Here is a 138,182-nt window from a genome sequence, read left to right as displayed (position 1 = left end):
TTAACATTACGTATGCGCTTGGAAGGTGTTTCTTGAAGGAGCCCCTGTCCCAGTGGAATGGAAATCTGCTCTCACAGAGGAAACTGAGGAAATGGGGACACTAACAGTCAGGGAATTTGCCTATGGTGCTCCACTCCACCATAGCGCCCCCCCCCCCCTTAGCTCCCATTGAGAAGCTCTCTTCTGTGAACTCCCCCCACTCCGTGTGATGACAGTTGAATAACACAGCGTCCCCAGAGGAGGAGGAGGACCAGGCTTGGGTTCATTTTCTATAAAGAATCCCCAAGAATTCTATCGAGACCTCCCACTAAGCCTCAGAGTTCCCACGTGATGAGACACCCTTCTCACTCTAGTTCACGTCTCCTGCAGGGTCCATCTGGTAGCAAGTTGCATGTGTAATTGAAACTGCTTAGACAGCAAGAAAAACAGCTTCTCGCCGCCTTGGAGAAGATGCCTGCCTTTAATAATGATAGCAATGTATTTGTCAAAGTAAGCAGAATTCAACTCATTTAATTTACTGCTACTGTATTCATCTATTCAAAATGTCGACCTGTCTACATATTCAGGAGACAAAAAAATGTCAATATTCTGAGCGTTCAGGATGAAGCTATCCAGACAAGTGGCCTGAGCAGCTGTCTCATCACACACATCAACAGGGAAATGCCAAAGAATTTATTCTTACTAAAGCGAGCTGTCAAGAAGGACGTAGTCTATGGTCTTTGACAATCCTCACTGCCATCGAGCCGATGCCAACTCATCGTGACTTCGAGGGCAGGGTAGAACTGCCCCTGTGAGATGCCGAGACGGTGACTCTTTACAGGAGTCGAAAGCCCCATCTTTCTCCCGAGGAGTGATTGGTGGACTTTTCAGCTCACACCCCAGCACGTAACCACTCTGCCGCTAGGGGTCTTTAGACAGCTCCCCTAGAAGGTTAAATCGGTGCCTCCTCTGGCCTATTTCAGGAAGTCGGTTAAAAAACAACAACAGCAACAAACATTATTAGATGCCCTTAAAATTCAAAGGTATATTGCTAAACCGTATTTATTCAAAATTTGGGGATAAAGTGCTACATACAAATACAAAAGAAAATCTTGGTATAAGCAAGTCATTAGATTTCATTTTCAAAATGTGATTTGTTTGTTGAATATATATATTTATATTCCAGTACTTTCCAATTGAACTTTTTAGACGGTTGGCATATTCTTTGATGATGTCTATGTTCTGCGCAGAGTGGTAGCTATGATCCACGTGTAGCTTTTGAACGCTTGAAATGCAGCCAATGTAACTGAGAAATGCCACTTTAAATTTTATTTACTTCTATGCATTTATACTTAAGTAGGTATGTGTGTATGGTGGCTATTGGATTGGCTAATAGCCAATTCTGACTCATAGTTACTCTATCTAGGATTCCTGAGGCTATAAACTTTACTGGAGCAGGCAGCCTCATCTTTCTCCTGTGGAGAAGCTGCTGGATTTGAACTGCCAGCCTTGTGGTTAGTAGTCTAATGCTACCCAATGACACCACCAATTCTCACAATGCTTTTTTCTATGGGGACAAAGGAGTTTGTGTCTATTGTCACCTGTGTGAAATACCTGTGAGGTCTCTGAGTAAAAATTATCTGCTCTATTTTGCAAATGGAGAAACTGAGGTGCCGATGGTTTATTGACAGAACTTGGATATGGTACATTTATCCAGGTCTGAGGTTCTTCTTCTTTTTCTTCTTCTTTTTTCATTCAGGGATGTTATTTTCCAAAAGAAAAAATAAGTTATTATTAACAAGGCGCCTGAAATGCATGTGATGGGCAAATTGTATTGTCCTGTTTCCACATTGAAAGGGGATTTAGCCTGAGTGATCATTGACACAATAAAGTGATCGTATAAAGCAGAATACTTCAGGGAGTCCCTGTACCTGAAAGTTCCCTCTTACCCTGTCCAGTAAGGCTCTAACCTTGGTCTGCCGCATGCAAAGGTGGGTCATCTTAGTTTGCGGAGTCTGGGTTCCCCGCCTGCACCGGCCTGGGATTTTCTCAAGGTCACAAAGCTGGGTGGAGTTTTACCACACTGAGGGTGGCTCGGTGGTTTTCTTACCTTGTAAGTCACCAGAACTTCTGTGCGTATGCAGACACTGTCTCCAAAGGACCCCACATCCCAGGCTTCACTTGACGGGTTTGGCATGACTGACTGTCCTAGGTCAATGTGAAGGTCTTTCAGGAGGATACCTGGGCCTCAATATTGCCAAAACATTGAAGGCACGTTTCCCATACTCATACCTTTAATGGGGACAGATGGGGAGTCCAGAGCTTAGATATTGCCTTGCTAAAGTACTTTTTACCACTTAAAAAAGAAGCAGACGAAGCCTTGTTTTATTTTTCTTTAAAGAAAGTTACTTGTGTGTGTGTGTGGGGGGGGGGGTGTCTTTAAGCAGCAGCAGTTCAAGAAAGGAATGCCAACTGAGAGAACAACTCATGAGAAAAATGCTAAGATCTAGGACTTTCAGCTCTGCAAAGGACAAATGGGGTTTCTGTCAAAGTCATTGCGGGTTGGTGTTGAGCACCAACCACGCTGCTTTGATGGAGCGCGCAGAAAGGACTTGGACGACATTTGCATCCCGTTTCTTTTGGCAGCACAGAACTGATTGCTTCAAAGCAGAGAGAAGATTCAAAGATTAGCAGGGAGCGTGGGGAGGTAGTGGGAGTCCTAAAAGCCAGCGTCAAACCAATTCATTATCTTCTGTTTTGGATTTTCAAGTTTCTTCGGACCTTTTCTTCTAATGCTTCACAGAAGCAGGGCCAGGTGATTTCTGAAAAGACCACCCAAATGAAGAATCTGTCTTCAGGTCAAAATCTGCAATCCTCCCCCCTCCCTACCCACCTGACGAACGCCATGCTCAGAAAGAACCGGGAGCGAGAGAGGAGCGGAGCGCTGGCAGCAGAGTGTGCTTCAACCCTTTCTGAGTGTTGGCCCCAAAGAGAGCCGCAGCCACTTCGCCAGGAGGAGCGGGCCATCTGTGTGCCTGGGAGATCAGCGTCACCAGGACTTAGGTTGAAGAGCTTTCCTCCCCAAAGGCAGACACTCTAGCCAAGCCTTGTGAACACTGCACTTCTATTCAGAGGAATCACTTCTTGGAGTCAGGCTTTCCCCTCTATTTTTTTTTAATGAGCAGAATTCCCCAGGATGTCATTCTTGCTCACACATCCTGCTAGGAATGGAATGGGTGCTTTTGTTTTGTTGGGTTTTGAGGTGTTGTCGCTGTTGGGTGCCATTGAGTCGCTTCTGACCCGAAGCAACAGGAGGCACAAAGAGCAAAACAAAAAGAATGGTCCTGTGGCATCCTTGCCATGGTTTCTGAGCCGGAGTGCTTGGTGGCAGCCACATGTCGATGCACCTCACTGAGGGCCTTGCTCTTTGTTGCGGCCGCTCCACTGTCCTGCCGGCACTGCCTTTCACAGACACCACTGGCTCGAGCTCAATACGTCTGCAGTGGAAGCATGTGGGTCTCACAATTCCTTTTTTCCCCCCTTCTATACGATCACTCCAAATGCTTCCTCTTCACAAGGTTTAAAAATGACAGAAATGTTATCATCCATGCGGTCTCTAAGGATGAACATTGCATTGACCTAACACAGGAGAAATCAATGTTGCCGTGTCAAGTTTTGAGACTGCAGGGTGCATCTTGCTCCTTCAGCGTTGGGATCCGAATACCCTGACCATCTGGATCAACCAAGAGACTATGGATAGGGCTGACCGGATGTCAGAACACAAGACAACAGGTGCCAAGACAAATGGCCAAATGACTTTGTGGAGTTGAATAGCAAGCACCTTGGGCTGAAGTCTTCAGACTTATGGAGCTAATCTGGTCCTGCATCTTATTATTCTGATGCTTGGAAAGCACTTAACATAGGTGACCTCAGTTTCCTTATTCCTAAGGAGAGAGGTTAGAATGGCCTTAGAATGTAAGGACCGTTCCACTTACAAGACTCTGTGACTCTGAGGCATTCCTTCAATCCAATTAATATGTTCTCTCCTCTTTTATTCCAACTGCCTCCTTCTTGCTTACTTTTTGCAGAGTTCTGTCTTTTCAGAAGATGGCTAGGAATGTTGCTTCTTTATTTTATTTATTTTTGAATAAATTTTTGAGAGGTATAATAAAAGTGGTAAGAAGGCACTGATAAATGTATGCATATACAGGGTTTAGGCACGTCCATTGATGTTTTAATTTACTTGCCTGCAATGAACCAGGCTGTAAATGTTCCTAAATAGCACTCCATTTTGAATTTTTCTGCTTCAAAACAAATTTGAGTTTACATAATATGTTTCTGTCTTTAAAACATTTCATTACAATTAGATCCTGAGTTTTATAGCTATGAAAACAGATGCATGGAGAAGTAAAAACATTTAATTGATGTTATGGGGCAAAATTCTTTACATAAGAGTGTTCATAGACGTCTTGTTGAATCATCTTACCAAAAAAAAGCTATAATGAAATTTAAGCTTCACTTCCCCATACTCAACATCCCAAAGAGGAAATCCTTACTTAAAGAAATAAAAATCAGATATATACGTGGTAATTACATAATTTCACGTCAACTTGTTAGATAGGTTATAGGGGTGGAGTCTAGCCTGTCAATCAGGTCATAGCTAATCATGCCTCTGTGTGGGCATGGCCTTCTCTTGAGGATTCTGGGAACTCCTGTCTTCCTCCCTGGAGGTGAGACACAAACTCTGCTTCATTTTCTGGCTGACAAAACAAGTGGAGTTACACTGATGGACCAAGAGCCCTGGAGCTGGAGGAGCAACATGAGACCCACACCAACACCGAGATGCTTCCACCACCACTGGATCCACAAGGCTTTCCACCTGCTGGCCTCTGATCTTCCTGCATTCGGCATCATTGCTTGTGTTGTGTGAGTCTGAAGAGGAATTTAGAGCCTGGTATCAGACATATGGATTAATATTGGACTTATGGACTGGGCTGTGATGTTTTCTTAATATACAATTACTCTTTGATATAAAGCTCTTTTGTATACACATACCAGTGTCTATGAATTTGTTTCTCTAGTCTACCCAGACTAACACAATATATTTGAACAAGAACAGTGTGAATGAGAAGAGGAGAGAGGAGTCTGGATGGAATACTTAAGGAAAGTGACTAGAAGTAAATATATTTGGGTATGTTTATTGTGTGATTATTACAAGCCTCTTGTGAATGTAGACATCTGATTTTAAAATTTTTTATGGATGTAGAGACATATACATGCTTTTTGAAGGCAACATAATTTTAATATCAGCTCATGCTCCATAAAGATTTTCCAGGACTACCATGATAATGAAAATTAGTGATCCAGTTCTAAATAAATTCTCATTTTTTTAAGTTCATGTGTTTCTTCCACTTCCCTGTGCCATATGATAACATTTATTAAGTGCCCATAGGTGCTAAAGAAGCAAAGACGAATTTCAAATAGGCCTTTTCCAGGGGCTCTCCTTGTTGCTTTCAGGTTTGACTGCTACAGCTGTGGGTGGGGCCTCGAGATCCCTCTGATGGGCGTCCTTGAAAGACTGGATTGAAATGATATCCAAACCAAGCTCATTGCCATCAAGGTAATTCAGACTCATAGCAATCATAGAGAACACAGTCGAGCTGCTCTTAGGGTTTCTGAACCTGGAAATCTTTATGAGAGCAGACAGTTTTATTTTTCTCCCATGGGGCCATTGGTGGATTCAAACTACTGACCTTGTGATTAGCAGCTCCATACATAGCCCACTATGTCACCAGAACACCTTGAGACTATACCCAACTACCAAGAAATTGGATACGTTATTCCCCATCTTTTCTAATCCACCATTTACAAAAGTCATCCTCTCCTTGAGCCACTTGCTTCTCAATCTAACTATATCCAACCAGTAGAATCCAGTCTCTCTCCATCAAATACCACATTTATCTGTGACAGGACATGGGGATATGAAAGCACTGGTATCCAGCACCACATGCCTAAGTGAAAGCATACGGAGCATGTACAGGTAATGGCCCTAGAAAGTCACTACAATACATTGCAAGGCTCTTTCCCATCCAATCACATCATCTTTTCATCAAGCAGTCATTTGAAAAAAGACCGTACCTAGTTCCTTCTTTCAACACACATATATTTTAAATATCCCTAAATATAATGGTCGTATTAGAAGGTCATGTCAACACATATCAAGACTGCAACATTATTCTCTTTATATTTATGCTTCCATATTGTTATTAAGAATAATCAAAGTAACCATTAAGATAACATTAAACCATAATTGACCACAACTGCAAAAACCTACTGGACTGGCTGTAACAAGTGAGCAGTGTATTTTTCTAGCTGAATAAGATGAGGCTAGGCTGCGCAAGCTGGAGCAGCTGCTCAAAGATATGCGAGAATCAGGCTAGATCTTTCTTCCTGCTCTGCCATCTGGGGTGCATGGCTCTTGGCCAAATGGTCACAGCGCAGCGGCTGTGCATCCAAGCAGGAAGACTGGCAACGGGAACCAGCTTTCTTCCACTCAGGTCGAATTCAAGGAGTGACAACTTCTATTGAGATAGTTGCCTGGATTCCACTGACCAGAATAGTGTCACATGGTCTCACCTAGCTGCAAGGGAGTCTGGGAGGAGGAATACTTTCCAGGCAGCATAATTCAATTAAAAAAAAAAAGGTGGGGTTCCAGGAGTAGGGGCTGACCGTTAAATGAGGCAACTTACAGAACCTACCACAGTGACGTTACATGAATGCAATACCAGATGCAGTCCTAGCTACATTCCTCCCCTGCCTCCTGCTAGTGGGCTTCATTCTTCACAACTTCCTGAAACGAGGCAGGCAGATGTGCTTTCTAACTTCCAAATGCCTCGTGCATGTTATAATACGGTCTAGTTAAATGATTCTGTTGAATTTTCGACTTACAAGAAACGTTATTAAAACATTGCTCATCTCTTGCTTTCATTCTCGACTTTATATGTTTCTAATCAATAAACTCTCAACCAATAAGACCTTTATTGTTGGTAACTGCTGCTGAGTAGGTCCGACTCACAGCGACCCTGCGTACTACCCAATGAAACTGGTCGGTGATGGCGCTCAGATTTTACTACTTTGCTGTGATATTTCGTGATGTCCCTGTGGACACTTGCCTGTGTCACTTGGGGGAAGCATTTCCTTTTCTATCTCTAGCTATTTTGGTGTTCTCACATTTCCCTCTTTGTGTCTGAGAGGACGAGCCGAACCTGAATCATAGGGAGAAATAGCCAATTCTCCATTTTATACTGCACATTTTGTCCTAGTCTGCACTTATTGAATTGAGTATTTGCATCCAGACAACTACATGCTAATCACTTGTACCGAGATTACTCATTATGAGCCTTAGGATACCATACAACTCACTAATGAGCACATTATAATGCTGGCCAGTGCTAATTAGATGATAATCATGTGCATTGCTTTATTTACAGTCTGTCTATTTAAATTAATTGGGCATTTAATTGAACACAGTGTGAAAGAAATTGGAATTGGTTTAAGGGTTAGTTTAAGTTATTTTCGTGACCCACTTTACCCCCCACCCCCACCTCACCTCTTACATGCAGGTGAGACTGTGTAACTGATATAGAAATGCAGAGAAAATACAACAGAATGCTTATTTCATCACGTCACACGTGCATATACACATTTATCACAAGATGTGTTTGGAAACAGCAACCACATTTACAACTTTTTTAATTTCCACTAAGGTGCTTCCATGAGCTCCTGGCGGAGAGAGTCTGTATGCCTAACAGATCCTTCGTCATGAATCAAACTCCAACCTGATGAGAGTGGTTTGAGGTTTTCTCAGCATAGGGGACTTAACACTGATTCATTAATAAATATGTGGACAACCATACTTAGTTGGGATCTTATGTTGTTTCCTCTTTGAGGACGCTGCATCGAATATGCCCGGATCTACATGTTCAAATGAGCGTGCTCACCAACCGTCACATGCATGAGCACAGCACTGAATTCAAAGTGTCTTTTCATGGACATCATTTCTAAGAGCTTGAATAACTACATGAAAATGACTTTTCAGACAACGCATTTGGGGAAGAAATCCTCAGAGCTTTGGTGCATCTCAAAATACCCTGACAGCACATGCCCCCAAACCAGAAATGCCACCCTCTGAGAAAGGAAGTAAAAAAGTTGACCTTTGGTTGCTTTTGCCTGAAAAGTCATCCTTACTTTAAAAATGCACTCTGGCTATACTTCTTCCAAGACAGATTTGTTTGTTCTTTTGGCCGTCCATTGTACTTTCTTTTTTCTTTTTTCAATTTTTTAATATCATTTTATTGGGAGTTCCTAGAGATATTGTAACAATCCACACATCAGTTGTATCAAGCATATTTGCACATACTGTGTTAGTCTGGGTAGACTAGAGAAACAAATCCATGGACACACATATGTGTATAAGAAAGAGATTCAGATACAAGAGGAACTGAACATTGAGAAAACATCCCAACCCAGTTCAGCCCACGGTCATAAATCCGATATTAGCCCATATGTCCGACAGCAATCTATAAAGTCCTCGTCAGACTCACGAAACACATGCAATGACACCGAATGTAGAAGACCACAGGCCAGTGGGTAGAAAGTCTTTGGTGGTAGAAGCATCTCAGCGCTGGCAGGGGTCTCCACGTGGCCATTCCAGCACCCAGGGCTGCATCAGGGATGTCCATGTGGCATCTCCTCAGGGATGTCTCACAGGAAGTCAGCCTTGTCAATCGAGAGTCTTCAAGGGAGTGAACTGAGAGAGTGTCTCCTGCCTCCAAGAAGGAAGTACCAGATTTCCCAGAATTCTCAGGAGAAGGCCAGGCCTGCATCGAAGTCTCATGGGCTATCTCCAGTTTAACAGCTTAGACGCCACCCCTACGCTCTTAATCCTCAAACTGACAAACAATTATACCTCTACCACATGTATGTTTCCATCATTAATTTCTAAACATTTATTTCTATTTGAGCTCTTGGTATCAACTATTATTCTTACCCTTCTTCTCTCACCCTCCCACCCTCAAGAACCCTTGATAAATGATAAATTATGATTATTTCCATTTCTTACACTGACTGTTGTCCCCCTTCACCCACATCTCTGTTGTTCGCCCCCCTTGTTCCTCTTCTTCCCCAAGCTTCCTTCTACGCTCCTGGCATCTCTACTCCCATTTCTGTTCCTGAGGGGTTTTTCTGACCTGGATTCCATGTCATGGGCTCTTACTTGGACCAGTGTACAAGCTCTGGTCTAGCCAGAACTGAAAGGCAGGACTGGGATCATCAGACTGGGGGTGAGAAAGCTTCAAAGAACCAGAGGAATATTGTGTGTTTCATCAGTGCTATACTGTGCCCTGGTTGACTCCTCCCTTCCTGTGACTCTTCTGTGAGGGGATATCCTATGGTCTACAGATGGGTTTGGGGTCTCTGCTCTGAGCTCCCTCATTCTCAATAATATGTTTTTGGGTTGTTTGGTTTTTTTCTTGCTTTGGGTCTTCTGCTGCCTGGTACCTGATTCCATCAACACCTCAGGATCACACAAGTTGATATGCTTCTTCCATGTGGGCTTGTGGCAGAAGGTGATAGATGACAGTGGGAGCTTAGGATCACGTGTGGAACTACATTGGAAACAAGCCTCCAGAGAACCCCCCCTGTCTAAAAGAGGGAGGGGGAAAGTGGGCACTAAACAGAATGTGTGGGAGAGAGTTGTCTAGAAGATCAAAGGCATAAATCGGACCTGAACAGCTAAAACTTTCTCAATAGCATCCCCGCCTCCCACCATGAAGCAGGCTGGACCTGATCTAGTTTCCAAAATTGTCTGTATTTTTGTTTTGTATTGTTTGTGTGGTTTTTGTTCATTCATAGGACTATGTATCTCAGAGGTGTTATGTCAATGGAGGTCACCCTCTTGAAGCTGTGTTATATGCTTTTTCCATTTTTCGGTACATGAAACCCAGGATTGATGAACCTATAGGACAGCAAGTAGAATAAGGGGTTCAGAGGGAGAGGGGTACAGAGGTTGGGGAGTGGGTAAAAGGGAGACGATGTCAAGGAGTACATGTACAAAAAGATTGGTTGGAAAGGGATTGTCATAGTAATTATATATAGAAATATGGAATGATATGCTATATGTATGAAATCCTAACTTTTTAAAAAAAAGGACTCAGATGTCTTGGGTCAAATTCTGGCTCTACCACTTAAAAATAAAAAATTTTGTGCAGCAGACTAGCCCAGTGCAATGCATCATTTGCTTTCTTGGCTGCTGCTTCCATGGGCATTAACGTGACAAGACTAAAATATCTGATAAATAATTTAATACTGAATAGTTGTGATGACAACTATTTTTATGTAATGGGTTAAATAAAATGTATTAAAATTCTTTCTCTTCTTAAAACATGGCTACCAGTGAAGTTTAACATTACCAGTGTGGTGTGTATTCGTGGTCTGTATTATACTTCTACTGGAAAGCGCTGCTCTAACCTAATGGAAAAAATAAAATTCTCTCATTTTATTGATTATCTCTTGCTTTACAAATTATAGAGTACTTGTGTAATTTGAAGAAAAAATCAAAACAAAATATATTGAGCTACCAAAATTAGGTGCAGAATAAGGTAATATACCTCAAGTACTAAAATCCCAAAGCAATAGATATTTTAGTCTGAACTAGACAAAATTCTTGTCCATCCAATTGGGATTAGATACATGTTACACATCTGTAGATTTGTAGATATTTTAAGATGCAAGGAATCTGGCCACAAAAAAAAGCTTAGTATTGTTAGGTATCATCAAGTTCGTTCCAATTCATAGTGACCCGATGTACAACGAAATGAAACACTACCTGGTTTTCTGCCATGTCCACCATGCTTTCTTTATTGAGCTCATTGCTCCAGTGTCTCACCAGGTCATTGAAGGTTTCCTTCTTTGCTGACTCTGGGCTTTACCAAGCACGATGTCTTCTCCAAGGATTACTCCTTCCTAATAACATGTCCAAAGCACTTAAGATAAAGTCGCCCTATCTTATCTCCTAGAGAACATCCAGGCTTGCCGTCTTCCAAGACATCTGTTTGCTCTTCGGGTGTCCCATGGTACATGCAATAGTATTCCCTTACACTGCATTTCAAAGCCATTCATCCCTCAGTGGTCTTCCTTACTTGTCGAACGTTCACATACATGTGAGAGATTGAAAATACCATTGCACAGGTCCGGCACACACTCGTCCTCAAGATAACAGCTCTACTTTTACATCTCACACAATTGAAGAGTTCAATCAATCAATCAATCATATCAAGGGCGATTGTACAATCACCACATCTGGCTTAGAGTGCCACCCCTCCCACTCCACTCCTGCATGGTTAAATCACCTGTAAACTGAGTTGTACAATCATGATCAGTTCTAGTGTCCCTCCCCACTCCCGCCTGCATTATTTACTCCCCAAATACCCTTTCCCTCCCTATCCCCCATCCTCCACCCCTGTAATCCCTATAACACCTTGTATCAGTGATTATCATTATGCATCCCTTCTCCTGTGCTTCACAGCTGGGAAATCCATGAAAACCATGAAACACAAATCACCTTAAGATGGTAATGATAAGATCATATTAACATAAAGGCAAAAATGCAAATAATGTGTAAGAGGGAGAAGACCTCATTGACATGCAAAAAGCCAGGGAAGCAATTTCTGTCATAGAACAACTAAGAGATATTTGCACCCAGTAAAAATTCAGGTCATGTCTATAGAGAGGTCAGCTGGCCAAGCATTGAGTTTGATCCTGTATAATCAAGTTTACAATGGTCATCTCTGCCTGATAGTAAGGCTGTTCGGAACCCTTGCTTGTGGCTAGAGTGGATCTGCCAGCAGCTCTGTCAGACTGATACTCTGCAGATAGGTGGCTATTGGGCTCCCACATGCCTCCACAGCCTTCTCCGAATTTGCTGTTCATCTCTACTTTTTCATGCCTTCAGAAGTTTCCTTTCAGTTTTCCAGTGAATGTGATCAATGCAATATGTCTGACCGCTGCTTCCCTGGAAATGATTTTGCATTCAAATAAATCCTTGACCACTTTAATTTTTTCTCTGTTTTACTCGATGTTCTAATCGATCAAGTTGTGAGGATTTGTATCTGCTTGTGTGTCATGCAGACTGAACTCCACAGTCTTTGATCTTGTCAGTAAAGGTGTCAAGTCTTCTTTTCTGTTGGCAAGCAAGGTTGTGGCATTTGCATATCACAGGTTAACAAAATCCTCCCGTCTTGATGTCGCATTCTTCTCCATATAATCCAGACCATGTGTTCAACAAACCGATTAAATAAGGTTGACTGGACACATGTCTTTCCGGATTTTAACCCACACAGTGTCCCCTTTGTCCTGTTTGAACAACTGCTTCTTGGTCTACCTACAGATTCCACATGGACACAATGGAGTGTTCTGGAATCCCCACTCTTCACATCTCTAATGCATCTTGACTCACAGAGTAAAAGACCTTTCCATGGTCAATGAAGCACAGGTCACCATCTTCCCAGTCTCTCGTTTCAGTCTGATGTCAGCGATGAGGTGAGAAGCAAGCACAGGAAGTGCCCCGTCCCGCGGGACATTCAGCGTGGATCCTGGAGGAGAGAGTGGGAATTGGGGTAGGGTGGGGTACAAGAGGCACGGAGAATGAGGACAAGACAATATCCTGATCAAGTCCTGATTTAATGAACAAAGAGTCACAGCTTATAACGGCCAGCAAAAGGGGTGAAGCCTCCGCCACACGTGCAAAGTAGGCTACCTTGGCAACAGACCAATCAGGGAGTTCAGGGGAGCGCACCCTGCCCGTGAGTCAGTAAGGGCTTACAGTCTTCAATAAGGTATGCTGCGGAGTGGCATGTTTATGCAAATCAAGCACAGGTGAGGACAATCTTTTACCCAATCAAGGGAATGCGGGACATGGGTGCTTATCTAAAGAGCATCACACCTTGTTTGCTCAAGCTTTACAGCTGCAGTGCTCTGTCACGTGGGCTGGGGTAGAAGAATGCCCAGAGCTCAGGCTAATAAATTCCAAGTAATGGCCGGGCCTCATGGCTCCGGACAAGGAAGCAAGCATTTTGACACCTGGCATGATGGAGCATGCCCTCAGACTTCTCTCATTCTTGAGACCAGAGTTCCAGGAGGGAAACATGCTTCCCTCCGATCTTGGAATGCAAATCTTATTGTCTTCTGATTTTTAATGTAACTATTGTCCAGAGGTCCTGTGATGTTCCCTAGCTATTTTATGTAATATGTCTCCACCTTCCTCCTGGAGAATTTTAGCATCTTGATCTTTTCCTCGATTTTCTTTTTCTTTTAAAATATATCATTATCCACTTTAAAATATCATTTTAATCGGGGCTCATACAACTCATCACAATCCATCCCTACAGCAACTGTGTAAAGCACATCTGTACATTCATTGCCCTCATCATTCTCAAAACATGTGCTCTCCACTTCCCTCGGTTTTCTAATGTTGCATAAGAATGTGTCCTGCGGGTCTTTATTTGCTTTTGTTATTGAATGTTGGCAAACCTGTTAAGTCGGTCAATTAATATTCTTCAACTCTAGAAAAAAATTTCAACCGTCTTTAAGAGTTCCTTCCCCTCAGGCTCTCAGAATTCTCTTTCTGAACCTGCTTTCACTCATTTATTGTGCCATCTGGAGTATTTCTGTTTCTTTCTCTCCGGTATCTTTTGGTTATACTTTCCGGGAAATTGCTTCCATTTCATGTTCTCATTCTTCTCATCTTTTAATTTCCCTTCTGTGAACCAGGCTTATAAGAGGAGTGTGATCAAAGCAGAGAACATTAGGAAATGACAGATTCGCCATTCGTGGGGACACAGCAAGTCCCATGGAAGGCAGGGACAGGAGTTGGTGAGTGGGACGAGATGCAGAATGAAAATGCAGCCTCGGAGCCCCCTGGTGTTGTGAAATAAACCTGCAACTTCATTCGTTTATTTTTCGTTTCTCCCAACACTTTATTGGCACATCATTTACATATCATAGAGTTCAATCATTCGATCGTCCAAACATATCAAGGGGGAATTGTACAATCACCACCTCAGCCATCCTAGAACCTTCCCCCACCCCATGTTGATTTGCCCCCAAAAGGAGCTGTAAAATCACCCATCAGCTCCCGTGCACCCTCCCTGCTCCCCCTTTCGTGATTTACTCCCAAACTCCCCTTCCCCTCTTCCCCTACCTATTGCTGATCCCCCTCCTCTGCATTCCCTGTAACACCTTGTACTGGTTATTATCATTATGCATCCACTCCTCCTGTGCTTTGTAGCTGGGAACCCCACTGAAAAACAAGTCACTCTAAGGGGTAAGGATAAGGTCATATTAGTACAAATAATGCATCAGCGGGAGAAGGCCCCCATCAACATTAAAAAACCCAGGGAAGAAATTTCTTGTCACGGAACAACTAAGAGATGCTTACACCCAGTATAAATTTGGGTCGTGACTGGCCAAGCATTGAATTCAAGCCAGCATAATCTAGGTTCCGATGGTCTCGGCCTGATCAGGGTTCCAATGGGCTGCGGGGACTCTGGCCTTTGGCTACAGCAGATCTGCCGGTGGCGAGGTCTGACCATAGACTTTATAGATGGGTTTGGGCCCCACTGTCCTCCATAGTTGTCTACAGATTGAGTATTCATCATTTTAGCTCAAATGCTTTTCTCTTCACCTTATTTGAACTTTGCCATTGTCATCTTTGGATCACACAAGCTGGTGTGCATCTTCTGTGTGGACTTAGTTGACTCCTCACTTGGCGGGCTGCTTGCTTGAATACAAGCCTTAAAGACCCCAGTCACTATTTCATTGGGCACCATCGGTCTACTTTCTTCACCACACTTGGCTGTAGCCCCCTTATCTTCAGTGATCGAGCAGGGCCATGAGGCAGGGGCTGATTGTTCTGAAGTTGGAGCTAGGACTTAGTCAGATCCCAGAACTCATTCCAGGAACTAGACTCAAAAAGGAATTCATTTCAAGTACGCTGCAGTCAATCTATTCCATATCACCAATAACATGTAACTATTCTATTAAAATTAACTCATTCGTTTATGTTTAAAACCCCATACATTGCACTCTGGAAAGCAAGCACCCTGCTGAGACCGAGCCCGTGGTCCCTTCATAGAGAGGAGAACTGCGATGGCTGAAGCTATGTGTGCATCAGTCTAGTCAGGTCACTGTTCTTGGTGCTTGGACAGATAGTAGGTCAACATTCATCTTCTGTGAGCTGATTGAACAACCAAGCAGTTAAAAGGGGAACTTTCCTACCGGTGAGACTTGCTTCCATTATATGGATGTTATGGAAAAGTTGGCCCTCTCCCAATCCTGCATCTGACTCAGTATCCTTTGACCTCTGATTCTAGGGATGTGAATAAGCAGCCTGTCATCTGACCTTCAGAATTGGGGGTTGTCAGTCTGTAACCACGTGAGCCAGGAGAAGTCATCAGCCTGACTCACAGATTTGGGAATTAAATCTCTCTCTCTCTCTCTCTCTCTCTCTCTCTCTCTCTCTCTCTCTCTCTCTGTGTGTGTGTGTGTGTGTGGCTGTATACACACACATACACATCTTTATCCATAATTTTCTTGACCCATACAGTTAAAGACCTTTGCATAGTCAATGAAGCACAGGTCTGCAACAGAGATATAAATAATACACTCCAATATACGTGAGCTCAGACTAAAATCATAGGCAGAATTTCCCTTGATTGCCAAGGGAAGAAAGGTTCCACATGAGTAGACAAGGTTGGTTGGGGAGGAGATAGAATAGGCAGAAGACATCTTGATGGCAGGAGAACTTGTTGAAAACAGCAATCCTTTTATTGAATTTTTAATTTCTATTTTCAAGAACGATTTTTTAATTTTGTATTCTTACATGTTTATTTTTATGGACTTTTAATTTAAATTGATGGCAATATCTTCTTTTATGTATCTGAGTAAATTTATTACAAATTAAAAAAAATGTTTTCCTGATCCTTATATTGTCTGTTACCTCTAATTTCCTATTTTCCTGAGTGTTTCGTTGTTGCTGCTTTTCATTTTTGTGTTGAAATCCTTCCTTGGTGTGTGGTGATCCTCGGCAGAGCAAGGTGGTAAGAGCACCTTGGAGAGGATTGTTCTTAAGGAAGAGTCAGGCACTGAGAAGTCAGTGGATACACTCTGCAGTACACATTGTGGCCCGGGGCTTTCACTCTAGAGTTTTCTATGTGGGCACTTCTTTGGAGAATTTCCAGTATCAAGGTTGTAGGTCTCCTTTCGTGGGTTAACTAGTATTCCCAGAGAATTACCTGTGATCTCCTACCAGAGGAGAAGGCAGGGGCTGGGAGTTTCTCGTGCATATACAGGTTTACACTCAGGCCTCCATTCCCAATGTGTTCCCTGCTCTTTCCGCCGTGACTTGCAGACCTGTGGGCAAGCCTTTCTAAGAGGGAGCATCCAGTCTTCTGCTGGAAAAGGGAAGTGCAGCCCACCTGCTCCTGTTTGGAGGCTTTTAGCTCATTTGTTTGTTTTCAGCTCAATCTGCCTCCACTCCTAAAAGATCACAGTGTTTCTACATGCTTAGCTTTTCTGGAAATCTGGTACCAACGGTTTGCTCACGGATGCTCCCTGACTATCCTGTCCTAGGGGACCACTCTGCGTTGACATCAACTCAAGGTTTTTGTGAGAAACCTCATGGAAGCAGACATCTGCGTCTTTCTCCCACAGAGCAGCAGCGATTTCCAGCTAGCCGCCGAGCACTGCGGAGCACCCGGGGTCCCTGAATCATACATCCTGCAGACATTTGCTCTTCAACATGTCCTGTAAGATCGCATCCACCTCCTTCCTTGCATGCTCCTCAGCTCTACAGATGAACAATTCTACTTCCATGTGCAAAGAAAACTCCAGTCCAGAAAGGCCGTGGCTTGGCAGTCTCTTTTTTCCTCTCTTACATGCAAATGTTGTGCAACTCCGCAAACATCAAGTGGGTGTCTCCTACAGCCTGATCCCTCCTTACACTTCAGTGTTTAAAATGCAAAGACAATCTCTGCCCGCCAGGTGTTCAACGCCTCGTTTCCCCATGGTTTCTCACTAATTCCCATGTAGTGATTGGGACGGGCTCGTGCAGAGCGGCGTCCCTGGGTGGGCCACACAGTGAATGTGTCCCGCTGCTAGCTGAATGCTGCTGGGGGGTCCGGGGGTGGGGGGTGGGTTGGAGTTCACTAACAGGTGCTCTCTTTAAACAACAACAACAAACACCCTGGTGGTATACTTGCAAAATATTGGCCACTGCAAACCTCCTGGAGCTCCCTGGCAGACATGGATTGGGTCGCCAGGAGCCCAAGTCCCCACCCCCACGACACACATGGTTTCCTGCTGGAGCAACATTAGGTAAGGGCTGAACACGCGCTTTACATGTGAAGCTGCATTCACACGGATCTCTTTCTTTCTTTCTATATATCTACGGACTTCTCAGACTCTATCGTTATAGACGGCCATAAAACGTTTGCCTGTATCTCAGTATAAGATAATGACTGCGAAAGTAAAATATCAGCATTTCTCTTGTAAGAGGAGCCCACACCACCCCCAGGAGTCCCACAGTCGTTGGTGTGTTATCTGTCCATGAGGCCCTCAAGGCAGGTCAACTGATGGGGGCCCCGGTGGTGACTAACTTGTAGTAGGCTCCTCTCTGATCCATTAGTTCTTTGTGGGTCCCCTTTTCAACCACTACCCCCTGCGACATGACGGCGATGATATCCGAGTTCTGGATGGTGGTCAGGCGATGGGCGATGACAATGCAGGTCCGACCTTCTCTGGCTTTGTCCAGGGCAACTTGCACAGTCTGCAGAGGGAAGATAGACAAGTATGCAAAAGTTCACGATTACCGCCCAGCTTTCCATCACAGGAGTTTAGTTTAATAGCATCGGGTGGCACCGTGGGTACACACATTGTGGCCGCTAACTGCAAGGTCAGCAGTTCCAACAACCAGCTACTCTGTGGGAGAAAGACTTGGGTGTCTGCTCTGGCAAAGATGTACAGTCTCATAAACCTCCAAGGAGCAGGTAGGAGTTAGCATTGACTCCAATGCTGTGGGCTTGATTTTGGCTCGGAAGTCACAGTGCCATTAAAAAATAAACAAATTTTTAAAAAATACCAAAATCCATTGTCATCAAGTCAATTCCAACTGATGGCAATCCCAAGCCAAGACCATAGTGTTTTCTGGACTATAAACTTTCCAGAAACAGATTGATAGGCCTTTCCTACATGGTCCAAGTCAAGTCAGTAGTCAAGTGCAAACTGTTTGTGTCAGCCAGTGGCTTTCGCAGAGGGTCTCTGCACAGAGTAAACACCAAGACGCATTATAACAGAGGACTGAGTGATGCTTTGGTGATTTAAATTATAGTTCACAGGCTGAGAAATTTCAATGAAGCAAGAATAATTTAAACTGCAAGGGCATTATGTAATTTATAATATTTGATGGTCTAGTTTGCGAAAATGAAACCCAGGAGGCAACATAGCAATCTATTGGTCATTTTTGGTTTATTCTTCAAGGAGCCCTGGTAGCAAAGGGGTTACCCATTGGGATGCTTTGAGTCTCCGCTCTGTCCTCCTATTCTTCATTGATGACATTTTGGCTCTCTACAAGAGAGACTATTGAGTTTAAAGTGTTAATTATTCAAGGCTAAATTTCATAATTTTGCTTTGTTCAATTATATCTCTTTTATTGAGTACCGAACATTAGACACTGCCTCTTCTATTTTGGCATTGTGTGATGTCACATAACTTTATTGTTGTTTGATACCATCAAGTCCAGTCTAACTCATAGCAAACCTATGTACAACACAAGGAGCCACTGCCTGGTTTCCTAACAGATAATCGAAGAATTATTTCACTTTCATTAAGAAAGCTAATTATTTTCCCCTGAACAAGAGTCACCTTGTCCAAAAAAATCATAGTAATAGTTCTTATTCTAAATTGGATTTTTTAAATTTGAAATATCATATTTCAAATCACTTTGCCTTGAATATTGTCTTTAGGTTCACATAATATTGACAACTTCTACTGTAAATGAATCAGAAAATTGAAAATAGTACCATTTCTATAAGGACAACTATTACACCAGAGATTCATTTATAATGGTATAAGACTTCAGAAAATCAATCTGTACCTTCTCACTTTCTGTGTCCAAGGCAGAAGTGGCTTCATCGAGTAGCAAGATTTTGGGATTGCGCAGGATGGCCCGAGCAATAGCAATGCGTTGCTTTTCCCCTCTAGAGAGTTGAGATCCCTGAGCTCCAACCTGAGTTTCATATTTCTGGGGAAAGTGAGATAAGTTTGAAGATCAGAGTTAGTCGTCTCTCTTATGCCATGTGGAAGTCACAGCAATGAGCTTCCTGGGCATTGGAACAATGTGTTGTTTTTTAATGGACTTGATGACAGTGAGTTTGGGTTGTCTTTCAAAACTGAGAACGGTGCATGAGTCCTTCGGTAGAAGATTTCAAATTCGTTTAGGATCTAAGAAAAGTCCGGCAGGTGATGGGAAACGAAGGGAGAACAGTTCCCTCATTCTCTAGTACGAGGCTTGCCTTTCTAAAGTCTGTCTTCCTGTGGTCAGTGATGCTCCTATAGTGCGACTGCCCTGCTTTAAGAATTGAACGAGTCAGTGACTCCTGTCTGGAAGATTTTTGTTTCAAGATGATGGTGGTCACTGGGGCAGAAGGACCCTTTGGGAGAGTTTCTGCACCATTCCCTATTGGAAGACTTCATCCCGGAACACGGACAGAGGGCTGAACCTCCGCTCTGCTGATTGCCAGCTCTGGGATCATAAACAAATGACTTCAATTTATTTGAGCTGCAAATTCTTCTGAAAAATGTAGGCATTAATACCCAGCTCAACAGTTTGTTGTGAAGCTTAGATGAAGTTACAGAAGAAAGTGTCTAGCTAGATGCTTGGCTTAGTTACATATTTTTTTTAAATTAGTTAACATTCATGGCATATGTTCCATGCACCCAGAGTTATGCTAACTATTCTAGCTGGATTATTATTTACTATTCTCAAATATGGATTCTCCTTATTTTATAGATTATAAAACCTAAGCAGCAAGAGGCAGGGAGTCACACAAGAACAAGAACATAATAAGCAGCGAAGGTGCAATATAAATGCCACTTTCTCTAGCACTGTGTCCTTGTCCTTGAGGACTTCCCAGCCCTGTCCTCTACAGCTACATCTGCCTCCTTCTCCTGCCATCCTATTCCTTGACAAATTCTCCACTAAAGCCACTTGAGACTCTTCACAACCAAATTTGTCCTTATGGAAAAAGACTTAGTGAAGGATGCCAGGGGCAGGTCCGAACGAGAAAGAGGCAGCAAACCAATTGCAAGCCACTGTCAAGCACAAAATGAGTTGGCGCTCAAGAAAGATTTGTGGACTCATGAATCTTCTAGGGAGCACACAAAATGTGCTTTTCAGCTCAGGATGCAGCAAAAAATAATTTCCCTATGTTTTGAGGATTAGATTATCCAGACTGGAACCAAATCAAGAGTTTAAGTAATTTGTGAGTTTGGGGGACAGAACAAACCACAAAGCTCAACATACACACACCACGAAATTTATAAACAGAATCACTTACCCCCAAGAAAACATTATCTCATAGTAGTTGGTTTCAAAGGAAAGGAGTGAAGAAGCCAAAAGGTGCTAACAGCTCCTCAAACTTAATGTCCAGCCTTCATTCATTTTTTCATGTGATCAATCCCCAGACAGTATCTTGGTGAATGGAAAAATGTCATCGATGTGCTGTAAGTTTGGATTTGGCTATGGAAAAGGAAGGTGTACCAAGAGGCACTATGCCCCATCTGTGCATAGGAGATGCTGCCCAGTAGGGCAAGAGTGATGTCAAGATTCATGCAGCAGGTTTCATTGTGTAGCTGTTATCTATATTGTTTCGCTTTAATGCTGGTGGTTTTACTTTTTGTTTGTACTTGCTTTGCTTTACACGTGAGATCAACAAATCCTGGAGGGGCACGTTTTATCCAGAGTCCTACAGTTAATGAGAGGCAGAGCTAAAGCGGCAGCCCTCAGGCCTTTCTCTCTGCTCTAAGCAGAGAAGTTCCGTGCAGTCCTGCCTAGAATACAATGCCTTCCCAAACTAGAGAGAGTTGGTAAAGGGCTTTGATTTCGTTTAACCAGCTCCACGAGCTGGGGGCACCGGGACATGCAATGTGCTACCCTGGCCTCCTTGATGGACGGTGATGATGCTTTTGAAACTTCTCCCTCTGTCCTTCCCCCGCTCCACAGGACTGTGCCTCGTACTCACCGCCGGGAGGGACATGACAAAGGCATGCAGCTGAGCCTGCTTGGCGGCTGCTATGACTCGTTCCATGGGGATCTCTTTGGTGTTGTCCCCATATTTGATATTGTCTGCGATGCTACAGGCAAACAGCACTGGCTCCTGGGAAACAATTCCGATGTTCGAGCGGAGGAACTGCACATTCACCTTTGTGCTGTCGTGGCCGTCTATCAGCTGCCAAGAGGAAGAAAGCACAGAGCATTACGCCTCCAGATTCGAGCTGGGCAGAGAGTTCACATTCAGGAGGTGAGTGCTAAAGGCCCCGCAGGCTTTGGTGCCGGAGGCGCCTGACAGATGGTCAGAATTGCTTCGGTTCGAGGCACTGCGGGCCTGATACAGCTTCACCGCACGAGGCATGACGGTGAGAGGCACTTTATCCTCAGGGTGTGAGCACGCCCTCCTGAGTGTGGATGTCCGACAGCACATCCCGGGTCACTCCTCTGATTGATTACCAAACTCTCTCTGCTCCGAATTTTCACGTGTTCGGAAAGAAGGATGCTAGGCACAGTCATCTCACAGGGGGCTTGGGGACCAGAGGGCTCTGCGGTCCCTGGTGGTGGGAGGGTTAAGCACCTGACTGCCAAGAGATTGGAGGCTTGAGTTCACTCAGAAGGAGCTCAGAAGAAACGCCTGCAAAGTCAGCCACTGACAAGCTTACAGCGCACTCTTCTACACACACACACACACACACACACACACACACACACCGTGAATTTGTATCAACTCCAAAGCACCTGGTTTAGTAAAACTCTGAGCACAATAACTGATACCCAAGAAGCCTGTGGTAATCATCGGGTTTTTAACCATCTTGTTATAATGATAACAATACACTGTGATTCAATGGGGACAGTTAGACCCCCCTGGATGGCAGTTGGGGTCACAATGGCTGCTAGGAACCCCATGTGTTTCATCCAGACATAGGCAGGGTCAGTCACATGGGTGAGGACTCCGGTCTCCTAGAGGACATGGAGAGAGAAAGCAGTAGCTCTTGATGATCTTAAATTCTAATTGTCTGGAGAGATCTACAGAAAGAGGGGACAGAGGAAGAGCCAAGTAAAAATGAGCATGAGGATAGGAATTAGGAGAGACTGGATCCAACCCTTGCAAACATGGGAGAAAACTCATTCAGTAGGCAGTGGGCAGTGGCAGAGATAAGGGAAAGGAGCAGGTGCCTGAGGACATTGGAAGAATGTGAATATTTTATACAAGCAGAGAATACAAAAAAGAAAGAAAACCTGTGAGAAAAACCATTAGGAAAAACCAGGATGCTAATCTAGTTTACTACTTGACTCTGGGATGAAAATATTTACATAGTCGTAATAAATATGCTGTTAATTGATTTTAACTTTCAGGATCAATCTAGGATCAATCCATGAAAGTTAATCGATGCTATAAATATAATGTGTCATTGTTTGTGTTATATATATATAATTACATATATATATATAGTATAAATGCATAATTGTTAAAGCTTGAAAAGCAAATGGTGGGAGGAACGGGTGAAAATAAAGGTGGATTGCTAATATTCTCATCCTAAGAAGTTGGAATTTTAGAGAGTATATCTATGGTTGATAGGGGGGAAAGTGCATTAGCTAAAAGTGCAAACAGCAGGGGGGCGGTCTTGCTATAGCTTTTTTGGAAGGAAGTGAGGAAAGGGTTGGAGAAATTATAAAGGTGAGTTAAATGTCCACCTCTCAGAAATGAAAGCATCTTATTTGGAGCCAGGGAGGCAATCACTGGGTGATCTAAAAACAGACCTATTTAAAAATGGTTGCCTTTGAGTGGAGAAATTGAGGCACGGGGTGGCTGGGTACAGCAGGAGTTGCTATCCGTCACAAATTGTCTCTCCTACCTCACTCTAGCATTCTCGGCATTACATGCATTAACACCCTATGATGTGCAGGAAGCACGGCCTTGCTTGCAGTGAGTCAGACTTGACATTCTCACTGATAAAGATAAAAGAACAGCCTTCGTTATGGATTATACCTCAACAAAGAAAGGAAGGAAAAGTCTTCACAACACATTATCATTACTTGAGGAGAAAAGATTGAGGTATATTTTCAGGGTTTTTATTTTACTTGGAACCATAATTAATATCCATGGACAAATAATTAACATCTAGGGACAAATTGACTACAACCCCCCCCAAAAAAAACTCTTTAAAGGGTTAAAAAGGCAAAAATGTCATTTTGCACATGGCCCAGACCATAGTGTTTTGAATTGCCTCTTGTGAACGTGGAAGCTAGATAATGAACTAGGAAGAATGCTGTGCCTTGACTGTGGTGTTGACAAAGTAGATCACGGGCTGTCAGAAGAACCACCAAATGTGTGTTGGAAGACGGACCTCCAGAATGTTCCTCAGAAGTGAGAATGGCAGGACTTTTTCTCCCATGCTTTGAACATGTTACAGGAGAGACTAGTCCCTGAAGCAGGAGAGCAAGGTTGGCAAAGTTGGTAAAGGGTGATCTGAGGGGAGGAGACGAGCCAGTCAGGGTACAGTGCAGCAATGATGAAGCACACAACTTTCCTCTAGTTCCTAAATACCCCCCCCCCCACCACCACCACTATCATGATCCCAGTTCTACCTTACAAATCTAGCTAGACCAGAGGATGTACACTGGCACAGATAGGAACTGGAAACACAGGGAATCCAGGACAGATGATCCCTTCAGGACCAGTGGTGAGAGTGGCGATACCAGGAGGGTGGAGGGAGGGCGGGGTGGAAAGGGGGAACCAATGACAAGGATCTATGTATAACCTCCTCCCTGGGGGATGGACAACAGAAAAGTGGGTGAAGGGAGACGCTGGACAGTGTAACATATGACAAAATAATAATAATTTATAAATTATCAAGGGTTCATGAGGGAAGGGGGAGGGAGAGGAAAAATGAGGAGCTGATACCAAGGGCTCAAGTAGAAAGCAAATGTTTTGGCAACAAATGTACAAATGAGCTCGACACGATGGATGGATGGATGGATGGATTGTGATAAGTTGTATGAGCCCCCAATAAAATGATTTTTTTAAAAAGAAAGGGGGTGATCTGAGAGATGAAAATCCATCAATGTGATGGGTTGACTCAGTAGATTCAACATGAGGTCAAGCACAGCAACAACTATGAGATGGCACAGGACAGGGCAGTGCTTCGCGCTGTTGTGCACGGACGGGGTCACTGTGAGTCAGAAACCTCCTGACAGCATCAAACAATAATAGCACATGTTACTTTGAAAAGAAAAGGAAGGAAACAAAGGAACCTAAGCTGTAGAAAATAAGCAACCAAAAGTATCCACCAGTTATTTTCATATGCCTGACGAAGCTTTGTGTCTCACGGCTACCAGCTTGAGTGCTTTTATTTTATTTAGACTTAATCTTGAATCAAGATTGTGCCAGATTTTCATGCTAAGTCACTTTTCTTGCTCATTTATCATTGCGTTCCTTGTCATTCCCCCGCCCCTCTCACACACAGATACACAGAGACACACACCACTTTTCCCATTCATGGTCATTAGGTTCCTGATTAGTCTGTACTTTCTGCTCCATTTACGGGTAAGTGAATGCTTCTGTTAAATACACTCATCTCCAGCTTCACAGTATCCCTGGTTCTCTTTGCCTAACTAGGGATGAGTTGATCGACTGGAACAGGGAAGAATTGGATGCTAGAAACTGTGAGGTAAAATCAGGTCAACCAGCAAATCAAAGAGACTGGAAAACCTGCACGGGCTAAGTGTCCAGGGCAAGCAGTTTGGGGCAACCATGGCAAGGCACAGTCTTGAAGACCCCTTTTAACCATTGGAGATGTTCCTCAGAGAGCCACCTGCACACACACACAGCCACATTGCTTACCACCTTCCCTTTGTCGGGATCGTAGAAACGTTCCAACAGCTGAATGCTGGTGCTTTTGCCACATCCACTGCTTCCAACAAAGGCCAGTGTCTGCCCTGGGTTAATAGACACCGAGAGACCATTGAGAACTTGTATGTTAGGCCGAGAAGGATATGTGAATTTGCAGTCAACAAAGTCAATCTTCCCCTGGAAGTTGTCCTGTGGGAGAAGGATCGAAATTACATAGGGTCCTAGGGTCCGGAATACGGGCCATGTACCTACAGTTGACTTTTAAGCTCCTGATTCAGATAGCCTATCTTCAATATCATGACCTATGGATAGAGTTGTATACCTCTCCACCACCCCCCAAATTTTTTTACACACACACACATACATACATACATACATGCACACATATGGAAGGGATTCAAAACTTTGTGGAAAAATAAAATGAAAAGATAATGGAATTTTCCACAAACATTTTCAAGCCCCTTCTTATTGTAGTCCTGCCCCTATACTTATGGATGTGATTCTGGTTAGAAATTGGATTTTTCTTTTCTCATGTTAATGGGGCATATGCACTTCAGAGGACAGCACTGAAGTTACAGCTGGGGGGAGGGGTGCGTCTGATCAGAGCACACAGGAACAGAGAGGGAAGAAGAGAGCATGACACATATCCTGGCCCACCAAACTCCTAGGACGATTTTCCTGCTTAGAGCAGCCAATGCACAGAGAGGACCATAGGCTGGCCCCACCATGAGACACGATGTCCCTCAGTGGCCCATAGCACTACAGGGGACAACACTGGAGACACAGTGCAAGCATTGTGTCTGATCTGACCCCACCCCACCGGGGCCAAACACTAAGGGTGTGCAACAGAGCATCAAGGGGAGTAAAGCAATGAAGTCCTGGAGAATATAAAAAACAGACTTTAGGGCCAAGGTGTGGCACCCCACGACTCCACCAGAAAACACTCCTAAAGGTCAACAAACTGACCTGGAATTATATATAGGCTTTTCTTATTTTGTCGGTTTTGTTGTTGTTTTGGTTTCCTCTCTCTTGTTTTTGTACTTATTATTGTCTCTGTGTGTCTATCAAGATAGGCGAGATAAACAATCTAGAGGAGAAAACAATGGGACCAACACAGGAGAAGGGGTGTGGGGGGACAGGAGGGTTATCGACAAATCCAGGGGCAAGGGAACAAGTGATCTAAAATGGATGGTGAGGAGGGTGTAGGATGTCTGATGGGGCTTGTTCAAGGTCAATGTAGCCAAGAAGAATTATTAAAGGCCAAATATTTTAGTGGGACAAGAGGAAAGTCAAAGGACATAGAGGAAAGAACTATGAGGCAGAGGACATTTGTAGAGGTCCAAATACAAGCACATACATATGCAAATATATTTATATATAACAATAGGGAAATAGATCTATGTACATATATTTATATGTTTAGTATTAAGGTAGCAGACAGACATAGGGCCTCTACTCAAGTCCCTCAACACAAGAACACTTTGTTCTAATAACCCAGCATTCTGTGATGCTCACCTTCCCAACACAATCACTGAAGACAAAGCAGGTGCATAAACAAATGTGAAGAAAGCTGATGGTGCCTGGCTATCAAAAGATATAGTGTCTGGGGTCTTAAAGGCTTGAAGGTAAATAAGCAGTCATCTAGTTGAGAAGCATCAAAGCCCACATGGAAGAAGCACACCAGCCAGTGAAAGTTGGACATTGAGTAAAGTAGATCAAAGGAGAATCGGTACATTTGAGCTGCGGTACCGCCGAAGATACTGAAAGTACCATGAACTGCTAAAAGGACACACCGATCTGTCTCAGAAGAAGTATGGCCAGAATGCTCCTCAAAGGCAAGGAGGGTGAGACTTTGTGTCTCGTATTTTGGGCATGTTATCGGGAAAGATAACACGGAGTCCCTGGAGCGGTGAAGTAGAGGGAGTGAGAAAGAGGACGGCCCTCAACCAGATGGACTGACGCAGTGGCCGCAACAGTGGGGTGACATAAGAACAATTGTGAGGACGGCGCAGGGCCAGCAGTGCTTTGCTTGTTGCATGGAGGGTCATTAGGGGTCGCAATTGACTCAGGGGCGCCTAACAGCAACACACCAGCACATCAGTACAAAACGTGGTAGGTGGGTAGGTTCAAAAGATATTTAGCCTCATTTATTCTGGAACTAAGTGTGTTTTACAGTATGTGTACAGAACTTAGCATTCATTGAATACCTCTGCCATATTCAAATGCCGCACATACCGTGCGCTATTTTACTTTAATCTTTGCGAGTGTAAATCTATTGTCTGTCCAGTTGAAGCACTTGTGAATGAAGCTGTATCCTGCAGGAGTTTCTAGGCTAAGTGGAATTGTCTGACCTGCCCCAATGACTGTTGTACACATGCGCATGCAAATACACACACACACACAACCCCCTTTACCTCTTCCCCGTCCCACCTCCTCCACCAGAGCACTTACCCACTTTTCGCCTGCACTGCTGTATACATTGATTGGGGGTCGTCGGTCCAGCAGCTGGAAGAAGCGTGCGGCTGATATTTTCGCTTTGGCATAGTTCGGGGTGTAAGAGGAGGCTCTCCCGAGGGCGGACCCACTCAGGACAACAGCAGTGATCACTCTGCAATCAGATGGACACCCAGGTAGAGAGGGGCGGTTGGGACGGCTGGGACAGCCTAAGAGGCAGGCCTTGCGGCTCCAGCTCCGGCTCTGCTAGGAAAGAACTGAGTTTGTTTGGCAGGTTGTTTCCACTCATGAGCCTTATCTGGGAAAGGGGGCTTGGAAAAGTTAGAAGTTTCAAATTGCATTACATGCAAACGAGGAGTGGGGGACTGAGCAAGAGAGGTTCAGGCCTCCAAACCCTGCTTCAGTCACAATAATTCTTTAGAAGAAAATTTAAGTATATATACACAACAACTTTTCAAAATAAAAGAATGGAGGCCTTTTACTCTCTGAAGGAAATTCACTGGACTGGATAGCTTTCTTCCGATTCTCCATTCCCTCAATCTCTGTTAAATGCTTAAAAGAGAATAATTGGTAATGTCAATTCTGTGGCAAACATGACATATAACTTATGCTTCACTCTGCATGAGAAAGATGTGCTCGTCTCTTCCTTTCCAGTTTCCCAGCTTTCAACTATCTTCAGCATGCTTTCAGTGGATGAACAGGTGAATGAGCGCATACACGAACAGCAAACACGGTGCTGTCTGAACCAAGACTTGAGTAGGCCCCCTGGAGTCGACCGAAGGGCTCACAAAGGGCCTGCCTCTCCTGGGAGGGGAGGTCCCTGCAGGTCTGACTGCTCCGTGTATTAGCAGGAATTGTAAGTCAGGAGTCACAAACTCAAATCTCTAGTGGGGGTGCAGAGTCAGGAATGTAGAAACTGGGAGTTTTCTGCAAAGGCTCCCAATTTTCACATGTTGGCAGATCATTTCTTAAAATGTATTATATAAACAAAATAAACCAAATCAACATTTAAAACCCATTTCTAATTTGAACAAGGAGCCTTAAGTATGTGAAGATTCAAAAAAGAGGATTTCTAGGTTGGGGTGGGTGCAGTGGGATAGGAGAGAAATGCCAGGAAAAAAGATAAAAGGCAGAATTCATGGCTTGGGAACAAAATCTGAAAGAACATTCTGATTGTGTCTGACTTTCCTAAAGCCCTCCAAGGCATTCTCAGACTGTCCCCCATCCCCTCCAAGCCCTTGCACCCCAGATCTGGCGCCCTTGGTGTATTGGCTCTGGAAATGTGAGGACCTAGACTCAATAGCAATTTTGTAGAAGAAAGGTTCTGGCTACCCAGGGATAAGTGAACAACAAGTGATCCAAATCAGTGGTGAGGAGGGTGTAGGAGGCCCGGTAGGGCTCGATCAAGGGGAATTACTGAAACCCAAATGAAGGCTGAGCATGATAGTGGGACAAGAGGAAAGTCAAAGGAAATAGAGGAAAGAGCTATGAGACAAAGGGCATTAATAGAGGTTTAAATAAAGGCAGGTATATATGTACATATATTTATATATGAGGATGGGGAAATAGATCTATGTGCATATACTAATAGGCTTAGTATTAAGGTAGCAGATGAACATGGGGCCTCCACTCAAGTACTCCCTCAATGCAAGAACACTTTGTTCTATTAAACTGGCATTCTATGATGCTCACCTTCCCAACACAATTGCTTAAGACAAAGCGGGTGAATAAGAAAATGAAGAAAGCTGATGGTGCCCAGCTATCAAAAGATATAGTGCCTGGGGTCTTAAAGGCTTGAAGATAAACAAGCGGCCATCTAGCTCAGAAGCAACAAAGTCCACATGGAAGAAGCACATCAGCCTGTGCGATCACAAGGTGCCGAAGGGATCAGTTATCAGGCATCAAAGAAGAAAAAATCATATCATTGTGAATGAGGTGGGGAGTATGGAGTGGCCAAAGCCCATTTGTAGGCCACTGGACATCCCTTACAGAAGGGTCTCTGGGAGGAGACAGTCAGTCAGGGTGCGATGTAGCAGCAATTTTCCTCTAGTTCCTAAATGCTTCCTCCCTGCCCCACTATCATGATCCCAATTCTACTTTACAAATCTGGCTGGACCACAGGTTGTACACTGGTACAGATAGCAACTGGAAACACAGGGAATCCAGGGCAGATGATCCCTTCAGGACCAGTGGTGTGAGTGGTGATACTGGGAGGGCGGAGGGAGGGTAGGTTGGAAAGGGGGAACTGATTAGAAGGATCTACATATAGCCCCCTTCCTGGGGGACAGACAACAGAAAAGTGGGTGAAGAGAGATGTCAGACAGTGCAAGATATGACAAAATAATAATTTATAAATTATCAAGGGTTCATGAGGGAGAGGGGAGCGGGGAGGGAGGGAAAAAATGAGGAGCTGATGTCAGGGGCTTAGGTGGAGAACAAATGTTTTGGGAAAGATGAGGGCAATGAGTGTACAAATGTGCTTTGCACAATTTATGTGTGTATGGATTGTGATAAGAGTTGTATGAGCCCTAATAAAATGATTTAAAAAGAGAGAGATAAATTGATTTCCTGTGTGGGCTTTGCTGCCTCTAGCTCTGAGGTCTCAGCTGGAAGCATGCCCTCTTTGTGAGAGAGAAGTAGAATTCAGCTAGAACAGTTCCATGAACCAGCTGGAGGCTCTGGGTGGTGCAAACAGTTAACACACTTGAGGGCTAACCAAAAGGCTGGAAGTTCAAGCCCACCAGAGGCTCCATGAGACAACATTGGACCAATAGTAACTGGTTGCTTTTATGAACCATCTAATTTAAGGTTACCATTGTTTCCAAGTGTTAACTAGTTTGGTAGCCCATTTGTAAAAAAAAAAACAAAAAACAAAAAAACCCACAATAATGTGTCCTATCATTGGTATATACACTCTATTGCAATAAGATACTTTCACTCCTCTCATCAAGAGATAAGCAACATTTCTCATCTTTAAATCTGGGCTTGGCCAATCACCAGCCCCTGAGATAATAGAAAATGCGAAACACGTAGAGACTTGAAAAGGTGTTTGCACATTCGGACTTGCCCTGAGAAACGTGGGCCCGTAATTGGAATTAGTCACAGTCGTCTGCTCGAGAGAGAGACTCTGTGGAGGCAGAAGCCCAACCTTCCCTGCCAGGCTCACATCCTCCTCTGCGCTCGCTGCGTCATCCAAGTCAGCAGAGCTTCACTGCAACCCACAGAACCAGGAGCAAAACGGACTCAGGTTGTTTTAGACGCCAAACTTTGGATCGTTGGTTAAGGAAGCAAAAGCTGACTGATCAATCAAGCAGAGAGTGCAGGATGGGCAACTAACGGTGGCAGCCACTCTGCCGCAGACTTGATCTTGGCAGGCTGTGATCCTATGGCCACCCCGAGCCCTCACCTGAACACGTAGCTGAAGTGTAGGCCTTCGTGGAGGATTAAGTAACCTCCGTAGCGGTAGGACGCGGAATTAGCGATAAATGTCATGCACTGGGAAAAGCCAAAGCAGAGGCCATACACATTCGCCTTTCGAATGGCTGTCTTGAATGGCTTCTCCAGCTTAGCCTCATAGGTTTCAATAAACCACCTCTCCTTTCCAATACCAGCGACGGTGCGGATGTTGCTCAGTGCTTCACTTGTAATCTAAAGGAGGAAAAAGAATCTTAGAGACAAGAGAACAAAAAGAACTCCTTTTATGACATTTCGTCTGGATACAGGTTAGAATGGGGACACATGATCACGTGTAGCACAGATAAGATAGAGGGGCACCGAATGGGGACAGTTGGGAAAAATCAGCTGGAAATCAACTCAACTGTACCCTGAAACATTCTGTCAGTCAAATCTAAGTTCTCTTTGATTCTCAGATGTCTTGCCTTCTCGTGGGAGAGAGAAGTGGGGGGAGGGCCAATTCCTAGTGGGACAGATAGTTATTCAGCTGCTGAAAGGTTGCAGGCTGGAGTGCACTCAGGGGCGGGCGGCTCAGAAATAAAAGACCTGGAGATCTACTTCTGGACAACCAGGCATGGAAAACCCTATGGGACACATGGGGTTGCCATAAATCAGTCACCTCTGTGGTAACTAGAACTGGGCAGTTACACATGACAGCGGCTCAGTGTCTTTGCCAATCCATTTGAAATGTCTACAAGGAAATCTGAGAGAGAAGATGTCTGAATATCAGATTCTCTTTTTTAACCAATTTGCTAAAATACTGTCCAAGGTAACTTAAAATTAAATGTAAAACTTTTCTTTTAGTCTATAAATGTGAGTTTCCTTAAGTCTACACTCTAGGGTAAATAAGCATTGCTTCTGAATTAGGGTTCTTCCCTAAACATGACACCCAAACGGGCATATACAATCATTTTGGCATGTAGCTTATTGTTGTTATGTATTATCCTGTCATTTCTGACTCACAATTACTACACACACACACACACACACACACACACACACACACACACACACCCCCTCAACAGGATGAAACACTGCTTTGCTGGGAGGCATCCTTACAATTGCTGATCTATTTTAGTCTATTATCACATCCATTTGGCCAATCCATCTGGTTGAGGGTCTTCTCTTTGGCTGACTCTACATTACCAAGCATGATGTCTTTCTCCAAGAACTGCTTCCTCTTGATAACATGCCCAAAGCACAGCAGACGAAGTCTTGTCATTGTTGCTTTCAAGGAACATTTCAACGGAACATCTTCCAGTACAGATTTGTTCTGTCGTTCATAGCCGATTCAATATTCCTCATCACCACCGTAATTCAAAGCATCAACTCTTCTTCGATCTTCCTCCATGAGGGTCCAGCTTTCCAATGCATATGAAACTACTGAAAATGCCATGACTTGGGTCAGAGGAAACGAGTCTTCTCGGTGATCTCTTTCCCTCCTGTCAAACATTGTTTGATATCTTAGCTGCTGGGCTTGCATGAATCCAAGCAAAACAAAATCATTGACAACTTCAAACTTTCTTCCACTGATCATGATATTGCTTAGCTTACTGGTTTATTTGTGACGATTTTTATTTTCTTTATGTTGAGGTATAAGCCATATTGCAGGCTGCAGTCCTTGATCTTCATCAGCACGTGCTTCAAGTCCTCTTACTTTCAGCAAGAAAGATTATATCACCTGGATATCACAGGTTGTTAATACACCTTCCTCCAATCCAGATGCCCATTCTTTACAAAGTCCAGCTTCTCGAATGGTTTGCCCAGCATGCAGATTGAGCATTTATGGTGAAAGGACGTAGATGCAACCTTTCCTGATTGTACACTATTCAATATACCTCTGTTTTGTTCAAAAAACTGCCTTTTGGTCTGTGAACAGGTTTCACATGAGCACAATTGAGTCTTCTTAACTCCCATTCTTCACAATGCTATGTATAGTTCAGTAGGATTCACGCAGTCAAGTGCCTCAAAGGCATATTGCATAGAACATAGGTAATCATCTTTCTGTATTCTCCCCCTTCAGTCAAGATCCATCTGACAGCAGCAATGATATCCTTTGTTCCACATCCTCCTCTCGCTCTGGTTTGAATTTCCAGCAGTTGCCTGTTGATTTACTGCTGCAACTATTTTAAAAATTGTCTTCAGAAAAATTTTACCTGGGGTGATAGTAATGATATTATTCAGTCATTTCCGCATTCTGTTGGATTGCCTTTTTTTGGAAAGGGCACAAATCTAGAACTCTTCCAGCTGGTTGGCCAGGTAGCTGTCTTCTGGAGATGAGTGAGTGCCACCCTCCCTGCATCTGTTTGTTGAAACGTTTCCATTTGTATTTCATCAATTCCCAGAACACTGTTATTCCCTTCAGGTTAGCTTCTTCCTTCAGTAGCATAATTTCTTCATCAAGTGCTATTTCCTGGCATGATTGAAAGTTAATCAAGTCATTTGGGGACAACGATTTTGCTTGTTCTTCCATATTCTTTTGATGCTTCCTGCGTCTTGCAGTACTTTGTCCATCAAATCCTTCACGGTTGCAGCTCAATGCTCCTGCCTACTTAGACAGCGATAATGTTTCCATTCCCACAGTTGAAAGGAACAAAACCTGGGCTATAGTAAAATTGTTGAAGGACAGAGTCCACGTATATGTGTGTGCAACCATGATCCTGAAATATGAAAGGTGTCTATGTCCCCACCCTGAATTTGACCCTGATGACCAGATTTTAGTTAGAGCACATTTTCAGAGCCTATAGTTGAAACCAGTCATTGCAAGGAACTTTGCCCCCTGAATCTATTCAGGAAAGACATTTGCCACAGCAGAGAAGACACTACTGTGTGAGGGTTAAAGGTGGGGTCACTACAAAGTGAATAACTACTCTCTGTAGTTGACCAGGGTGGGCAGCATGAGTCCGCTAAAATGTGAAACCGAGAAGAAGCCTAACAGACTGCAAACAGAACTGAGTTGTCTTTTCTTGCAAATGATGGACAGCAGAAGGTTTGGGGACACCAAAAAACAGTTTAAGAAGAAGACAAAACCAAAATGAACATCTGACCCTCTGCATTTACCCCAACCCCAGCACCAGAGCTGGACTCTTAGAGCCTTTGGCTTTGGTACCCAGGAGAAGGGTGAGCAGGAGGTTTCTAACCATGCAACCTAACATTTGTAAGCAAACATCACAGAGTCTGTCAGAAAGCCACTCTGCCTGGAGGAGTCTGGAAATTCGGTCTGTAAGATTACCTGTCCTGCCGACTCTAGAGCTTGCTTGTCTTGAGAGGCGAATCCTGTCAACATTTTGGTCTGTATGACTCCGGACAGAGCCAAGAAGGGGAAGAAGCACAAAATGACCAAGCTCAGCTTCCAGCTGAATAAGAAGGCAATGGTCATGGCCACAGCAATGTTGCTGAAGGAACTGACGATCATGCCAATTTGAGAGCCAGCAGCCTGCAAACCAAAAGCAGTTGAGTAAGCTCACACACCCAGACTCTTTCACCAATGAGATGTGCCTTTTCAAGGATGCCTAAATTCTTGAGTACCATTATGCAAAAAGTCTTGTTTATACCAAAAAAGATGGCTTCTTCGAAATGATAAATTCTCCTAAACTGGATTGATTTTTTAAATGTAATGTGGATTACTAAGAGTCAATTTAACTCCCAACTTTCAGGAGCTCATCTATGAACTGTTTTCATTTAATGACTGTCTGAGCTAGACTAGCCCATAGGAGATTAATACAACTCTAAGCATTGTGCTGCAATCCGGAAAGTCAGCCATTCAAAACCATCAGCCGCTCTGAGGGAGAAAGACGGGGCTTTCTACTCCTGTAAATGATTACAGTCTCAGAAACTCACGGGGCAGTTCTGCCCTGTTCTATAGGGTTGCTATGAATCAGAATCGACTCAGTGGCACTGAGTTTGGGTTGGTTTGAAGTGTGGGCTAGGTGGTTCTGGGTGGTACAGGCAGGGAAGCACTTGGCTACTAACCCAAAGGTAGGTGGGTCAAATCCACCTGAAGGTGTATCAGAAGAAAAGCCTGGTGACCTATTTCCAAAAGATCACAGCCACTGAAAAAAACTGCAGTGCACGGTTCTACTCTGAAATGCATGGGGTTGCCATAAACCAGAATAAACTAGACAAAAGCTGTGTGTGCTTGATTTAGTCATGGCATGGCTGTATGCCAAATGCCTATGCATCTGACTACTCGGAAAAATGACTAGGCCTTGGGGTTAGAGATATTACTTATTATTAGGTGGAGAGTAATGCTTGGTCTGTAATTATACATGTTGAAATCTATTTAAGACTGTTACAAAGTACTATTATATTTATCTTCATGGAACAAAGACACATACTGACTTGATGTATAATTGTTTATTTAGTCAACATAGTGCCATTATGAGTCAGGATTCATCTTGACGGCAACGGTTTTTGTTTTAGGGGAACCTTTAGTGAATATAGCGAGATGAAATGAATTCATAATATAGGTGGAAATCAGAGCACTATGGTAATTATTGTCTAAACTAGACAAAAGTAGGCAGTGGTTTCCAAGTTGTCAATATGACCCATGATTGGCGGAACCTATGTAAATAATACTCGGGTGAATACAGCGACGTGACTTTTGGTCAAAACTCGTAGAGACTTCAGATTACTTGAAATGAATACGGTAAAACCACAAAAAAAGTTTGTGAGGCACAAAGGTGTTGTAGCTATGCTCATTTAAATGAATAGAAATGTAAGCCATTAGGTATTGGGTAACAGTGTTATTCAGATGGAATATGAACTATGATCTACAAAGACCCCATGGGTTGGCACCAATGCCTTTGGAGACAGAAGCAAAGGGCTGACTTGAGAATTTCTGGGCGTCAAGGCCTCTTGGACATTAGAGCTCATTGCCATCGAGCTCATGACAACGACTCATAGCGACCCTGTAGGACAGGGTAGAACTAAGGACCCTGTGGGTTTCTGAGATGGGAACCTTCTTGTGGGAGTAGAAATGCACGTCTTTCTGCTGAGGAGCAGCTGACGGTTTCGAACTGTGTACCTTCAGGTAGCAGCCCAACATGTAACCACTACTCCACAAGCGCTCCTAGAGGATGCTTGAAAAGCAGCTATGTCATGTTTCCTTGGGATAGCATTCCTTTCCAAATATCACCCTCAACAATAAGAAAACACAACCCAGAAGGAGATACCAGTTTCTACTCAGCTCAACAAAAGTGAATGTGAACAAAAGCCTCCTGTGGTTATGAGAATGAGGAATAATGGATACTCAAGAAGCAGGACCATGTGAGGGCTGCCTACAGGCCACAGAACATCAGGGAGCACTTGGGGCCTGCAGCAAGATAGACGGTCTTGGAACCGATGCTCTGATTTGCACTTTGTGTCTCCAAAATTCCGAGACGCTGCACGGGTGTTGTTTAAAGGCCCATGGCGAGTGCCTTTTGTGACAGCAGCGCAGGAAAGGAAGACACGAGCCTAGAGGTATTGGGGGGGAGGCGCAGGGGTTCACATTTGACTTTGTCTGTGAAGTGCAAACATCAGGCTTAAGCAAGAGTATAGCTTCATTGTATGCACATCTGTAATGCTGCAGACCCCAAGCTGAGAAATCACAGCTGTGTCGCTCTCGTTGGAAAGACCGTTTTGGAAAGGCTTCGAGGTTCTTAAAAGCCACCGGGGATTTCGAAGCTTCAGTTTCCTTGCTCGTAACAGAGGCTGCTCAGAACAGGCTCCTCTTTTTCCTTAGAAGAACTACCCTGATGGGGGACTATCTCTGGCAGAGTGGTTAACATGTTGGGCTTCAAGCTGTGTGGTTGGCAGTTCAAAACCACTGTGCAAAACCACCAGCTACTCTGTGGGAGAAAGACGGGACTTTCTACTCTCAGAAGCAGTTATCCCCTCAGGACCCCACAGGAGGTTGCTATGAGTTGGCATCGACTTGGCAATTAATTTGTGTTCTTTCTAACCATCTTGGGACAGTCATGCATGAAAATGGCTTCCTTCCAAAGCGGGTAACTTTTGGGTCTTCTTGATCTGAGCCTGTGTCTAAATCACTGCTAGAGAATAAATTCCGACTCATGGTGACCCTGTGCAGGGTTTCCAAGACCCCCGTTCTTGATGGGAGGAGACAGCCTCATCTTTCTCCCACGCAGCAGCTGCTGTTTGAACCAGTTACGTTGCAGTTAGCAGCCCAGCACCTAACCCACGGGGCTACCAGTGCTCCTCGTCCAGAAAGGTCTTCCCAGTTGCTAGACTCATGCAAAATCCAAAACCCTGACGGAGTTTGAAGTATGTCATGGCACTGATTTGAGGGACTTCCTAAGAGACACTGGGATTTAGCTGCTGTTTGTCAGCAGTGGAAAAGGTAGAAAACATGCCACCACCAACAAACACAATGCCATCAAGTTGACTCTAACTCACAGTGACCCTATAGGGCTGAGTAGAACTGCCCGGTGGGTTTCTGAGATTCTAAATCTTTACAAGGGTCAGAAGGCTTACGGGAAGCAGACAGAAAATGCAAAGGAAAGAAATTCTACTCCAGTTAATACACCACAGCCCCTTACCGCCAGCCACTGCTCCTCCGTAACTTACCCCTTGAACTTGGGAAGCATCAGTAGCAAGTCTTGTTGTCAGGGCTCCAGGGCTGTTTCTGAGGTCATCAAACCAGCCTATGTTTTGGCCTAATATTGCCCTGAAGCCAAATTTCCGTAGTCTTTTTGTGAGGAGCTCCCCAGATTTTGCAAATGTATACCCCTAAAACATAAAGCAGGTGTCTTGGGTTACGATTGAACATGAAATGGGGTCAGTTGTTAAATTAACTGCTTCAAAATGAAAGTTCTTTTACCTGCAGGAATTGGGTGAAAAGGGATACAATGCCCATCGCTACAAAGAGCAGGCACACACCATGGAGTTGAGACCGTTGCTCCTCCTTATCAGGAATTGAAAACGTCTTTGGGGGACAACAAGGAAGGGAGAGAAATTATTGTTGTAAACAGTAGCAAGATAAAAAAAAACTCAAATATGCTGAAAATAAGTTTCTCATACACAGCCAGGTTGAAAATAGTTTCCCTTTAAATGGAAACTGGAGGAAGTAGGATAGATGGTATTACATGGTGGCCTTTACAATCAACGATGATAAAGAATGAACTATTCAATGGAAAACTGATCTGCTCTAGACATCTTCACCGAATTCACAATTAAAAATAGTTTCACTTTGGATAGCTTCGTTATTAATCCTACGCTGGCTATGAACAACGTGATGATGATGAGTAGGATCCAGTTGGCCTCTGAGAGCCCCATAGCTGGACAAACTGAAACCCCTGGGGACAATTTCCAGAACTTTGTCTTTGCCTGACTTAGGCAATGGTGTCGCCTTTTCTTTGTTGTCCAGATGAACAAGGTGGTGAAATTCCTTAAGTTCTCTATCCAGTGAGTCAGAGAAGGAAGGAAGGAAGGAAGGAAGGAAGGAAGGAAGGAAGGAAGGAAGGAAGGAAGGAAGGAAGGAAGGAAGGAGAGTAGGAAGAAAGGAAGGGAGGGAGAGAAGAAGAAAGTGATTTGTCAATCTGTTCATGTAAATAGAGGAAACATTCCAGGTATTGTCATGGCCTGTGTGGTTCTCAAATAATAGAGATGATTTCTCCACTCGGGTACCTTACCTGTTTCACAGGTCTCATATATTACAAATATCCCATGACAAAAGTAATTAGCTGTCAAAGTATTGAGATGAATTTGTTCAGGACAGAACACAGTCACCGTCCATCTGAGACAGAGATTGTTGGCTCTAAGTTGTCAGAAGCTGAAAGATTTCCCCCTCGATCTACAGAAACTGTGAGTGGATGTTTGAGTCTACAATACGTAGGAAACTGTAGCTGCTTAAATTGCCTGCCCAAATACATATAGCTAGGAGGGAAGGAACCTTCTTCCAATCCACGGCTGGACTTTTCACCCCAGGCTTTTCTCAGCATGCTACACCCCAGTTGTTGTGTTTGGAAGATTTGACAGATTCCAAGTCAAACAGACAGGGGAGAGTAAGTCGGGTAAGATGCCTCTCCTGTGTATAAGGAGACTTAGCTACATTCGCATCCAGGATCCCGAAGGTGACCCATCACTTATTGCGCCCACGTTCCGCACTGTGGTCGCAATAAACCCAATGTGAATGTTGTGCCCGTTAGGTCTGTCGGAATGAAGATCGTGCAATTAAAAACAGGCTATTCTCTGAATGATAATTATGCCCTAGCAGTGGAAAACATTGTGAATCTACTGATGAATATGCGATGACTATGCTAAGAGGGAGAAAAACAATCTTCTTTATCAAAGAGGCAAAATAATAAAGTTTTTTTTAGCCTCGTCCACTTTGCAAATACAGCTCTGTGGGAATTTTGATAATGAGCAAACTGAATTTCACTAACTAGTTCAGTGTTAAGGAGCCCTGATGCGGAATGGGTTACACTTGGGCAACTAACCACAAGGTCACCAGTTCAAAAACACCAGCTGTTCTTCAGGAGAAAAATTCAGCTCTCTACTCCCGTAAAGATTCACAATCTTAGAACCCCACAGGGGCAGTCTACTCTGTCCTACGGGGTCTCTGAGTCGGGCCGACTCAAGGGCTGTGAGTGATCGGCTCTGCTATCCTGGTGCGGCGGCTCTCCCATCGCTTCGCCCGCGTTCGTCCCAGGACTTCTAGTGGCGATCACAACTGCAAGGACTGCTCTCGCTAACTACCATTAGCCAAGCGGATGCTTTAGAGGGTTACAGGATGAATCGGCCCATCGTCTCTGCAACTTCTCTGATTTCACAATGTCATTGACCTCTAGGACGGCAAGGTTAGAGAGCGTCTTTGCCAGTCATTTTAAAGTGGGCAGACTGAGGCCCAGAGGAGTGTGTGACTTGACCCCAAGGCACATAGAGAAGGGATCGCCCAACAGAGAATCCGGGGCTTGTTCCACAGCAGCTTCCAACAGGCCAGAGGGCCTCAGTCTTTACAGGAGCAAATGGCCTTTTTTTTGTCTCCTTCAGAGCTGCTGGTGGGTTTGAACCGCCAACCTTTCAGCCGAGGACTTGACCCATGGTGCCACCAGACGTTCTTAAGGCCAGGATAGTGTTTAATAAATGTTTGTGGTTATCATTATATTGCAATGAAATCAGATAAAACCGAAACAAATCCATGGCCACAAGTCAAGTCGGACTCGTGATGACTCTACCCCTGGTCCCTGCGACAGTAGGCCTTCACAAGAGCAGACAGCCCGGCTCTCTCCTGTGGAGCAGCTGGTGTTTGAACCACCGACTCTGCTGTTCGTAGTCCAATGCTTGACCCACTTCTATTCTTGTTAGGGGCCCATGTGTCAATTTTCTCCTTTTCCCCCACGTGACCGAATAGAAATGGCTGAACGGGTTTCTAGGCCGCACTCTTGCCAGGGAGAGGTGGCCAGTGTATTTCCTGCAGTGCCCCAGAGTGGGTTCAAACTGCCACCACTTCCGGTCGCAGCCAAGTGCTTCACTCGGGTTCCTCTCAGAACTTGCAAGAAGTGAAAAACTGACAAACGCTTGTTCTTTGTCCATGCCTCACTCCTCTCTTCCTTCCCCCTCTCCCTCACCACCTCCCCATTTTAATGGTGCAATCAGTAGGAGAGGGAAGAATTATACACTGCACGCGATGCCTGCTTCTCTCGGGCAAACTTTGTACGTTGGCTCCTCAGCAAGATCAGAAATGGCCCTGAAGTCTTTTTGTTTTATTAAACACAGCGGCCTTGCATGCTGATTTGGCCCACAGGGAGGTCAATCGGCCCTTCTAGTACAAAGTGCGCAGCCGCGGCCTCATTTTCTGACGGGCAGGAGGACTCTGTGACCCCCTGTCCAGCCCACATGAGTGTGCTCCCCCTTCCTTCCTAACCTTCTGATCAGAGGCACAAATGATTTCTATTCCTTTGGAAATGAGAAAAACAGAGTTGCCAAAAAAAAAAAAAAAGTGCTAACATGAAAACAGAACAAAACAAGCCCTCCTATCACAAATGTTACAACCACCGGCCGAGACCCAAGGGGAATACGAATAAAGCTAGCCCAGCTGCTCGCTCACCCCAAGAATCTCACTGAATAAGAAGGCATAGAGGGGCGTGACGGCCCCGTTGACAGCCGCACCCACAGACCCCACCAGCATGTACGGCCACTCGGCAGCATTGAACTTCAGGATCCTCCTGATTGGTGCAGGTCTCACGTCCTCTTCCACAGAAACATCCACGGCCTGGAGGAGAACGGGGTTATATGGATCACCTAACTCTCCACCCAGTCATTTCACACCTACTCTTTAAAAACCGTTTTATCAACATAAAATTCACGTACTATACAATTCAGTGGGTTAAATATATTAAAGAGTTGGGTAATCATCATCACAATCAATTTTAGAACATGGTTTTCATTTCTGTACCCATTAATTTTACCTCCTCATTTCCCCCTAACCGACCCTGCCAAAATCCTAAGGAACTATTAATCTACTTACTGTCTTTATAGGTCTATATTGACCTATCCCGGATTTTATATAAAGAAAATCATACAAAATAACAACAAACCCAGAACACCCTCCATCTAAAAGCAAACAGAAAGTAATAAAAGGCCTCATTCTGGTTCCAGTCGCCACGGGAGAGTTGCTGTCCAGTCCACACACTTACTCACGGTGACGCTACCTGTAATGGAGTGGAACTGGCAGCCTTTAGGGAAGTAGATGACCGGGCCTGTTCCCAAAGGCTCCCTGCCTTTAATATGGATGAAACTCTATGTGAAGCAAACAAAAGTAGTCCCAACTGGACCAAGAGAGAACCCCGCGATAATTGGAGAAAAGACAGGTTGTCATAGACCACATCTTACCTGGATCCAGCAGACAAGAAATAAAGATCAAGAATGTCACTTTTAGGGTGTTCCTGACTTACTCAATGTATTTTGAATAGTCTCTTATGCATATACAAATTGGACATTGAATAGGGAAGACAGAAGAAAAAATGATGCATTTAAAATATGACTTGGCAAAGAGTATTGAAACTGAACTACTGAATTATGAACTACTATAATAGACAAGCAAGTCTGTCTTGGAAGAAATACACCCAGAATGCTCCTTAGAAGTGAGCTCAGCATGATTCTGTTTAGTCTTATTTCAGACATCTTACTAAGAGAGACCAGTCCCCGGAAAGAGGCCATCATGCTTGGTGAAGCGGAGGAAGAGAAGAGAGGAGAGACTTTGACAAGTGGATGGACACAGTGGCTGCAACCAGGACCTCAAGCACAAGAACGAGCATGAAGATGGGGGAGGGCCAGGCAGTGGTACATTCTGTTGTACATGACATCATGAGGTGTATGCACAAGCATGTGTGTATGTGTGTAAATTAAAAGCTCTTGCTACTGAAAAAAAGAAGAAAGTAAGAAAACGAACAAATTTAAAATGGGTCAAAATGGAAAACAAAAAATAAGGTGTTGCCTTTTTACCTAAGCCCATCTGCATTAGTCTACTTTCCAATGCACTCTGATACCAAGGGTATTCGTCCCCTGGTCAAGGGCCAGAGGAGATACACCAGAGTCTGAATCCATTCGGGGGCTCTGCAAATGGATTGGGGGCGTTCACTGTCATCCATAGCTCCTGCAACCATGGTGCTCAGAGTTTAAGATCCAATAAATCTTAAAGTCTCTTCGAGCCTCAGATTGTATTATGTACAGACCTTGAACCACACAGGTTGGTGTGCTTCTCCAGTGTGGACTTAGCTGATGTTGTTTCTCTAGATCGTTGCTCATTTTAAGATGAGCCTTTAAGACGCTAGGCATTATTCTTTCTGTTAGCCAGCCACCATCTGATTTCTTCACCACACGTGGCTATATCACCCATGTCTTCAGTAATCACTTCATATGGGCACAATTTTACTAGACAGCGACCCTTGGGCCTTCACAGACTTAAGAGCCATGATTTGATTGGTAATGAGTAACCTCAAAGATCCATGCGATGTAATGGCTTCTTGTTTTGCAAAGATTGGTTTTGAATTGGACGTGGACTGAGCCCAGAGGACTGCTAATGACACCACGAGCGTGTGTGGTTCTAGTTCACCATCGCACATCTAGCATCTTTCAGAGAAGTCACCATGACAGCTCTTTGGAGGAAAATAACCCTCGATTAAAAATAACCGACTGTGCCATAGGATGATGCACACTTGTGAGTACTTGTCAGATGTGCCATTCATAAATATCAGGGATCTACAATCTGGTAACTGAGTAAAGATCTAAGGCTGGCTAGTATATCTGAAACAGAACGAAATCCCTTAAAATTGTATAATGTGGTGTCAACAGTTACCGTTCACACATTGTCCTTACTGTCAGTAATCCCTGGCTAGAAGTGACAATCTACATGAATGTCTGCTTTCACATTTTCTTAACAAGAGGTGAATTTATTTCTAATGTGGGTTCTTTAATTGTCATTAACATGGCAGCAGCTACACATTTTTATTCTCTCAAAGGCAAATGTTATGTAATGAACCCCATCATCGTTACCTGTCGGTCTTAATAAACTGGTGCTTGGTCTTCAGATGCCTTTACTCAGTACTTTGTTAAATTTATTACCCATTTTGTTTGAGAAAGGATTTTAGGTGACTCACTTAGATTGGTATTTAAGGTTTCTTTCTTTCTTTTTCCTCTTCGATTAAAATATACTAAAAAGATATCTATAATAAATTAGCTACAAAACTATTCACACTCTCATAATTTGCCCTTAAGATAGCTGAATATCAGATAGAGGCAATAGCAATGAACTTCAAATCCTTTCTCTCTGATGACAAAGTCAGAGGCCACATTATCAATTCCATTTAGGGAAAAGCCATATGGTACAGCAGGTTCATCACAGTTGCAAGCCAAGCAGGATGAAGGCAGGCTGCTCAGGCTGGTGATGGATTTGTTGTTGCCTCCATTTGAAGTGTTCTCTTGGCCTGCCCTCCTCGTTTGTACTTTGTCATTACTGCTCATTGATGTAGCCAGTCTGTCTGGTCAATTATTTCATCCCCATCAACTTATTCACTCTAAGAAATCAAGGCTAGAGAAGATGCCTAGGAAGGCACAGTTGACACAAAAGCAGAACAAACGAGCTTCTGGCTTGTTTGCATCATCTTCAAATTGGGGGTAATTGGACTAGGTTGCTCTGGGGAGACATTTCTCTGTAGGGTTCCCACATTTCTGCATGTCTTGTGAGCGGAAGCTTTGACTGCCTTTGTTCTATTTTATTTCCCCTCCAGGGAGTTTGTGTAGGAAACAGTCTTGGAAAACAACACGCCTTCCCCCACAAAGAAGGGCAGATGCATGTGCTGCATGGTGCAGAAGACTCGGGTTCCTCAACCTCAGGATTCCCTTCCTGTACCACACCCCACTTCATCGGCTGATAGCAGCTATGTCTCTTTGCATCGCCCTGTGGGAATATGGAGTTGAGTTAGGGAAGCCAAACTGTGGCCTCTTTTATGATGAGTCATGAAGTCCTTTGTCTCTGACCCAGGGATCGAACGTATTCTGTCAGTACCCATAGCGTTTTGACCGGCCAACTTGTTAGCTTGCCAGCAGAGCAACATTTCAGACCTTTCACACTGCTACACATTCCGGACCAGACTGTTCGCCAGATTCACAGGGAGAGATGATTAAAAAATACAAATTCTGGGCTCCAATCACCAGAAATCATGATTTAATGGGTACGTGTCTGAAGTTTGAAATAAATATTGCCAAATAAAGTCCAGTTTCTGAGACCTTGAGATCCTACCTGAGATGCTTTCCAATGCTAAATTTCTAGAGGTCTAGAATTCAAAGCCTGAGAAGTGCCACGCTGTGCGGTATCATCTGGAGGTGCCCTGAGAAACGCATAAACATGCATTAGCACTAGCACCAGCTACTGATGTGTCTCTTCCAACTCAGGAACCTCGGTGTTCTGGGTGGAATTGTAGCCCCTTGCAAAAGGTGTTTTAAATCCCAACCTACCCGTTGTAATCCCATTTAGGATCTTTGTTATGTTAACGAGGCAGGGCCTGGGTAGGTTGTATCCTGAGTCAATCTCCTTTGAGACATAAATGAAATCATATTTTTCATTTCAAAATGACCAGCAGCTGAGAGGGAGAAAGACTAGGCTCTTTGCTCCTACAGTGACAGTCTCAGAAAGCCAGAGAGGGTGGATCTGAGTCAGCATTGACTCGATGGCATTGCACAGGAGAACACACTGGAGCAGAGCGAGGCGGAGCCGAGATGAAGAAAGGTAGATGCTAAACCACAGGGGCTTCTCCAAGGAACAAAGAAACCGAACCTGGAGAGACCAGGCCCTTCCCCTACTGCAGAAAGAGAATGCCTTCCTTGAGAGCTGTTGCCTTGAATGCAGACTTGCAGCCTCTGGAACTTTGAGGAAATGCATGAGTGTCTGTTACAGCACCCACGAGAGCCGTGTCTCTTATGGCAGCAGCACACCTGGACAAAGATACTCTGTGTGTCAGAGTAAAAATGTGCAGGGACTCCCTAAGAAGATTAAACTTCCACATCTACTGGAAACACTGCCCCACAGTTAGCCATGATGAGAACCCCCTTATGATTCTGACCCGAAGGTAAACCTAACCCTAGCCATAACATCTCAGCCACTTGAATGCAATATGAAAAATTTTTTTCCCAGTAGTTCTTGTCCAAGGTAATCTAAATACTTTTCTTTTGTTCTACACTTAAGAAGTTTGAGTACAAAGGAAAATCATCTCTAACCTGCATGCCAAATACTCAACAATCAAGCCTGAAAGATGCAATGACGAGGGGTTGGCCTTCGATAACTGGGGCATGAATGATTTGATGTCAGGTGGAAGAACCAGAGGGATAAAGGACAGTGATACAAAAATATAACTAAATGTATTCTGCAATGAAAACTTACATTTCTCTCTCTTTTTGCAAAGCTGAATGTAAATGGAAGATGAATAAATTAATAGCAAAATAGATAACTCACTGCTATCGAGTCACAGCCATCATAGTGACCCTATCAGACACGGTAGAACTGCCCTTGTAGGTTTCCGGACTGTACCTGTTTAAGACACCCCATCTTACTCCCAGGTGGTTTCAAAGTGGTGGACTGATGGTTTCAAATGGCTGACTTTGCAGATCTCAGCCTGAGTAACCTGTTTGGGCCAGGTCCAGACCAGGCAGCCCCTTGCACCAGCCTCTCGAGAAGACACATGACCTGGCTGAACTTCAAAGCACTATACTTTCTATAGTGTGTTACACTGGTTTCTGTACGCTAAACCTCAGGGGTCTCCTGCCTTGAGAATGACTTTGAAGATTTCTTGAACAGAATAGTAAATGTGACAAAGGAGCAGAGTCTCCAGTCAAGCAAAGGCTCGGAGTCACTTTCCCGAGTCCTGTCTCTGCCTCTCTCTTGGCCAGTGGCCAAGCCCGCGAGGGTAAACTGACTGTGACGAAGTTACAGAGTTCTAATAGCTGAACCTGACTTGATAATTTTTCTAATTTCAATGGAAGAGATGCTTGGATTTCAGAGCTTCTAGCCTACAGGCTTTCCCTAATCCTGAGTTTCCCTAATCCTGGGAGAGCCTCTAGCTTCCAGGCTTTCCCTAATCCGGAGTTTAATTGCATCAGTATTAACTTTGACCCCATTTATGGGATTATATCAGTATTAATTCTAACCCTGCTTATGGGAACCAAGCACCTGGTTTAGAGAGAAGGGAGAAACGGACTGTAGTCACAGATAACTATGAGACCTTGGGTGAGTCGCCATGCTCAGAGTTTACAAGCACGAGATTCCTATGCAACTCAGAATCAATGCTATTAACAGACCACAAGGTGGAGATACCTCCTTTGCGCAAGTGCACCTTTTTGTGCAGCATTGCAACATAAGCACAACACTCTAATTTGCAGAAGGTAAGGTTAGGGATTCTCTCTCAAGGCTAAGACAAAGAAAGGCTTTGCAGATGTTTGGTTTGCAGGATTTAGTTATGAAATATTAAAATAAAACACCAAAGTGGGCACCATTTACCCACGCAATGTTATTTTGAATTACAAATTCCAAAAGCCGAATTGTATTGACCATGATTCACTCGTTCCCTTTTTCAAAAGTAATTACTTACATCCAGAGGATGATAGTCTAATTACTGTAAATATGAGGACAAGGAGGCTATGCATAAGATCTGCACCTCCTGGAGCATTAGCTCCTTAACTCAAGTGAAAATAAAGTGTCAGTGTTGGAAAATTACAGTCCTTTACATGTAATTGAGTCTAATTGTTCCCATTTCAATTTCTAATACTGATGAATAGGATACCATGTGCAATATTCTCTAAAACGAGTTCTTACCAACCACTTGGGTTTCCTTTTTAAAACAATGGCTCCCTGCATAAGCAAATGTGGCGAAGAAAGCGGATGGTGCCCGGCTATCAAAAGAGATAGTGTCTGGGGTCCTAAAGGCTTGAAGGTGAACAAGCAGCCATCTAGCTCAGAAGCAACAAAGCCCACATGGAAGAAGCACACCAGCCAGTGTGATCACGAGGTGCCCAAGGAAGGGACCAGGTATAAGGCATCATGCAAAAAAAAAAAGAATATATGTGTGTATATATATATATATACCATATTGAATGAAGGGGGAAGTGCAGAGTGGAGACCCAAGGCCCAAGTGTCGGCCACTGGAGATCCCCTCATAGAGGGGTATAGGAGAGGAGATGGGTCAGTCAGGGTGCGAGGTAGTACCGATGAAGAACACAGCTTTCCCCCAGATCCTGGATGCTTCCTCCCCACAACTACCATGATCTGAATTCTACCTTGCAGGGCTGGATAGGGCAGAGGTTGTACACTGGTGCATATGAGGGCTGGAGGTACAGGGAATCCAGGGTGGATGATACCTTCAGGACCAAGGTTGTGAGGGGCGATGCTGGGAGAGTGTAGGGTGAGTGGGTTGGAAAGGGGGAACTGATTACAAGGATCCACATGTGACCTCCTCCCTGGGAGAGGGACGGCAGAGAAGGGGGGGAAGGGAGACTCCGGATAGGGCAAGATATGACAAAATAACGATGTATAAATTACCAAGGGCACATGAGGGAGGGGGCAGCGGGGAGGGACGGGGAAAAAAAAGAGGACCTGATGCAAAGGGCTTAAGTGGAGAGCAAATGCTTTGAGAATGATTGGGGCAGGGAATGTATGGATGTGCTTTATACAATTGATGTATGTATATGTATGGATTGTGATAAGAGTTGTATGAGAAAAAGAAAAAAAAACAATGGCTCCTTTATGAGACGTTCCAGGCAGCATACGAACTAGGTGCCCATGCCACATCTCCAGGGAAGCGGATTGTCCTCTGAGGCTCTGCTGGGCCGTCTACCAGCTTCAGCAACCACATAAAGACCCTGTCTGTCCTTTCCTTCTTCATCTTCTCCCTCCCTCCCTTCTTCCCCTCCTTCCTTCCTTCCTTTTATTATCAAATACTCACCCAGAAACTGAAGAAATGCAGAAATTGAATATAATCAATCATTGTTGGGCTTGCAATTTTAAGGCAGAGCTTTCTCCTCTAAAATACACCGTGTCGTTGTGACTGGCAGGGCCATTGTTATAAATGAAACATCTACTTCTAGAAGGGAATCGAGACCTTAAAGGCAGGCAGTATAAGTAAACTACACCTGCTAAATATGCTTCCTCTCACTGTGATTCAGCCACTGCTCTCCTGGGGGAAAAAGTTCTGTTTCCTTTATAAACCAACACGATTGGATATTGAGACCACTATTCAGTTTTAACATGTTAACACACAAATAGACCCTTTATAATCCTCTGTCATGCCATAAGTTCAGACGTGTTCCCAAATTCCATTCTACATTTCCCCATTGTGGACCAACGTTTGCAACGGCTTCCGAAACGGAACCTCATGCTGGCATTTTATTGAAGATGATTTCAAATGACATCATGCACAAGGTGAGCCTGTAATGAAGTCATTCTCTTCTTTATTTGCAGGGATAAATCTTGCAGTTTGGGTTTATTAGATTGTAGAAATATAAAGTTTGATCCCAGTTCTTCAACCCTTCATGTGCCTGCTGGCACGAGGCACGAGGCTGGGTGTCACGCTTGATACAATCCCAGATAGAGCAAGCAACCAGTTTTGGGAAGCTGATCGCTCATTGGGGGGATGAGACAAATATCCACATAGGAAATAATCGAATAAGACTCAGTAAGAAAGCTACTACGAGGACATCTCAGTGCAAGCGGGTGGAGAATTGCAATGAGCGCACAGGGCTGTGCACTGGAATCCAGCATGGGGAAGGGAGTCTTCCGGGAGGAAAGATGCTCAGCTCGTGGGAAAGGGAGTACTTGGGAAAGCTTTGGAGATGCCCTGCCTTAGGAAGGAAACTTGACACTGTAATGTATGCTCGTTCCTCTGCTATCTCTTTAATCCTTTAAAAACTTGAACTATATGAAATTAGCACTGTTGGGTTAAAGTGCATCCTATTCGAATTCTTTTGAAGTTAGGTAGCCCAAACAGAGACCAGGGATGTGCATCGCCTGACTATCATGCAGAGTGTACTGGCAAGTGGATTATCGCAGGTCCAGTTAGGTTAAACTTTAACACCTTCTCATTTGATCTCATTTGTACAAAGAGTACAAAAAAAGAAGAAAATGTTCTGAAATTGATTGCGCTAATGATTATTCTTGCTATAAGTATTGAATTGCTTGATTTGTGAACTGTGTGTCAATAAAACTGTTTTATTTAAATATGGTAACTTGTACAAGTGCTAAACCTCCAAATTACTTTTTCTTAAACAAACACATTTACTAAGGTTATTGTAACTTAAGATTTTAAAATATTAGGAAATAGTGTTTTCAGATATTCCTAAAAATATCTACATATCGGAGGCCTCCAGTAAGTTCACTGAAAAGTTGGATTAAAAGAGAATGGCATTTCCCCAGGAACTCTTTGAAGCCCCTTGCTTAGTATATAATCTGCTTAAGTACAAAAGATTTTAGTGTTTATTACAATGATTCCTTTAAGAATTATTAATTTATCTATGATATTCTTTTATAATTATAGCTACGATACTTTTTATTAATAGATCATTTTATTGGGGCTCTTACAGTTCTTATAGCAGTAATTTATGCATCAATCGTATCAAGCATATTTGTGCACATTGCCACAATGATTTTCTAAACATTTACTTTTTATTGAGCTCTTAGTCTCAGCTCCTTGTGATTTCTTGATAAAGTATCATTTACTATTATTTTCACCAACCTCTGTCTCTCTTCCCCCATGATTTCTGTTGTTCATCCCCCTGAGGGGAAGGTGGTGGGGAGCTGGTTATGTGTGGATCATTGAGCATGGTTTCCACTTCCTCACCTCCTCTCCCCACCTTCCCCTACCCTCCTGGTATGGCTGTTCCTAGATTCTGTGACTATACATTTTTAAAACCAACAATCAGCTCATCTTTCTTTCTTTTAAGACATTTTCTTAAATGTAGAGATTTCATCAAGTCCAAACAGGTTTTCCCATTTAGTTTAGCTTGGTGGAACTAGACTCGATGTGTGTCAATAAAGCACACTTTCCTGTTGAAAGGGCATGCAGTGGTCCCCTGCACAGACTTCTCCTGTGCTCCCATGAGTGGTTGGTACCTGACCTTTCCGTCTTCTTCATAAGTAGTCTTGGGATCTACAACAGCTAACGGAGTTTCATGTCCCAGGTAAGAAAGCTGAGATTTGGAGCGCTGCCGGATGGAAGCTCTGCAAATAAACAGAAAGATGAGTCTACAGGTTGTAGGCAGGTTGGAACAGAACTTAGATGGCTTCCAAAATTAAATCAGGTGTGTCCAATAAACAGAAACGTGTGGACGGTCAAGTAGCAAAAAAGTCAGGGAGTTTCCTCGTCGAGTGTGACCTCACTATCCTTAAAACCCCAACACCACACATGCTGCTCTGATTACAGCCCATCGTGGCCCTGTGGGCAGAGTCGAGCTTGCCCTACCTAGAGGGTTTCCAGGACTTTAATCTTCATGGAAGCAGACTGCCACATCTTTCTTCTGCAGATGGGCTAGGGGGCGTTGAACTGAAAGACCTCTGGTCAGCAGCTGAGCACTTTAGCCACTGCGGCACCAGGCCTGCTTCTGATCTTTCCTTAACCCCAAACCAGATCCACTGCCTTTGAGTTCCTTCCTCTGCAGAGTGACCCCAGGGCAGAGAAGGACTGCCCTTTGGGGCTTCCAAGACTTTAAATCTTTACAGGAACAGGCAATCTCATCTTTCTCCCACAGAGTGGCTGTTGGTTTCGAACGGCCGGCCCTATGATTAGCAGTTCAGTTCACAGCCCACTGTGCAACCAAGGATCTCTCATCTATCCTGTAGGGTCGATTTGAATAAATACCATGGGGATTTGAAGGAGAAGGAAATGTATGGGGTGTTGTCATGAAAGGCTTCGTGGACTAAGTCACAAGGTCGGATTGCCGCCTTTGTAGACCAGGAGGCCTGTTTATTTCTGAATGAAGCCAGTGTGCGCAGCAGTATGGAGACAGGAAAGAGCAGGTAAGCACATGACAAGTATAAGAAATGACTGGTTCTGTTTGGGGGCTTGGTTCTTGACTGGAGATTTCTAGCATGGAACCTCCCATTGTCCTATAGGAGCTGCTGGCTATGATGTTGAGACAGCAAAGGAAGATGACTCCTGATATATGGAGCCAACCCTGCAAAAGCAGAGCTGAGGAAAGAAAAGAAATGGCATCTGTCTTGGACACATCACTGGGGTCCCCACTTTATCTTTACTCAAAGCCTCCTTGGACCATTTCTTTCTATGACCTCCTTCTTTCCCTTAAGGGTCAAACCAGGTTTGACTTAGAGTCACTTGCTTAGAGTCTTTAATGAGAGAATCCACGGCGAAGGGAATGACACGATCCAAATTGTGCTTTAGAAAACTTCATCTGGGTTCTCAAACTCACACGTTGCCACTGTGTCATCTCTAATTCATATCCACCCTCTAGGACAGGGTAGAAATGCCCCTGTGGGTCTCTGAGTCTGTAACTCTTTATAGGAGTAGAAAACCTCCTCTCTCACCCTCAGGGAGCTGGTGGCTTCAAACTGCTAACCCTGTGGTTAGCCACCCAACCCATAACCCGCTGTGCTCCCAAGGCTCCTTCGAGGACAATATGATGTGTTAGAGATGTCACTGAGTGCAACCTAGACCGGGCCATGTGTGTGTGTCTCATTTGTGTCCAGGAGAAAGCAGACTAACCTGAATATCAGAGAGGAACTTGCCTATCACATACTCATCAAACCTTCTTGAGAAGTCAGGCATGCCAACTTGCCTACTCTAACTTGTTCCTGTCTTCTGCCGATGGCACTGCCACCCTTAGCCACCCTGGCTCAACATTCCAAATCCAGGAAATAACGTGAATATTTTCTTTTGAGCCTCTTTAACCAACTTTCAGTAAACAACCCTTTTGACTAAGCAATTCATATCGTGAAATCTTGACTCAAAGCACAACTTTGAATCAGAGGGTCTACAAGAGTAAAAGCAATAGTAGAGAAATACACTATCATGACTAAGAGTCTCCCTCCTAACCTGAGCGGGGGGAGGGGGGATGCTTTTGGAAAGAATTTTCATGCTCCCAGGAATAATTCTCTCTTTTTGGAAGAATTCTTAATATACAGAATTTCAGCATGAAAGAAACTATTTTATCGAAACTTCTAAGGGAGGACACAAGACCAACATTCTTAGTCTTGTTCATAAGAACCCACACACCACACGTTTTGAAACTGACTCTAGTGGCCCACGCATTGACCTCAAATCTTTCATCTCCCTTGCTCTCGTAGATTTCAGCCCATGTCAGGTCTCACATATGACCAGCGTTGAATACTGCTCACCCTCACTCCCCAACCCACCTGTCCTGAAACTCCCCAACCATAGACTCGTTTCTTCTGCTTAGGTAATGAAAGTCAAGATATCTTTTCCAGAATTTGTGGAGATGGGGATATCACCATCTGGGGAAGTAGGGTAGGCGGTAGAGCTGATACTTAAAGCAAGAGGTAGACAGGCCTAGAAAGCAAACCCAAGACACTGGAAACCACGGGAGGGGTGTGTGGTAAAGCAGGAGGTGTCAAGACATAGTGGAATTCTCAGTTTTGAGCATGGGAAGATATATATGCTTGGCTCCCTTAATTTTACTACTTTAATCTTGTATGTCTGAAAGCTTTCTTCCTTATTCTCAAAGCCATTCTGCCCATCGGCTATCACCACTGGCCCATAGCAGTAAGCAGCTGGGTGGCTGCTCCCTGTGACAGCAGTTCCCTTCTGAGAAGGTGGCCACTCCCTGGGGAGCCAGTTCTGACTCACGCTGACCCCAGGTGTGCAGAACAGACCTGCACTCCGGAGGGTTTTCAGGGCGGTGACCTTTCAAAATTAGGTGGCTGGGCCTTTTTTCTAAGACATCTCTGGATGGGTTTGAACGCATTAGTAGCTTTGATGTTTAACTGGTTTCACAAAGAAGGGATTCCTGATTTCCCTTCTAGTCCGCCAAGCATATCAGCGGGAAAACAGCACCACACCCCTTTTCTGCCACTCCCCTGTTCAGAGGCAAATAAAGACAACTCATATGAGGGCTCACTGTGCTCTTTCTCTTAACATTATTATTTGGGAAATTGGTTGCCATTGCTCATTAAATTGTTCTTGGACTTAAAATATACAAAGGAGGGACTTTGCCATCAGAAAGATTGAAAGCCCAAACAATAAGATAAAATTAACCTTTCATGTAGTCATCTTTTGGCACAAAAATCTGTCAACATACACAAGGGGATATTTTTAACAGCGCTTCTTCTTGCTCCAACTTAGAAAGCGTGCTCTGGTGGAGGCTCACAGAGCCAGTTCTGTGTGGGTGTTACATTTCTGGATCTCTCCGCCGAGTAACCAAAATGCAGGGTTTGTCGATTCTTACAGCCAAATGGAAAATATTTATAGTAAAATGATTTTCTGGTTCTACTAGTAAACTGTCAGCCAATGACCTTAAACAGGTAGGACTTTGTTCATCTGAACAGTTAAGAAACCATTGACTTCTTGCCGACATGCCTACAAGCTGACCCTTCTACTTGAGCTTCCTATTGAAAATCTCAGTAGAGAGTCCTCCCGATTCTCTGTGCTTAAGAAGTTAGTTGGATCTTTAAGTTACTACTCTTATGACCCTCATAATTTCGATTTTTTAAATTCCATATAGAAACGCATAATTCAATGTAATGCCAGGTACGTGCAAAAGTTGCCCAAGAGTGTGGTGCATTTTGTCTTTAAGCTCTCACTTTTGGGAGTAGGGTGGACAAACTGCAGTACGGACATGTGGCTCCGAAGTAACACTGCAATATGTTAACAGATATCATTCAGATAGTGGTGATTGTATTTGTTTGTAAAAATCTATGTGTGGCTCTTAAATAACTTTTAAATTGTGTGAGGGACAGAATTGACTCCCCCATCTCTGTACTAAAGAAACATAAAACTGCTGTGTGAATATTTTCCAGATAAAATAAAACTAGCATTTCCTTCACATTTCTCCGAATAAACTTGTTCTCAGGATGTAAAACAGGAACCCGAAGCATGAACTCAGTGAACTATTTTGAAAATACATATATATTTAAATCCTGTTTGAATGATTGGGAGTTGTTGCATGATTTTTTAAACAGTTATTTTCAGTAAGTAATTGTTCTTCTTGAACAAGAAGTTCATATAGTCACACCTTTTCCCAAAGCACAGTCTTGAATTAAATGTCTTGGAAAAGGTAAAGGTGCCCTGGTGGCCCAGTAGGTTAAGCCTTGGTCTGCTACCTCCAAGATCTGTGGTTCAAACACACAGCTGCTCTGCAGGAGAAAGATAAGACTGTATGCTCCCATAAATCTTATCAGCCTCGGAAACCCGAGAGAGCAGCTCTACTCTGTCCTGTGGGGTCACTGTGAATTGGAAGCCACGCAAGGGCACTTGGCAGAGAAGCGGTCACAGAGAGATAAGAAGTCAGTGTCTACCAGTAGCCACCCAATGTGAGACATAGAATCTCGGGGAAAAAATCTCATGAACCTAAACCAATGCTCCTGGGTGGAATTCTTAATACACAGACTTTTTGTATTAAAGAAACTATTGTATTGAAACTTCTAAACCAACATCTAAGACTAAAAATTGTACATTTTTGAACAAAAACATACTCCAAAAAAGGGCATTTTGAAAGTAAATGCCCTTATATTGATCCACAGGAAAATAAAGATTTTGTGTTTAGGGAAATCCCTTTTAGAAGGTATGAGACACGTTTGCTTGTTGCTGTTTCATTGCATCCCTTCAGATGGATTACTCTGGGACAGAAGGGTTTGAAATTGGATGGCAAGTCAGTATGTTCGAGAGTGGAGCTAAAGGAATGAGTCTGACCTCCATGCCTTTTGTAAGAAGACACTAGACAGATTTTATTGTGCACCATCTCTTTTCTCATGTCAATAACAAGCATTTTAACTCTTTATAGACTCTTTCAATCATGACCCAATAGACCCCAAAAGACGAGAAGCCAATGTCAAACAACACCATGAAGTAGCATCCGACAGGTCAACAATCGACTTCATTTGCATCTTCATATTACACAAAACATGGGACTCTGTTTAAGACTCCCTTACTGCATATTGAGATATTGCCCAAGGATCCCAGTGGGAAGGAGAAGTGAAGAATTTTAGAAATTCCATAACTCTGCCCCATGGCTTGAACTTACCTTAAGCTAGCACGGTAACTTCCTCCGCTAAAGGGTTCATTTCGCTCAAGTGAAGCCTCTTCCTTTGCATCTTTTTCTAGTCAATACAATGTGAGTGATTATTCAGGGCATAGAACAAACATACTATTCATAAATAGAATTAATAACTATGTTTGTCTAGACATAATTACCCTGCCTGGCACTGAAACTTTTACTAAATAGATTGTGATAAAGAAGATTGCAATCACCCAGCCCATTCTAACAAAGAATTTCAAGCTACTGAGAGTGAGTCATTTGAACCATCTGACCGCCTGTGTTACTTCCTGATGGAGTACTGGGCTGCTCACCACAAGATCTGAAGTTCAGGTCCACCAGTACCTGCATGGGAGATCTGAGATTTCTAGTCTGCACTAGACAGTCACTATGAGTCGTAGTCGACTCACGGGCAGTGAGAATTTGGACCATGAATCATGAAAGAAGAAAAATGTAATGGAAGCCCATCAGATGTGGCAGAAAGTCACACACACACACACACACACACACACACACACCACCTGCTTTAAGTCTGTGCAGAACCAGAGTTAAATATACAAAGGGGTACCCAATAAAAACCAGAATTGCACTGTGCAGAGAACACGTTTCATCATACACATTTTTCCCACTAAGTGAGCATGTCAAGGAGCTCGCTCTGAGTGAGTGCACCCAGTGGCGTCACCTGGGAAGGTTCTCTCTGGTCAGTGAATTTCTTCATTAAAAACAGTTTTGCTCAAACCTCATTTCTTTGTGACGGCTGATTTAAGAAAACAGTGTGCAGCTGTGAAATTTTGTTTCCTGCTTGGGAAAATGTGACAGAAACTGTTGTGATGTTGAACACAGCTTACAAGGGCAGCGCTATGGGAAAAACTCAAGCATATGAGTGTTTTTTTCTCTTTTCAAAAAAGGTAAAATGGTGATTGATGACAAAGCTCATTCTGAACATCCATCAACTTCCTGAACAGATGAAAATGTCAACTCAGTACATTTGGAGTTGGTTCCACCAGGTCAGAGTGTTAATCATTTAGAGCTTTCCATTTAGAAGTTCTGAAAAGATTGTGTAACAGTGTGCAACAAAATAAAACACCTGATTTGTGGCAGATGGGGGACTGGTTTGCCACCATGATGATACACCTGCTCACGCAGCCATCTCAGTGCACCAGGTTTTGGAAAACACAGCATGCCTCTCTTGTTCCTTACACATTACTCACCTGTCCTCACTCCGTGTGACTTTACTTTGTTTCCTTGAATGAAGAGGGACATGAAAAGAGAGCCATTTGCCGCCATAGAAGAGGTGAAGAAAAAAACAAGGGAGGTGCTGTCAGCCATCCAAACAGATGAGTTTGAAAAATGTTTCCAAGAATGGAATGGCAGATTTGACAAAAGTATTAAGTGTAATGGAGAGTACTTTGAAGGTGATAAAATTGTTTTGTTTTAAAAAAATTAAATATATACCTTTGAAAAAAATTTCCGGTGTTTATTGGGTACCCCTTAGTTATAGTGAAATGGTAAACAAAGTGTGGAGTGGTTGATTCATTTAGGTGTGGTAAGCACTGAGTGTGGTAGCTGGTTTGCACACATAATTTGCTCTTGGCTACTGACTGAAAGATGGGAGGTTCAAATCCATCTACGGCACCATGAAAGAAAGGCCTAGTAATCTACTACCATAAAAGAGTCCTGGTGCCCAACAAGCCTTGAGGATGATATCCCTGCTCAGAGCAGCTAATGCACAGAGAGGACCATATGGCTGGCCCCACTACAAGACATGACATCCCTTACTGACTCATAACCCTACCGGGGACAACACTGGAGACACAGTATGGGAACTGCATCCCATCTGACCCCACCACACTGAGGCAAAACTCTAAGGGCGTGCAACAGAACAGCAAGGGGAGCAGACCAAGTAAGTCCTGAGGGACTACCAAAAATCGACTTTGGGGCCAGGCCTCCTAAAGGTCAACAAACAGACCTTGAATTATTTACAGGCTTTTCTCTTTTTTGTCACTGGTTTGTTGTTGCTGTTTTGTTTTCTTTTGTTGCTTTGTTTTGTTTTTGTGCATATTATTATCTCTGCAGGTGTATTTAAATAAGATAGGTGGGATAAACAATCTGGAGGAGAAAACAATGGGACCAATAGTACTTGTGGGACATGGGAGAGGGAGAGGTGGGGGAAAGGGAGTGGTATTAACAAATCCAGGGACAAGGGAACAACAAGGGATCCAAAATCGGTGGAGAGGAGGGTGTAAGAGGCCTGGTAGGGCTTGATCAAGGGCAATGTAACCGAGAGGAATTACTGAAACCCAAATGAAGGCTGAGCATGATAGTGGGACAAGAGGAAAGTAAAAGGAAATAAAGGAAAGAACTAGGAGGCAAAGGGCATTTATAGAGGTCTAAATACTGGCATGTATATATGTAAATATATTTATATATGATGATGGGGAAATAGATCTATGTGCATGTATTTATAGGTTTAGCATTAAGGTAGCAGATGGACATTGGGCCTCCACTCAAGTACTCCCTCAATGCAAGAACACTTTGTTCTATTAAACTGGCATTCCATGATGCCCACCTTCCTGATATGATCATTGAAGGCAAACGGGTACATAAGTAAATGTGAAGAAAGCTGATGGTGTTTGGCTATCAAAAGATATAGCATCTGGGGTCTTAAAGGCTTGAAGGTAAATAAGAGGCCATCTAGCTGAGACACAACAAAGCCCACATGGAAGAAGCACATAGCCTGTGTGATCATGAGGTGTCAATGGGATCAGGTAGCAGGAATCAAAGAACAAAATATCATATCATTGTGAATGAGGGGCAGTGCAGAGTGGAGACCCAAATGCCATCTGTAGGCAACTGGACATCCCCTTACAGAAGGGTCTCAGGGAGGAGATGAGCCAGTCAGTGTGCAGTATAGCAATGATGAAACATACAACTCTCCTCTAGTTCTTTAATGCCTCCACCCTCACCCACTCCACTATCATGATCCCAATTCTACTGTACAAATCCAGCTAGACCAGAGATGTACACTGGTACAGATAGGAATTGGAAACACAGGGAATCCAGGACGGATGATCCCTTCAGGACCAGTGGTGAGAGTGCCCCCAATCAAATGAGTTTTTAAAGGCCTGGGAGCAACCCTTTGGAGTGAGAACCCCCTGTAGCATGCAGGTCTGCTCTGAAACATGTGGGGTCGCCGTGGGTGGAAACGGACTTGATAGCTATAGTTTATTGCTATGATACCTATTGTGGTGTCGGCGGTTTGGTTTTTAACCATCAAGTCTGAGAATTCAGTTTGAAGAAGAGAAGGTACAATAGGGCCTAGAGTATCTACATTAATTAAAATGAACCAGTACTTTGTCATTTATGAATTCACTCAGCCAACCACACTGCAGGCAGGACTCTCTAAGAAGCCACCCTATTTGCAAAGTATTAAGAAAAGGCAGTTGTATAATAAAAATGAACTGGTTTCTAGCTCTATGACTTGATCAAGTAACATGATCTCCCCTGTCTCAGTTCTTTCCTGTTTCATCTATAAATAGGGGGAAATCATAACACCTGCCATGGCTCTTTGAGAACGAAGAGACAATATATATTAAAATGCATACGAAGCCACAAAGCAAACTCTGCATTTGCTCTTTTTAATGCACAAGTGCACAAAAGGGAAAGACACTTGCCCTGAACTTCCTTTTCCTTCAGGGCTTCATCTCCTTGACTTTGCAAAGTCACCAGAGTGAAGTAAACTCCTTTTCTTTCCAACAGTTCTTCGTGGGTGCCTCTTTCCACAGCGAGGCCGTGCTCAAACCCAATGATGACGTCTGCAGCTCTGACCGTAGACAGGCGATGGGCGACGGAGATGATGGTGTGCTCATGCTGGATCTGCCAAATGCACGAGGAGCCATTAGACGAGACTGGAAGGCCTGCTCTCCTTTGGGTCATCTCAGACCCAAATATGCCAGGGGAAATCCTTAATAGGCTATCAGATGTCAGGCACGGTTGGCAGCTCAAAGTAATTTTAACCACACAGTTTGAGACATACTGAACAACATTTTTGCATTTTCACGTGCAGTTTCTGGAAGTACTTGGTAATTGTCTTTCGATGAGACAGAGGATGAATTATAATCTATCCGTGTTTTCTAAGCAGCTCCTCTGAAGGCATCGATTCCTGTAGCGTTCAACTACGTTGATTCTCATTACCTGGGGTAATGTTTCTACGAGAGTCTCCATGAACTCTGGACTCCGAATTCTGAATCCTCATTCTGGTGGGAATGTAATCTTGCACTCCTGCAACCTCTGGTCACCACATTCTATCAACTCATCAATACCTATCCTTGTTTTATGTGGATGTTTTTTTCTTCTGTAAAGGGAGCGTCTTACCAAAAACTCAAAAACGCACTGCCATCGAATGGATTCAGACCCTTAACGACATATAGGGCAGAGGAGAACTGCCCTGGTGAGTCTCCAAGGCTGCACAGCTCCATAGGAGTAGAAAGTCCCCTCTTTCTCCCACAGAGCCAGCCGCTGGTGGCCACGGGCTGAGTCTGTGGGTGACAGCCCCCTTTGGAACCAGTTGTACACGCAGGGCTCCCTCGTGTGGCATGCAGGGCTGATTGATGAACTTACAGGCAACCACACCACTCGTGCCTGAACAAAGGTTAGCCAACACACATATTTTCTGCGTAAGGCCCATCGCAACCCCTTGTGTTTAGGAACACTAGACAACACTTCACTACTACACTTGACAAAACAGGGAAAGGGGAACATCACTAAGTAGACGACAAACAAACAAACAAAAAGGTGCTTAAAGTTCAGGCGTTGGCTTGTTTGAATTCCACTGGGAACGTGTCCTCCAAGCAACGCCGATTGCTCACCCCTCTGAATCTCTGTGAATGATAGGGCAAGTGCCACAAGGATTAATCTGGGGACACAGATAACTTCTGGAAAGTAATTGAATTCCTAAATATGGAATCTAAAGACAAGTGGCTGGCCTGTGTGTTCCTTGGTGAGCAGCGCTCCGGTTCCCCGGGGTTTGAACCCCAGGACGAGAACTCAGACTCTCCACAAACCTTACTCAGGGCTCTCTGCACCGTGGCCTCGCTCTCGTTGTCCAGCGCCGATGTGGCCATGTCCAGAAGCAGGATCCTGGGGTTGCGCACAAGGGCTCGCGCAATGGCTACCCTCTGTTTCTGCCCACCACTCATCTGGCCTCCGCCTTCTCCAACAAGGGTGTCAAATTTCTAGGAAGAAGATGACACCAGTAACAAAGGGACATCCGTGAAGGCTCCTTGCTTCCTCCCCACACCTGGATTTACATAGCTCCGACTTACCCTGGAAGAAACTCCCTTTCCCGAAACCGATTGTTGGCCGTCCAATCATTGTGTGTATAAGATAAGGAGATTGATTTATGTATTCAGTCCCAGGTTCAGTGGACTGCATACAGGTTCCTCTTTAGCCCAACTTCAAAGAAAACATTTGCTCCAAAGTAACAATTGCTATTGCTTGTCAGGTCTTTTGGCTAATTGCAAGTGCAAAGTAAAAAGTGCTTAAGGTTCCCAAAAATACACCTTAGATGGTGAATACACATAGCAAAGCCTTGTCTTTTCTCTCTGTGTGTGTCAGCACAGCAAAGCACAATGCCAAAGCTGTCCTTACCTGGTGAGTGACAGATCAAGCCAGGTTTGCAATGAGGAGACTAGCAAGAGCAAAGACTCACTGAGACCGGATGTGCCTGGCACTACATTGGGATCTGAATCATTGGTGATCAGACCACTGTCTATCTTGCTTATTATTAGGCAGCATTCTTTGAGCGCCTACTATTTGTAAGGTATGTGCCGAACCCTTTGCACCCATCACTTAATCCCCAGAGCCACCCTGCGATGGGAGGCCTGCTGTGCTCCTCAGATTGATGGATGAGCAAAAAGGTAAAGTAACGTGCCCAAGTTCAGAAAGGTTGTAAGTGGAGAAAGCGGGATTTGTAATGAAACAGGGTGATTCTTATACTTTAGACTATTTCACCATTAGATTAGATGTGATGACGAAGACTGATAATCGGAAGGGTTCACAGACTCTGAAGCCAAATTACCTGGATGCAAATCTTTTCTCTGATTACTTGCTATGTAATCAGTATTGCCGGCTGGTGCAACCCATACAATACACTGAGCTGCTAATTTAAAGGTCGGTGGTTTGAATCCACCCTGAGGTACTGCCCATCCTCTTTTTTATTTTTAACCAGACACTGAAAAACTTATGGAGGAGAGTGTTCTATGACTCACATCTACAGGTGGGGAGAGGAACCTTAGCATACTGAATATCATCACATGTTGTTAGTTATCATCAAGTCAATTCCAACTCATGACCAATAATCTTAAGAGACTTGTGTCTGAAAAATCCACCTATGTAAAATAAATCTGTATTTTTCTGTTGTTATTTAGAATGAATATAAATGCAGAGTAGTGTTCAAATATGTGAAATGCCAGACTGATGTTCACTATCTTAGCTGCCTAAACACAAAAGCCAACAGTGACAGAGATGGGATAGGACAAGAGCATGGGGCAAGTTATTGCTCCCTGGTCAATTTAGCATCTGGTATCTGGATCGTGTAAACAGTTAAGGACTTGGTTGCTTCCTGAAAGGTTGACAGTTCAAGGCCACCCAGAAGCATCTCGGAAGAAAGGCCTGGCAGTCTACTTCTGAGAGATGACAGCACAGAGAAGGCTGTGGAGCACAGCTCTACTCTGCACATGCAGGGTCCCCAGGAATCAGCAGGGACTCAAGAGCAACTGGCGGGCAGATATTTCATGGATTGAGGAGCAGACCAATGTGCCAGTGTCAAAGGGGGCATCTTATTTATTAACTTTCTCTTGTCATTTGGATGAAAGTTTATTGAGCAAGTTGGCTTTCCAGTCAACAATGCATATATTAATTTGTGATATTCCCACATCCTCTCTGTGCTTACACTTTCCATTCAGCCTTCTTTCCTGTCCTTTCTTGCCTCCTGAGCCTTACTCCTGGGCAAATGCTACCCTTCTGATCTCATAGGGGTGAGGTGATTGTTCTAATGGACGCGAACCTCACTGGTGTTCCTGGTTACCTGGTAAGTGTAGAACTCCCTAGCTGAACCTTGAAACACTGAGATGAGGTAAGGCACAGGCTTGAAGGGTGTCCAAGGGCCATTTTCTCAGGAGTTCCAACAGACTGTATCAGACCAGAAGCCTGGTCTATTTTATCCTTTTGGGTTTGTTCCACATTTTCCCTCTGCTCCAACGGGGTCCCTATCAGAGCAGCAAGCAGTGGTAGCCGGGCACCATCTAGTTCTACTCTTCTTGGGGGTGGGAGGCTGAGGTTCGTGTGTTCCATTGGTCCATTGGACTAATAGTTTCCAGGCACCTTTGATGTTCATCACACTTCTTTCCTCCAGGCAAGGAGGGGCCAATCGCTGACCTTAGAAGGCCACTCATGAGCATTTAGGGCCTCAGTCGCTACTCGCCAAAGGAGGATGTAGAGCATTGTCTCTGTGGACTTTATTATGCCAATCGACCTTGGTACCGCTCAGGACCATGGTCCTGAGGCCCAGGTGTAGCAAATCATTCCCTCAAGGTATTTGGTCATGTCTCAGGCTTGTGGCGGCTATATATTTTCTGCCAAGTTAAACCTGTATGAAAGTGTAGGGGCGGAGTTCAAACTACCCATCAACTCACAGGCTGGTGAGACCTCCTTAGGGATGTGGCCTTTTCTATAAGAAAGAAGATGAGGGAAAGAAAAAGAGGACCTGATGCAAAGGGCTTGGGTGGAGAGCAGGGGCTTTGAAAATGATTAGGGCAAAGAATGTACGGATGTGCTTTATACAATTGATGTATGTATACGTATGGATTGTGACAAGAGTTGTATGAGCCCCTAATAAAATGTAAAAGAAAAAGAAAGAAGATGAGAATGTCTTTCCTGACTCTGGCCCTTCGCCTTCATCCTGGCTGGGACTCTGTCTGCCTCTGGGGGTGGACCCATGTGGCCCGCTGACACTGGAAGCCAACCTCTGAGCTGTCAGCACCCTGCCATGTTCCCTGGGCTCCCCGAGCCACTGCACCGCTGGTCTGTGATCCTGCTGCATTCCCTCCACCTTTCTGAGTCGTCTGCCTGCAGCCTCGTGACTCTGAAGAGGGCAGCTCCAGGCACTGGGGATGCCCTCTTGATATAGAATCACTTCTTGACACAAAGCTCTTTCTTATACATATGTGAGTATCACTGGTGTGATTTCTCTAGACAACCCAGCCTAACACAGTCATTTTCAAACCTTTGCCATGGGGAGCATATTAAAAGAAAGTGCCCAGTTTGGCAGAGGTCTAATAGAGCAGGGCCAGTTAAAAAAATTTTTAGACAAAGGGTTAAACTCAGGGTAAAATTCCAGGCGTGAAACTAAAAACGTGACATTAAGCATGTAATTATTCAAGATTCCATTTAAGAGAAATGAATCTTGTCTCCCCTGGGAATGCCAGGCTGCGGTACCTGCGGCAGGTCCATGATGAAGTTGTAGGCATTGGCCTCCTTGGCAGCCCGGATTATATCCTCCATTGTCGCGTCTTCTCGGCCGTAGCGAATATTTTCTGCAATGGAAGTGGAGAACAGAACCGGCTCTTGCTCCACAATCCCAATCTGATCTCTAAGCCACTGAATGTTCAGAGAGCGAATGTCATGACCATCCAGGGTCACCTAGAGAATACAAACACACCACACCTTTTGGAATCCTTTAAGGTTCTGAACCATAAATATTATATTGCGCCTGACAGGCGGACAAAAACGATAACTGAAACAGTCTCCTGTACTGTGGTTGGTTATGTAAGGTTACCAATACAGTCGACCCTCAGTATCCATGGATCTCACAGATTCAGCTGATGGCAATGGAATGCGTTTTGGGATGCAGGGAGACAGTAAGTGGTCAAAGTAATCCTTCAAAGGCATACAGGGACCATAAAGTGCTATTCGCAAAGCATTTAGTTGGTTTTCATTATTTTAAGTGCTCTATAGGAGATTTAGCATAGGGTTATATTCAAATGTTACTCCGTTTTCTGTGAGGAGTTTATGCATTCCGGATTTGACTGTTGGAGGGGAGGAGTGCTCACTGGTCCTGGAACTAATCTTGCTGGATGGATACTGAGGAACAACTAACTGTCTGCAATGGAAATAAGCAGAGGTAACACCGCTCATGTACAAATGCTATGGTAACTGACCCATAGACACTCAAAACTCAGCCTTTATGGAAACAGATGGCCTAGCCTTTCTCCCTTGAAGTGGCTGGTGGAATTTAGCCCCCTGCCTTGAAGTCAGCAGTCAACATCTAACCCATGGTGTCATCAGGACACCTTACAAATAATAGTTTTAAAAAAAGTAAACACATTGTCATCGTGTTGATTCTGACTCATATCAACCCTATCGGACAGGATAGAACTGCCCCTGCGGGTGTCTGAGACTGTAACTATGTACAGTAGTGAAAAGTTCCATCTTTCTCCCAAGGAGCAGCTGGTGGTTTCAAACTGTTGACCTTGAGGTTAGCAGACCAAAGCATGAGCGTTACACAACTAGGGCTCCTTCAAATGACATAACAGTCACTTACTTCAATACGGTTATCCCAGGAGTGCTGAGTTTTTAACTCCTTGTAAAGTCAGTTATTCACTATATGTCTGTGATCTTTTCTTTCAACTAAAGTGAATTCCAAAGACTCGATGGCTCTAAACAATGATTTTTATCTTGTGTGTATGAGTTAGGGCTGTATAGTAAATCTTACTTTCTGACTAGCATCGTCAAATAACATTTTGATGCACAAAAGCAATCAAAGCTGTCGGTTGGATGAGCTAATAATAAGACCTATTGGCAGAAACATCTTACATCAGAAAAGTATGATCTCTATATATTCAGAGTGCAATTATGACAGTGTGCAATAAAGAATACTCGATCCGAGAATAAAATGCTTGAGGAAAGAAAGGAAAATTCCATCAGGTTTTCCATCATACATGACACAGAAGCATCCACTGAAACCATTTGACATAGGAGATGCTGGCAAGCATAACTGGGAGGCACGGGGGAAAGCGTAAATCTAGTCTTGAGCACTCAACAGACGTGAGTTCAGATCCTAACTTTGTCACTTATTTGCTGAGTGACCCAGGCAAGCTCAACCTCTGCTGCTGCGTCCCCCTTTATGAAGAAGGTGCATGAACCTGTAGTCATCATCGTGAGAATCAGTGATCACCTTTAAAGATACTAGATCGCAAGCATAACCAAGAGCAGTTCTCTGCTGGTTTCCTGCCACTTTCACTTCTCTGCACAGTCTGTTTGGGGAACTTAGGGAAATGGTGATGGTTTTCTCACAACCCAATGAGAGAAATGGAAAGTTCAGCTCACCGAAAAGGTGCAACACCTCTTTGAAGGTGTCTTCACAGTTACGTAACAGAGTGAACCGGTGGGTTATTCATCTAACTGCCCCCATGTGGGGAATTTGTCAGGTAATTCAGTCAGAAATCATTCAAGTCAGCTACGCCTGTTTCAGAGCAGTCCCGGTCTGCACTCGGTCTTTGCCTTTCACCGACATAGCAGACCTGTCCGCACGCTGCCTGCCGTCCGGAGGCACCGAGAGGACGAGGACGCTGGAAGACGCATACCATGCCTTCGGTGGGGTCGTAGAACCGCTGAATGAGCTGCAGTGCCGTGCTCTTCCCGGCTCCACTGGCTCCCACCACAGCTGTCAGTTCCCCCGACTTAACAACCATGCTGAGCTGACTCAGAATCTGGGGAGGCAAGAAAGCAGGAAAGTTCAGGTGACCGGAGGGTACCCAGTCAAGCACTTAGGTTACCAAGTAGGATGCTTTGCGAGTAAATGCATGCATGTGTGTGACTGTGTGTGTGTGTGTGTGTGTGTGTGTGTGTGCGCGCGCGCACACACAACTTAGGAAGCCAAAGAAATATCCATCGATATCTATCAGTAGTGGCCAGAAACTTAGTATACAATAACTAGGGGGAAGTTTTAGTATCTAACACATCTTTTAAACTTTAAAAAATATTTTTAAAAAAATTAAGGCAATTGAAACATATTGTCCAAATCAGACTGTCAGCAAGGTCACACCTTCCATACGCTCTTGCGAAAGAGCCGTGTGTAGTTCAATCTGTAGGTCCATATGCGCCCTGGCTACTGAACTGATGGCTGCAGGCAATCAGAGGGATGTGGGTGGACACAGGCATAAAGAAACCAGGACTGCCTTTTCTAAGATACCCCAAGGTCTCGTTTAAAACCCCTCTCTCTGACAAGTGGATGCCACTTGGAGACTGCTCCAGTTAACGTTACCTTCCAGCTAAAGAGAAAATACACGAACTCAGAAGCATTCTGCCCTAATTCCAGCTAAAGAAAACAGCATTAGCTTAGAAATAAAATGCTAATGAACTGATCACGGATTAACAAAAGCCAATGGATACATTCTAACCTGTCACACACTTGTATGTGAAACTATTAATGAGTTTCCCTAATAAACGTGGGCACAACACATTGTGAAAGATGAGTGACTGCTGGTTGAAGTCTACAGAGGTTGAGACCGGGAAACTAACTCAAAACTACCAATAGGCTATTTGCACCCATACAGTTTTTAGTTTTATTTTCCTACTGAGATATAGAGATGTAGGACTTCTATCCACTGTCTTTGTAACTTCTACCAAATGACTGGGAGCAGGCAAACCACAGTTCTGCCATTCTGCGGGGTCCAACGTGCGCCGTCTAGAAGCAGGAGAGAATCTGAAGACCATCTAAAACAGTGCTTCCCAACCTTCCTCCTGCCGCGACCCTTTCGTACAGTTCCTCATGTGGTGGTGACTCCCAACCATAACATTGTTTTTGTCGCTACTTCATGACTGTCATTTTGCTACTGTTATGAATCGAGCGACCCCTGTGAAAGGGTCATTCAACCCCCAAAGGGGTCTTGGCCCACGGGTTTAGAACCACTGATCTAAAACAAAGAACCCTAAGCAAGGGCATAGGGAGAGCAAGTACTGAACCCACATGGCGGAGGGGTGGCCTTCTAACTTGCCACAGCATAAAGCTGAATGCCCTTTGAGCAAGAATTGGACTTGTGGAGTGAGAGGGCTCTTTGGACATTGATCAGGTGAAAGGAGTGCTGTAACATTTGCTCAAGGGGCAGAAGCCAAGGGACTCGGTGGCTAAGAGACCGAGGACCAGCAAGAGGGGCCGCAGACAAAAGAACCATGTCTTTAACAGTTTGTAACCCACTTGCTTCCTGAATCAGCCTTATTATCAGGAGTTTTGTCTGCGTTCCGTGTAGTCATTACAACACGTTTGAGCCAACTCAGAGGAGAATGCCATAGGAGGGGTGGTTGGCGCTGCAGTAGGATAAAGAAGGGTGGAGGCTGGAGGCATCTCTGCCCTCTGTCTCGCAGGGATTATCCTTGGGCAGATGTGGAGCTGGATTTTCTTTACTCCTGGTAAAGCAGAGGAGGTCAGCTGTGGCCTCCATACCATTTCCTCATTTCCAGTCCTTTGTGTTGCAAGTCACCCACTGTTTATTGCAGGCTCCACTGGACACTTCACCAAGCAGGCACTGAGTGGGCTTTCGATCTTTACAATCGGCCAAGTGGAATGTGGAGCATAACAGAGCTAACCGTGGATCCATGGCATGAAGGAAGAATCGTTGTGGGCCTCACTGAGATGAATTTATTAAAACAAATGCTCAGCTTCAGACTGTGTTTCAAGTCAAACAGAATGGTAGCTGCCCGGCCACTTTTCTGAGCTGGTTCTGAAGAGCTACTCTAAGGAAAATTGTAACCAGCCTTTACTGAGTGACTGCTACTTAATGACTTATATTTTCCAAGGCATTGTTACATACATTGAGACATTTGGTGTCTACATATATATGTGACATATAAGATTAATAAAAATATACTTTTAACAGATCATTAGCAGATGCATTGAACTAGGTACTATGAGAATGAAGGTATGCTAAGAGCATGGGATTTAGTTCTGTGGGGATAATGGGAATTTTTTAAAGGGTGACTAAAATATACTTTGTTAGTAATGAAGACAGAATCTATTTTAAAGCCAATTGATCCAGTGGGGGGACTCAATCAAAATATTTCTATAATATAAATTCCTTAGAAAGATATTTGTTCATTCGGTCCAGGAGAGTGATACATTATTTTTTCCTGCCACATGTCATCTGGTACAAGACAAGTGGGCGCAATATCATAACATCATCTTCCTACAAGTGCTGATCCCAGGACCCTTGGGTAGCAGCTTTCTTTACCACTCCATTCCCTACACACTCGGCGTCCTCTGTCGTCAGCAATCCCTGAGGAAATGGTTGATGGAGCTGTCCTTCCTGAATTTCCTGATGACCTTGAAGTTTAGCATGTGCTTGGAATGACAAGACCTGGCACTTTTTTCAACAGAGCATCTTGCAGTTTGCCTAAATTAGAAAGATTGTCGAAGGACATCGCAACCAGAGAGGTTGGCACGTTTGACATCACTATGGAATGCGGTGTGTCGCCTGCTTGTCACAATACCCCAGTACACATTCCGAGAAACCGGCCTCCATGCCTTGTTCCTGGAAACTAAGTCAGGGTTCAACACACGTCATTTGCAGCTCTGAAAATGAATCATCGAGAATGAAAATATTTGTCCATTGTTTCTGGAGGCAAGATTGGAACTCACCTTCACATCAGGCCTGGAGGGATAGTAGAAGGTCACATTATGGAATTCGATTTCACCCTTGATTCTATCCAACTTGTAACCATCTTCTGACAGGCAGTCAATGACTGGTTGCTAGAATGGAGAATAAAAGGGCCGACAGCAACCAGTTGCATTGTAAGTGATAACTTTAAAGAGTACTTTGAATTTCCTTTAAGAAAATGAGACCCACAAGCAGACAGACAAACACAGAAAAATAACCAAGTGAAGCATTGCAGATGTGTTAAGGCTAAGTTGTGACAAAATTTTATATATATATATATATATATATATATATATATATATATATATATTACTAATGATAACGCTAATGTTCAAGTTGATTCTGACTCAGACGGGCTCCAGGAGATGGAATTGACCCCCCACCCCACATAGGATTTGGGGGCTGTAATCTTAATGAAAACAGATGGCCAGTTCCTCCTTCCTCCAGGGATCCTCTGGATGAGTTTGAACTGTCAACCTTTTGGTTAACAGCCAAGTGTTAACCATTATTTATCAAGAGCTCACTCTGTATGAAAGACAGTATACAAGGTGTTTAAGATGTTTTTTAAATTTCTGCCATTGTCAACAAACCTAAGTAGGCAAGCAATATGTCCACTTTTTTTCCTTTAAAGACGTGAAATTGCTGGGACATTGAGTATTTGGCCTAAGGCCATGCAAGTTATCAGTCAACCAAGGGCCCAATCGTACTCCCTATTTGAATATCACTGCAGAGTTTTAAAGTGCAGTTCTCTCAAGTGATCTCTTCAAATATTACCAACTTTCCACTTCTAGGCTTAGTTTTGCCTCTGTTTACATTAGTGAACCTATCTCGGTTTGCTATGAGTTGGCATCAACTGGATTGGGCAGTCATTTTTGTGTGTTTTCTCTAGGTTGTGGGTGACCTGGTAAGATCGCTAGCTACCAAGTTGGTGGTTCAAACACACCAGCCACTCCGTGGGGGAAAGGATGAGGCTAACTGTTCCCTTAAAGACTTACAGCCTCGGAAACCCTACACAGGGTCACTGAGACAGAACTGGCTCTGGGGCAGTGGGTATGGTTGTCCTTTGTTCTCATGCTGTTGCTGTCGCTGTTAGCTAGGACTTAGCTGGTCTGGCTAATCAGACTAGGATGAGGATCCCCTCCCGCTCCCAGAAACCCCCCAAGACCAACTTCTTGCACCACACACTAGGGAGAGAAATCCATCGCCACCCTCAGAGCTGTCTTTGGGGGGCAGGGGGGAATCTACTTTCATCTTTTCGTGACCTTTGTAAGGCTCTTTAAATGATCTCGCAGGCTGCTTTGGGGAGGTGGTGGTAATATTTCATAGTCCCAGATATTTTGACAGTCATCATCTTATTTCCACATATAACAACCCAAAGAATGAGGTAGACTTTGGATAGTTTGATTCTTTATGTGGTTCTCAATAATAGTCTCCTTTTTTAAAAAAAAGACAAAATAATTTCCCAACTCCCTAAATATGCAGAAGAGTTTCCTCAGGCAGGCCACAGCTGCATTGTCTGGCAGGGAATAATCAGGGTCCAGAGGGCTGGTGGCAAAAAACTTACATAAAGTGCACTTGGCGTTGCGAATCCCAAGGCCAGCAGTTTGCCTCTCTTCCAGAGACAGCTGACACTTTCTACTCCTGTCAAGAGTAAAAGTCTGGGGCCCTCACAGGGACAGTTCCACTCTGTCCTAGAGGGTCACTGTGAGGTGGAAGCGAGTCAATGGCGGTGAGTTTGGTTTGGGTTTGGGTTTGGGTTTAGGTTTGTTTTTCTGAAGAAGTTTCTCAGAGTTTCAATTCTTACCCCAGGACATTTTTGTCAGAATTAGAGTAGTATCACCTTCCCCTTTCTGATCTTGGATCCTGACCTCAACCTCAACCATGTGCCACAGACAATCTAACAAGGCTACCAGAGCTTTTACACGCTCATAGAGACTTGCTGCCCGTCATACTTAAGAGCTAACCCCCCCTTAAGAGCGTGGCCTTCTGTCTTGCATGCTCCGACCCCGTCCCATTTCCCCAGCTTCTGTCCCGTGCTCACTCTGTTGAGCACAGTGCCTTCTTTCAGCTCCTGGATTTCCCCAGGGCCCTCCCTGCCCTCACCTCCCAGGCACCACCGATCTTCAGCAGACTCTGAAGCACGCAGACATCATATGTGTCAGGGCAGAAGTTTCTGGAAAGTTGGAAATTTCACTGCCGAGGAAAAGGCCAAGGAATTTCCTCTTTCTATCATGACTATGCCCCTGCCTGTCCTCATGAGAATCCATTGGAAGTCCTTACCCCGTCCACCTCAAAGCCATGATCTTAGCACTTCAGACTTCTTCTTGTCCCTCGCTTTCAAAGAACACTTCAGAGGATCATGGTTTGTGTCCTTCAAGGATGCCCAAACTACCATTCTGACTTGGTGTGAATGGAACAGTTTGGGGGATGGGGGGAGGTGACAGTCAATCAACCCACTCTCAGTGCATCAACTCCAACTGTGCTATCTACAGGACAGACTGGAACAGCTCTGTAGGATGTTTGAGGGTGTAAGTCAGATGGATTTTGGTGGCAATAGTACAATTCTGCTTGATGTGATTGAACTATGGAATTATAAGATATATGTATTAACTCCCAATTGATAATAACCTTTTTAAAAAAGAAGCAGATTGCCTCATCTTGCTCACATGGAATGAGTGACTTGGGGTTTGAACAGCTAACTTTTCAGCTAGCAGCATAACACTTAACCCACTGCACCACCAGGGAGCCTTGGGTAAGGGCTAAAGGGGATGGAAGTGCCATCTTCAGAAAAAATATAGATTCATTTGGAGGAACTGTCAGGAAACAACAGCTTCACATTTTGGTAATTTTGTTTAATAAAAGTGTCCATTATTTTGTAGCAATATGTTTGACGTAACCTTCATAAGAGCATAGTCAAGGCAGACATTTTGTACTAGTTAAGCTAAACTTTTGTTTGTATTTAAGAAGAATTCAGTGCATCTTCTTGGCTTAAGGTGTTTGACTTAAGGGTTTTCAATGGCTAATTCATTACAGGTAGATCACCAAGCCTTTGTTCCAAGGCACCGGGTGTGGACTTGAACCTCCAACCTGACGGCACTCCGTAAGTGTCAGAGGGAGGTTCTTATTTGCCTGGTTCACTTGTTGCAGTCCCAGCTCTTAGACTCAGGCTAAGCTCTTGATAATAATAAGTATTGTTGAATAAAGGGCACTGTGGTAGCTGCTCATATATATATATATATATATATATATATATATATATATATATATATATATATATATTTCTAATGCAGATCATCAATTCCCCAGGGATTCACTCCCCCAGCCCTCAACCTGCTGAAGAATGTAGCTTTGGCTTTCACGTACCCGGTCTATTGTCTCAAAAATACTGGAGGCAGCTGCACGGCCAGTTGCAAAGGCTTCCAAACAAGCAGATGCGTAGCCAAGATTCAAAGCGGCCACTAAGACACTGAGGAAAATCTGAAATGAAAAGGAGGTAGAGTGTTTTTGTTTTGCTTTGTTTGGGATGTGCAGCTGGGCTCACTGTCATTTGGGTGTGAGCTTGGAGAGGTCTCAGGAAGAGTCTTCCAGGGGTGTTGGGAAGGGAAGCGGGTCTTTGTCTCTGCGAATCTCCCTGGACCAGTTGCGGATCTGTAAAGCATTTTTCCCGTTGTGATCTAAAGGCGACATTAGTTTTGATTGAACAGCATTCTTCTATTACGAAGAGCACATTTCATAGCGCGTGATGTCTTTGCAAGGCGGCATAGCATCCCAAAGCAGTTGGAATACTGATGTGTTCGTGCAGTTCATTATCGAAGCAGCCTTAAAACAGCGGTTTCCTAAATGATAGAGACGAGCTCGGCTGTCCTAGAGACTGGCACAACAATGGGGCGGCTGCTACCCTTGCTGCTGTTACTGTACCGCTGATAACAGTAACACGCGTTTCGTTTCCAAGCACTTTTGTCGATATCACTTCGTCATCTTAAAAAGGAAACAATGCCTCCGGAGGCTACCTAATTTCCTGGCGCACAATACATAATAAATGTATGTGAAGCCAAGCTAGTGATCGCATTCTACCTAGCTCCTCCGTATACCTGCTGCAGGGCGGGTAAGCTAGTCAGGCTCCTGTGGAGAGCTGTCCTTCTAAGTAGCCACACAGCCTTCTCATTAAGGTAGAACAAGTCTACCAAGGTGGCCTGCTCTCCCTACCAAATAACACACAGTCGTCAGCTACACACTGAGTGACTGATCACGAGGCCCACAGTTCAAACCCACTCGCTTCTCTATGGGAGAAGGAGGAGGCTGTGTACTCCTGGAAAGGCCTGCGGTCTTGGAAACCCACAGGAGCAGTTCTGCCGCGTCCTATGCGGCCGCGCTGAGTTGGAATCGACTCGATGGCAGATTGGGTTTAAAAAGGAGCAGCAACCCTCCCGGTTCCGCAAGGGGAGCCCACTCTCCTCCTTGTCCGCTAAACGCGTCGTCCTGGTCACGTGATTCTCACGGAAGCGCTTCATTGGCCAGAGGATCTGGGGAGCTGGCGTGATGTGCTGAGCTAAAATTTGGCTCCTGCATGAATGTGAGCCTTTTCAGATCATCACGTGATCCCAGTCTACAGTGGTGTTTTCAGGCCGGGTCCTTTCTGGTTATAGGGGTATTGGGCAAATGACTACGGACGTAGTCTCTTCTCCCCTCTTTCTTCCTGGAGCCTTCTCAGAGCCCCTCAAACCTCTCTTCCTCTCCAGTAGCCCCCAAGTCAGGGTCAGTAAGGGACCAGGGCGCTGCTCCAGGCCCTGACTCCTTCCCCTTATGCAAGAAGGTGAACAACACACCTTCTTTTCCCTTGTCCCCAACGGCAGCAGGGAGTTTCTCAGGACAGGGGACTTAACTTTTCTAGACCTCAGTCTCCGTATCTGTAATATAGGGATGATGATCGTACAGACCTCACGGTATGAAACCATGTAGGAAGACGATTCATCCAGTGCCAGTTATAAAAATAAAAGCAACGAGGTTGGCGGTGGCGACGACGTGGTGAGAGGAGTCCACAGAACACTTCTTAGAGTCTAGTTCTGTTGGAGACCACCCTCACCAGGGGCCGTACTACCTGAGCATGCTCTGCACAGGGCCAGAGCAAAAGGCCCAGAAACCCCCAGAACCTGGCTGTGCGTCAGCATCGGCTCAGCGGCAGTGAGTTTGGTGTTGTTGAGAGCACAAGGGCAGAGGATGTTTACGTGAAGGCCAGATAGTCAACTGTGGGTCGCATGATCTCGGAAGCCATGATTCACCTCTGCCACTGTAGCACAAGCGGATCCCTAGACAGTCGTGCACAGATGAGCATGACTGGGTTCCAAGAACACTTCATCCCAACAGGTGGCAGGTTGGATGGGGCCCATGGGCCGCACACTTAGCCAGCCTCTAGCTGAGAGGCCAGCAGAAAGATGGGACTCTCTACTGCTATAAAGATTTAAACTCTCACAACCCAATGGGGCCCTTCTGCTCTGTCTTACAGGGTCACTGTGAATCAGAATCGACTCAAGGGCAGTGAACTGGCTGCTGGGTCTAGAATGTAGATTGACTGATTGGCCTAAACGGAGTTTTGGAGTCAAACCTTTCGCCTGGTGGTTTTGTGGGCCACCATTTCAAAGTGTATGTCTCTCTGGGGTCCTGAGAGAAGGAGTGAAGGAGACAGAGAAGGGTGGCCCGTCTAAGGCTGGTATAGTAGCTACTGTACGTCCCCAGAAGGGTAGTAGTATGAGACGGGACGGGAAGAGGGACAGCTCAGAAACCATTGGTCAATGTGCTCTGCTGGAAAAAGGAGGTCTGTGCCCGTGGGAGACAGGTGTAAAGTCAGAGAAACTGTGTTTACGAGGCAGGCCCCTAAGACACAGAGACCTGAGTTCAAAGCCCTCCTCTATGCCACTTGACATAGGTTTCTTAGGCCCATGGTACCTCCATTTCCTTTTAAAGTGGTCGAATTATGATGAAAATATAAAGGACAACTGGGGGTACTTTTGTTACACTCCTCACCTTGTGTAGATTGTCCCCACAAACTGAATGTTACCTTATGTGACGGTTGCTTTATCACTGAACTCTCCATCTTAAGAGGCGCATGAAAGAGCAGCATTCAGTGACACTCAGGTCCCTTTCTCTTTTTCCTAAGAGACCACAGAAATACCTTCTCTGCAGGTGCACAAGGCCACCAACCACAGTCATTGATGTGAACGACTTACCACGCAGGCAGCGATGACTTTGTGCTTCACAAAATGTACGAGATGAACCTAGCTGTTAATTAGTTTAGTGGATTAAGCACGAAGCCCAGCTCAGACATGCTCAGCCTTCACAGTTTGCTGCTCAGAAACACAGCCAAGAATCAAAACACCAAAAACATCCTATCATTGTGAATGAGGGGGAGTGCAGAGTGGGGACCCAAAACCCACCTGTAGGCAACTGGACATCCCCTTACAGAAGGGTCGCGGGGAGATGAGCCACTCAGGGTGCAGTGTAGTAACAATGAAATATACAACTTTCCTCTAGCTCTTTAATGCTTCCTCCCCCCACTATCATGATCCCAATTCTACCTTACAAATTCGGCTAAACCAGAGGATGTACACTGGTACAGATAGGAACTGGAAACACAGGGAATCCAGGACAGATGAAGCCCTCAGGACCAGAGGTGAGAGTGGCAATACTAGAAGATGGAGGGAGGGTGATACTAGAAGATGGAGGGAGGGTGGGGTAGAAAGGGGGAACCAATCACAAGGATCTACATATAACATCTTCCCTGGTGGATGGACAACAGAAAAGTGGGCGAAGGGAGACGTTGGACAGTGTAAGACTTGACAAAATAATAATAATTATAAATGATCAAGGGTTCATGAGGGAGGGAAGGAGGGAAAATGAGGAGCTGATACCAAGGGCTCAAGTGGAAAGCAAATGTTTTGAGAAGGATGATGGCAACAAATGCACAAATGTGCTTGACACAATGGATGGATGTGCGGATTGTGACAAGAGTTGTATGAGCCCCCAATAAAATCATTTTTTTAAAGAAAGAAGAAAAAAAGAAATACAGCCCAGAACAAACCATCATGAAAGAGAAGAACAAATACCCAGAAGTTCTTGAGACGTGCACAAAGGCCTGTAGGAGGGGTTTGTACTGGTTGCTAAAGTGCTAGCAATACGTAGTGCGCCATGCCTGCACATAGGAGGTGCTCCAAAAACATCGCTGCAGGTGTGAATGATTTACAGGTGGAACCTGCAACCACAAGCCAAAGGGTGCGAAACTTGAAAACAAGAGGCAGACCGCTGGATCCTTACTAGAGAAGAATTGCCTTTTCCCGTCAATGAGTAGCTTCCAGATTCCAGCTCTTGACAACCCCATGCCCACAGGGTAGAACTGCCCCATAGAGAGTTCAAGGTGTGACCTTTCAGAAACAGATAGCCAGGCCTGTCTTCCAAGGTGCCACTGCGTGGATTTGAACCACCAACCTTTTGGCTAGTGGGGGGGTCTTAGAAAAAGAGTTACCGAAGTTATTTGGTTTTAATTCATTTATCTTCTTGGAATTGTATGTTCATTTTCATTGGAATCGCTTACTTAATGTTCACCTTACAGATTCATTTTTTTTCTTCCTAAGACAGCCTGTCACAAAAGGAAATGAAAGGTTGGAAGAGCATAAAAGGCCTGATTGGGAAGTGCCCTTCACCTGAACATCTGCATAACGACAAGAGGCCAGATGTGTTACAAGAGAAGGGCATGCCTAAGGAGGAAATGCCTCCCACCCCGCCACTCCCATTTCCCCTGCCTCACCGCACATGCCCCATCTGTCATTATGCATCTCTATGATCATCTCCACTAAACCACACAGTCCATCAGGGCAAAGAACACAGGGCTTTTGGTCACAATTGAATCCTCTGCGTTTTCTATGGCTCTGCCACAGAGGAGATGGTCCGGAGTTATTCACTGAATAGGCAGCCCAAAAGGACCCTGAAAATTGAAGCGGGTATGGCACTGCAGTTTCAGCTGATATTGTTCAACTGAGCAATGCAATTATTTGCATTACCTGTTCAGTTGAGGACATCATGAACGTGGTCATTTAATAACTTATTGCATTTCGCAAATACGCCCACTAACCTATCTCTTGTGCTATTCTTAAACTCGACTATAAGAGCTGTTAATTTTCAGCTACCATATCACAGACTTTTTCCATCTTCATGGTATATTATCTTTTGGCCTATAGTCAGAAATTCATCCTGTTACAGCTATAAAATCATACCCTAATTGGAAACCATTAAATTTCTAGTCTCATCAAAAGTACCCAGCATCCCTTTACCATGAAATGCATAATTATTGCTTGCTTTTGCAGATGGGCTTTATTCAATCATTGAATAAATGATTCAAGTAAATGATGTCCTTCGGACACCTCTCAATAGATGGTGGCATAATGGTGACATTGGGCTACTAACTGCAAGATCAACTGTTCGAAACCACAAACTGCTCCATGGGAGAAAGAGTCACACAGGGTCACCATGAATCAGAACTAACTTGATGGCAGTGAGTTTGATTGGGGACAAGTAGACTTTTCCTCCCCCCAACTACCATGATCCGAATTCTACCTTGCAGGGCTGGATAGGACAGAGGCTGTACACTGGTACATATGAGGGTTGGAGGTACAGGGAATCCAGGGTGGATGATACCTTCAGGACCAAGGGTGTGAGGGACGATGCTGGGAGAGTGGAGGGTGAGTGGGTTGGAAAGGGGGAACTGATTACAAGGATCCACATGTGACCTCTTCCCTGGGAGAGGGACAGCAGAGAAGGGGGGAAGGGAGACTCCGGATAGGGCAAGATATGACAAAATAACGAGGTATAAATTACCAAGGGCATATGAGGGAGGGGGGAATGGGGAGGGAGGGGGGGGGAAAGAGGACCTGATGCAAGGGGCTTAAGTGGAGAGCAAATGCCTTGAGAATGATTGGGGCAGGGAATGTATGGATGTGCTTTATACAATTGATGTATGTATATGTATGGATTGTGGTAAGAGTTGTTTGAGTCCCTAATAAAATGTAAAAGAAGAAAAGAGAAAAAAATGATTAGGGCAAAGACTGTACAGATGTGCTTTATACAATTGATGTATGTATATGTATGAACTGTGAAAAGAATTGTATCAGCCCCAATAAATTGTTAAAATAAAAAAAAGAATAATTATAGTTTTATAAATACATAAAATAAAATAAATGTTTAAATAAAAGCAAAAAAAAAAAAGTAGACTTTTCCCGTACATGTGAAGCAAAGTACCTGGACCAGGGTTCCTGGTGTATACTCTTGTTCATCCAGAATGAGTTTGGAGCCATACCAAAAAGCCAGAGCATAAAACAGGAAGATGAGACACCAGAAGTATCCAGTGAAGAATCCCATCACGATGCCTTTCCGAATCCCCCATTGCTGGGCAAACACAAGATTTTTCTCATATCTGTGAAGAGAAAGGTATCTAGCTCAGAAGCAGCAACTCAGGTTATAACGTGTAAAGAGGCCACCACATCGTGGTTTCGCTCATTGATTATAAAACCCTTCCAAGCCCGGAGTAGCTTTAGGGAAATAAAGCAACCCTAAGCTCTGCCGACTTACAGTGTGCCTCAACCAGCAGCGAGATCTATCGAGGGGGCCGTACCTAAGAAAGCCACATGGCCTGCTGCTGCTTGGGTGAGTAACAGCAGGGCAAGCTTCGTCCCAAGAGAAGAGTTTTCCGCACACATATTTTGTTTGTTTTGCCTTTCATATTTTATGACTTGGACATAACGTCAAGATTAATGAAGCACGATCGCAGGCTAACACAGTGGCTCCTGCTCTGAAAACATTTGCTTGAGAAAAAGTCACTGCAGTTCATCGGGGTCCAGATCCCTGACACTGAGAATTTATGCCACAGAGTATAACCCTCCAACAAATCTATGTGATTAACGACTTTTCTCCTAAACTCTAACACATCAGCCTAACTCATTGAGATTGAAGGCTTTAGATAGTGCTCGTGCTGTTGCTCTTTTAAAACTGGGTATAAAAACAGAACTTCTCAAATCTCGCCTCTTTCAATCAGCAATTCTTCAACAGCACACGTGCTCTGACATGAGGAGTCTCACAGTAGGCGGGCACGGACAGTGTCTGCAAGTCCTGTGGCATGTTTTCTATCAGAAAGTGATGTAACTGCCTCCAAATAAACAAGCCAGGTGTTGGATGGTTTGTCCCCCAGGTTTGGAACCCCCCTCGGGGCCAAGTCACGAACAGCCACTCATGCATCTGCCCTGTGGCAAACAGGCTAGGTGACAAGAGACCACAGAGCTTTGGGCCACGCCCAAACGACATGAACATCTCGCTCAAGAACTGTGCTTTGTTACTGTTGATCGGCCTCCAGAATGGTGGCGACCACGTGCCCAACTCGATGAGCTGCTGCCCAGCTCTGAGCCATCCCCGAGCCAACTGGGGTGGAACCGTGTGTGTCCATAGATTCTCATTGGCTCATTTTTGGAAGTAAATCATCTAGTCTGTCTTACACTGGAAAACGAACTCTGTCTTCCTCGTCCGTTTTCGACTAGAAACATCGCTGAAACCTGGTCAGCAGTATAGCAACACTCACGCCTCCAATGACTGTTCTTGGGGTGCGTCCGCTGGTTCTTGATCCACTACATGAAAGGGGAGGACTTTACCACCGGGCCACCAAGCCTCTCCCAACCCGAGAAGTCTCCCTGCCACCGATTTGATTCTGACTTAAGAGAGACTGTAGGACAGAGTTAAACTGCCCTTGTGGATTTCCAAGATAATTGTTTATGGGAGTAGAAAGCTGCATCTTCCTCCAGCAGGGTGGCTGGTGGTTTTGAACTGTTGGCCTTGTTGTTAGCAGAGCAACTGATAACGCACTATACCACCAGGGCTCCTAAGCTTCAGTCATTCCAAGATCTAGCTATGAACCACGGGCACTTGTGAGAATTCCGTCATTCTGCACGTGCCTGCCTACAGCACAATCAAGGAATTCGTGGACACTCACAGGGCACAGACTGAAACTCTATCCAGGGTCTGCACTAACTGTAAAGCCACTTACACTGCCCTTTTTATTAACAACAAATAAAAGATAATTAATATCTTTCAGAGTGGAAGAAATCCACTACTTATAGTGTGAGAAATAGATAACTTCACACAAAAGAAGAAGAAGAGGGCAATTAGAGGTTGTAAAACTTTGTCTCCTTTTTACTTGGAGGATTTGGTTGCAATTGAAGTAAAATGTCCTCATCATAGTTCTATAACACATCCAAAAGGAATTGATTTTAAGTTGGTGGCGATTTCATAAAATTAGCTCCTACCACAGGGTAGGCAATCAAAAATATTAGATAAATTAGAGAATAAGCAAAATGACATTTTAAAAATAACACTGTTGTTCTAACTATTTAGTCGGGGGTCTTTTTGTTTGTCCATTAAAAGTTCATCTCTGGGATGACGGTCTACGACTAAATCGTGGCTAGGAAGGAGCTTTGGGGGTGTCTCTGGTTACTTAGCTGCTTACCGAAAGATCAGCAGTCCAAACTCCCCAGAGGCCAGAATCTAGCTTTGAGTTTCCAGGTTAGTGAGGTAAAAAAAAGTTTTGTTTGATGTAATGGAAATCTTATCAGAGTTTGTAAAGCTCACCCAATAAATAACTGAATTTAAAATGTTCAATAAAACTGTATAGAATCATGTTTTGTATTATGTAGGCTTCTCTTTAGCCAACTCTGGGGTGCCATCGTCGAAGCCCTTGGCTGTTAGCAAAAAGATTAGCAGGTCAAACTTAGCAACGGTTCCCTTACAGGAGTGACGTGAGGATCCACAGTCCTGGAGACTCAGGGATCATTCTCCACTGAATGCGGATCGACTCCATGGCAGTGGATTTGGTTTGGGTGGATCCATTTTTCTTTTGTGACAATAAGCACTGTTATACACTGGCATGAGGTGGAGTGTGTGTGTGTGTGTGTGTGTGTGTGTGTGTGTGTTTGTGTGGAGAGAGAGAGAGAGAGAGAGAGAGAGAGAGAGAGAGAGAGAGAGAGAGGACAAAGGAGCCCTGTGGCACAGTTTAAGCATTGGTTGCGTTCAAACCCACCAACTGCTCCAGGGGAGACAAGGGAGGCTTCCTACCCCTGCAAAGATTGACAGACAGTCTCAGAAACTCACAGGAGCAGTGTGCTCGGCACTATAGGGTCACTATGCATTGCGATCAACCTGATGGCGGCAAGACAGGTATACTACCAGAATTTGAAACAAATATCAAACTAAAACTGACTTTCGGAAAGCACCCGTTCAAACTCCTTCAAAATCCTCTAGGTAAAGACAGTGGGATTCTTTGTCATTCGGTGACCCATTTAAGTTACTCTGCTTAGCTGTCTCTTGAACAAAAACTTTTCATGACACAATAGACCAAGGAGGTCCTGTCATTTTGTTTAGCATGCGGAATATTAAGGATGCTATGCTGATTAACAAAATTCAGGACATTTCATTTGACCGACCTTTTGACCTCTTTTTCTTCACCACCAAATGCAGCCACTGTTCGCACCGATGAAATCACTTCGTCAGCCACACACCCAGCCTTGGCATAGGCATTCAACTCATAGTCAGTGAACTTGGACACACTCTACAACCAAAAAGAAAGACAAGAAAATGTGACAACCAGGAAATGAGTCACATCATTTTATTATTCTGACTCATTTAATGGAATAAACTCATTGTGCAAGATAAGGTGATCGCCATCTACAGGAGGAAAACAATTTGATCTAAGTTTGGTCCATAGTGAACCTCATCCATGTGTGGTTAGTCATTGGGAAATCAAAGATTCCATTAAAAGTTGATCCCCAAAGCTCTCCCACGGCCTCCGAGATACTTGCCCTCACAGAGAGAGCACTGCAGGTACAGGTGCTACAGCAAAGTGTGGTGAAGGAAACAGATGGTGCCCGGCTATAGGAAAGAACAGCAGCTGGAGTCGTACAGGCTTGTCTTAGAAGAAGCACCACCTAAGTGAGGCATCAACTAAGTCAATATCAAAGAAGCACACCAGCTTATTATGTTTAATGCAAGGATTATAAATAATAAAATTCACTGGAGGAGGAAATGGTACTACAGCTTAATTTCTGAGCACCCAATTTCAGAAGATTATGGATAACTGTGATAGACCAAACTCCATTTGCAAAGGCCATACTTGGATTATATCTCCTCTGAAGATTGATCAGGGAGTCTTCTATCAGAAACAGTACATTGGAAAGTGAATTAATGTAGACATGGTTAGGTTAAAAGTTAATACTGTATCATTTGTTCTCCCTGTTGACCTATTTTAAATTTGTTCTAGTTTTATTATTTTTGTTGTTGTTATCTTTGCAAGTGAGGTTTTTTACGATGTTTTGTGTTGGTACTGTTGTTGGGTTTGTTAGTTTTTTGCTGTTTGTTTCCATATGTTTTTATATGAAATCCAGCAAAGGTTATTGTCTATACAGACAGTAACTGGATTGATAATTTCTTGGGTTATTGCAGGGGAGGTTGGGGGGGGTATGGGGAGGTAATAATGAAGAGTACACAAAAGAAGAAAATATTCTAAAATTGATTTTGATTGTGATTGACCAACTCTTTTTATATGTCTGAATTATTTAATTGTATCATAGGTGAATTACATGCCAATAAAACTGTTTACGAAGTTGTTAAATCCCTCCCACAGAGCAAGTTTCACACAGGGCATTCATAGGAATAAAGTGTTTCATTCATGATACTGAGGCCGTTTTCAAGTCACGCCAGGCCATAGTCATACTTCATTGATATCAGCCCAAAGCCATTGCACACGTTTTAGAGAAACACCAGCAGCCAGGACTGGAGACTAGGGCAGGCTTCATGCTTGCCATGTTAAAATGTACAATCCACGCCGTGTGTGTGTTGGCGTGTGGGGTGGGGGAGAGGTTGTGCGCATGAAAGCCACGGTGCTTCAGGGGAATTCCACAAGAGAAAGTTCCAGAACAGTAGTACCACCATTTCACTGGACTGCCGGAGCTCAACTCACTGTAGCCCTGATACTTCCCAAAAGCCAAAGATGCAAAATCTGTACCTAATAAATCACTTGCCCTAAAATTGGACTTGTTTGAGTCCTACTTGGAATTAACCCCTGGCACAGATTAAGAAACAAGGAATGGGAAAAGTAATGATTGTGGATGACCCACTAACTCAGAAACCTAAGCATACATCTGTAGAATTCCTAGACTTAAGGGAATTTAGTGGCAGGATCTTATCAAGCAAAACCTTAAACAGAATTGCAATTTACAAGGTAAGTAAAAACGGATTACTTTGTATTGATCTCACAAGTCCACATTTGATGAAATTTGTGAATTGAAAAACCAACAGTAGGAACGTGAGGTTATTTTCATCAATATTTCCATTTTGAATTCAAGTGCTGGCGATGACACTGGAGGGGTGGGGTTTGTTTTTTTAAAATCACGCCCCTCACCTAATTTATTTCTGAAGTGTGTTGGCTGCACCGTAATAAAACGATCACGTGGTCGCAAATGATACCGGCTTTAATAGCAATGGCAAGTCAAAGAATCCCAGGGGCTTCAATGAAAGGGGTACTGATGCTTAGAAGACCTGCCCCGGGATTTCCTGAACAGGTCCCAGAATTTCGTGCTTAACTAACAGCTGCTCACATTTCTCGCCACCAATAGAAAAGTCAGCTAAAAGCATGTCACCGCGTGATAACGTGCTCTAAGTCATGGGTTGCCTCCCGCCTCCTCTGCCTGCCCTTGAATTGGGCACAGAGAGAGTCGCTTGTATCGTTTGACACCAGGCGTGCACAGACCTGAATTCAAGGGCAGCCACAGCTTTCCCCATCAGTGACGCACTTGAAGGGAGTGGAAACACGGGCGGGGCACCGCCAGGATGTGGAGAGTGAGCTCTCTGCTCAAACCCGAGCCACCCAGCAGGGAAAGCGCATGCATGGTGGGTTTCCCGCGTGTTAAAATGGGGCTCGCGGGAGTGTGCTGCTCAGGTCTGGCGAGAGAGATGAGATGTGCTGACAAGGCGGCTGGATAAAATGTCTGCGACTCCCTGCAGCTCTTCGCGGACGTTAAAGGCTCCCCGGAGCACAGCTATAGGAAAAAATCTCAGAGCGTGCACCAAGTGGTGGATTTGAACCCCTCGGGGGCAGCGACTGATAAGTGGTGGACTATGTACCTGAAGGTGGGTAGTTCAAATCTACCCAGAGGTGCCTCAAGAAAGAAAGTCTGGCAGTCTGCTCCTGCCCAGCCTCAGCCATGAAAACCCCACGGGGTTTTCATGAATGGGATTCGACTTGACGACCACTGGCAATTTGTCACAGCAGTATCTACGAAGCACCTGGCCCTGTGCCTGACACCATGCTAAGAACTTGCTATGGATTGTGCCCAGAAGGACTTGGGATTGCATTAGGAATCTACACATATATTTTGTTTCTGATTTTCACTAAAACTAATGAAACACTGCCATCTAGTCGATGTTGACCCACAGTGACCCCGTAGAACTGCCCCTGTAGGTTTACAAGATTGTCACTCCTCACTGGAGTAGAAATCCCCATCTTCCTTCTTTGGTGCAGCTGGCAAGTTTCAAACAGCTGACCTTGGGGTAAGCAGCCCAATGCATAACCCACCGTGCTACCAGGGCTCCGACAATGACGTGGGACAGTGTTACTCCTACTTTGAAAATGCGAACATTTCATTTTGATGAGTTGCATCTCTTCTTGAAGACCTCAGAACTTGTGGTTTTAGAGGCAGGTGGTGACCCAGGTAAATGGAGGAGCTCTTTGCCCCTGAGGCGATAGCCATACTTTTCTGTACGGTATGGGAAATGTTAGTGTCATGGAGTGACTGTCAGAGAATATTTGGCTAGAAAATCTAGTCATCGAGATTGTTGCCTGTTGCTCAATGAGTTCTGCATGTGAGCGGCTTTTCACTTAAATTCTACTCTCATTTCTATCCATGTCCTACTGCACCTGAGCCCATGGCCACCTTCTAACTGGGCTGCTCTAAGAGGGAGAGATAGTGACTCTTTCAATCCCTTGGAGTTTGGGGTTTGTTGTGTTTCAGTTTTAAATATATATATATAATTAGGATAACTTTAAATAGTTATTCCTACTCATTCTTTGGGCCTGAATACCTTGGGGAGCCAAAACAATGATGGAGATTCTGCTTAAATTAGGTTGAGTAACCTTCTATCTGAATGAAGCTGAACAGATGGAATGGAACCCATTGGTGTGATGGTAGGTGTGTTTTATATTCTTGTTACTTGTCTAGATGTGTGTGTGTGTGTTGTGCCTTTTTGAGGGGAAATCTTTGCACCTGGGACACCATGGGAAGCAATAGGCGTACTGGATCACAGTGGCTATAATTAATTGAATGGTGTACCCCAAACATATATTTTCAAGTCATAATACTTGGTACCTGTGGACCCACTCTTTTTGGAAATAGGGTCGTTTAAGCTGTTACTGTTTAATTTTACGTCAGGGATATTAGTGTGGTGTCTTTGTAAGTGAGAACAGCTCCATAGTGATGCACAGAGGAAAGACAGCAATATAAATATGTAGCTACAACCCACGAGAGGCAAGAAAGGGTCCTCCTACAGAAACGTCAGAGAGAGCTGGTGCTGCCAACGCATTGGACTCTAAGTCTCCAGAACTATGAGACGATGCATTTCTATTCTTTTAAGCCACCGTGTTTGTGATATTTTGTGATCGCGGCCCTAGGAAATGAATGAATTAGGTGTGGATTTGGAGTCAGGCCCCGATGAACTTGAATCCTTCTTTGCCACTCCATAGTCCTGTAGGGCCTCCCACATTCCACATTCCTTCAATTTTCTGACCTCAATTTCTTATGATAAATGGGGTAAATGTTTCCTTGATGAGATTGCTATGAGGATTAAAGATAATGCTTATGATGCTCCTAAAAGAGTTTGGCAGAATAGTAGGTGTAGTTATTGTAATAAATGTAGTTTTGATTATTAACAAAACAGGTAATATTCACATTACTAAAACATGATAAATTCCTAATCTGTGAAATGCTATTTGTTACTGGGGTCTAATAAAACAAAATAAATCCCAGTACAGATAATGAGTTTGATTAAAAATTCTCGCAGAAGGGACTCAAACTTCCCTTTTTGTATTTTTGGCTGCCTCTCAATGCAAGGACTTCCGCTTTGATATGGATCGCAACTAAAGGTAGAGAAAAGCAAAATCAACCAGTCCCATGGACATCACCATGAAAAATGGAGAAAAGAGAGGCGTTATCAAGGACTTCATATGCTTGGATCCACAGTGTTTTTGGAAGCGGCAGTCAAGAAATCAAACACACATTGCTCTGGGAAACTCTGCAGCACAAGGCCTCTCGGAAGTGTTGAGGACGAGCTAGGAGGCCACGTGGGGACTAAAATGTGCTGGGCTCAAGTCACAGCTCATTCCGTTGCCCGTGTGCTTGTGGAAGTGGACCGATGCACAAGGAAGGCTAACGACAATTTGATACCTTTGAATTCTGGTGTTGGCTAAGAATATGGAAAGCACTGGGTCTTGGAACAAGAACAGCTAGACTGTTGCTCCGAAAGGAGGACCACGACACTTGGTCTTCCATGCTTTGGACATGTTATCCGGAGAGACCGGTCCCCGGGGAAGGACGTCATATTTGGTAAAGTAGAAAGTTGTCAAAGGAAAGGAGACTCCAGGAAGATGATTGACACAGGGGCTACAACAATGGGCTCAAATATCACAATGACGGTGAGAATGGCCTGGGATCGGACAGGGTTTCTTTCTGGGATGCTTAAGGTCATTAGGAGCCAGAAGGACTCAATGGCACCTAACAACCACCTCCGTGCAAATACCTTTGAGGGAGAGATGCAAGAAGACGTTCTTACCAGACCAATGGCAGCTGCTCCGAGCCCAATGAGAGGGCTGATGGAAATAATAACCAAGGTCAACTTCCAACCCTTGGTAAACCCCAAGAGTAACCCGCAGATGCAGGTGGTCATGTGCTGAATGAAACGGGCGATTTGGTCAGCAATGGCATCGTTGATTTTATTAATATCACTAGAAATAAGAATGACATTGAACATCAAAACTGGATGTGGTCAATTCAGATGTCCTTCTAAGAAATCTCAATCGTCTTCTTCTGCACACTCTGATCTCTGTATTCTGTTGTTCTCAGGTAACACAAGTGCCACTCACCTGTGAAAAACTGTGCTGCACCTTGAGAGATGATCAAGCCACTCCCCTTATAGCCAAATAGGTTTTCCCTAACCCTGATTTACCAATTTTCTCCACCTAGATCTTGATAAGACTTAGGGGTACCATCTTATGTCTTTTTCTTCTTTGTATAGCTAATATTCTTGTCCTGTCCCGAATGGCCCCTCTGCGTATCTACTAAATTCTTCCAGTCTCAAAGTTCTGGTCATATAACATCTAGTTCATAAAAACTTGTCTCATGCGTCAGAAAGAATACATACTTTCTTCCTGTGTTTCCATAGAAATGTAATTGCTGTGTTGTGTGTATTACATTCTGCTCAGTGGCAGTATAGGATAGTGGTTAAAAGCAGACATTTCGAAGCCACACTCTGAATTTTAATATCACGTCTTTATGAGAAAGTTACTTCACTAAGATCGCATCACATAGTGATAAAATTGGATGAGGAATTATTCATACTACTTGTAAAAATCCAATTTAAGGGACAAAATATACCAAAAAAATGGAAATGTATTTAACATTGTTATTTCATTTTTTAAAAAGACTTCATCATGGAAAAGTCGCCTATAAATGGAAACATTGTTCTACCAGTACTTACTCAGAGATTCTCGTATTGAGCTCTCCCACCGAATTGCAGTCAAACCATCCAATCTCCATCCTCATGACTCTCCTAAAGTAAATCTTTCTCATTTTCTGTATCTGATGAGCTGCAGCAATAACCCAACAGCATATCTGGAAATGGAGCAAGACATTTCTAGCGTGGTGATATTAATGTATATTCATTAATTCCTTCTTCCCTTTTATTTATTTTTATTTTTTAAAACAATTTATTAGGGGCTCATACAACTCTTATCACAATCCATACATATACATACATCAATTGTATAAAGCACATCCATACATTCCCTGCCCCAATCATTCTCAAAGCATTTGCTCTCCACTTAAGCCCTTTGCATCAGGCCTTCTTCCCTTTTAATAAGAAAACTATTTCAAAGCAATAGTTGAGAAAAATAAAGAATTCACAAAGCGCCCGTTCTTGAGAGGTAAAGTGCTAGTTCCGGACTCGCTCCCATATCAACTGTGGGCATGGAAGAGGAAGCTCTAGATTTGGATCCATCGCTGATGCTCAAGAACCCCCAGGATATTTTGGCTTAAGCTTCACATAGCTCATGTGCAATGTACCATATGTACTTGTTTATAAAGCCAAGTTTTCAGCACATTTTTATGCGGCTTTTGAGGTAAAATTAGGTGCCTTGACTGATATTCGGGTAGGCTTATAATCGAGTATATACGCTAAGCCTCTGAGGCCCAGTAGGTGAGGGACTTTCTCCCTTAGAGGTCCCCCTACAAGTACTCGGGACAGTTGTCAGGGTGTTGGTCAGTGATCTTCAGGGAAAGGGAGGCAAACATTATGACATAAGCAGAGCATCCTCTTGCAGATGGCCCACAACCAAAGCTAAGCAAGATAGTCATTGCCCCTTCCCCTGAGAGGAGGGGAATTGGTTTCTCTTTACCAGAAACACTAACTTCCGAGGCTTATTGAATGGATGGAAAGGGGTTTGCTATCTTTGTTTTGACAGAAGGGAAAGGATGAAATAGTCTTCCTCCTTCAAAAAAGGCTCAGGAACTCCCAGGCACTTCCCATGGCTCCAAGCTAGAATATGCTCTAGATGCAGATGCACAGCCCTTGGGTTGGAATACTGAGATATTTAACAATGAAAACGAGAAGGAAAGTTTATTTCGCTCGTCTGCACCTCAACAGACCCACCTTTCTCCAGAAAACAACTCACCTTACACACACACACACTCACACACACACACACACACACACACACACACACACACACACCCTTCAGTTCATTACTGAAATGAAAAGAGGATAAATAAAATAGGAAAGGCCAAAGGAGGTCATCAATTTAAAACTAAAAGATGACTCTCTATTTTTCTGGACAATTTCTTGTATCTTTTTAACTGCCTGGAAAAAAAAAGAAGCATTCTCCTCACACACAAAAACAAGCAACCACAATTTAAAACTAAGCAAACAAACAATGATGATAACAAACAACCACAAAACACCCAGCTGCTACTGAATGGATTCTGACTCATGGAGGCCCAGTGTGTGCTACCCCAGAGTCCATCCGTGTCCCCTGGGGTTTTTAGTGCCTGACTTTTCAGAATTAAATGGCCAGACCTTTCTTCTGCAGGAACTCTGGATGGACTCAGATCTCCAACCTTACAGTTCGCAGTCAAGTCCATTAACCCTCTGCTGCAGGGAAAGAAACCTATCATTCTTAGGGCTTCTCAAAAGCTTCCTGTCATTGCACTGTGGGGTTTTGGAGGGCACGGATGTTGATCTGCAACTAAAACGGAGAGGCTACTGACTTGAATGTATCCTGTGATTAACACGGCAGCACCAATTCCAGCATAATAAATGGCAAATGTGATCATCGCCTCTTCAATGTTCAGCAACCTTCAAAAGAGGAAACGTGAGAAGACTTACAAGGAGGTCAAGCTACCAGGGATGACGTTTGTGGGCACCGAAAAGATTTAAAATAAATTTACATTTTAAAACATCTGTTAAATATGGATAAGGTCTTTATCTATGTAGAATTATAATGACGCAGACCAAATCCCTAAATAGAATTCACAGTATCAATCACGGCACAAATCACCACCACCACCCTAGATAACTTTTCATATACAGGCAGAAATGCTATGAATCTGAGAAATAACTAATCAGCAATCACTGGACCCCAGGGCACCGTAGATGCAGCCCAGTTGTCTGTCCACTTTGACCCCTTTTGCTCATGCGTCATCTGTAGTGATGGGGCAGTCGTAGCTAAAGAGAGGCGTTGAGCCACCAGAAACGACATTGGCAGTAAGATGTGTGCTATAAATCAAGAGGTTTATTGTTACCTCCTCCAGAAATCTAAGCCAGCTTTTTAACTCCTCCATCTCAGAGTGACACTGTGAAAAATGTGTGGTCACCATCCTCCGGGGTACTGAAAATACTTTATTAACCTTGTCTTTCTGCTGGATACAGACCATGAAATTTCACACTCCCGGGCTTTTTCTAAGATTGAAGCCAAGAGTAGAGAATAACGAGAAATCTCTCTAGCATTTTCCCGACATTGCTGCTGCGCTGCAGGGCAGAGTTGAGGCTTGTCAGGGCCAGGGAAGGGAGGAGTAACATATTCTGAATTTGATTATCCATGAGGAATTTGACCATTAGAAAAAATTCAACCATTCTGACCTTCAGAGACAGGAGAAAAGGATACAGGGCCAATTTCTCTTAAAAAGAAAGCAGCATCTCTGCCCTAGATGCTCTTGTCTTATGTCTTTTCTATTCACTCTCGTTCTAGAAGATGTTTCAATAGAGTATATTTATGTGCTGTCTTGCCAACTAAATTGCAAGCTACTCAGGGAGGACGGTGCTTCAGCTTGTTGGCCACAACCCCGTTGTCTACCGCAATACCTTGGAGTCCTTGCTGACTTACAGCGACCCCTTGTGCATTTCTGAGGCTGTATATGTTTATCAAAGTAGAAAGCCCAGTCTTACACATAACAAGTACTCAATGAATGTGCCTCGATTTTGCTTTGAGTTTCAAAACACTCATTAAGATTGAAAACATTCTCTTTTAGAATGGGAATAAGCCAAGGATGTCCTTCGATGCAACTTATATTGTGCAGGAGGTCCTGGCTACAGCAGTGAGTCAGTGGGCATTCAAGGGTCATGATGGTGGGGGAGTGGGAGAGGAGCTGATGCCAAAGGCTCAAATAGAAAGTAAATGTTTAGAAAATAATGATGGCAACATATGTACAAATACACTTGATACAATAGACCTATGGATTGTTATCAGAGCTCTAAGAGCCCCCAATAAAATGATCTTTAAAAAAAGAAGAGGAAAATGGAATTAAAAATAATGGATTTTTCCCACAAACTTTTGTATGATTACAAAGTAGTTTCTTCTTTATAAAGTCATCTTTGCATCTGAAAAATAAAGATTAAGAAAGAAGTAAAACTATCTCTATTTACAAATGACACAATTCTATACATAGAAAATTCTAAAGATTCCATGAGATGCTGAAGCTAATGTAAGATTTCATCAAAGTTGCAGGGTACAAGATCAACATACACAAATCAGTTGGATTCCTCTAACAAAGAGAATTCTGAAAAAGTAAATAAATAAAAATTAAAATAAATTTGAAAAAACAAAGAGAACTCTGAAAAGGAAATCAGGAAGATAACACCATTCACAATACCCCCCCCCCCAAAAAAAAAAATGCCTTGGAATAAATCTAACTAGGAATAGAAATAAGAATTTCTTAAATTTTTATATATTTATTAATCATTTTATTAGGGACTCCTACAGCTCTTATCACAATCCATACATACATCCATTGTGTCAAGCACATTTGTCAGAATTTTTTATTTTATAAGAATAAAATACGCAGGAATAAAAAAGACATACCCACAACTACAGAAACACCACTGGAAGAAACCAAAACAGATCCACATAAATGGGAAAATATGCAGTGCTTGCGGGTAGGAAGGCTTATTGTTGTTTCTGACTCTCACTCGTCACATCCCAATATGTACAACTGAGTAGAAACACTACTGAGCCCTGCTCCATCTTCACATTGTTCTTGTGTGTGAGCCCAGGGATGAAGCCCCTGTGTCCATCCATCCTGGGGAGGCCTTCCTCTTTTTCTCTGCCCCTCTTCTTTACCAAACATGATGTCCATCTCCAGGGACTGTCTCTCCTGACAGCGCATCTAAAGTAAGATGGAAGGTGGAGTCTTGAGCTTATGCTCAGCATAAGACTTCACCAGAAGGGGGAAGGGGGAACGATAGGGACTTATATGACAAGGGGTAATCTCTGAATTTATAGAAAACTTCAACCCCTCAACAACAAAAAGGCAAACAGTCCAATTTTTAAAATGAGCAAAGGACATGAACAGACACGTCACCATAAAAGGCATCCAGGCAGCGACACGTGAAGAGATGCTCTCTATTACTAGCCATTACCCAAAACCAAACTCACTGGCTCAGGTCAATTCTGACGCACAGCTAGCCTACAGAGATGAAAATAAAAGGGATCCGGAAACCATAATGAATGGAAATATTGGCACAGATAAAATTAGAGAACAACTAATATTGGCACGGCAGGAGGGAGGTTGCAGCTCTTATACGTTACTAGTAAAAGAGCAACATGGCATAATCACTATGGGAAAGTTATGGTGCCTTCTTAAAAACCTCGAGAAAAACAAACAAACTGCCGTGGGATCCAACAGTCTCGCTCCTAGGTATATGGCCTAGGAAAATAAAAGCTGGGACGTGAATCAACACACACACCTCCACAGTCATTGCAACATTGCTCACAACAGCAAACGCATGGAAACTCCCTAAGTGTTCGCCAACAGATGACTGGATACGTGATTTTGGTACATAGATATAATGGACAACTGTGCCGTGACAAAGAATAATGTTGAATCTGTAAAGCGTCTCACAAAATGGAAAACTCAGGAGGATTTATGCTGAGTCAGTCATGGAAGGACAGATGTAAAATGAGAACACTGATAAACATTGAGAGGAGGATACCCACAGAGAGACACACTTTTGGGTGGTTGCGTGTGATGAAAGGGGGAGGGAAATCACCAACGGGAGCGCAGACATGTTCATTGTGGTGATGGGGAAAGCACCACGCCATCAGGGAACAGTCAGCACAAAGTGACCAAGAGAAAAGGAGACATCAAGAGATGCACCCAAAACAGGACCACTGTGGTAAATACTACCGGAGTCCTGGTTGCGCAGTGGTTACGCATTAGGCTGCTAGCCTCAAGGTCTGAAGTTCGAAACCACTGGCCGCTCCCTGAGAGAAATACGTGACTCTTCTCTTCTACTCCCATAAACACTCACAGGGACAGTTCTACTTTGTCCTAGAGGGTTGCAATGAGGCGGCACCGTCTCCATGGCAGTGAGTTGGTTTGGGTTTTGTGGGAAATACTATAAAATATACACTCCTACAACAATAATAACAGTAATTTGTAAATGGGTATCAATGCTAAATAGGTGTCAGACTTTGTTCAGGGCAATACCCATGTGAATATACAGAACTCCAAACCAAACTGAGGGTCATCGAGTCAGTGCTGACTCCAGCAACCGCGCTGTGGGTTTCCAAGACTGTAAGTGCTTAGTTACAGGGAATAGAAAGCCCAGTTTTTTTCTTGGCGGAGCTGCTGGTGGTTTGGAACTGCCGACAAATACATACATATTTGTAGTGCCGTGTGTACATTTCACATATGTAACAGAGCATATGCGGGCACCACTATGGAAGATTCTAATGAAGTTTCGATTGTCTTATTCTCAGACATAGCCAAATAACTCACAGGATTGACTTACCAAGCCCAAAGGCTGATCATTTCAGGAGACAGTTGGCACAACAAAGAGACAATGCTTTAAATCTTAGGTGGATGAATAGTGTCTATTGTATTCTAAGCTTGTGAGCTACTGTCTAAAGTAGAACGATTGATCTTTTTCATCCAGAAACAAAGAACCAAAGATTAGAGAAAACAATTAGTCCCAAGAATTCGAGACCCAGATGAACCACAGCCTCCTCCAGCCTGAGACCACGGTGCTCAGCTACCATTGCCAGGCCTTCTGACCAGGGACACAGAGGCCACCTCGCCACTGAATAATGAATTGACCTGTGAATTAAGCAGTCACACCCACGAAGGATATGTTCCTTAGTACGACAGGAGACCCCAAAAAGCAACATTTGCTCAAAAATCAAACCACCCAGGGGGGCACAGGAACTGAATGAATCGGAAATGGGAAACGTGGAGTGAACTTGACTCCTGGCTGAGCCTTCTTCTAATTCCACCCCAGCAGGGAGGGGGTAGACATGTTACTACTAGTCATGGGGGTGAAAGTTCAGGCCCATGACACGACCTAGTGAGCAAAGAGGGAGGAACCATTACACATTATATAACCTCTGATGGCCCAGATGAATGGAGTCACCATTTTTGCTGTGATGTTTGCCTGTAATAGAGCGATTATGGCCAAGTGTTGACTGTTTAGCCCCACCGCTCACCTCCTGAGCCTTTCTTTAGCTGGAGCAAGGCTTTGTGGAGAATTTTTTGGTCTGTACCTATTGGCATTTCTGAGTTACCAACTTTTGCAGCAGCCAGTCTAGAATGTATGAGTCATGAAGAAAACCCAGAGTACTAACAAAAATTATATATATATTCATTCTTTGGATCCTGAGGTCCCTAACCAGTCTGCCTTCTTTAACTCCACATTTTAGCGCCCATGTTTGTCTTATATATATTTTCCAGAATTTGGGACTGTACTTTGTGGAAAGGATAACAAAAAAATGTCTACCAACTCTTCCCAATGGCAGAAGGGTCCGTTTGGTTGGAATCCTATTTTCCACATGATCAAAGAGCAAAATGAACACTATTTTGTTAGACAGTTGTATCAATTTTAGCATGTACATAAACCCCTGGAAACCCTGCTAGTCTGCTCTCCACCTGTAGAGTTTCCTCTTTCGGATCAGCTCACTAATGCCCAGAATATTTATCAGTATGTATTCCGTTTCATTTCGACAACTTCCAATTTCCTAGATTCATCCTTCATACATTCCAAATTCCAATTACTACTGGCTGCTTGCAGTTGTTGCTTCTCCTTCGGGGTCTCGCCTCGTCAGCTTGTGAAGATCTTGAAGACTTTGTCCCCACAGGATTTCCACCCACCAGGTCATCCTGTCAACTCCACTTTGAGAAGGCAGCTCTTCCTCGGCCATAGTCTGAGTGCCCTCAGACCCGAGGGGCTCTTCTTCTGGCACTGTTTCTGACGATGTTCTGCTTCTCTTCATTGGGTTTTGAGTATCTGACAATGTTCGGATGCGTTCATTAGATTTTCATTGGCTAATTCTTCGGGAGTGAACAGCCTACCCCTTCTTCATAGGCCATTCTTAGTCTGGAAGCGCTGCTGAAACCTCTTCATGTTGCCTTTTCTGACAGCGAGACTGTCAACCTGCCTGAACACTGACTGACACCATAGTTCCCCCTCTCAGGGATTACAATCTTATTAAATCAGAGGCTTGTAACGGACATGGCGTAGGGTTTGCCTGCAATGCAATTGACTTGTTACATTGATTGATGCCCTGTGTAGATCTAGGTTATGATATTACTGAGAACAAGAAAGATGAAACTGTCCTGCTAAGCTTTACCCAATATCTAGATATGTTTAGTATATGGTAGAACAAGCAGAACAGCACATCCTCTGTGTTGATCTAGGTGCTTTGTGGCCCAGAGTGCCAAGCTGATATATATATGAGAGACAGAGAGAGAGAGAGAGAGAGAGATCCATTGAACTCCTAGAGATCCCATTCAGAGGACCTATTCCTTGAATGAATTCATGGTGCCATTTTATATAGCAACAGAAAGAAACATTGCCTTATCCTCTGCCAACTTCATTAACATTAGTTTAAGTCCAGGCTGTGGCTGTAGGACTAATCCATCTAATTGAGAGTTTTCCCCATTTTCAATGACCCTTTACTTTACAAACACAATGCCCCTTTCTAGCTATTGGTCTTTCCTGTTGATGTGCCCAAAATAAGTGATCCAAAGACTCCAGATCCTCACTTCTAAGAAACATCCTGGTTATATTTTTATCAAGACTGACTTGTGCATTCTTCTGCAATCCATGGCACATTCAATATGAATGTGAAGGTGTTGCTACTAGGCTTCCAGTTAATAAATGCATCGGGGTTTATTCTAAGTAAAACTCTTAAAATATGTTTCTGCAATCACTGTACACTGCAGCTTGTCTGCAGTTATCTTGTCTGCATCTCATTAGGGTGCCTAAAAAATGATTTTGAGGTCTGGGCTACTACCAAATTCTTGATAAAACTCAAGTGGACATCTTCCCACATCTTGAACTTTGCAACAAGTTTAGGGAATGCTGCCCCTTGTAAAGCAACCATTTTTAGAGGATGAAGCAAGTTAAAGGAGTCCATGAAAACCTCAAAGATGAGCGAAGAGAGGGACGATTGTCAGTCTCAATGAATGAAGAAATTGTGGTTGAAGTCAATAACCTGGAAGAAGAAGACCATAGGATTTCCGTTGATTCATTAGTTAACTTACGTAGTCATCTTATGTTTTCAGTTTTAAGCCAATATGTCGGCCTCAGCACACTTTTGACTCAATGAGGCAAAACAAAAGTGTTGCATGAAGATCATCAAGGTCAAAGGGCTGATCCATCCGTCTTTTAGGAAAAATCAATGCTAACAAGAATAGTTTCTTGCCCAGAGAACAAAGTCCAATCAAAAGAGTGGGTTCTGGGGGAGTCACTGGGCAGTTAAATTTAAGGCAGATAATTCAGCTAAGACAGTGACAGTGATTGTTTCCGGAGATTTCAAAGGGGTAATCTTGGTAGATTTTTCCAAAACTACACAGAATAATCATGCAGGCTTATTACAAAGGAGTTTTAAGGAAGTTGAAAACTACCTTAGGGAGAAAAGTGACCGGAAGTGGCGCTGAGGAATTTTTTTCTGTCACCACATGCACCTGCTCATTCTTCTAGGATGGTGTGCCTATGCCCTGAGGATGTCTTAGGGAACCTTACCCACCCACCTTACAGTCCGGGCGTGTGCCTTCTTTTGTTCCCCAAACTCAATAAACAACCAAAAAGAACACGATCTAAATGCCTCCAGGCTACCAAACCGCCGACATGATGAGGTATAAACTGAAGATTCCTTCAGGGAAAGCTAGACACAGAAACATTTCCTGCACAAATGTATCGGCCCAGATGAAGAATGTTAAGAAGCAACAGCTTTATCTTTTTGTTTCGTGAATCTCTCTCATTTTGTAGGGAAAACTTATTTTCACATATCTCTACCTCTCTTGAAAGAAAATGTGTAGTTGCAGCAAGGGTTCACCCAAATAACACCTTTCTGAAACACAGACATGGCAACTGTTCACATGGGCCTTACCAGGTAGCACACACCGGAATCAAAATGGCTACCTCTGTGGGAAGAGACAATGCAGAAAACCACTATCAGCAGAGCCAAAAGAAGGCCAGGGGCTGATTGTGAAACAGATCATCATCAATTGCTCATGTGTAGGTTCAGGTGGAAGTTGAAGAAAAATATAAACGGCCACCAGAGCCAAATTATGACCTTGGGAACATCCCACCTAAGTTTTGAGAACATCTCAAGACTGGATCTGAGGCACTGAATGCTAATGAGAGATGATGTGACAAATGAGATGACATGCAGAACAACATACACGTAGAAAGCAAAAGGTCAGTAAAAAGACAAGGGGGAGGGAGGGGGAAGGAACCAAAGTAGAAGCCAGAAAAGACTCTGGAGGACAATAACAAAGAAAATGACTGCGGTGAGTGTTATGCACCTCTTCTTAGTAGGTTCAAACAATCAGATTGTATGACTTGTGAGTTATATGCCAATAAAACGGTTTTGACAATAGAATAGACTCTGAAACTTGCTTGTGTAAAATGAGTAGCTAACACAAATGGAAGAATTGAAGTGAAATTGCTGAATAGAACATTTCAAAGGGTTTGAGAAGACAAAGTAAAGCACAATAATGACCGAGAGGTAGAAAGCCAAAAAGGAAGAACACTCAGCATCTCAAGCTGAAAGAACTAAAAAAAAGGTCAAGACTTGAGTTGACTTACTGAAGCATTCTGTGGGTAAAATACTGAATGACGGGGCATGCAATGCAAGAAGATGAGGGGAATACACAGAGTCACTGCACCAAAAAGAGCTGGTTGACACGCAACCATTTCAAGAGGTAACGTCTGATCAAGAACCAGCAGTTCTGAAGGAAAGAAGTCTAAGCTGCACTGAAGGCTACATTAGCCAAAAACAAAGCTGCAGGAATTGATGGAACACTAATTGACATGTCAGCCGAGGACGTGCTGGGAAAGCCCACTCACCTCTGCCAAGGAATCTGGAAGACATCTAGCTGGGCAGCTCAGAGAAAGAGGCCCATGTGTGCACCATTCTAAAGAAAGGTGACCCAAGAGAACGTGGAAATTATCAAACAATATCATTATTTCACATGCAAGCAAAATGCTGTTCCATATAATTCATAAACTATTGCAGAAGCATATCTATAGGGAGGCATGGAAGAAGGGATATCATTACTGATGTCAGCTGGATCTTAGCTCAAAGCAGAGAATACCAAAAGCGTGCTTGCTTGTGTTTTATTGACGAGGCAAAGGCATTTGACTGGGTGGATCATAACAAACTATGGGTAACCTTGAGAAGAATGGGAAGTCCAGCACACTTCATTGTGCTCCTGAGGAGCCTGAACATGAATGAGTAGTCATCCAAATAGAACAAAGGGATATTGTAATATTCCTCATAAATAGCTAGTCATCCAAAAAGAAAGGGAATGTTGCCTGGTTTAAAATCAGGAAAGTGGGGGGAGGGGGAAAAAAAGGAAAGTGAGCTGATTCCAGGAACCCAAGCGGAAGGCAAATTTTGAGAATGATGAGGGCAATGAATATATAAGAGTGCTTTACTCAATTGATGTATGTATGTATTGTGATAAGAGTTGTATGAGTCCCAATAAAATGGTTTAAAAATAATAAATTATAAACATATTTTTTAATCAGGAAAGTGTGGGTCAACCTTGTATGTTTTCACTAACTTCCTCAATATGTATGCAGAGCAAATAATCTGAGAAGCTGGACTATATGAAGAAGAATGGAATATCAGGGTTGAGGAAAGGCTTATTAATGAACTTTGATGTTTGGATGGTATACTTGTTTTGCTGAGAGTGAGGAGGATGTGAAGCATTTGCTGATGAAAATAAAAGACTCAGCCTTTAGTATGGATTGCAACTCAATGTAAAGAAAACCCAAATCCTCCCAACTAGACCAATAAGCAGCAACATGGTAAACAGAGAAAAGACTGAAGTTGTCAAGGATTTCATTTTTGGTAGATCACTGTCAGTTTTCATGGAAGCGCCAGTCAAGACATCAAATGGCATATTGCATTAGGCCAGTGGTTCTCAACTTTCCTAATGCCACCACCCTTTAACACAGTTTCTCATGTTGTGGTGACCCCCAACCATAAAATCATTTCCACAGCTATTTCATAAGTGTAATTTTGCAACTGTTATGAATTGGGAGACCCCTGTGAAAGGGTCATTTGACACTGCCCCCAAAGGGTCAACCCACAGGTTGAGAGCCACTGCATTGGGCAAATCTGCTGCACAAGACCTTGTTAAAGTGTTGAAGAGCAAGGATGTCATTTTGAGGACTAAGGTGGGCCTCACCCAGCCCTGGTATTTTGAATTGCCTCACGTGCATGTGAAAGTTGAACAATGGCTAAGAAAGATCAGAGAAGAATTGGTGTGTTTGCGTTATGGCACTGGTTAAGAATAATGAACGAACCACTGCCTGCCGGTAAAACAAATCTCTGTCTTGAAAGAAATATAGCTCCTTAGGAGCGAGGATGGCAAGATTTCATCTCACGCCCTTTGGACATGTCAGGTGAAACCACTCTCTGAAAAAGGCCATCCTGTTTGGTAGCGTTGGTGAAAATGAGGAAGGCTTTCAAAGAGATGGACTGATACAATGACTGCAGCAAAGGACTTGGACATAACAATCAGGAGAGAGGTGCGGGCGTAGACAATGTTTCACTCGGCTGTACCACAGTCACAGAACCAACTCAGTGACATCGAAAAACCACGACAACAGCAGAATAATCCAGGGTAATATACTTGGAGAATCTTCCTGAAGATTCCTATCTTTATTACATCTGTAAAGACCCCTTGTCGCTATCAACATTGACAGGTGGACAGGGAGTAGGACCTAGTTTTGTTTTGTTTTTTGGAGAGGGACTATTATTTTGCCTACCAAAGTAATCATTGAAAAGACAAATAACAAGTGTTGATGAGGACAGGGAGAAATCGGAACCTTGGCCTACTGCTGTTGAAAATGATTGGAAAACAGTGATTTTTCAAATGGTTCAACATAGAGTTACCAATAATCCTCAAGAAAATGTGAAAACATACACATATTTTAAAGTGTACAAAATGTTTTAAAAAATGTTTATAACCATATTATTTATAACTCAAAAAGTTGAAAAAATCTAAATGCATCTCAACTGGTGAATGGACAAACAAAATATGGGCAATGAAAAGAAATTAAATACAGATTCATGCTTCGAACTGGATGAACCTTGGAGGCATACTGAATGAAATGAGCTAGTCACAAGGGACACATAACACATAATTTCATATGCATGAGATGCCCAGAATACACATATCTATAGAGCTAACCTGTGTATTTATGACTCCTAAGGCTGAGGGGTTGAAGTAGAGAACTGGGTCATGATGCAAAGGGATCATGAAAGCTAAACAAATAAATTATTTAGAAATATAGAAAACAATATTAATGCTAGTGACTAGTCATAATTCAAATTTGACATATTTAACTTAGCAAATGAATTCCTGGTAAGAAAATGGCATAAAGAAAATGTGAAGTTTACCCAATGTCCGATATCAATAGGCAATTAGAACACAATAGGCAAATGTCCTTCTTACTTGGTTAGAGTCAGGTGAATTTAGCCAGAGTCGGTACACTCCTGGCAGCCCGTTGTTGCACAATTTGCTTACCTTCAAGCAAGTGACCCAATAACCATGACCAGAGTGTGTAATGTGAAATGAGTGAGTAATGAGTTGCGGTGAACTGCCCTCGAATCGGTTTTGACTCACAGTGACCTGATGTACAATGAGGTTGGTGGCTTTTAGCAAGGGAACCCTCTCAGCATCACAGAACCCAGAAGCCACCAATACCAGATGGCTAGAGGCTGCTCATGGCATGCATTGCCAGGCATCACACAACCTGAATCTCTCATCTATAAAGTGAAAATTCTATGTGCATATATGTATAGGTTTAATATTAAGGCAGCAGATGGACATTGGACCTCCACTCAAGTACTTACTCAATGCAAGAACACTTTGTTCTATTAAATTGGCATTCCATGATGCACACCTTCCCAACATGATCGCTAAAGACAAATGTGTGTATAAGCAAATGTGGTGAAGAAAGCTGATGGAGTCCAGCTATCAAATGATACAGCATCTGGGGTCTTAAAAGCTTGAAGATTAACAAGCAGCCATCTAGCTCAGAAGAAACAAAGTCCACATGGGAGAAGCACACCAGCCTGTGTGACCACGAGGTATCAAAGGGATGAAGTATCAGGCATCATCAGAACAAAAAAATAATATCATTGTAAATGAGGGGGAGTGTAGAGTGTAGACCCAAAGCCTATCTGTAGGCAACTGGACACCTCCTTACTGAAGGGTCATGGGGAGGGAGTCAGTCAACATGCAGTGAAGCAACAATGAAACATACAACTTTCCTCTAATTCTTAAATGCTTTCTCCCCTCTACTATCATGATCCCATTTCTACCTTACAAACCTGGCTAGACCAGAGTATGTACACTGGTACATATAGGAACTGGAAACACAGGGAATCCAGGACAAATGGTCCCTTCAGGACCATTGATGAGAGTGGTGATACCGGAGGGTGGAGGGAATGTGGGGTAGAAAGAGGGAACCGATTATAAGGATCTACATATAGCCTCCTCTCTGGAGGACGGACAACAGAAAAGTGAGTGAAGGGAGACATCGGACAGTGTAAGGTATGACAAAATAATAGTAATGTATTAATTATCAAGGGTTCATGAGGGAGGGGGAAGCATGGGAGGAGGGGGAAAATGAGCTGATACCAAGGGCTCAAGTAGAAAGCAAATGTTTTGAGAATGATGATGGCAACAAATGTACAGGAGTGCTTGACATAGTGTATGGATGTGTGGATTGTGATAAGAGTTGTATGAACCCCCAATAAAAATTTAAAAAGTGAAAATTCTATCACCAAAATACCACTGCCTCAAGTAAAGCATGGCCACCATGAATTCCTTCCTTTAGGATGCCATGATGCAAACATTGAAGATAGACACATCCTTTCGTTCATCTCAAAATATTTAAGAGTACCTTGTATCATGTGTCTCTGCCTCAACTGTTGGCCCTTCTAATATTGAATCTCTAATTTTTAGCCATAACAGGATGTACTTACAGCATTTCTCACTTTAAAAATTTATCTCCATGGGTGTCATTAATGGCTTGGATCAAATTACATCATACAAAAGTCTGAATGCATTTGTGTCACCAAGTGTGGGATGATTAACTTCATATTCCAGGTCATGCTTGTCTGTAAAAATCAGTTCACTTCTGTTTTCCAAAGTAAATGAAGGATTTAAGGACTGTCCTATACATTTTTCAGAAACAAAGGAACTTCCAAATATCGGAAACAAATATATGTAGACTCTAGGAAATATATTTCTAATAAGTAGACTTATTAATTTAAAAAATACAGTTCTGCACTTTGTATATTATGCTGCACGTTTTCGTCAAGCACTTATTAATGTGTAACTACCTATTTCTTTGAATGATCGTTGATGATGTCAACAGCTCAATCTAGGCTCCCCGGAGACAAGGACCATACTCTGAAGATACCCACGGTATTACCCTCAGTGCTTAACCCACTCCCCAGCACATCGTTAGTGCTCAAAAGATTTTTACTGAATGAATGACCCCAAGAAAAGAGATTCTAGAAGAGACTCGGTGCTTCAGAGAGACTTACTAATAGTCTGGGATCACATCAAAAATTAAGAAAAATATATGGAGTATTTTGAGCCACTCCTTGTGTCTTCCCAGTCAGGATGTGCCCGTGAATGTATGAGTTGATGCGTGCAAACTAGCTTGTTTTGTTCCTGAGGTCCTGTGAGAGAAAGTCCATCCCATGATAATGAGTCAGCACTGCGTATACTACAAACTCACTCATTACAAGGTAGCCTGGCAGGCATCACAAAGAGAACAGGAGCAGAAAGATATCTGTCTGAGTTTGACTATTTCTTCCTGGCTGCCTTTGGTTCACAACATTGTACCACTCTTCCATGAAAACGCACCCCTCGAAGTGGTCCTTGTTGTTACGTGCAACGTCAGAGCAGTGTCACATGAGGGACTAGAGCCACCCGAGGGATTCCTAGGTTGTCTTCTTCACAGAAGAAGGCCAGGCTTTGTCTTCAATTGAGCAGTTGGTAGGTTCTAAGCATTGACCTTTTGTTGCCGTTAGGAGCTGAAAACTTAACTCTTTCACCTCCAGGCTGCTGTACGCTTTTGGAATCACTAGTATAAGGAGAAGGTTCTGCCTCGAGTGTGTATTAGCAAACGCAGCCACTGACGTAAAGAGCAAAAGGAGTTAGTGAAGAGAAAATGAAGATGAAAGGAGTTCATGGGTATCACGAGGCACGGCGAAGGCTAAATCACAATCTCTGGGTCACCCCTGGGTAAGATTGGGTGCTTTGGTAAAGCAAAACCAATGATGTGTGTGTGTGCGTGTGTGTTGTACATGGAGAGAGAAATCGCTCCCATCTGTAGTGATTGGCAAGCTGGAGGCTGCTCCTGACTTAATAGCTATGAAGGCCAATAATGTCAAGAGTAGTGGGTCAGATGGCAAGCTGCTGATTCACAGCCTAGGACTGGAAAATAAGATGTAGGCCATTGGCTCATTGGTTACAGCAGCTGATGAATCCCAATATTGGCAGGCAATAGGGTTAGCCACTGGGTCAAGTTCATTACATGGATGTCAGATGATGATCAGCGAGTGCAAGATCCAGGTCAGGGAGCTTTATCAGAATGCCCATATATATTGGATACAGGTCACAGTATCAAGGGAGTGTCCCTCCCAATCTGTTCTGACCACATTACATTATATTACAGAGCTGATTACATTATCACAAAATGGATATTTTCCAAATAAATATAATTATAAAGGCATACTTTGATTTTAATATTATACAACTAAGAGGCATACAATCATAAACATTTAAAGCTTATGTTTTATAATAAGTAATAGAAAGGAGGAAGAGGAAAAGACATTTCCTATATATATGAAGGGCCTGCCAAATTTTGTGGAAAACTTCCATTATTTTTCCATTCAAATTTTCCATCAACTTTTGAATTCTCCTTGTGTACACACACACACACACACACACATACACACACACACACACACCCCTAAAACAAAACAAGGAAGTAATATTAAAAAACAATTACAGTCTTCATTTCTACAGTGGTCACTTGACTGTCGTTGGTATTTAGAACTACCTTCATGCACCACCCACTCCATATTTCTTATTCCCTCAGCAACTATCTCTGCTGGTTTGGTTGAACCCAAAGCTTCATTCCTGAAGTGTCTGAACCATTTATAATCATGTTAGAATTGAAGTCCTGTGGGTTCCCATTGATTCTAACCAGAGAGCATGGTAGTACTAAAAGGCATCCAAATGAATCTCATCTATCCCAGACATACTCTTCTTTACCTCCATTCTGCAGTATCAATCTGATTTCCCCTTGATAATCATTATCAGTCCCACTAGCCAGAATAGCAAACCCCTCTTTGTCTGTCGATACAGAGGCAAAAGGAGCCCAAAGTGGTAAAGTGGCATTTTAAACTTCCAATTCAATGAAACCGGTGTGTGTCTCCTGGAAGAAGCATTCCATCCTTTGAAACCAGACCACACAGGGTTGACACACACGAGGTTATGGGGACTGGGAGAAAAACATTCTTGAGTTTTCATTAGGGGTAATAGTGAATGATGCCATTCACACCTCTGGACCCCCAAATCTTGGCTTTCAGGAAAGCAGCACCATATACTGAACATGTACAGCTTCCTGAAGAGTATTGACCCAACACTGAAAGATATTGTCACTCAATTTGTGCCATAATTGTGTCTTTAGAAGACCATTTCATCAAACTCGCGTCTTCAGGATGGCAGGGCACATGGTAAGAACAGTGAATTCCATGACCAGGGCCCTTTGTTTGCTGTGAAATGATCCAAGGCTATGTGTGCTGGGTGGGATCCTGGGACAGTGGATGAGGCGTGCTGCAAGGCCGCAGGTGACAGTTTTGGCAGAAGCATCATGTGCATAGAAGGCAAATCTGTATCTAGAGAAAGTATCGATTCCAGAATGAGCAAACCATTGCCCTTTTCATGAAGCAAGTGTAATCAACACGCTGCCAGGTTGCTGGCTGACCTACCCAGGGAATGGTGCCACACAGGGGGCAAAATGCTGATCGTTGCTGATGGGAGATTGGGCACTCTGTGTTGGCTGTAACCAAGACAGCCTTGATTGGTAGAAGTCAACGTTGCTGAGAATAACCTCTATCCCTGCCACCATGGTCACTTTATCACGAGCCCTTTCAACAATAACAAGAAGGACTGAAGAAAAAAGGATGACTAGTTTCCATAAAATGTGTCACCCTTCCATTGGCTTCTAAAGTTCTCTTCTGATGAAGTAACCCTGGGATGAGCATTCACAGATCAGGGCGACACAAATGTCTTCACTTCTTTGACTCACTCATGCAAGGCTGCTCACATACGTCACTCCGATACCTCTTGGTCATCAATTTGCAAACCAGGTCTCTTCCCCAAGCCCCTGACCCACAGCCATCAGTGGCCGTAGACAATGAATCAGTGTGCAAACACAGGTCTGGCCGATTCTCTTTCCAAGCAAAGTAAGCAGCCAGGTACAAGGTTCTGAGACACTCCCTTCTCCAGTGTCCTGCAGGAAGATCTCAGAAAGGGCTTGCAATACCGCCAGTGTCCACTGTTGAAAGGTGCCTGCATATCCACAGAACCACCCGGGAGCTCTGCACACATTTTCTCCCCTGAAGTCAACTGATCACAAGGCACCCCGGAAGCCTGAGGTGCAGACTGACGTAAGGAAGACAATGTGACAGAAGTGAAGAGTGAGCATAGGCATCCGAGCTACTTTTTCGTGCAATTGACTTGTGCCTTCAGGTCCTGCTCAAGCCCAGCCTTGTTATAATCCACTTGCATTTAATGAGAGAGTGCTGCTGAGGGATACCGAACGTCTTACACTGGGCTCTCTAGCTGACCAGTGAAAGGGTGTGAGAGAGAGAAATTTATCTGAAAATGACTAGAATGTTGGAGACCTGGAAAGTCCAAAGTCTGTAATCAGGCTTCTCCTGACCTACATAGCTGCAGGGCCTGATGAATCCAAGATCGGCAGATTAGACCGCAGCTCATGAGCTGTGATGGCTGATAAATCCAAGATCTGTAAGCCATACAGTAGGTCACTGGATTGAGCTTCCCCACACCGCCAGAGGTGAGATGATGATAAACCAGATGCTGGATCCAGAGTGAGCAAAAGCTGGCGAGCTTTTCCAGAACATTCATACATATTGGATGCAGGTGACACCCCTGAAGACATTGATTGGCTTATCAGAACACATTATGGAGTTGATTACATCATACCACTAAACAGAAGATAACCACATCATTACATAACTGCCACATCGCTGAGAATTATGCCAAATCTGACATATGACCAAGACCAAGCTGACACATGACCAGAAACACCACACCTCCCTAGTAGCCCTACTAGAGTAGTCCTTAGTGTCATGCTCAAGTCTTGAAGTGGATTCACTTACTACGGCTCCTCTGGACAGTTTCCATCACTCTCACCAACTCACTGGGTGGAACCATGCAAATAGGAGATAAGTTGTGCCATTCAGTGGGTTTCAAATGAGCAGCCTCAGAAGCAGGAATGGGGAATCTCATTACCATGAAGAAAGAAGAGCCGGAAGGGAAGTGGGTCCTTCGGGTGCTAAGATCCCTGTGCTGGCCAGAGACAGAGCTGTGATCTCAGAGACAGTAAGAGATAGGAGGGACTGGCACCAGGAATGCTGGGCATCCGGGTCCACGAAGCAAGTAAAGATAAGGGCTTCTGAGCAAGAGGATAATGACGCCCCCCAGGACCTTAATCTGGGGAACCGGCCCTGTGGACCTGTGGACCTATGGAACTAGACCTCAGTGCCTTTGGGTTTGGGTTCATGGCAAAGTGATGTGCCCTTTGGTCATTCGCCAGTAGTGCAAAAGGAGCTTTGTAACACTTGCCTGAGCAGGACAGAAGCCAAGGAGTTATATGGCTAAGGGCCAGAGGGAGGGAGGTGCTCCTGATGGAAGAACTATTGTTTCTGATCTTGAATTGTAACCTGTTAATTTCCCTAATAAAACCTCACAATCGTGAGTATTGTCCGTCAGTTCTATGTCAACATTGCAACAGATTATTGAACCAGCAGAGAAGTAGAGGGCAGTGAGGGAAAGAAGGTTGGAGGGCAGAGGCGTGTCTGATCTCTGCCTTTCAGGAATCAGCCGTGGGCTGATGTGCAGTTGCATTTTCCTTCCCCCTGGTGTAGTCAGAGATCAAATGCCACCTCCACGCCACTTTTACAAGTTTCTATTCAGCAAATTCATATGCTGGATTTAATGAGTAATTTTCAATTAAGACTAGAAAACTCAGTTGAATGGGAAGAATACCAGGGAAGAATCATTTATTGAAATAAGAGTAAATATATGTGTCTGTTTGTTCTGTGTTAAACACTGCTCCAGCTTAACCAATTGAGACCTGATTTATATTTTTCAATGACATTTTAAGATTTGAGTTAAAAATTTTAAATAGCTACTTACCCACACTCTGTTCCATTTGTCACAGTCTGGTTGAGGGGGCTGGTGGCCCATACAATGGTGTTATTTACACATTCTCTTCCAGGGATATTGAGTTCTTGCAGTTCATTGTCATAGTCAATAAAAACATCTGTCATCGTGCCAAAAACGAGGATCATGACTGGCTGGGCCACTCCATGAAGAAATGCACATAAACTTCCCACAAACATCAGCCAAATGTCAGTCGATGAAGAAAACCGAAACTTGAAAAACAAAGGGTTCAAAGATCATCTATGGATGAAAATCAGCAGAAGTGGGTGGGCCCTTTAATGTTAGTTTACACTGCCTAGAAGTAGGGTCCAGCACCCAATTTTATGGGAATCATCTTGATTGAGCAGTAGAGTTCACATTAATTTGATCAAAATAAAGTTTATATCAATTATCTAAAATTTCCAACTCCTACACTATTAAAACTACTTGTCATGAGAGTAGATTCCAGTGTATGGCGACCCCATAGGTGTTGGAACAGAACGGTGTTCCATGCGGTTTTCAGTGGCTGGTTCCTTTGGAAGTAGGTTGCCTCGTCTTTATTCGGAATCCACTCTGGGTAGACTCCAACCTCCCACCTTTCAGTTAGCAACCAAGCACACTAACAATTAGTTCTACCCAGGGACTGCCTTGTGAGAGATTTGCTTGTTAGTCTTTGAGCTTACTCTCTTTACCCTATGAGCTAAATACAGTTCTTAACTATTCAGTCACAATGTAGTGAGGAAAACAGTCACTATCACAATGCTACTGCCAAGTTGTTATGCATGGATAATTCAACAGTAGCATGCAGTGGGCTCACAGATCTGATAAGGGCAGTGAAGAAAGCCTACTTGTGCCTAAATACCCCCATGCTCTCAGATTGTGAGCAAATATACAATCGAATTTCTAAAACCTTATCATATGAATGCATGAGTACTGTTATGATTGTCCTCATTAAAATGATAATTTGGTGTTTAGTGTTGTTCTGAAAGACATTCTTCTGCACCCATTTTGTCTTCAGCGTTTGTGCCAGGAGAGTGACCATCACAGGATGCCAAGTTGTTAGAACAAAACAGATGTGGTGAAGAAAGCTGATGGTCCCTAGCTATCAAAAGATATAGCATCTGGGGTCTTAAAGGTCTGAAGTTAAACAAGCAGCCATCTAGCTGACAAGCAGCCCACATGGAAGAAGCACACCAGCCTGTGTGATCACGAGGTGTTGAGGAGATCGGGTAATTGGCATCAGCAGACCCAAAACAAACAGACAAGCAAAAATCCATATTGTTGAGAACTAGGGGCATGGAAGCAGAGACCCATCTGTAGACAATGGGACGTCCCCTCACAGAAGGGTCACAAGGAAGGGATGCGTCAACCAGGGCACAGTATAGCACCGATGAAACACAACATTCCTCTGGTTCCTCAAGGCGTCCTCACCCCCAACTATGAAAACGTAAGCCCTGCCTTTCACTGTGGGCTAGACAGGAGCATGTGCAGATAAGAGATAAGAGCTCACAGCACACAGAATCCAGGAACAGGAATGGGTGTGTACAGGGAAGGTGGGGAGAGAAGGGAAATAAAAGGAGAAGCGATTGCAATGATAAACACACACACACACACACACACACACACGGGAATGAACAACAGAACTCGTGCGGGGAGGGAGTCAGCGGTCATTGTAAGAAAATAATAATAAGTTATAATTTATCAAGGGTTCATGAGGTGGGGTGGGGAGGGGTGGGAAAAAAGGAGCTGATACCAAGGGCTCAATAAAAAGTAAATGTTTAGAAAATAATGATGGCAACATATGTACATTGCTTGATAAAATTGATTTATGGGTTGTTATAAGAGCTTTAAAACCCCCAATAAAATTATTATTTTTTCTTTTTTTTTAAATTTTAACAATTTATTAGGGGCTCATACAATTCTTATCACAGTTCATACATATACATACATCAATTGTATAAAGCACATCTGTACAGTCTTTGCCCTAATCATTTTTTTCTCCTCTTTTCTTTTTTTACATTTTATTAGGGACTCATACAACTCTTATCACCATCCATACATATACATACATCAATTGTATAAAGCTCATCCATACATTCCCTGCCCCAATCATTCTCAAGGCATTTGCTCTCCACTTAAGCCCCTTGTATCAGGTCCTCTTTTTTTTTTCCCCTCCCTCTCCTTTCCCCCCTCCCTCATGTGCCCTTGGTAATTTATACATCGTTATTTTGTCATATCTTGCCCTATCTGGAGTCTCCCTTCCCCCCTTCTCTGCTGTCCCTCTCCCAGGGAAGAGGTCACATGTGGATCCTTGTAATCAGTTCCCCCTTTCCAACCCACTCACCCTACACTCTCCCAGCATCGTGCCTCACACCCTTGGTCCTGAAGGTATCATCCACCCTGGATTCCCTGTACCTCCAGCCCTCATATGTACCAGTGTACAGCCTCTGTCCTATCCAGGCCTGCAAGGTAGAATTCGGATCATGGTAGTTGGGGGGAGGAAGCATCCAGGATCTGGGGGAAAGCTGTGTTCTTCATCGGTACTACCTCGCACCCTAATTAACCCATCTCCTCTCCTAAACGCCTCTATGAGGGGATCTCCATTGGCCGACACTTGGGCCTTGGGTCTCCCCTCTGCACTTTCCCCTTCATTTAATATGGTATATATATACATATACACATATATACACATACATACACACACTTATATCGCTGTGTTTTTTTTTTTTTGCATGATGCCTTATACCTGGTCCCTTGGCACCTCGTGATCGCACTGGCCGGTGTGCTTCTTCCATGTGGGCTTTTTTGCTTCTGAGCTAGATGGCCGCTTGTTCACCTTCAAGCCTTTAAGACCCCAGACACTATCTCTTTTGATAGCCGGGCACCATCAGCTTTCTTCACCACATTTGCCTTCAGCGATCCTATCATGGAGGTGTGCAGTCAATGATATGATTTTTTGTTCTTTAATGCCTGGTAACTGATCCCTTTGGGACCACTCGATCACACAGGCTGGTGTGTTCTTCCATGTGGACTTTGTTGCTTCTGAGCTAGATACTCTTAAAAGATACTCTTTAAAAGATACTCTTCTGATCCATGATGTGGGTTTTGCATAATGAATGACCTCACTCACTGCCTTTGAGTTGAGTCCAGTTCAGACTCCCCTATAGGACATAGTGGCATTACCGTGTGGGTTTTGCAGGCTGTAAATCTTTATGTGCGCAAAAAGCCTCCTCTTTCTCCCATGGAGCAGCTGGTGAGTTTGAACCACCAAACTTGTGGTTAGCAAGTCCAGGGATAAACCACTAGTGTCAGAGTTCCCTATTAATCAGTTCCATCTAATTGTGACTCAGCGTGATATCACACAGACAAAGATTATGACTGAAAATAAGTCAGGACATGGGCCAATATGACTAAAGATTTAACATGTCCTTCATGATCTGAACAAGTCACAGTTACAAAATCAATGTCATAAATCAGCACCAGACTTAACACTTCCTTCATGATCTCAACAGGTCACAGCGACAAAAATCAATGTCTGAAATCAGCACCTTCCCGGGCTATCATGCAGCATGCCCAGGGCAGCTCTATTACCAATCGGAAGAAGCCGACTTGAGTGCTGCCACCTTTCTTCTCATCTTGAAATCTGGGGAGAAAAACAGAGATTTCATTGATAGTCCTCCGAAAACAATGAGCTCCTTTCGGTGGCAATTTTACTTAGGTCAGTTGTATTTATTTAGGATCAGTCTTCAGGAAGGAAAAATGTTCCCACCGGTTGAGAAATTCCTGCCAAACCAAATATCTTAAAAACAAACGTTTATTCTTCTAGATTAACCTATGTAGCAAGGGCACTCAACTATGTGGGTCATAACAAATTATGGAGAGCATTGTCAAGATGGGACGTCTAGGGCACTTCATAATGCTCATACAGTACCTATATAGGGACCAGAGGGACGGAACAAAAAGAGCGCAGCGAATTTTAATATCAGGAAAGCTGTGTGTCAGAGTTGTATTCTTTCATCATACTTGTTCAATCTCTGTGCTGAACAGCAAAACCCTGAGGAACAAGACTATGAGGAAGAGGGCATCAGGGTTGAAGGAAGACTCGTTAACAACCTGTCATATGCAGATGACACAAGCTTACTTAGAAGCACTTACTGATGATGATCAAAGACTGTAACCTTTCATACAGATTACACCTCAATAGAAAGCAAGCAAGCAAAAGTCCTCACCACTAGACCATGGTAGCACCAGTCCAGAAATCAAATGACGGGGTGCATCGAGCAAATCTCCTGTGCAAGACTCTCCTTCACAGTGTGAAAAAATCGAAGATGTCACTTTGAGGACTCAAGTGACCCAAGCCACGGCGTTTGTGATCAACCATGCATGGAAACGCTGAATACGGAAATCAAAGACTCGAAGTCTTTGAATAAGGATGCTGCCCAAAGTATATTGAACAGACCGTGAACGGTCACAAGAATGAGCAGCTCTGTCTTGGAAGAAACACAGCAAAGATGATGACACGGTCTCATGTACTTTGGCGTGTGGTGAGGAGGGATCGGTCCCTGGGGAAGGACATCAAGCTCCATAAAGGAGAGGGTCGGGACAGGAGAGGAGCCCTGAAACGAGATGGGGCTCCATCATCATGAGGATTGTGAGTGTGGCAATGGCGCAGGCCCATGGGGTGCCTGATCCGGCTGAACATAGGGGGCCGGTGAGTCGAACGCGCCGCACAACAACAGCCACATGACAGTGGGGAAAGTGGTGGCTCAGGGCTGGACGGCTAGCACTGCCCTCCGGGCAGGAGATGCAGGCTCGATGGCCAGCCAATGCAGCTCACCCGCCAGCCTTGGTGAAGGCTTACACGTTGTTCTCATGCTAAATAGGCCTGAGCAGTTTCCAGACTAAGACCGACAAGGAAGGCCGGCCTGGTGGTTTACTTCATGAACGGCACACGACAAGACATGTTTTGTACTGTTGTGCATGGGTCGGGAGCTCACTGGATGGTGCCTCTCGAGCTGCGGCTCATGTTCAGAAGGCCACTCAAGACACTTTTCTGAGAGAAAGTGAACAAGGTGCTGTACTTTCAGTTCTACGAACAAATAATTATCTCACTTTAACCAAGACTGTCGATGGATTTGTTCCTAATTTTCCTTAAAATCGAGGTGATCAGATTAACTGATTTTTTTGGTAGCTTCCTTCTATCACTTAAATATGTCACCATCATTGTTGTTGTTGTTGTTGTTAGGTGCCATCAAGCTGGTTCCAACGCATGTGGCACAAGAGGAAGAAAAACACACTGCCCAGTCCTGGGCCATTCTGGCAAGCATTGTTAAATTTCAGCCCATGGTGGCAGCCACTGCCAATCCATCACATTTTTCTTGATGTGATACAAATTTGAAATATAAATTTATATTTAAATATATATATACATATATCTTTATACATATACATAAAACTATATATCTTTAGTATTTCTTATCCATTCCGCTTCTCAAAAGGTTCAACTTAACCCCTCCTTGACCTGCTCCACGCCAGGAGCTCCATTTCATCTGAGTCACCCACTCTGTGGACACACCCTGGGCCTACCATCACCAAGAACTCACTGACACTCTATTCATGCATCTCATGTTCTCACTCCTTCCTCCTTCTTCATCTATTAGTCTGCCTGAATCATGACCCACAGCCCCTTAAGTCTTTCATTCATTCACTTTTATGGCCACCAAGATTTTTCCTCCTTCCTCATTTTTCTCATGCCCCAGTGTCCAACATTCAGACCCCACTTTCTCAATCCCTGCCCCCAGATCCATGCATGAAAACCCCATTTCGGAGTCCATGCCTGCAGCTTGGCAGCAAAGCCTGCTGGAGAAAACCTCACCAACATATGCGCTGACGCCACGGAAGCCACGTCTGTCACTGAATGCTCTAATTCCCCCTTTGAACTCACAGCGGGTTTCTTTCTAAAATGCCCCAGGCCTTCCTCCATCTGGCCCATCAGCTCTCTGACCTCATCTCCAGGTGCTCTCCACAGGAGCCTACCATGCCTCCTGTGGAATAGCTGGTGGCTTCAAACCACTTACCTTAGAGTTGGCAGCTGAGTGCTCAACCACTGCCCTACTGGGATTACCAGACCGTGTGCTTTATTTGCGCTTGAGACTTAGGATGTCTCCCTAAAGTTCCTAAAGAGCAAAGATGGTTGCTTGCTTTGTTCTCCTCTGTATCTTCAGCGTTCTAACAGTGCCTGGCACCTGACAGGAACTCGGCACTGAATGAGCAATTGTATGGTCTTCAACCTTAGCTCAACCCTCTTCACCATACTCCGTTACTCTACAGATCCCTTCTGTTCCCTGAGCGTCTTCGTCAAATTTCTCGAGATCTTCTCATTAGGTTACAGCGCCTACCAGGAAATTAACTCAAAAGGGCAAAAGAATGCGCTCAACATCTTGCTCATCCGCCCATTGTCACCCATCCGCACCCACACCCATTTTCTTCTCTCTCCCACCCAGGTCTGAGCTGACCGTACCACACCCAGTCCAACGCTAACCCTGGCACATCTGCTTCCTGCTTTCCCATGACTTACTCACAACGTCTTAAATACCTCCAGCCCCTCCCTTCCACCACCTCCATTTCAGCCACTAGCTTGGTGCCTCCCTTCAAGCTAAATTAGATCCCATTTAAACTTGCCTTCATGTCAAACTGTAATTAACCAACAGTTGTTTTATATCAGAATTTAAATGCTTAAACAGAAGAGAACTATCTAACTTCACTGAATTTTAAGTTTCTACAGCTCATCTATGGGAAGAATTTGGGGTTCTGTAGCCTCCCCTGTGTCTGTGGAATCATATGTGTAGTTCATTTTACTTCTGCCTGATTAGGCTCAGGGATATCTGGGGGGAATTTGAAGCAAATGCAGAAGAGATGTGCCAAATCACTTTTGAAATCAAAGAATAACACAGGCATGCATTAAAGAGGAAAAGCGCAGATTACCCGGGATATGTACATGAGAATCTTCTCCTTGCTCTGAGTTTTTTTGTAAAAATTTTAGAATTATTCTAGAGAAGATGCTGCATTGTCGAACTCCTCAAACACTTACCTGGATTTCTTATCATTGTTATCTGTCAAAATAGAAACAATGCATAAGGCAATTAATAACAAAATGCAATACAGTAATTAATCACGCCGCTCTCACACAAAATTATCTACGTCCCCAAATCAGCCAGTAAGAACCCTATGGGCCCGTGACACACATGACATTGTCAGAGACCAGAATCAACTTAGCAACTGGCTTGTTTTAAGCAGTGCAGAGAGAGGCTGGTCTCTCGGGAATCAGAGACACTGGATTAGTATGTTGGCTGCGTTATCAGTCAGGTGATCTTGGCTAAGTTTCATTGCTTGTTTGTTTGTTTGTTTGTTTAAACATAGATAAGTCTCAGTTGCTTCATCTGTAAAATATAAAATCAAAAGAAGAAAGAATAAGGGCTTACAAGCATCTGCACTTACTACGACAGGAGCCCTATTGGCACTGTGGGTTAGGCACTGTGGTGTTAACTGCAAGGCCAGTGGTTTAAACCTACCATCCACCACTTGGGCGAGTTGAGGCTAGCTGCTCCCATGAAGATGTCCCATCTCCGCACACTAGTGCACACTCAGCTCACTAGGAGTAGGCTGCGTGGGCCCTGGAGCTCACGACCTGCCAACTGCTGGCTCAGTGGGTTCCTATGACCTCATTCCAGCCCGCAGAACCTTGGTACACTCCTCTCATAAGTGATTGCTGTCACTACTATAATCAATAGCCACAAGCTGAGGTTAAAACAAACGCTACTGGCCTGTGCGATAATAGGCCCTACTCTACACAGACAGACAGGGACACAGATCTCCAGCCAGTGGTACCTCCTGCATCCGCCTTTGGCACGCTCCCCTCATTCATTCAGTCATGGCCTTACCCGCAGCCTAGGGAGAGCCACCCGGCAGTGGTGTTTAAGAATCGTGCTCGTGTTGTAGCTTGAAAGTTAGCTAGCTCATCCCCCTCTGTCAGCCGCCTGTGCACCAAACATAATTAGAGAAAAAGACCACTGCCGTGACCCACCTGGCTCAAAAGCATGATTCTCCTCTCCGACCTTCTTCACACTGCGGAGAATGACTGAGTCAGACATCGTGCTGGTCCTCTGTCGCCAGCCACCCTGCAACATGAAGTGAAAGAGTTGGCTGGCCATCCCGGCCCCTTTCTTCTTTTTCAATCAAATTATCCAAAAGTAAGCACGGTTTAGTTGAAGAGCTAGCCTTCACTAATCAAGGTCAGAAAGACGTGGAATTTTAATTGGTTAATTAGCTCATGAAAGATTCTATTTATTAGAAGAGCTAAACCCACACCTCTGGTTATCCTTTCTTTCAGGCTGCAGGGTGGGCGGGGCTCATTCTCTCATCCACACTGATTTATTTATTGAAGGAAGACAAAGGCAATTAGAAGTGCATAGCCAACTGGTTACCTTTTGGGGTCAGTGTAGCTAAGAACTGGGATCTAACAAAACTCCAATATGGCTGATTAGCATTCAGGGTCCCCAGCACATGCAAACCCAAAGTCCAGGGTATGGCAAGTCCAGGTAAGACCAAGGGAACCGAGGAGAAATATTTTCTAAATAAAACACAAATGTCTCCTGCAGATTGATGACTAGTGTTATTCACAGAAAGAAAAAAATCTATGAGATCAGGATTAGAATTTCTGAACAGAAATCTTTCTCTGCTCCAAAGACAGTTGTAATAGGTTAAAACCCAGACCAAACATACTGCCATCAAGGCAATGCAAACTGTGACCCTATAGGGCAGGATTGAACTGCTACAGTGGGTTTCTGAGACTCACTCTTTATGGGAGTAGAAAGCCTCGTCTTTCTCCCATGCAGAGGCTGGTGATTTCAAACTGCTATCCTTGTGGTTAGCAGCCCAAGACATAACCACGATGCTACCAGGCTCCCACACTAGGTGAGAAATAAAACTCACTGCCATTGAATTCACGCCAACTCATAGCAACCCGATAGGACCGAGTAAAAACTGTCCTTTGGGATTTCTGAGACTATAACTTTTCATAGAAGTAGGAAGCCTCATTTTCCCCCTGTGGAGCAACTGATGGCTTTGAACTGTCAACCACAAGGTTAGCAGATCAGCCATGACCCACTGCCACCAGGGCTCCTATCTATACTATATAGTATGTAGAAAGGAAGGAAGGGAGGAAAGAAGATAAAAGCATAGCCAGGCTTGAAAAAATGTGAGCATCTTTATGAATGAGAAATGAAAGAGTACCCTGAGTAAGCGGGACGCCGGGCTCTCTGTGCTTGGACCTGTGGGTGAGGAGCAGAAGGGAAGGTCAGAGTTCAGCTCCTGAAAGAGCAAGTGCTCTGCATAAAATAAAGGCTTAGAGCCCATCTTTCTGCTTGAACGTGGGGCTAAGCTCCTGCACTGAAGGAACCCAGAAAAAACAATGATGCCTATCAGAGGTGCGGTTACTAGGTGCCCCGTGTCAGTTTAGACTCATGGCAGGTCTGGTACGGAAGAATCCACTTCCATCGTTGCCTGGGTCATGGTTCATGATGAACTGCAGATCCGGGAAGTAGGTTAGAGAGGTTGCCTGGGACAGAGATGGAGGTGGGCAGCGAGGAATAACTGCTTTGGGTACACAATCCCTTTGGGGGGTGGTTAAATCATTCTAAAGTTAAATTATGGTACTTGTGTAACTGTATAAATGCACTATAAGATACAGAATTGTACACTTTATACTGGTGAACTTCATGTATGTGAAATTTTCAAAAGAACCTTTCAATTTGTTAAAATCCAGATATGTACTGATGAGAAAAAACATATAAAAATCATAAAGGATGGTTTAAGTTGAATAATTTTAAGATATATTATGCAGATACTGATTTCCAAAGCTGTTATATGCAATATTTTAACATCAAGAATTATACGATCTATGCCCAAAGCAATAACAGATATAAAGGCGAATACTACACAATAATGAAAAGTATAATCCACCAAGAAGACCGGGTTGAATAGACCCAATCACCTGATACAACAGTGTAACCCACAATGGAAGATTTAAACATCTATTAGTAACCGACAGACCAAGGAGACAAACACTTGGTGCATACAGGAGCTTTGAAAATGAAAAGAAATAACTTTATTTAAAATTTACGCATCACTCACTAACTGCCAGAGAATAGATTTGAACTCACAGTGACCCTATAGGACAAGTTAGAACTTCCCCTGTGGGTTTCCAAGACTGTAACTCTTTTCTTTATAGGACCAGAAAACCTCATCTGTCTCCCAAAGAGCACTGGTGGTTTCCAGGGGCTAAGCTTGAGGTTCGCAGCCCAATCCATAACCACAGTGACGTCAGAGCTCCTTTTACAATTGGCACATCGAACCTACAAAACCAAGAAGCTCTTTTCATTTCCACTTTTACCCGGGATACTTAGAACACTTGACTGCCCAGGATAGGAAGATCTAAAGCGAGATAAAAGACTGGAGCTTGCCTAGGACAGAAAGGGAGGAAGCCAATGAGTAATTCACCAGAAAAGTGACATCACAAATCAATGAGAAAATCATGAGTGATTCTGTAAATGATGCTAAAAACTTTCATTTCTATTCATAAAACATGCTATTCATAAAAGATCCCACCACATACCACTCATAGGGCTCAGTTCCAAGCATATTAAAGACCTAGCTGTGAAAAGCAAAACTGAAAAACCTTCTAGAATATTGGAAATACTTTACAATCTTGAGAAAAATAAAGGACACTGATGAAAAGAAGGCACACACCATGAAGAAAAGACTAAAAGTGTCTGCAATAAGATTACATGCCTAATAGGATGATGTAAGATATGAAAATAATAATCTATAGCTTATCAAGGGTTCATGAGGGAGGGAAGGTGAGGGAGAGAGGGAGGGAGGGAGGGAGAGAGGGAGGGAGGGAGGGGGGAATGAGGAGCTGATATCAAGGGTTCAAGTAGAAAGAAAATGCTTCGAAAATGACGATGGCAACATATGTACAAATGTGTTTGACACAATGGATTGTGATAAGACATGTAAGAGCCCCCAATAACAGCATTTAATAAAAAAAGAATGCCTAACAAAAGATACCAAGCATAAGGTTTAAAAACAAGCCAAACCTTGAAGCAAATACTAAGAGAATCAGCTTCAAAGTGACCTTTTTCAGAAATAGCGTTCCTTCGATAGCGCAGTATTCTAATTAGAGACTAAAATGGTTGCTCTGTATTTTTTGAGATCTTAACCAATTGTTATCTTGGAAAGGAAGAAGCTCTTGGATCATGAAAATTGAAAAACATGTGAAAACAATTAGTCCCGATGCCCAATGAACCACAAAAACATCATTCTCCACAGCTCTGAGGACAGAAGGACTAGATTATGCCGCCTACCGCTACCAACAGCTCGGAAAGGCATCGCCTCCGAAGGTCCTGCATAGAGCGGGAGAAACATGCAGCATAACTCAAAGTCATAAAAGAAAGCAGGCTTCGTGGTGAGAGAGAGACATGTAGAACACAGGCTGAGGCCTTTAATCACCCTTCAAGTCTAGAACTGAACTCACCCCTGTGGTAGAATCATTAACTATTTAAGATCAAAAGGGCAGCATTTACCAACAACAAAGTTCAGAGGGCTTCGGACAGAAGGGGGAATGGAAACAGAACTGGCAGAGAGAGAGCAGAATAAGGGATGGTATGTAGAGGGGACTGCAAGGGATGAGTTCAAATGAAATATATATGAATTGTTGAATGTAAACCTGTTGATCTGCTCCATAAACCTTCATCTAAATCCCAACAAAAAGGGTTTTTTTTAATTATTAGGTTAGAGATCAGGTCCCCTCTGCACTATCACCCGCTCAGCTTTTCCAATGTCACATAAGCTTTCTGATAATCCCAGGAGAAAGTTTATCAACCAATCTTACTCTCTTCACTTTCCCTTTCTGTCTCATCAGCAGTTCATTTCTATTTTACTACTAAAAGGTATCATCCTCAAAATTCCTGCGTAACACTGGTTTCTCTCCCCGTAGGACTGTTACTGCCCTTCAGCCAAGGACCACCAGCAGCACCTGCAGAGTTGAACACGTTTATTACTCATTGCAGCAGGGAAGAATCCCTACCCTGAGGAGCCAGGAGGAGCCTTAGGTGTTAGAAAGTACCTTTGACAGGGTTTGAGTTTTGGGGGAAGGTCCAAGGAAGCATCCAGACTGCATGCAGAAAGTGGGGTTCTTCTATGACTGGTGGACAAGAAGCGGTCATTCATTGAGCAAGAGAGGAAGGTACTGGGCATTCTGAGGGCCACACATTGGCCTTGTTCTTATCTATGCTTAGAAAAAATGTGAAATGACCTTTCCTTGTCTCATTTTTATCATGATCTCAGGCTATCTTTATCTGAGATTGGTGTTTTATAAGATTATGGATAATTAATAAGAGGATAACCTGGCTCATCTGTGAGTGGCAGGCCAGCTACCAGACGTCAGCGCTGATCTTTTTCACTGTTTCCTTTATCACCATCCGAGTTACCACTCTAAACAGTAGTGCCCTCTTTTCTGATGACCTGCCAAGGAACCGTCGACACTCTCGCTCTCCAGACACTCTCTAGTGCTCATTCAGGACCCACTGGTGGCATGGTGGTCATGCATTAGACCGCTGACCTCAAGGTCAGCAGTTTGAAACTGCCAGTCGCTCTGTGGAAGAAAGAGGAGGTTTTCCACTCCTGTGAAGAGTTACAGTCTTAGAACCAACAGGGGCAGTTCTACCTGTTCTACAGGTGGCTGCGAGTCAAAACGGACACGAAGGCAGTGAGCTTTGCGTGCTCATTCAGAAAGAGAAGCCAGCTCCCATCCCTCTGAGCAGCTCAGAAAATGACAACGACGGTGAAGCCCATTGTGTGGAAAGTGTTAATTACCTGCATGAACCCACAAAGCTGGTGCCGGTTTTATACCTGAAGTTTAGGAACGTGCGATGAAATGCAAGATAACTGGAAAGAACAAATGAAGACCTTGCGTGGGATACTTCCTGGAGAAGGTGCCTTTTCCAGAACTTTGTGTTAAAAGAACTGTCTCTTACCACTAAGTCCATATTTATCAGGCAAGATGTAAAAACTCGCAAGGCAAACACTACAGAACATCCCTGAGACCCTGAAGACACCGTAGGAATCTTGTTGTCAGTGATGAATAGATGCGTTCTTAGGGGTGTGTCTTCCCCTCTCTCGATAATTTATATGGTTTAAGAGTCCTGTTGTATCTTGACCCATTATTCTCCACCCTCCCCAATCAGTACAAGGAGATATCCCGTAATCTAATTTTACTCTCTCCATTACCTGTGACACATTGTTAGCACCTAAGCTGACAATTTGATTTTGAGCGTCCTTAAATGTGTGGAAAGCGCCTGGGTTTCATGAGTTATGAGACCCTCTCATTGGGGCATTGGTGGATCGGTGATAGAATCCTCACCTTCCACCCAGGAGACTCGAGTTTGAATCCTAATCAAAGCACCTCATGGGCAACCAGCCCCATGGAAGCTTATGTGATCCTGAACAGATTGCTGCAGAGTTTCCAGACTGAGATGGGCAAGGGGGAAGCCCTGGTCATCTACTTCCCAAAATTAGCCAAGGAAAACCATACTGATGCCAATGGTTTGATCCCCTTGTGTACATGGTCACCCTAAGTGGGGCACTGCCCCCATTGTGGGCAGAAGAACCCATGATGCACAGTAACGACATTTTACTTCCACATGAGAGCTCTGAATAAGATTCAATGCAATTGCATTTTCTTGAATAGTTTTATATACTAAATAATTGCAATCTACTAAAAATCCCTTTGGAAATAGACTGAGAACTGTCAGGGTCTTCCAGAAGAAAATCTTTTTTTTTTTTGGTTGGCTTTTGTTTTTTTAAAAAAATACATTTAAGAGAATCTAAACCAAAACCAAATCTCACTACCATTGAGTTGATTCTGAATCACAGTGACCTATAGAACCAGGTAGAACTGCCCCCTTGGGTTTTCAAGACTGTAAATCGTTATTCAAACTGCTGATCAAAATCATTATTCAAACTGCTGATTCAAACTTGCAGTGAGTAGCCCTAGTCATAACCTACAATGCCACCAGGGCTCCTCTCAGAGAACAGAGGTGTTTAAAACCAATAATTGAGATGTTAAAACACTGCTTGGCAACGTTTGCCCATCTAATCAATAAGTCCTCTAAAAATTGTTCAGTATGTACACCAACACCAGTGTCCGTCTCTGAAAAATGATAGCTAGGCTGTAACCTGCATACTGCATGTGCTTCTGTTTAGCTATCCGGGGTTGACGCTTTCTTTTTGTTTAATAAGATTCATGTGTTGATAACATTCCCACAGAAACCCACATCAGAAGACAGTCTCCTGAGCCTTACTGGTAGGCACATAAAAGATGTCTCTACCTTGGAACATTATCACCAACACTCTGGACATCCATTGCTGGAAAGGAGAGGAAACAGAGAAGGGGCAGTGTGGCAGTTACATAATCTGTTGTCAACTTGAGACTATTAAGAGTGAAGGTGTGGTAGTTATATATAATTGTTTGCCAATTTCAGGGGATTAAAAGTGAAAGGGACAATAAGGTCATAACCAGTGAGACCTCTGTGTGAGCATGGCCTTCTCCTGAGGATTCTGGGAACTCCTGTATTCCATCTTGGAGGTGGGAGACACACTCTCTCTCTGTTCACTCCCTGAGAGACATTGCAACTGACAAGACACATGGAGCTATGCTAGTGCCCTGAGCTGGATGAGCCGTGTGGAGACCCGTGCGAGTGCTGAGATGCTTCCACTGCCACTGGATCCACAGACTCTCACCCACTCGCCTATGATCTCCCTGCATTCAGCATCATTGCTTGTGTTTCGTGAGTCTGAAGAGGAATTTATAGAATGGTATCGGACATATGGGTTAATATCGGACTTATAGACTTGATCTGAACTGGGCTGGGATGTTTTCTCAATATATAATTGCTCTTTCTTATACATATATGAGTGTCTATGAATGTGTTTCTCTAGTCAACCCAGACTAACTCAGACCATAACTAGAGGAGTTACTGGTAGGTATCAGAAAGGAGGATGAGTGCGCATGCCACAGAGGCTTGAAGCTACTGAAATGAGAGGAGAAATGGGTCTTAACAAGCCATATCAGGTGTACACAAACTTTCTGAAAGTTCACAATGTCAGTACCTAGCACCATTGCCCATAGTCAGCTAGTATGACTTGGCGACACACAACTAGGATCAACAGATGAATAGGCTGACTGATCTTCACCAAAGGCTGGAATCATGACTAGCAATTAGCTGCTGAAAATATACTGCCAGACAACTAAAGGAAAGAAAAACTGATCAGAGCAAGGAACCTCCCAGCACAGGATGCTGCTATAGCAGGGGGAATACACTCAGTGTCCCTGTTTTCAAATATTGCTTTATATGCATACATTGAGAGCACTGATCACAGGAACATATGTTATATATGATATTACATAATATATAATATTGAGATCACTTGGTGATAGGGAATATGTATACTATGTATTTCACATAATATATATACACATATAATTATATATAGTGTATATATATATATATTATATGACCAAGTGCTCTCAATGGTTTCTTCCAGAGACTTATGGATATTGTTGGGTTGGTTTTTAATTTTTATTGGAATACAGTCATGCAAATTTAGCTATGTATTGTTGATCACTGCTTTTACACTGCACTGGCAGAGTTAAATAGTTGTGACAGAGCCCTAGGTCCCCTAAAGCCATAAGGATTTATTCTGTAGCCCCTTATTGAAAAAAGTATACTATGAAGTCACTTCAGTATAATCTAAAAGTCAGGGCAAAATCATTAAGGAACTGATTTACCCAACCTAACAATCACATGCAACACCTACTTGCCAACCAGTCATGATCCCGACCCTCCTGAAACTTACACACAAGTTCAAGGCGAATGTGACTAAAGGACGAGAAGGAGGATATCCTGAACCCTCGAGCAGAGGCCCTTTCCTTATCTCACGTGAAGGGGACGGAAGCATATTAGCACGAGACCTTGAAGATGAAGGCAAGTCAACCTAAGGAAGGCTATTCCAGCGCGCATCCTTTTAGCATGGTGAGGAGGAGAACAGCTAGGGAGGTGCGTATTCAGGAGGAAGACACCATATGCATCTCTGTCTACAGGTCTACACGCCAAGAAACCCATATAGGCTACCAGCAACTGAAAGAGACCTTTTCCCAAGATCTTCCCGAGAACGGCCAGAGAGCATGTCGGGCACTATCAAAAATCCAAGCCAAGCTCCTGCCATCAAACAACTCATGGCAACCCTCTAGAACAGGGTACTTCTACTGCCCAGTGGGCTTCTCAGACTGTCCATCTTGACCAGAGTAGAAAGCCACATCATTCTCCCACAGTCTGGCTGGTGGTTTTGAACTGCTGAGCTTACCAACTAATGTGTAACCCTCTATGCTGCCAGGGCTCCATTGGACCCTATCGATGCCTTGCATTTGAAGTCCCAACCTCCAGAGCTGTGGGATAATAAGTATCTGCTCTTCAAAGCCACCCACTTCACTGTATTTTGTATGGCAGTACGTGAATTATATATATCTCCCTAATGCCGTGCTGTTGTTGTTATTTTTAATGAGGAATTGTAGGACTAGTAACTTCCTAATTCACTAGATAGATAGATAGATAGATAGATAGATAGATAGATAGATAGATAGATAGATAGATAGATAACTTTTATTACTGAGGAAATATTATTTATTCAAGGGGCTTACAGCCTCATGGGAAAGGGGCATGTCCCAAGCAGTGAAGCAATACTTCAGAGAAAATTATAAGGCTTTAGAGAGCACAGTTGAAGGGGCAACTACGGTGGTCATGGGCTGTGTGTGGGAAGTGTAGAGAGAAAATTTTTTATTGCACGCATGTATTCCAACCACATACATACAGGAAATCACTCAATTTAATAGCCTGTAAATAGGGTCAGTAGAAACAAGGGAAGCGCTCCATGAGATGGATTGACACAGTAGCCTCAATAATGGTATCGAGCATACCAACAAACATGCCAGACAGCATTTTGTTCTGTTACACATGTGCCTGACATGAGTCAGAGTTGACTCAAGGTCAGTTAGCAACGACAAATACCTTAAAAGTTTAGTAATCACCTGTGTTACCCAGTGCCATGGAGGTGATTTGAATGCATCATGAACCTACAGGTCAGAGAAGAACTGCTCCTTAGGACTTTTGAGATTTTAATTCCTTATGAGAGCACACAGCCTCACCTTTATCCCGTGGAGTGTCTGGGAGGTTTGAACCACTAAACTTGCACCTAGTAGCCCAACACCGAGCCCACTGTGCCACCAGGGATCCCAATAACCCCTATTGGGTCCTAATATCACAGATTTTTAGGTACAACCATTATAATTTATGCCTAACTTGCTTAGAAAACTCTCTTCGTTCCTCAAAGTATTTAGAAATACCTAACCTTATTCCTAGACTTAAATGTAAATAATATTTTATCTTTGTGCTCAAGTCCTCAGTAATGTAATTTCTACTGGCTAGGAAAACTGAAATTAGATTCTAGAAGCCAACTTGATCTCTCTAAACATGTATCCAGAGTTCCTATTTTCAGCATCTATCTTAGTGTGAACTGAGGAAATGAGTATGATGTTGAACAAGAGATGAAGTGTGAATAGTTCTGTATTAAACCAGCATCAGTCTTCTGGGATAGGATTCATGATTATCAGCACAAACAGAATTCTGCTTTCATACAATTACTATACAAGAATTTAACCAGCACTTTTATTTTGGAAGACCATTCAATCCAAATGCCAATTTATGCTGCATATCTATATACAATACACACGCAAAATTTAAGATGATTAATGACTAAAACAATATGGCCCTAAATGAGGCAGTATCCAAGAGTCATCCATATACTACACAACATTAAGAAATTATTCATTCATTCTTCAAATTTACATAAAATCAATGCTATTTTCTTTATCCCATGATGAGCCTTTAATAATCAGAATACAAAGTGAGACTTAAAGGAAACAGCTCTGCAGAGCAGAGTCGTCAGACGTTGTAGACAAGTGTAAATCACTTACCGGCGAGCGTGGCTTGAGGGAGCCAGAGGAAACAATGGCCTCCACTGTGGAGTCCGAAGGTTTTACAACCTTTTCCAGCTTCAGTTTTCATCATTATCAAACTTTGAACAGAATTCAAGCTTTTTCAAGAACATTATCTGTTTGCTTTAGGGTCAATGCCCGGAAGGACAACCCAAGCACAGTTCAGTGACATCTGAGGAAATGTTGAACATGCCCAACGCAATAACCCCAAACACAGCGCACTTGGAAACCCTCTGAGAGGTCAACAGGTTTGGAAAGTGCTGATTCACCTTGCAAGGAGGGAGGAGGCTGGAGCAGAGAGGGGCCCAGCCAAAGCATGGCCATTCCAGCTCTGCCCAGATGTGCTTTCTACAAGACCATCTTTTGAGAATGTACTTTAAAACACAGCAGATAAGAAAATGCCTTCAATCTCCCCCAGGATTTAAATGATCACGTTCAAAAAGCGCTCGGGTTGTGGGCCCCTGGTGTTCCTGGCCCCGACTAGAGTTTCGTGGAGACAGATAACCTAAAAGAACACCTGAAGCAGCCCTTTGCTCAAAATGTTGAGCGCATAGGTGACCCTTGGACCCCGGCCTGAACAGTCAATACCCTAGGCTCTATCTGCCAGCTGAAATTCTCTGTAAGAGACTTTTTTTTTGTGAAAGATTCAGATTACAGCAAGTCTATTTAAATAAATGTACATAACTGTCTCACCTATTTCTCCAAAGTCATAAGCACATCTAATCATCTCCCCTGTTAGTTTCAATCCTTGCATTTTTTCTCAAAATGCTCGTATTTTCTCTCTCTCTTTCTCTCTCTCTCTCTTTCTCCCTCCCTCCCTCCCTCCCCCACACACCCCATGAGCCACCCCTTCTCTGAGTGCAGCTTCCCTCAGCCTGTAGTGGTTAGTAATAACAATAAGCATTGGTTAAGCCCTTGTTGGATGACCTGACCCATTTGCCGAATTTTATTTGGATCATTTCACTTGGTCTTCTCAGCAATCCTAGGAGTCAGCCCTTCTTTGTTGGTCTTCGCCTAACTAGGTCACCTTACCTGTCATTGCTTTCTGACAACTATCCAGACACCTAATCTCAGGATAAAAATCAGTAAAACATATGAGAATCTCTGCCCTCGGGAATCTTACATTTTGATGAGGGGTATAGGGATGGGAGTGGGTGGGAGATAAGCAACCAGTAAACAAGTAAACATTCTGTATGCCAGAGGGCAATAAGTGATATGGAGTCAGACAGCGCATGAAATGGATAGGATCGGGAGGGCATACAGCGTGAGTGTGTGTGTGGGAGTGGGGTGGGTGTGCGCACACCCATGCGTGTGTGTAGGAGTTGTTGCCATTTTAAACAAGGTGCTGAGATAAGTGCTCTCTGGGAAGGTAGCATGAACAATGACCCGAGGGACATGCGAAGGGTCTGTGAAAGTGTAAATGCCATCATGAAGGGAAGCAGGCTTGTAAGAAATGAACTTCTATCTGGGAGCCGGACAGAGCTAGTGTTTACAATCAAGGTACAGTAAGCCACGGCTTTAGCATTAAGTCCTACATGTTTACACTAATCACCGATATACTTTATTGGTTATTACTACCCAGACAATCAAGACCACCGGTGAAAATCCAGATTAAGTTAGTTAACACAAGAATGAGTCAAAAAGTATTGCCACTGGGGGTTCCAGTTCTTACATGTATAGATTTATTCAAAACAAAATGTGCTTAAACATGTCTCCAGTCAGTGAATAATTGCAGAAAAGTTATCTAAGTCCTACACTTGTCATAGGATGCCTTGAAAATAAAAAAGGTCCAATCAAGAAGGTAGCTTGCGAGAAGAATTGCTGGCCAGTTAAATTCAAAGCAGAGAGGTCAACTAGGACGCTGTTTGGAGGGGCTCTCAAAGGGGTAAGACTATTATGTTTTCTTGAAGGACACAGAAGATCATGGGGGACTATTGGGAAGAAACTCTAAGACAATGGAAAACCGTCTGAGCAGGAAAGTCCAGGAAAGCTGTGCAGAGGAATGAGTTTCCCTGACAGCGAGGCACTTGCTCTTCGAAGGTCACCAGGGCTGTCCTCTGAGAATTCCATTGGGAAACTTTACCCCATCTGCCTAATCCCCCTGATCCTGCCCCTTCAGACTTCTGTTTGTCCCTCAAACTCAAGAATATTTTAAAGGCTTATGATCTGAGTCCACTGAGAATGTCAAAGCTGCCATTTTTATGATTTATAAATTTAATCATAGAAGTCTTCAAGGAAGAGGGGAAGGGATAGCAAGATGGAAACACCTAGTTCAGAACTGTATAAACTTATATAGAGGATATATTGAGACACAATGGTCTCATATTTTGATTTTTTGTTTTAAAAAGGCTTCCATAATTTTGCAACAATATTTTTTTACTTACCCTCATGTAAGTGGCTATATTTTATAGTGCAGAGAATAATTTCTAAATTAGTGCTTCTTTGGGTAGGCTTTATTTAATTTTGTTAAAGTACAGATGCATGGAAGGATAAAATTTCTATATTTTAGTTCATTACAGGCAAAGCAGCATGGTACAGTCTAAAACCCATGGCCTTACTAGATGGTGCGTGGCTGTCAAAAGAATAGAGTCTGGGATCTTAAAGGATTATAGTCACACAAGCAGCTGTTTCCCTAAGACTTCAACTAAATGCACGTGGAGGAAGCATGCCAGCTTGTGAGATCCAAGGATTGTAAGTAATATACCCCATATCCAAAAGAGAGAATGGTGTCAGAGCTTAAATGGTGAACCCTGATTTGCAGAAGGCCGTGGGTGCCCGTGGAAGCCCATGACGCACCTTCAGGGTCCACGCGGAGATCAAAGCCTCTAATGAATGCCCTTGGAAGGCCATGGGTGTGAGTAGCCTTATCAGAGAGAAAGGACTGCAAAAACTGTCATGGTAGGTGCAGTTAGGTTAAAATGTAATATCTTATTCCAGCTCGCTTTTGACTCGTTTAAAAATAGTTTCAGTTTTTTAAAAGGGAAGGGAAATAGGCCTGGATTAAGCTGGTGTATCCCCTCTGACCATGGACCTGGGAGGCGCGTAACCTTGCTATCCGGTGGAGTGCATCCAAGAGTGGATTACGACAGGTGTAGTTAGATGAAAATTTAACACCTTATAAATTTATCTCCCTTTTGACACATTTTAGTTTTTGGGTTTTTTCCCTCCTCCCCTTCATCTGTTCTCATGTGCTCCGATCAGATATGTCCCTCTCCTGGAGGGGCAATTGTCCACATAGTAGTTGGGATTGGGGCCGGTCCCTCAGATCTCTCCACTGGTTCCCTACTCCACGCCGGCATGTTGCATTCACATCTTGGAACACTGGGTTGAAGTCTGGTCCCGCTCTCCCTGTGGAGATATAAACAATACCCTCCCCTTGGGCGGGTTAGCACCCCATGGCCCCGCTACACATTTCTTTTTTATTATTACTATTTTTTCCTTTCCCCACCTCCTTTTTAGTTGTCTGCCATGTGTATCCCTGTATTTGATCTGGTCCCTGACATATTACCTGGTCCTCACCCCAGGAATGTTTGTGTATAGTAGCTTTTTCCCTGTGCCCCTTTTGCATTCTTTTTTTAAAGCTTACCTCAGCGGACTCATGTTATACTTGTCCTTTTGTGCTTGGCTTACTTCGCTTAGTATGATTTCCTCCAGTTCTTCCCATGTGGCGATGTGCTTCATACGTTCATCACTGCTTTTTAGCGATGTGCAGTACTCCACTGTATGTATGTACCACAGCTTTTTAATCCAATCGTCAGTTGATGGAAATTTAGGTTGTTTTCCATTTCCTTGCAATTGTGAACTGTGCCGCAATGAACATTGGAGCACAGACGTCTGGCCTTGGTTTGTTTCTTGCCTTTTCTGGGTATATGCCCAGTAGGGGGATTGCTGGGTCATATGGTAGCTCGATTTCCATTTGTTTTAGATAGCGGCAGATTGATTTCTATAGTGGCTGTACATACCTACAGGTCCACCAGCAGTGGATGAGAGTTCCTGTCTCCCCACAGCCCCTCCAACACTTGCTGTTTTCTGATTTTTGGAATTGGGCTACCTTTGAAGGTGTTGAGTAGTACCTCATTGTTGTTTAAATTTGCATTTCTCTTATAACTAGAGATCGGGAACATTTTCTCATGTTTATTGGCCATTTGGATTTCCACCCCTGTGAAACTTCTGTTCAGGTCCTTTGCCCACCTCTCAAGTGGGCAATTCGTTTTTTTCTTTTGGAAGCTAGCAGAGTGTTGTAGATTTTAGTAATAAGGCCTTTGTCTGATGTGTCATTGCTAAAGCTGTTTTCCCAGTCCGTGGACTCTCTTATTACTCCCTTGGTGAATTCACTAGATGTATACAGGTGTTTTATCTTCAGTATATCCCATTTGTCAATTTGTGCCTCCTCTGTGTTTGTGTCCTTCCCTATTTCTGATAGCCTATGTATTCCCTGTGCCAAAGTTCTCAAGTTGGTCCCAATTTCCTCATTGATGGCCCTATTAGTTTGGGGTTTAACTTCAAGGTCTGTGATCCACCTTGAGTTTATTCTTGTGCATGAAGTGAGATAGGGTCTTGCTTCATTTTTCTGCAGGTAAATATCCATTTTTTTCCAGCACCACTTGTTAAAGAAAGCATCTGTTTCCCAATGGATATTTTTTGGGGCCCTTATCAAAGATCAGTTGTCTGTATGCTGATGATTTTATTTCTGGGTTTTCAGTTCTTTTCGATTGGTCTGAGTATCTGTCATTGTACCAATACCATGCGGTTTTGACAACTGTGGCTGTATAGTATGTGCTAAAGTCAGGTAAAGCAAGCCCTCCCACTGTGTCCTTCTTCTTGAGGAGTTCTCTGCTAATTCTGGGCTCCTTCCCTCTCCATATGAAGTTGGTAATCAGTTTTTCTATTTCTTTGAAGAAAGATTCGGGTAATTGTATCAGGGTTGCATTAAATTTATACAGTGCCTTTGGCAGAACTGACATCTTGACTATATTGAGTCTTCCAATCCACGAGCATGGGATATTCTTCCATTTGTTAAGGTTGCTCTTGGTTTCTTGTAATAGTGTTCTGTAGTTTTCCCCATATAGATCTAGGGCACATCCCTAGATATTTCAATTTGTGTTTGGCTATTGTGAAGGGTACCACCTTTTTGATGTCTTCTTCTGTGGCCTTATCTGATGTGTATAATAGTCCGATGGACTTCTCTTTGTTGATCATGTATCCTGCCACTCTGCCAAACTCCTGTATTGCTTCCAGTACTCCCCTTGTGGAGCTTTTGGGATTTTCCATATATAAAATCATATCATCTGCAAATAACGATAGTTTCACCTCTTCCTTCCCCAGACGAATACATCTGATGTCTCTTCTTTGCCTTATGCTGTTAGCTAAAAACTCCAGAATAATATTAAATAGGAGTGGGGACAAGGGGCATCCTTGTCTAGTCCCCTTTTTTAGTGGGATTGTGTTAGTCTTTTCTGCATCAATTACCACTTTGGTTGTTGGTTTTTCATATATAGTTTGTATTGTCTTGAGGAATTTTCCTTCCATTCCTATCTTCTCAAGTGTCTTAAACAGGAATAGGTGTTGGATGTTGTCGAATGCTTTTTCTGCATCTATCGATAGTATCATGTGGTTCTTACAGTTTTTCATGTCAATGTGATGAATAATACTAATGGTCTTTCGTATGTTGAATCATCCCTGGTATGAATTCCACCTGGTCATGGTGAATTATTTGTTTTATATATTTTTGTATTCTGTTGGTTAGTATTTTGTTAAGGATTTTTGCATCGATGTTCATTCGGGTATTGGTCTGTAGTTCTCGATTCTTGTGGGATCCTTGCACGGTTTTGTTATCAGAGTTATAGTAGTTTCATAGAAGGAGTTCAGGAGATTGCCGTCTTTTTCAATGTTCTGGAAGAGTTTGTGTAGGATTGGCATCTGTTCTTTCCTAAATGCTTGGTAGAATTCTCCAGTGAAGCCATCTGGTCCAGGGGATTTTTTTGTCGGTAATCCCTTGATAACCTTGTCTATTTCTTCTATTGCTATGGGTCTGTTGAGATTCTTGACGTCCATCAAGGCTAGTCAATTGATCTAGTTTTTAATATTTCTTACTTTATATTCAATTCAAGTTTTTCTCAGTTATATTTAGTTTGTGTGTGTGTGCATGAAATAATCCAGGTAGATAAATCTATAAAAACAGTAACTGGCTTGATGGTTTCTTGGGGGTATGGCAGGGGAGGGTGGGGGAAATCAGTAGCTAATAACAATAAATGCAAGAAAGAAGAAAATGTTCTAAAATTTATTGTGGTAACAATAACCTGATATGGTTGGATCATTGAATTGTATGGTCTGTAGAATTATGTGCCAATAAAATAAATTAAAATTATGGGCTTAAGGAATCATAAACAACTGAGTCCTATTGTATGTTAATCTTGCCACTTACCTGCTATATGATTTAGTTAGGCAACAATAAACCAAAAAGAACTGCTATCACTGAGCTGATTCTGACTCATGAAAGCCCATGTACATGGGGCTCCATTGGGTTTTCAGTGGTGATGGCTACTGGCTCAACCCTCCTTAATTACACGCTACAGGATAAGTCTATCTGGCTTTAACCTGAAAAGTATATGGTTAAGATTCTAAAAGCACTCCTTCAATCTTATCCTTTTGATCAATGAGCCCCTATTATATTAAATAAAATATGAACAATCCTGAAGCATAAGGCCTGACCAATAATGCAGTAATATAAAAAAAGTTTTTGCCTTAGGAGTGCAGAAATGATTCTGTGTTAGTGTGGGAAGGTGACACCATAAACTGATGTCTGCGTGTTTTTCCTCTTCCACCCTCTTTTTATCCTGTAACCTTCTACACACCCACCCAGGTGGGCACTTAAGGATAAACATCGTCACTTGAGAGAAAGTTGTCCTTGAAGAACTTGAGAATAAAGGTATCAACTTTATGAGCGTTTGAATGTCAAAAGTCAATGTCCAAGTATAAGACTAGAAGCTTTGAAAGTCTAGAAACCCAACTTTGCCCACTCCAGACTACATTAAAATGCTGTTGGCTGGGAGATTAGAATTGTCAAGCAAAGGAGTGAGACAAGTGTTGATTTTTGAAACAGGATCCTCGTGTGATCTCCCTTATAATCAAATGAAGTCCACTGGGAAGAAGGAAAAATGAGATAGAAAAGAATACTGAGGAGTCCCGGAAAAGACAGCTTGAAGCCAGACTGCCAAGTCCCCAGATGACAGCCCGAAAAAGCAGCCACATTTCTCATCCCAGGAGATGTGCTGGTGTTGCCCAGAGAGGGAGCCAATCACTTTTGGGAGCAGAGTAAGAACAGTATACACCAATAACAAGGATTGCACAACAAAAAGGCAAAGACTCAGAAAAACTATAGGTCATACATATGTATCTGGAAAGCAAAATTTGAAAGGAGGCAGATTAAAGTATTATTGAGGTACTATTTTTTGTCCTTTGAGATATAAAAGATAAGCAATGACTGTATTTAATTGTAATGAACAGATGCTTATGATATCCACATATCTAGCAAAAAAAATTAGGTCTCTAAATAGTATATGTAAACAAAAAGCATATACTATATCATGGTACCTATATTTATAGCATTATATACATAATATAATTATGGATGAACATATTCAAAATAATAATAACTGAGATAGGTAAGTAATTTTTACATTTGTCTTGATGCTATCGATCTATTTTTTATTAAAAATTAATTCATTAATTCAACAAATACATACCGCATTATTTCTATTGCCAGGGACTTTGTTTGAAGCAAACTAACCAAAGAAACCCCATTTTTGTCAACTGCTAGATGACCTGCCCACTGCTCCCCCTTCCCTTCTGGGAAATCTCCACAGTGATTAATTTTTAAATGTACTCTCGTGTTCCCAGGTTCTGGACATTATAATTCATTTTGACTATTCTTACCTTGCAATGCTTCCTTGCTCTTTCAGAATTCTGGTATTATTTCCTTTTTGATAATAAATGTACCTTACAATTCTTGTTCTTTTGAAGTTATTGTTTCTGTTTCTGTCTATGCTTGCATGAGTCCTTGACAAATGATAGATGAGTTTTTGCCTTTATAGATAAACTGAGAAGTTGACTCAGGGATGCTATGAGGGGAAACAACTTTAGTTTCTCGGTAGCCAAGCTAGCTGAATAGACTTCTAACATTCTGGTGCATTGGCTGCGAAAGCCACTGTGTCTTGTTGCCTCTGCTGGGCAGCTTCTCCTGGATGTGTGGAACGTCTAGGAGGGGTGCCCCCAGGTAAAAAGTTCAAGGCTCTTACTAACCCAGTCAAGCAGCTGCTTGGGGACATTGGAATTTGGCTTGGAATTCAGCTTGAGTATTCTGTTTCTGGAATCTTTGGAGGTGAGTCTGTGGAGCTGGTCCTTTGGCTTGACTACGGCAGGGGACCGGATGCAGTCTTTTCTCTTCCCAGTCTCTTCTCACCAGAACTCGGTCTGAGAAGATTGAACCGTCACTTAACAAGTTTGGTAACTTGGTTCGACTAGCCATGGCTGTTTGGCATTTTGAGTAACTTGGCCAGTCTGAGGATTGTCCTCTTCGTGTATACGTGTCTTTCTGTTTTTCCCCAACTCTGCTGTCGTTTTATCATTTTTCTTCCCCCTGGTGACTGGGTTGCTAGCTACGAGCCTCAGAGCCACAGGCCTGACTGACTGGACGTGTAGACTTAAAGAAAGAAAAGAAAACGCTTCTTTTAGTGGTTGTTTCTGTGCTTTTTACTGACAGGTTTAAATTGTTGGTAAGGGCAAGATATGACAAAATAATAATTTATAAATTATCAAGGGCTCAGGAGGGAGGGGGAAAAGAGGACTTGATGCAAAGGGCTTAAGTGGAGAGCAAATGCTTTGAAAATGATTAGGGAAAAGAATGTACAGATGTGCTTTATACAATTGATGTATGTATATGCATGGATTGTGATAAGAGTTGTATGAGTCCCTAATAAAATGTTTTTTTTTAAAAGTAAATGAATCTTAACCAGGACAAAGCATTTTTCATTTATAAATTAAAAACCTTTGTATGGTACATTTAAAAAAAAGAACATTGAGTGGTTTTATCCACAAACCTGGGATTTGGACAGACTGTGACTAAATTATTAATCTAACCTGCCAGGGCACTTGCCAGAAGCTTAAGCCTTGGGACATGGATTTCTTTGTGTTTGTGCTTTTGTTTTTTGTGTAAAAATGAATAACAATTTTAAACAACTTAAATAGAAAAAGTCTGGTTTGGTTTTCCATTCCCCTGGTTTAATTTTTTGTACTGTCCTCTTCATGTTTCCTCCAGAGGTCTTTTGCCTTGCTAACATTCTGCTTTACCTGCTTTGCAGTGCTGTTTAAGATAGACGGCCCGCCGGGCTCCGTGTCTGTTGCAGGACTTGGCGTAGCTCCACCCAGAGGTTTGGGAACCAGAAGGCGCTTTTCTACATGGGCAAGTACTTTTTGCTTCCAAGGAACACTTTGTGAGTTCAGCCCATGGAAAGTACTTTTCTCTCTTTTACATTTTTTTTTCTGGTAACTGTCAGTTCATATTTTCTCTTCTTCAGGGGGCAATTAATGTTTTTTAGCACAGAAAAAGTGTGTAGGTGTGGTTTTGTGTCTAATTAAAGCTCTGGCCTATGGGTCAGGTGAGCACCTGAATAGTTTCACATTAAGTGGAACGCCCCTCTTATTTGTCAGCATCCTACTGAGAGGGTTAAAAATCAGTTCAAATAACCACCCATTAAAGTGTCTGTCTCCTTCCCAGTGGAATGCAGTCTCGTTCATCTTTGGTTAATTCTCAGATTATCTTTTGGGTCACACTTTTTGGCTGCTCGGGGTCTTTGACTTTCTGTACAAGAGCTTTCTGTTGCTAAAAAGCACACTCTTTGTGCTTGGCAGCTCGGGTGTTCTATGTAACACCCCTGATTACCCCTGTACTCCAGCATCTCTTTATAAAATAAAATAGTTTCTCTGTGGGGACTCCAAACCCAATCTGTTTAGTGCAGTTTCTTGGTCAGTTCCCCCTGCCTTGCTTAAGTCTGTCTGCTGTGACTGCTGCTTCCCCCACAGGCAGCAGCCAGCTACCCTCTCTCACCTGTGGAAAGCAAAGAGTGGTCACAGAAGCTGTGTGCCTGCTCTCAACTGTGATGAGCAGAAAGCATCAGCAGAAAGCTGGCTCTCTGCTCTGTAGAACCCTGTTCTGGCCCTGGTTTTGTTTTGATTTTTTCTTTCTCTAAACTCATCACCCCACTTGGGACAACTGTCAACAAATGTTGATTTGCTTTTCACCTCAAAAGAGCACAGCCATAAACACCACAAGACCCAAAGAGGATGAGTTAGGCCTTGGTGGGGGAGGGGAAATGGAAGGAAAAATTTTAGTTCCCCTTAGGCCAGATTGGGACCCAAACACTTCAAGAGGACTCCTCGCCTTCCACACCTTACTAGCAGGGATTAGGGGGTTGAGGGGCACCCATCAGCCCACAAAATGAGCCCCCCACCGCCTTTTTCTTAGAAAGACTGCTAGATGCCCACTGAACCTATACTCCCGTAGATCTGGAGGCCCCTGTGAACTTCAGCAGTCAACTGGGTTTTGTAACTCAATTTTCCCCAGACACAAAAAATGAAATTAAAAACCTTAAAACTTTTAAAAATAAAATTTTTTTATCAGAATGAATAGAAATTGCTCAAAAGGTTGACGATAATAAAGCGTTGTCTGGAAAAACAAGCAAAGGGTTGTAGGCCGAGTTGTCGCAGCGGCCTTAAAAGAAACAGACTGAACCCCTCAAAAGGCGACAAGACCAAAGACAGTTAGGGCTCCGAACAGACGACACTTAGAAAGGAACCAGTGTGTGCATTATAAAGAAGAACAGCATTGAAGAAGAAGAAGAATTAAATATTAAACCTTTGCTCAATCAAGGGGAAACGTTGTGTTTCCATTTCAACAGAAAATGAAAAAATGAAAATAATTCATGAGTCTCTTGGGTGTGACTACCTGAAGTAGGATGTCTCCACAGGTTCCTGTGAGGACAGTCTCAGTCAGAGATCTAATAATTTCTCCTAAGACTCTTTCATGTATGCTTCTAGACATCCTGGAAGTGCTTGTTATTTTATCTAAAATAAGCACAGACCACTCTTATTAGGCTTACATCCCGTGCCCACCTTGACTACAAATTGCTAAAGAGCATTTGCCAGGGCCTGTGGTTTTTACCAATGACGCTCAATGGACTCCAGGCCCATGGGGAGATGGGAAAAGTCACCTTATCAACAAAAAGGACGTGCCTTAAAGTTTACTTTGGGTTATAACTCTTATCCCTCATGTGTGGGATCTGCAAAAAGTTGTCTTAAAGCTAAAATGCAAATGTGAACGCCTTGGTAATCTGTTACTCGGACAAATTATAAAATTATCTCCAAAGCAGGAGTGACTTTTGCTAAATATAAAAACAATGCTACAGCCCTTGACAAAGAAAATAATAAATTTTGTAAAGTTTTCACGTATTGTTAATAATTCTGTCACAATTGTTAATTGAGGTCCTCATAAAAATTGCTCTAAACATATAAATGCAACTATTTGTAATTATGTAAACAATTCTATTTGAAATTGTATCAAATCTTCTTATTGGGCTAA

The 138,182-nt window shown here is 43.4% G+C and overlaps 1 protein-coding gene across 3 annotated transcripts; it reads right to left on the bottom strand.

The window, feature by feature from the left end:
* Positions 1 to 17,659: 17,659 nt before the first annotated feature.
* Positions 17,660 to 116,528, bottom strand: ABCB11 (ATP binding cassette subfamily B member 11). Of its 3 annotated transcripts, XM_075529512.1 has the most exons (28): positions 116,458 to 116,528; positions 116,114 to 116,118; positions 115,469 to 115,490; positions 111,970 to 112,021; positions 108,373 to 108,611; positions 90,154 to 90,241; positions 88,370 to 88,503; positions 87,446 to 87,617; positions 82,051 to 82,175; positions 78,827 to 79,001; positions 72,905 to 73,018; positions 69,523 to 69,633; positions 66,473 to 66,598; positions 64,326 to 64,529; positions 60,893 to 61,063; positions 59,498 to 59,705; positions 55,818 to 55,887; positions 50,724 to 50,826; positions 41,173 to 41,337; positions 37,945 to 38,049; positions 37,692 to 37,853; positions 34,354 to 34,557; positions 31,075 to 31,316; positions 27,666 to 27,822; positions 25,206 to 25,403; positions 21,333 to 21,539; positions 19,187 to 19,333; positions 17,660 to 17,860 (listed from the first exon to the last, which is right to left on the bottom strand). In XM_075529512.1, exons 1-28 carry the CDS (start codon positions 116,526 to 116,528, stop codon positions 17,660 to 17,662), a joined length of 3,978 nt encoding a protein of 1,325 aa, XP_075385627.1. The 3 variants fall into 3 exon arrangements, with proteins under 3 accessions (XP_075385627.1, XP_075385628.1, XP_075385629.1); XM_075529513.1 differs by lacking the exon at positions 116,114 to 116,118 and having other exon boundaries at positions 55,818 to 55,893; positions 59,504 to 59,705; positions 116,462 to 116,528; XM_075529514.1 differs by lacking the exon at positions 116,114 to 116,118 and having other exon boundaries at positions 59,504 to 59,705; positions 116,462 to 116,528.
* Between the last annotated feature and the right edge of the window lie 21,654 nt (positions 116,529 to 138,182).

The sequence above is a fragment of the Tenrec ecaudatus genome, chromosome 13, assembly GCF_050624435.1.
Source record: "Tenrec ecaudatus isolate mTenEca1 chromosome 13, mTenEca1.hap1, whole genome shotgun sequence".
NCBI classification, from domain to species: Eukaryota; Metazoa; Chordata; class Mammalia; order Afrosoricida; family Tenrecidae; genus Tenrec; species Tenrec ecaudatus.
This window is presented reverse-complemented; position numbering and strand designations above follow the sequence as displayed.

Coding starts and splice junctions, on each gene's coding strand:
- ABCB11 (XM_075529512.1), bottom strand. CDS start 116,528: ATGTCTGACTCAGTCATTCTCCGCAGTGTGAAGAAGGTCGGAGAGGAG. Junction 79,002..82,050: donor GAAGAAAAAGAGGTCAAAAG/GTCGGTCAAATG, acceptor TTCTCTTCACAG/ATATGAGAAAAATCTTGTGT. Junction 73,019..78,826: donor CACCAGGAACCCTGGTCCAG/GTACTTTGCTTC, acceptor TTTTCATTTCAG/ATTTTCCTCAGTGTCTTAGT.